Below are 112,348 nucleotides of genomic sequence, written 5' to 3' on the forward strand. Positions count from 1 at the left end.
CTTGAAGGAGGAGCACGTTTTTTTTTTTTGAAAATGAAGAATGAAGGAGCTGGTCGAGCGAAGTGGGCCAAGTTTTTGTAAGTATATGTATTTTTGTCATGGCCCAGATGGTTTATTTTTTTTGCCTCTTCAATCCGGGCCAAAAAAAAATTGTTCAGGTCCGTTTAAATCAAATTTGTTTTTTATTACCAAAAAAAAAAAAAATTTGTTTTTATGTATTATACTGTAAATAATATCAATAAACAAAATAATTTATATTTATTTCTAAAAAATAATAAATTAAAATAATAAATATTTTTTATTTATTAATATTTGTTTTTATTAAAAAATTGATTTTTATTTATTATATTGTAATAAATAATATTTAAATATTTTTATTATGCATTTATTATTAATATTTTTTAATTATTAATATTTGTTATTATATTATTCTGTTAGAAATAATATTTATATTTGTTAATTATTTATTTATTTATTTGTAGATAATAAAAGATTATTAATGAATTATAAATATTTATTAAATATTTAAGTCTTATCTCATATGTCCCTTCTGACCTTTCTTGTACACTCATCTGTCCCTTCTCACCTGTCTTCTACCCTCATCTCCTTTGCTGAGACGCATCAGATACGCATGATGCGTGTTCAGGTAACTAAGCACGTGATGTGCTTTAACTTGAATGTGAATTAACACAGCTGTCTTCCGTTTGGTCAGGCGTAGGGTAAAGCCTACCCTGCCCCTCCGCCGCAGGCTATCTGTCAGCGTGCAGAGGCTTGTCACTATGTGGTTCACTCACAGAATATAATATGTTATGTTAGAGTTAGGTACATAGTAAATATTGTAATTACTATCTTAGATATATCTATCTTAGATATATATAACCAACGGTTGGGACAGTCCTACATAGAGCTTCTAAAAAATGGAAACACCAAGTAGTGAGGGAATGGGGAAATACGTTGTGTTTGTGGGTAGAGAACCGGGCATTTACAAAACTTGGGCCGAAGTACATCGCCAAGTCTATTGCTACCCTGGGAACATTCATGAAAAATACTCCACTTGTGAGGCGGCTGCCAGCGCGTGGATGAAATTTTTGGCCAAGGAATCCATGAGAAAGTTTCCTCGGACAACAGCAAGGGAATTGGGACATGTTTACTGGGAGGGTAATTTACACTTTCGTCCATCTTCTTCAACCATAACTCCATCTGCAGCCTCAATGTGTCCTACATTGAGCGAGGCTGTAAAAGATGGAGTTTGTGAGCCTCTCAAAGGCTGTGGGGTTGAGAAAAAGAGGGATGGTGGAGCAATAAAGTGGCTGTGGATTACCATGTGTTGTGTTTTATTTGGTATTTTCATTGGAATTATGGCCACTCTCTATGTGGTTTCCTAAATGTCTTAAGTGTTTTATTTCTTTTGGGAGTTCTGTTGTATTAAGTCTTTCCTATGTTTAATGGACCATTGTTGGGACCCCAGTGTTGTATTTTGTATTCCAATTTATAATTTAACTTGTGTTAATGCTTTCTTCTGACCTATTCTAATTTAAATTTTAAATTTCCTCATTGTGGGGTCCTTTATTCACACATAATATAGTAATCTGAATGTAGGTAATTGCTTCTGGTTATAATCTTAGTACTTTTTAAGGAAAATCTTAGTACTATGTAACTATGTAGTTTATATACCTAGTTCACGTGTGGGGTCCCCAACCAATTTGAAAGTGACCTGACTTGACTTGTTTACATGTTACTAAACCCTAATTTCTGTTCTATTAAAGGGCTATTCACCCCAATGCCCACATTCGGTTGAAGGCTATTCACACTCTTCTCTTCTATCCTCTTTTTAACTATTTGGGATTTTTTGTAAGTTTACTTAGTGATGTCATCAACTAACCCTGGAAAGATGCCCAATGATGAACCTAGCTTCAATACTCCATTGAATGGAGGGGAAGGAAGGTTAGTTATTCTGGCTGTTGGTTGATTTATCCATCATTTATTGTCTTCCACAAATAACTTTTTCCCATTATTTCTTCTGTTTTTTTTAATTTTCAGCCTTGATACCTTGACTGATGAGGCTAGGGTAGAGCCTCTTCATCAAACTCAGTTGTCTAGTGATGTTAAACAACTGACCGCTACTGTCATGGATCTTGCTGGGTCTGTGAAGGCAGCTATGGTGAAGTTCCAACAAGTGGACCATCGTCTAGAGGAATTTCACCAGATCCAGACTGTTATGCATGGTAACATGGAGAGGGTAGACAAGTTTCTCAGCATGGTTGACAAACCAAACCTTGGAGAATCAACCCCAAAATGTGGTATTAAGTCTAAAGCTCCTGCTGAGTCTGCTGCTTGTAAAAAGAAAAGAAAAAATGCAAGGGCAACATCTGAGATCCTGAAAAATGATGTAATCAACATTGATTTGGACTTTGAGAAGAATGAAGGTGAAGAAAAAAATACAGACTCTGCTGGTTCCAACCCAAGCAAAGGCATTCTTACACCTTGGCTACAAAAAAGTTTCAGAAGTGCTACATCTGTAGAGGTATGTTCATTAAATTGTTACCCCTCTTTCTGCATTTTTTTTATTGTTAAGTAACTAATCAGATCTGCTAAATTGTAGGGACTTGTTGGTGCCTTTGTTAGGCAAGAAGTTGAGCAAACAAGGTCTAGGCTGTTTGTCACCCCACCCTCATCCAAAAGAGCTACTAGCTCTTCATCTACTTTTCGAAGTCCTATCACTGGCCCCCAATCAATCAATCCAATGACCCAAGCGATGCTCTACATGCGCCCTTTACCTCGTCCACTTGTTCCAAAGGTATACTACGGTTTTTGCATTGCAAATATTGCTGTTATTTTATTTTTATTTCAAACCTGATTAAGTTTAGTTCATGTTTTGTAATGTCAGAGTGTCAGGCCAAAGTTTGAAGTCCCTGAAGAGCTGGACTTGTTATTGACTGATACTCAGGTTGCTACATACTTGTTCGAAGAGGAAAGTGACCCAGAGTATGTTGAATAATTATTCCAATTTGTTATAACTGTATGTTGTATTTTGGTGATATTTTAATGTGCGGTATTTTTTGCTCAATGAGCTTTTGCTGAGTATGGGTCGTTATGAAGCTGTGAGAAGGGACTTTGATTGCCTCATCCCTGGACAGGAAATAACTGACAAGGTTACTGGTTAATTTAAGTTTCTAATTAGCTTAATTAGTGTTTTAATTAGGGTCTGATTTGTTTATTAATCTGCAAAACAGATTATAACCTTGGTTGCTGTCAAGATCATGCGTGAACAAAGCTATCACATGGATGATACTATCTGGTGCTTTCCCCATGTTTTGTGGTAAGATTTGAAAGAGTTCCTTATCTGCATGCTATTCTTCATATTGGTTGAAGTCTGATATGTTCCCACCCCTAAAATAGGAGGATGTTTACAAGGGCTTTCTGTTGAGAAATTGTGTAAGGAATACTTGAGGCCATTCATGTATCCATACAACACTTTGAAATATGTAAGTTTTGTTTAAGTTTCATAAGTGAAAGAATATGTCTTAATTGCCTATCATTAATGATTGTGATGCACCTTTTAACATATTTACTTGAATTTGTAGATCTACATTCCTATCAAGACTGTTTCTGGCCATTGGTATTTGTGCATCATTTCCATTGGGGATTACACCATTTACCACTTGGATTCCCATCTTAATGTGGAGGACATACCGGTTAGATGTGCATCCATGAAAACATTGGTAATGTTTATATAATACTTCACGGAGATCTGAATACTTTTTACCTTCTAGCATCATACTTTAATTTGTTTGCTTTTATTGTATCAGTGCAACACATTGGTTGAAATGATGAGCACAGAGGACAGATATGTGGAAACTAATTTTTACCGGAAAATGGTGGATTTTCATTCTTGGAAGCTAAAGGAAGCAAGGGGCATCCTCAATACTGGTAGCAGGTAGTCCTTATTGAAATTAAACATTAAACTGCTAATTTCATAATTTTGTCAAGTTTTGTTAACTCTTTCTTGTTTTGATGTTTACTGCAGCCATGATTCAGCTGTGTGGTTGTTAAGTTGACTTGAATTGGGTTCTGGATTTAATCCCAATCAATCTGGCTATGTAAGTAAATAGTCATCTGCATGGTTCATGACTGTTTTGTTGGATTGTGAGCATTAATTTCTGTTTTTTTTTCTTATGCTAGCCAAATGAAAGGGCTGTTCGCATGAACACTGCCACAACTCTGTTATGTGGTGAGCACAATGACACTCGGAGGAGCTTGGAGGAGAAGGCCAATGTCTTCTGGAATGCATGTCACACTGTTGATGTTGAAGGGGTAGCTGCGACCTTGTGAAGTCTGTGGTTGAAGGGCAAGTGTATTTTTTTGTTGGCTGCATTTTTAACACTGGCAGCAGTAGGATTTAATAGGCAGCAATAGGATTTAATAGTTGGCTGGCTTATTTTGTTGTGCATATATATGTGTTGCACAGATTTTGGGCATGTAATATACTCTAACTTTACAACAATGATGGTTTGGATTTGGTGGTGGCAACACAATGCATTGAATTTCCTATGATAGGCAATGCAAGGTTTTGTCACCTGATGGGTGGATCCTGAACTAACCCCCTCCCCCCCACTATGGACTATTTGTTCAGTTACTTGAGAATGAATTCCTTGATTTGGTTGAATGTTTGCATTTAGTTGAAATAAATTCCATGATATGGATGAATGTTTGCATTTTGTTTTTAATTTTAATGCTTGCATATTAACTGATATCAATTCCCCATTCCCCTCCCTTATTGAACAAAAAATGACTCCCCTCCCCTATTAGACGGTCAGTCAATGCTATTAATTCACCCATTAATGATTCTTGGTGAATGGAATCTTGTCATATCCCCCCCCCCCCTTTATGATTCTTGGTCAAGGAATCTTGTCATATCTACTTTTTACTGTTTCCTAGTGTGGTCAAAACAGCTTTTTTTGCATGTTTGTGTTCCCAACACCATCATTCCCTAAGTCCTCACCCACCGCCCCCCTCCCCCCCATAAGGTCGTTCATCTATTAAAGCCACAGTCACCATTGCCTATCTATAAAGTCACCTCATCCTTTCTTTCTTCTCTCCCATTATTTCCTCATTCTCTTCTCTCAATTGTCTATCAATGGCCAGCTCTAGCCAATTCCCACCCCCAAACGAAACTGAGGTTATTGACATCTCATCTGATTCTGATGCTGATGTTTATTATGAAAGTGATTCTGATGGTACCGATGACTACCCTTATGGATGGATTCGAAGCAATGATCCAAGGTTTGTAGGGAAGGAGGTTAGGGAAGATGAAATTCCATTTGGTCCAGGCTTTGTTAAACCCATTACAAAGTCTCAAGCTGTAAAAGGTCAAGCATTGGTAAGCATATTTTCTTACAACCATGGTTTCATCACTTCATTCATGAATTTCCACCCCTATTATCTTGTTAAAATCTTGTTAAATTTTTTCTTAAATCATGCTATTTTCATCACTTCAAGTAGGCGGTCCCTGCATGGTTTGCAGAAAGGTGGCTTGATAGGAAATATGAGAAGATCATTTTTGTATATGAGTATGTGAAGCTTTATACTGTCAAAGTGTCGTGGCACTATGCCACTGGAAACCAGTGTTCATTTGCTAAGGGTTGGTATCAATTCAAGGTGGAGAATCATGTTGGGCCTGGAGACCATATATATTGCATGCCAACAGTTTTTGAAGATGTTTTTGCTATCTCGATCTCGCGCGCAGCTGACCGCCTTGTGTGAAGGATTCAGTATAATGCTATGCCTGTGTGTGCCCGTGTGAACAAAATAATTTCTACTTCTGTCCTTTGTTGTCATCCCCTTTGTCCCTCTTCCATTTTGTAGCCAATTATGGCCATTACTATTTCAATGAAGTTCACTTTGTGTTGGGCATATATTTTTCCATTACAACTTAACATAACACAATAAAACTAGGTAGTGAGGGTATCGAAAATTTAGTGAGTAAGTAAGTAACTAAAAAATTGGTCCAAACTATTTAAATTTGGGATAATTATTAGTATTAGAAAAAAAGGAAAAAAGGATCCAAAAGAGAATTTTTTTGTAATTTCTTTTTGAATTGGCGGTGAAGACAGTGGGTGAAGTAAAAAATGAACCTAATTCAAGAAATTCAAGGGATTGCAAGTTGACAACCAAATAAAGTAGTTATTGGTTTTTATTTTGGTATTATTCTGTATTAACTAGTATTAAATAGTATTAATTGGTTCTTTAATTCAACCTCTTCTTCACTTCACCCTCAAGGGATTTCTAATAGGTTTTAATCCTTTTAATCTCATCCAAACCACACCCCTCACATAAAAAATATTTCCTATCACTAGAAACTCAAGGAATAACCGTGGTTTGAAACCACACTCCTCACATAAAAATGTTTGAAAACCATTTCCAAACCCCACAAATTACTAGTGAAATACACATCTCACATATTACAAGTGAAATACACAATTTAGTACATACCATGTCAAATGTAACAAGCATATTGTACCAGGAATTTTAAAAACAGACCATTTAAAGTACTGATAGTTCAAATAAAACATTACAAATCCACACCAATTTATGAAAAAGAACATTACTAATCCACGAATAACATTACTGAAACAACCGTGCTACTCAGAGCACCCAACATCCACCGGCGAGGTTCCCCTTCCAAGATAGATAGTGTGTGATTCCCTTCCAATAGTGCAGCCCCACCTGTGAGATGACAAAAAACATAGGCAAATTAGAAGTCAGTGGTAACAGTGGTAGAAAGCAAAATAGTGACCGTATATGTAATTTTACAATTCTATGCATATATTGCATACTCAATGCCTAACAGAACCATGTACATAAATACTCACTTCACTGTGTGGCCCGTAGGCATGTTTTCCGATTATGGCCTGCTCCGCCACAAAGACCACAGTGGGAAGTACGCCTCCCCGGTCCACTACCTCTAGAAGCACCACCAATGCGCCTTTTGATGGGTTTGAGTGGGTCACGCAAGTATTGTTCAGCATCGTTGGCCACCATATTCACAGTTTGTTTCACTCCATCACCTTTCTCCAATTTCTCCAACTTCCTTGCTTGCTTTAGAACCAGTTCATTTGTGTCCCGGAATGTTTCCGGTGCTCTACATGCTGCTTTAGACATTCGCCTGCAGTTTTCCCTCAATACTGTAAATCTACACATATCCATGGGGTCCCATGCACCCAATTGTTCCCCACGCAGCTCAAGCCCATCTTTTGCATACTTGCTCCATCTCCCCATAATTAATGATGAGGGAATTCCAGGCAGGTCTAGATATCTACAAACAGCAAGAATATGATCGCATGGAATGCCATATGATTCCATCCTCATACAAGAGCATTTGAACTCACTGGTTGTTTTGCACAGAGTCACATTCCATTTCCTACTAGACAAAGAAAACCTTGAAACAAAGTAAATGATGCAAGTTGAAGTCTCCTTGAAAAGACTAACCTTTAGCATCAAACACCGGTGAAGACCCTTAGAGACAAGCCTAAAAATGTTGTTCGTGTAATGGTTGGAAGCTGATTTTTCAAGCCTCTTCAATTGTGTTTGCGGCACATGGTCACCGTGCATTGATGCAAAATCTGCTTCAAGTTCCCTTTGTCGCTGATAACTCATATATCGAAAGAAGTTGTGCATAAAATCTGTCAAATTGTTCCATGAGTCTACAAACTTCCCAACTTGGGCATGTAATCCCTCAACCCGAGAGGTTGTACGAAAGCCCGCAAAGAATTCACCCCGCATATATGCAGCAGCCCACATCATCCTCCGCTCATACAAATCATGAACCCAAACATTGTCTTCACACCCACATTCAATAACCATTTGAGCCCATCTGTCCTCAAACTCCACAATTTCAAGATCCCATAGCATGCATCTTGAAAACATTTGAACAAACTTTGGTTCTGCAACATTGCTAACTGCATTCCGAAGAAGATGCCAAGCACATAACCTGTGATGCGCATTTGGAAACACACTTTTAATCGCATTTTTCATTGCTGGATCTCCATCTGTGATCACTGATACCGGTTCTTTCCCCCGCATTGCATCTAACAAATTCTGAAGCAACCAAACATATGTCTCCTCTTTCTCATTAGAAACTAAAGCTGCAGCAAAGATAATTGTCTGATTGTGATGATTAGCTCCAGAGAAAATCACAAGTGGCCGCTTGTACTTGTTTTTCTTGTATGTGGCATCAAATGCCAACACATCCCCAAACAACAAATAGTTGTTCCGGCTGATTCCATCACTCCAAAACAACTTGTCCAACCTTCCTTCCTCATTAAAGGTGTGTTTCCACATCAAGTCAGGATCCTTTTCCTTCAAATTACGTAAGAAACCGAGCACACCTCTAGCATCACATACTTCCACCTTCTTCTTTTTAAATTTTTCATTGTACATTTGTCTAGGTCCAAATGGAACATTTTGATATCCACCCATCTGGTTGGCAAACACACCATAAGCCTGTGGAGTTGTAATGCCTGACTTCCTAAAGCAATTCAATTGAGTAATGTCGGCCTCATTCATTCTCCTATGAGTAGGTGCCAATCCAATCAAATTTTCTTCAACAAGTACATGATTATGATCATCACAAACAGATCTAACATGCCAACGCTTGTTATCCTTATGAACATGGACCTGACAATAAGCCTTACACTCACATCTTGTGGCCTTTTTCGGAAAACGCTTTCTCTTTTCACCAGCATGAGCATCAACCTCTGGCTCAGCTTTCTCTATCCTTTTACCCTCCCTGAAGCAAACAAATCTCTGTTGGATTACATCTCCGTGATTGTTTTTTAGAACCTTAGCCTTCCTCGCAGCAAATCCATGCATCCGAGCATACCAACTGTAGAACAAGTAAGCAACCTCACGATCCGGAAAGTGATAGGTGACTATGTTATTGACAGATAGTTCTTTGAAATTTACCATCCCCAAATCTTCTAAACCATTGATAGCAATCTCAGTTGGCGGCTCCACATCAACATTTTGTTCTTCAACCCCATTTTCAGACTCTTTTTCATCTTCTTCATCATAGTCAGTCCCTTGCTCTTCTCCTTCTTCTCCACTTTCCTGAACGTCATCAGTCCCTTGTTCCTCATCAACAAAGACATGTACATCACCTTCCCCTCCTTCAACCATTACTCCAACAACATGCTGAGGACCCTGGCGCAGTAAAATTAAATAAATTTCCCCAAATCAAACAACCCATATACTAAGAAAACAAGATGCTATAATTTAATTTAAAATCACACAACACTTCTCAAGGAATGAAACACTTTGCCACTGGAAACCATATTATGCAATTTAGCTGTTACCTGAAGCGCAGAGGAACCAAGTGCTGCATCATCTATCAGAGTGTTCGACCTAGACTCCTGGGTATGGGAAGACATGTTCAACAGCCACCGAACCCACCCGTTCCCACTAGCGAACCCGTTCCCACCGCCTAACCAACCCGTTCCACACTACTGCATAGGAAACCCAGATCGAACACATTCATTAGAAGGTGAAAGCAATAAAACCTCTACAACATCATTCACAGAAGGAAGATGCAGTAATGAGAAGGTAAAAGCGACAACGAACCTGTTGATGAGGAAGAAAGAAGAAAGCTGCCGAGAAGGGAGGCGTCAGATCTGGATAGGATTTGAAGATGAGAATCAAACCTCATGAACCCTAGCCGTCCTGGAGTTGGGGTGAATGAATCGGGGTGAATCGGGATATGAATTTGGGTTATTTTCAGTTAGAAAGGAGGGGAAAATTTATTGTAGTTTGTGTTAGTTTGTTTAAGTTGTATGTATTAATTACATGACCCAATTAGTAGTTTGTTTAAGTTGTATTAATTATGTTCCAAATTTTTTTTTTTACTGATACAATTACCTAACTCAGTTAGTGCAAATCAACATTAAGAAAATTACTAACTATATAACAAATTATATATAATATATTAAGTATTTTATTTTTTAAAAATTTAAAAATACCTGCTGGACCTGCACTAGCAGGTCAAAAGCAGGTGGTGTAACCATGGACCACAAAAAAGTGGCCCATAGTAAACGGCTCCATGAACGCCAGTTTGTGTAGTTGTATAATTAATGGTTTTTCCAAAGGAAAAATAACAATGATTTTGTACATTATTATTTTTTCACTACTCTTCCCCACCCTCAACCTATGGAAGAGACATTGGCAATGGAACCATTTGGTAATGTGAAAAATCTATCATGCAAACTAACATAATGAACAAAAGAGTGCAAATAAGATCCAAGTTGATCTACGCACTTCGTGATTTTAATTTTTCTGAAACATAATTGCTAGTTTCTTTGAAGGTGTTGAAACAGAAACAGCAACTCGTGATAATTCAAAACAAGCCTTCAATGAGCTTTACATCTTTCTTTTGTCCCTCAGCATGTTAACCTCTGAGAACCTCAATACTTGTAACATAGTAATATATGTCCCTTGGGTTCCAGACAAAAGTCAGTTTGATAATAGCTAGATAGCAACCAGATCTAAAAACTAACAACTATATAAGCAAAAGAACACACCAGCACTGTATGTAACTGTACATCAACACTTGAGACATCAACCTCCAAAAATTAAGCAAAGAATGAATAACAGAACAAGATGAATTATATCCCAAATAGCCTAAAGTTAACGCCTACCCATCTAATCAAACCCATACATGACATACTCTGTTTCTCACAATTTAACGGTTGAGGAAAAGACTTCTCTACTTATACAACACTTCAACCATCAGCAACATCGACAAGTTGCAACATCCGAGCATGTGTACGGTTTTGACTTTTCCTCTATCTCTTGAGGGGTGGGTAGTGGCTCCATACCGAAGAAGCTTCTACTTCCACAGCAGAAGTTGTATATATTTCTACAAATTCCTTTACTGAATGGATGCACTCTTTCTGGAATTGACCTGCAGATGACCCCAAAAAAAATAAGACATCTAACCATTTACCATCAACCATTCAACATACTTCTTGCTGATGCATTAAAAGGCATGCAACAACCAAAAAAGAATCACATTCCATCAAAATGTTATCTTTAAATGATTAAGGTAGAAGTATAAAATAATACAAAAACATCAGGAGACTAACTTATCTAACCTTAGATAAGGAATCCGTCTTCTCCTTACGAGCTCATACGTAGTTTGATTTGTCAGAATGAGATAACTGCAGAAAAGACAAACCAATTGTAATATTCTTACTGCGTTGAACACGGATACTCAACTATACAGTTAACATGATGAAGACAAAAAGCCAGAGTGTAAAAGAGGAAGAACAACTTCGATAGTTTATGTTATACTGATAGAATAGAACTTAGATGCAAATGGTAGCTAACTCATTCAACAACTCATAAACCAACAATTCACTCTGCTAAACATCCTTATTTTAATCACTCTGCATTTTCTTTATTGCTATTTCTGCTTAACTTTTAATTCTTAAAATTAGTAAAGGCCCAAGCTGGGCAGAATTTATCTTTCAAAACCTCATAAATAGCATTGGAAGGGCAAGGGCTTTGAATTTAAGTAAAATTCCTTAAAGCAAATATTTTATGGTCCAGATAGATCCATTAAGTCTTAATTAGACAAAATACGCGGTTTCTTGATCCTAAAATTTTGTCGCAAATGAAACTTTCAAAGATATAAAACCAAAATGCATAGCGCAAAGTATGTGGAACAAATAACCCACAAAGAGATATTTGTTTTTTATACACCAAGATCAAAATTCAATAATGTTAACACTCGCTGAAAAGAGAAAAAGGAATGAAGGAAGAGCAGAAGCAAATAGCATTTATGAAGAACATAAGCAAAGACATAAATACAATCTGATGCAAAACACAAAACTTTAACATAAACAGTCATAAAAATTACCTATGAAATAGCAGTAGGAGAAGCAGAAAGACAATACAAATTGACAAAATGATCAAGAGTAGTATCATGATCGCATCCTGCCACCTGACAGCATACAAAAATTAGCCATCTAATTTCTGATTACAAAATCTATAGAAAGTATTAGCATTGGACTTCTTTCCTTTGGATCATGGCAGAACTCATACTACATTAAAAGAGAAACACTGGCAACATGTTTTCTATCATATTATCATTAGGAAAAATTCATAGGAGTCCCACTATATAGTAAGCCCAGGTTATTTAGTGAAACCCACATGAAATTCACCAAATAATAAAAAATGTTTTGAAGAGAGTATATTAATGAGCATTTGCTAGCAATCTCTAAATTAAAAAAAAAAAAAATGTCACTAAAAAATAAACTATACAGTCATCACCAATATTAACTCAGGTGATTTTTATCCCATCTATTCATGGACACAAGGTCAAGCAAATAACATTACATGGTGTCAAGACTCACATACTTTGGTGGAGAAAGCCTTAGCACAAAGGTAAGGTTATTGGCCTGACTGGTTCTAATCATAGAAACATTCTCTTTGCTCGTGAAGGTATAGCTTTTTTTTGGAAGGCACTCATTAAGGTATAGCTGCATATATGTTGATAAGAACCTTGGGCTAACACCACGAAAGTTATCCTTTGTAGTTTGGAGAGCCTAAGCCCTTCTAAACCCCACACAAGGATCTCATACTTCCAATGTGGAACACAAGTCCCATACCTTGCAACTGTATCCTGACATCCCACCATGCTCCACAACCCCAGCGGGGCTAACTGTGCACTAGCCCCGAGGGAACACTACTATGCGGGTGTCATCACCCATGCCGCTCGTTTTCAGCTGAGAGACATGGAAGGCTTAGATACCAATTGATAAGAACCTTGGGAGAATCATACTACAAAAGCTACATATAGTTGGAAAGCCCAAGGTTGTATAAACCCCACCCAAGAATCTCATACTTCCAATGTGGGACCCAAGTCTGGTAAAAAAAATTGTGGGACCCAAGTCTCATACTTTGCATTGCACACGCATCTCACCACAGTCCCCCATATATACATAAACTTTCCAAAGGGAGGACTTGAGCAATGAATATTTTGCATTATTTTCAATTTAACGAGTTTCAAGGTTCCTCCTAAATAACTTTAAAGATAGCACTTACCAAACACTTGTAATGTGATCCTTCAGGTATGAAATATACAAGACACAGGTCCAGATGCAGAGTGCTGTCTCTTCACAAAGGTACCACCTAAAATATTTTTGACAGGAAGAAAAATGTGTACTGAGAGAAATATATTTATATCAAGATATATATCAAACTGATAAAATTACCAAATTCTTTGCATAATGCTAACAAAATATTGTTACATGGAGAACATAGCCAAATCCTCACAAGATGGATAGGATTTCTTAAATAAGCTTAAAACTTCGCTCACGACTTCAACTTCTACAAGTGTTCAATAAGCAAAGGAGAAAATTACAATGCTTACAAAGACAGACTCAAAAATTGCTTACAACTATCTAAATTGATTTAATCCACTCCACACACTACTTAGTAGCACATATAACTAAATAGAAAATAAAAGCATATGTGCAATAAACATAAAAAATAATGTAAGGATAACATGCTTATTTCTGAGCTCATCCAATTCACTTCTTGCTGGTCTATCTGATAATTAAGATTGAAAAATGAGTACTAAACTACTAGTGCAGATGGCAACCAGACATGTTCGAACAAATGTCACACTATGAATTATGAAGAAAACAGAGATTGAATTTCCAAGCCACTGGTCCTTCATCTAAATATCAATACAAGTTACAAAAATAATATCATCGATCTAATATTTCATTATTAGTGAAAATAAAATTACCTTTCTTAAGAATTAGATATATCAAATTTTGTTTACAATAGAGGAATTTTGATGCCAGAATGGAATAAGTGAATTGCATATCTCAACATAATTAACTCACCAAAATTGACAATGATTACCCTGGCCAATGCAATTACCAAGCCAAACACAATGATGATCAAACTGAAGAACACACTTGTCACAATCATGACAATGCTTTGCTCGTGGAGGCTGCATAATGATCATGAACAAAATACTTGATCATGAAAATCAAGTGGTTAAACTATTTCAATCAAAAAGATAGTAGCCAAAGGAGGATTCAAAGAAGAAACTCAAGTGTGCTAAAAGTCAAGTATGGAGCACAGGGAAAAGCAGTTTGCAAAGTTCGGCTCAATCCATCATTTGGCTGTTCACGGAAATATTGATTTCTCATGCTTCTAGTACAACACCCAATCCAGTATAACAAAATTTACTACAGAACTTACTAAAATTATACAATCACTTTTGGTCATCAACCAAAAATACAAAACTAAGTATTGCCATCAAGCTATCTTCATTCTTTTACAAACTAAGCTGGATTTTAGTCTTTAGATCAGAAAACCAATACATGGTTCTACATATACAAGGTATGGAGTGGCATCTGGGAAAGTGTAGCAATATTATTTACAATCTGATGATTATGCATAAATTATTTAATAAAGATGCTTAAAAACATGTCAGGCTCAATAATTAGCTTCTTACATTCAATTATAGTATTTCATTTGATACTGTACAAAATGAAAATTTGGCAACTGAAACTATCAAACATATGTAGCATGATCATCATTGGAAGATGCATTGAAGAAGCAATGGAAAATGAAATGACTTACAGAATAGCATGATATAATACATATTAAAAATGCCATTCATGTTCTTAATACCTGCTCCACGCCGCAATAGGTGCATGACCATGTTCTGCAAGGAGAAGTAAGTTATGAAATATTTATACAAACTAATCAACAGTATAAGATTACAGATCCTGTAAACAGATATCTACCTGATTGTTGTTGGAAGAGGATACAATTCTGCCACCAACTTTGACCAATATGTTGCATTACTTCCTAAATTATTTCTTCCAGTTTGATTTCCCTCCATGTCAATAGTGAAGCTCCCATTTCTGCTCGAAGCTGGTTGACTTTTCTTAAGCATTAGAAATGTGAATATAAATAGTTAGGTGAGATTTAAAAGATAAAATACTTCACATGTTATCAGATCCTTCCTTATTAATAATAAACTCTAGAAGAGAAAAGGATGGTTGCTTACTTTGATGTTTCTGGTGTCTTTGTGTATACTGCATTTTTCTTATTAACAGCACTCATGGCATCAACAACGTAGCTGTACATAGAAAGTACAAGATGAAAATAAATCACATCTGGAAGATATAAATTCAAATCCCATGGTTCCTCATCACAATCAATATTCATTGTATCCTAGGGAAGCAAAATGTTTTATTACCCTGGAGAGGAAATAGAGGTAGAAAAGTATTGTATTAGAGTAACAATGTACAGCAGCAAGTATATAGCAGTGTACCTGACAGAAAAACAAGCAAATAATAGAAAGTTAGCAAAATTAATCCAATTATTCAAAACTGGTTGGAAGCACTAAATCATACATTTGTGCATAACACTATATCAAACTAGAAGTTTCCTTAATTTCTACACCTTCATCTAAAAGGGATAGATTATACTCAGACAGCAGACTGCTTGTTCTACTTGATGAAAGCACAGACTAAATGTGTTCCAAAACTAGAAATTTCCTTAATCTCTATAAATTCATCGGAACGTGATAGATTTTATTCAGACTTCACCACCCTGATCATATTACTTGATGGAAGTGCAAATGGACTGTGTTGCAGTCAGATTGACTTTTGAAACAAGGAAGGCATCAATTGTATTATCAACTTAATGTTATTTTCAAAATGAAATATGAAATGGTGGGAAAATTCATCACCATCGCTAACGTGTCATGTTATGCTATCTCTCTTGTCAAAAACTGTCTCCGGACTAAGAGTTTGTTTGTTTTAAAGTTGAGTGAAATGGCTTTTAACAGAATTAAGTAAAAAATAATTAATTTTTGAAGAAAGCATGAGTTAAAGCGCGCCCTAGGTCCTATAGCTACTGCTTCTGGTTCACTTGCTAACAGCGCTAGTCACCCAGCGCTTCTGGATGACCCTTCGTACTCGTATTCAGAATTGTCGGCAGAACGATTTGTGTTTGGAAATGATATTTTAAAGAAACTTTTGTCGTTGGAAGGTGAGATAGAACAACTTTTGAAGTCTAAATATAGTAATGTTTTGCGGGCAAAAACCTAGTCAATTTTTTCTCCAAACAAAAGTAAGAAATTTCCACTTCTCTTAAAAAAAAGAATGCTAATAATGCCTAGCTGCCTTTCTTAAAGGAACAGCACCACACATTTTCTTCATGTGACACAATGAACAACTGATACACACATCATAGAGAGCATCTTCATTTGAGTATCTAGATGTCAGAACTAAATATATCAGAAAATTTTAATCTCTCCGAAATCATTGCATGACAATTAATAAGCTTTCAATTGAACTAGCTCTAAAGTACTAATCAGTGTAAACTAAATCCACTAAGGTCAACTGTGAAAAATCAGCAACATGCATAAAATGCAGCTTCGAATTCGTCACGAAAAGGGAAGATTATACATACCACGGTTCCTTCTTAGTTTTTTCTATCAAATCTCCATCAAATAAGAAGATAACACCAACATAAACCAGGTGAATCACTACTAAGGCAAGCTTCAAGCACAACGTAGACCTTTGAACTGAAAATCAATGGTAAAAAATAGTTAGAAATTGAAAACATGACACAGCCAGTGGAAATTTGAAATTGAAATCCCTGCTTGATTTTGTCGGCAAGCAAACAGAGTGTTATGATCGAAGCGCACCAGGATCGACGAGGCAGGGGAAAATCTGGAAGCATCGATCCATTGACGGATCCCAAGGGGAAGTCCGAGGGCGGCAGATGCCAACTACCATGATGAAATTGAAGTGAAGCCGCGGCGGGAGGGAAGAAGAAGGGTTGGCATCGGGGATTGGTGAGTGTTTGTTTCCAGGGAAAATGAATGAAAGAGATTTTCTCGAGAAAATTGACCCAACCGGATAAAACCGGAGAGAGCTGGTACTACCAGTTTGTTTAACTGTTTAATGAATGACCACCAGAAAGCCCATGTTGATGGGTGGGAGCAATGCACCGGTAAGACTGTTAGTTGTTATTATCTAACTGGCCCTAAAATCTAATCTGGATCCCAATCATCATTCAACAACCCTAACATTCATCATTCAATTTTTTTTAGATTAACAGTTTCGATTCATCCTAATAAATGACTTTCTTTGAGTTTGATATTGTGACCTCACCTTAGTAGGGTTTAGCTTGTCTACCACTAGACCTACACATTATTTTAAATGCTATTATCTTTGTTCAGAATTTGGTTGGTGATGTTCACTTACATATTCAAAACTATGGAGGTTGGAATACACCCATGGCAAGATGGTTTAAATTAAATAATGATGGCAGCTATAGGTGGGATTCACCAATGGGTTGTGGGGGATTAATTTAGGGTCATAATGGAGATTGGATTCTTGGTTTCATTAGCTTTGAAGTTGTAATGTTTATTTAGCTGAGTTTATGGTCGTGATCCAAGGTCTTAGCTTGATTGTTTGGAAGTCGTGAATGGCATCAAAGGTAGTCATCTTCTCATTCTCCACTCTTGCATAACGTATCTGTTTGAAGCGAGAATCTTAGTGCAACAAAACTTGGATGTTGTCTTCCGACATGTCTCCATAGACATTATAACAAGGTGGTTGATTATCTAACTAAATTGGGACCTAGAGGGGGAGAGAAGTGTTGAAGACTTGATCCTCTCTTCCTAAGGATATCGTTGAGCCGGTTGGAGAATGACTAGTTTTTTTTCTTCGGTTTGTTTTCTTTTATTGATTTGCTTTTTTCATTCCAATCTATAAAAGCATATATATTATAATGATATCATATAGTAATTTAAACTAATATTATATATTTACTTAAACTAATTCTATTATTATTATTGAAAATTGAAATTCAGATGCTAATTATTATCTAAATAATTATTTTAAATATATTTAATATATGTACATTCAAATAAAAAAACTAAATTAATAATTTAAAATTCCATATCTTTTTTTTTTAATCAAATCCATACTTCAACAAGATTTTTTTTTAAAAATACTTCAACAAGATAAAACATTTAAAATTCAATTTCTGTTTATTTCATCTCATAGCTAGTAAAATTTAAAATATTGTGGTCCCTCAAAAAAAAACTTATCTACATATGGAAATGGAACTGGAATGCCACGAGAAATTCTTAGATTTTAGTTAGCTCGCAACATATATTGTTACTGATCTTATCATATTTGTCATCTAATTGGTTCAAAATCTAATTTTTATTTTTGCACCAAATATTAATATTTGAACGAAGTTTGTTCAATTGGTATTATATATTTCCATTCCCAAAAGAGAAGCAGGTGAATTTAATTGAAAGAGAGGCATGGAAGACAAGATCAGTGCCGGTGAGGAAGTGGAGAATTTAAGCAATCAGCTGGGATCTTATGATGGTACGGTTGTAATGGAAAAGAGGCCGAGGGTGGAATGGTCAGGTCTTCCCAAAGAACTTTGGATTGAAATAGCGAAACATCTCAACACCACAATGGACATTATCCGGTTTCGCAGTATGTGTAAGACATGAGAGTAATGTTTCATCCACACTTCTCTTTTGAGGTGGAGAGGTGGAATTGTGAGAGAGATAGGAAGAAAAGAAAAAGTAAGAGAGAGAAAATATGAGATGTGATAGATGATAAGATGAGAGAGATAGAAATAAAAAGAGGTGAAAATTGAGTGTTTAAAAAATGAGGTGTATATCATTACTCAAGACATGGTGCTCCTCTCTCCCTCACCCTTCCCCTTGCCATACAATTTTTACCCCGCAAGTTTGCATTGATTTTTGTGGTGGCAAATATTTTCTGCTTCAAACTAAAATATATCGTCTTGAACCATTATCACATCATTCTAGCGCAATTTCAACTTCAAAAGGATGGCTTGTAAAGTTTGGGGAATCTAAAACCAATTCAGGTTTCCAATTCCCTTTCAAACATCCCAATCCATTATTCCCATATATCACTTGGCCAAGGGTGTTGGATTTGATTGACTTTCACGTTGTGGAGTTGATTGAAGCATATACTCTCAGCTCATATAAATACGACGAAGTTGGAGATGATGATGTGTTTACGGCTGTTCCTCAATTTCGTAGAGTGGTGTTAGTACCAAGTGTTTCCATCGAGGGTGCATTTGGTTTGATCCTGTTTAAGAATGGAAAGTTGGCTGTTTTCAATATCAGAGATGAGAGTGTTCATTGGATGAGTATATACGCTGGGAACAATTACGATGGCATAATACTTCATGAAGGTCAAGTCTACATTGTGGTTAAACAAGGAAATATTTTTCGGTTCGATGTTTCGTCCTTGAACTTGGTTTATTATTCCAATTTGACCTACAATTATGGCAATAATTGTAAGAAGCATCTGGTGGTGTCGGGTGGAAATCTCCATGTGGTTGATATGTATATTAATTGGAATCTCTGCTAATCTGCTATCATATTGAAGTTTATAAAGAAGGAAAAGAGGAAAGATGGTTAAGGGTGAACAATTTGGGTGATGTTTCCTTTGTGTTGGGTGAAGACAACTTCTCTGTCACAGCTAAAGATTACTATGGCTTTGAAGGGAATTGCATTTACTTCTACGACCCAGCCAGATTAAACTTTAATAGTGGTGCACCCAGATTATGCTGTTTCAACTTAGAGAAAGGCATGTGTGCCCAATGAATTTCAAATATAAAGTTCTACATGGAAAGGGGTGCTATGGAAAGAATTCAAGAGGAACGAGAAAGTATATTACACTATATATGCCTAGCAGTCCATATGTTATTCATTTAGCAAAATAAGACTTTTACTAATTTTGGATGAAGCTATTGTCATACTATCTTCATATTTCTTTTGGTTGGTGAGCTAGTTTTTTTCACATATTTTCATTCACTATTAGCTTAGTTTCAACTAGTTCTCTGCCACCGTAGTTCTATTTCCAGCAATGCCCATGCCCCTGGTTCAATTTTGCTCTGTTTCATTATTGTCTATGATTAAGGTGTCTTTAATTTTGTCTAGTTCTCTGTTTTTTAGCATTTACAAGTGTGGTAAAAATTGTGATCATATAATTCTCTGTTTCTAGCACTAGTTCTCTGTGATCATATATTGATCTTTTAATTCTCTCTTTTTTGGTCAAATTTCATTAAAAGATCATGATAGAGACGACCGACTTTATTTTCAAAAAACCCATAGGGAAAGTACTATCTTTTTTTTGGAAAAAAAATCAATATATATTAGATAAAAAAGGCATTTCCTCTGGTACAAGCAAAAAGATTATGGGTCAAGTACAGGAGTGATATGTACCTGTAGGAAAATTACACATGGATTTATTGATTAATAATATTGTGGACTTCATGAAACTCTGAATCAACCATGTAGGTTAATTGTAATTATAAACTAACCCCATAATCTTATGTTTTTTGAATTCAATCCTTCTGTTAGGTGAAAAATATGGGTCTGGAATGAGATTAATTTTTTCACCTTCATCTCAGATATGTTCATCTCATTATTCCTTTTGCCTCTGGTTTTAGGGTTCCTTAGGTTCTTTCCATTTCCTCTCACCTTCTTTCACTTCATTCACATACGCTTGTTGATGTTGTGGGGTGCGTGGATGACTGATTGCACTACTAATATAGGGTTTTTGTGGGCTGCTGATTGGTGCAATGGATTGCTTGCTGCTCGCGAGGGACACTGATATGTGATTCATCTCACAACTTGGTTGTTTCCTCTGTTTTCCTCTGCCTATGTATTTTCCCCCTTTTCCTCTCTCTACTCTCTTTGTTTTGTGGCTATGTTTATGCCCTATTTCTCGTTCCTTTTATTTTTTGTTTCTTCCTTGCTTTTTTGAATTGGATTTGCTACGCATGTGAGTTTTCAATTCAAAACCAGAAAAGGAAAGAAAGAAAGAACGATGGATCCGAGAGAAGATTTTGTAACGCAGGGGAGGGATTATTTTTTTCCTGTTTTGGGGGTGAGAGTGGGTTTGAATTGGTTATGGGTTCTCGTTTGGGGTTGAACTGAGAAAGAAGAAGATTGAGAAAATGGAAAATTAGGTGAGTTGAGTGTGTTGGTTCTGGACTTCTGCTAATGAAGGTTTGAAGAAGATGAAAAATATGAAGAACACAAATAAAAGTGGGGTCATTATTGAGTTAACTAAATAATAGTGGGGACTTTGAGCAAATACTTAATGAATAAGGATAAATTAGAAAATAGTGTCAAGTCATCACTCACTTATCCCTATCATCTTAAGTATTCTCATTTTATTGGTACATGTCATTAGTGTATGCTACACTCATTTGAATTTATGGGTATCCAAGTAAGCACCGATAAAAAAAAAAAAGGCAACTTGGGGACAAGGCTCCCCCAAGTTAACCAGCCAAAAGAAAGAAAACAGAAACAACAGTTCCAGGGGGAGAAACAGAAAAACAACAACAAAGCAAAACAGAACAACACTAGAAAAAACAGAAAACTACAACATTACAGACCCAAGGGAAACAGCAGCAACAAGGTAATTAAGGAAAGGCCACACCAAACCGAAACAAAACAGAGCAGAGAGAGGAAACAGGGGTGGAAGGCCCACTTCTTGAGCCAACGGACTTACTTAAACCCGGATCCATTTTGTCAAAAAACCCTAGAAGGGCTGGCTCAACCATCAACAAAAAGCGTAAAAATAAACTATACTCTCTAAAACCCTTATTTTCACTTCTTCCACTTCCTCCAATGGAGCGAGATTGGGCGTATTTAGATACGGCCGCTCTTGATTTGATTGTTAACAAGTTGGAAGAACGGATAGATCATGTTTGGTTCGGTGCCGTGTGCAAGAATTGGTGCTCAGTTGCAAAGCTTAGCCATCAAAACAAGCAATTCAGGAGTAATGTTCTGCCTATGCTATTGATGCCCACAAAAAGAAATAGAAGAACCAAGATAACCAAGAGAAGTTTATATAGCATTCCAGGTAATAGAGTCTACCCATTCCCATTGCCAATGCCTTGCAAGAAGAGGTTTTGTGGCTTTAGCCATGGTTGGCTAGCAATGGTAAGTCATACTAAACACTACCATGAGTACTATCACATAACTCTAATGAATCCTTTTAAAAACGTAGCTCCCATTGCTCTTCCACCATTATATAATATTTCAGGAGTAAATAGGGTTGTTTTGTCTGTTAACCCCTTAACGGACCCAAATGACTATGTGGTTGCTGCAATTCACGGCTCTTGTGATCGTCTTTCATTTATTAGAGCAGGTAAAAACTACTGGACTCATGTAGCAGTGGAAAATAATTTGTGTTACGCAGATATTACATTTTATCAAGGTCTAGTATATGTTGTGTGTGGGAGGAAGCCGCGTGGCTGGGCCGATTGGGTCGATTTTGACAGAATTATGTCCTTCAATCCCTATTGTTCGGATGATCCTTACCCAAGGGTGAAGATAATTCCAAATATTTTTCATCAAGATAATGAAACTGCAGGCTTTTATTCCTTGCGTGCCTATCTTGTTAAGTCATTAGAAGGAGACCTATGGATGGTGAGAAGAATTTTGCCTTCTCAATCCAAAAACTGCGAAGATGTTGATAATGTCGCTTTCAACTTATATAAGTTGGAACTAGATGCCCAAAATGGGAAGGTTTTGCAAATGCTGAAACTGGAGGATTTGGGAGATAACATTTTGTTTGTAAGTGATGATAGTGATTCAACTGCTGTGTCGTCTTCCTATTTCTCTAATTGCCTGCAAAAGGACTCAATTTACTACACTAATGATGTTGGCTCACCAATTCCTCCCTCTCATGACCCACTTGATTTAAGAGTCTATAATGTAAAGGAGGGAAGGTTTATTCAACATTACCCTTTCAATAATCCTTCCTTCATGCGTGTGTCACCTTCGTTATGGATTCTACCATCATTCCAATGGGATTGATCAATGCAACTTGGAGGATTCTGTTTTTAAATTTTTAATGTTTCATTATGTTCATATTGATATTGATCAATGCGATTGATTGTACCCTTTTATGCTTGCTACTAAATGAATGTTATTTTACAAAATTGTTTTATTCTTTGTTAAAACTCTTCTCAAGTTATCTTCCGATGTACAAAAATTCCAACAACTGTTTTCTTAGTCATTATTATCATGTGTTCTTTTTTTCACCATGTGCATGTTTTTATTTAATTTTCTGTTTGAACAGTCATGTAGCAGTAGAATTAAGTATATGTTACACAGCAAGAATTCGGGACATTAGCCTCCAAATATAACGAGGATATTTTCTCCCGATAACATCCTCGTTAGGTAACCTTTCTTTTACCATAATTTTTCATCACTTAAAATTATACTTAAAAGTTTAAAATAACACGTAAATGAATTTGACTCTATCTGCTGTGTAACCAGCTAGCTTTTAGAAACAAGGAACCTAATTAATCTGAGACCTAGGGATTGTGTCACTGTCACACTAGCTGAGTTGAAGCAATTGAGATTGTTTCCATTTGTAGCTATGCTTGTTTCATGTTTTATCTGGATGCAGCTCTATCAAATATGAAATTGCGTTAGAAATATATGACAGCAACACTTGTTTTGCCATTACTGCAACATCAGATGTTCATTTATCAGGATGTTTGTTATTTATTAGTTTGAGCCAAAATAGTCTTTCTGTTTGTTGTTCTTTACCTTTATTAACTCATGTCTATTCTTGCCCTCCCCATGTTTAGAGACTATAAACTCAGCCACACTTTCTTAATGAGGATTGAGCTTATGTTTAAAAATTAGTATGAGCCTCCATCATGCTTGCACAAGCGTTTAACCAAAATAAAAATGTTTTTGTGTGTCAATGAGTGTTGGACTTAATTTAAATTTGGCAATATAGACAAAAGATAAGTCTTTTGAGGCGTGTTTGACTTTCCTAATCACATCAGTATCACTATCTAAGTTGTTACAAACCATCTCATTTTGACAAATATTTTTGAAGTTGTACTATTTTGAGTAAAAAATACATTTTTTTTATAAAAAAAAAAAACAAATTTCCTTTCGTTACTTAAGAGGATGCCATTCATACTCGTGTTCTGAGAATGCATTTTATCTTGAGTAATCGTTTGCTGTGAATTTGGCCTGAGTGTTGTATTTGGCCCGAGTATATTTAACCATGTACACCGTGAATTGCCAAGGGTGCGCAATGTTGTTCTTAGCAAGATCCACCATGCCCGGCCGAACTATATATATTTGTGTTGACTCACTGTCACGCTTAAACAAACTAAGACATCTTCTTGTCAAAATAATTTGTTCTCATAATTTTAGTTTGTTTAAATATCACTTAGTAAGTTAATTACGGGTGCAATTTATCTTTCCAATATAAAAAAAAATAAAAATAAGAGCTAGGATTATAGAGAAATCAGATCTTTGTTGATTGCATAAAAGAGAATGAATCCCAAATCTTCCACCTCTGTATATATATTGCGGCGATCGACTCTTATCTTATTTTTATGTTTCAATCCATAATTTAATTTAATTCAAATGGAAATTCAATTTTTATATTTATAATTTAAATTTAATTTTTTAGTAATAATTATTTAAGAATATCAAATTATTCTCTATAAATATGTCTTCCAAATGTAACAAAATTCTCTGCATATGAGATCCAGTGATCAAATACTAGATAAATTTTTCCTATATTACCAAAAAAAAAAGATAAATGTAATCATACAATTTTGATGTTTTATGAATTTAAATGTTCCTATTGTGTGAAGACTGAAGAGATACTAAATTAAATAAATAGAAAAATTCCTCTTTGATATATCGTTTGCAGTAAAAAGATCCCGGCGAAAAAAAAATGTTACAATAGAATGGAACGTTGGACTTTTGCAACATCAGAGAGGACAATCTCTAACAAATCCTCCCTACTGACTTTACGTTCATTTTCGTCTACCGGTTGACTCCTTGTTACCCTGAAACAAATCTTTGAGCATTGTTTGAATTTTCTCTGTTTCATACTTAATGTATTTATCGGCATGCTTAATATGTTCTGAACTCTGAAACCTCCCAATGAAGTTTCTATACGCAGGCACCAAAAAAGTCTCATGAAAAATACTTATTTCTTCCCTTAATTGTTCATCAAAGACAAACCATGAAGATTGAATCCGGCATATATTCTCAAAGTAGGTGTTAAATGACATGAGCTTCTCTTTCATCGACTTGGCTACCACACCTGGTGGCATTGATTCATTGTCAGGTTTTAGAATCTCCAACATCCCGTTCAATGACTTTCTTTGATACTCTAGATGATATTCCCTTACTTTGGCATGGTGTTTCTTGATCCAATCATTCCCCAAAAGCGTTCCCAATTCACCATCTTTGGCCTCCTGGACTATGTACCTGACATTGTTCATCAGAAAAACATCGCCCAAAGCAGGGTCCTTATAGATCTTGGACTTAGCTTCCAAACTGCTCTCCAATAGTTCCATAATTAAATTCACTTGCACCGGCATGGAGGAAGATGAAGGTACTTTGTCATCAAACTCGGGGTATTCCTTCAAGGGATGCCCATATTCCTTAAACACATGCTCCAGTGTCTCTCGTGACCGACACGCAGCACGGAGGTAGTTCATCACATCACAAGTAATCGGGTGAACACCGCCGTCGGAAACCTCCGTCTTTGCCGAATCCCGAATCAGATTCTCCAACTCCATGAAAATCCACGTAATTGCTTTCCCCAATCTCTTCCAAGTCATGCTTGCTTCCTCCTTGAGGAACACATCACAGAACATAGACTTAAACTTGGGGATCAAGTCATCCATAGTCTCGAACATGTCGAGGACCCTAAACAGCAGCTTCGGCGAGCGGGTTCCCATAGCAACAGCATCGGCGAAGTTCAGCAGCTGGAAAACGGATTCCCTGCAAACCTCCATAAAGGAGAGGTCTGCAGCGGAGGACGAGGAGGGGACCCCCAAGAAGACGCGGTCGTAGAGCCTCCGCTCGCTGGGGAACAGTGTCGTGAGAGCAACGTTGGAGGCCTTGATCCACCGTTCAATCTCGTCCTCGAGGTCCTTCCATGGCAGCTTGAGAACGTCCTGTATGGTGAGCTTCCGTAATCCTAACCTCGACAGGCTCTCTTTCATAAATTTCCTCCGGCAACTGTCGTACACGTACGAGCACTCTTTCCCATACCCTCCGGCCACCATACGCTTCGCGATCTCGTGGAGGTTGTCAATCGTCTCGGACGGTAGCGTGTCGATAACCATGTCGTAGTTGATCACCGGAGTCTGCTGATTTCCTTCTTCTATGTTTCTCATCTGGTCCTCTTCTTCTTCTTCTTCTTCCTCCTTTGGTAGGTTTTCCCTTGACTCGCCATTCCGGTCCAGCTGAGTGAAGTCGAAGGACTCGGCACCGCGCTCCATGAGGGAACGGAACTCGTCTTCAAGGCGGGACATGGCGCGCTGGAGCATGTTCTGGGCGTGCATGAGGGACGCGGCGACGGACTCATCAGCGGCGAGGGGGGTCCATTCGGCGACTACAGCGTTGAGGTCGTCAATAGCGGCAAGGAAGGCGGCGGCGTCGGTGGAGAAGCCGACGAAGTGAGAGAACCGGTAGCGTAGGGTCTCGGTTGAGTGATCCAGTGCTGCGCAGGCTCTGGTAACTGGTTCTGCATCCTTCTCAGAGAGATTCTCAATCGTGAATCTTTCATCAAAGTCAGAGAGGATTTGGTGGATTTGATCGGTCATGTTGGTATCGTTGCTCAGCGACTTTGCAATGTGCCGCGCCATAGCGAGTAATTTCTCTTCCCCGTTTTCAGACATTTTGACTCAGCGAAAGTTCTAGATGGTAACTTCTCTTTTCTTTTCTTTTTTTGTTGCTAATTGTGAGGGATGGTAGCTTCTCTTTTATAATGAGAGGTCGGTTTGCACTGAATGAATTCCAAATATAATGAGATCTTTTATTTTGAAATTAAATATAATGAGATCTTTGATTGCATAAAAGAGGATATTACCCTTATATATGCTGACCAATCAATATATTCATTCACTATAATCCTTATTTTTATCCTTGATTCTATTTATTTTTATTTTTATCTTATTTTTAATTGACATCTTTTTCCCCATTCTAATCCTTATTTTTTATTCAACTTTAATCTTTATTTTATTTTATTTTCTAAATTTAAGTTATAGCTCTGATCTTATTTTTATGTTTAAATCCTGAATTTAGTTTTAAATTCAAATGCAATCCCGGATTTTTTCTCAAATTAAATTCTCTAAATATGATCAGATCCAATTATGAACATACAAATTTGATGTTTTATGAATTTTAATCTTCCTCTATTGTGAAGAGATACTAAATTAAATAAATAGAAATTTTCCTATTAGATATAGGTTCCAATAAAAAATTCCGTTGAAAATAAAGTTCCAATAGAATTTTTAATTCAAACTATTAGTTTTTTTCTTTTACAAAATTGATAGTATTTTAATGTTTATATATGAATCTAGATTATTGATTTAGGATAAAAATTAATACTCTAATTTAAGTTTTATATCTCACAATACTTTTTTTTAAGGGATATCTCACAATACTTGGAAAATGAAGTTTATAAATCTAAAAAATATATAATTAAACTAGTTTTTTTTTTAAAGTAATTAAGCTAGTTAATTTTTACCCAAATTATATTTATTATCGTATATTAATTATTTGTTATCAGAATTTATGTTGCTTCTTTTTCATAAAATATGTTGCCTCTTTTTCATAAAATATTTTGTACCAAATTGTAGTTCTTATCAATAGTTTCTAGTTGTTACTTTTCAAAAAAAAATTAGTTTCTAGTTGTTACTTTTCAAAAAAAAATTAGTTTCTAGTTGTTATATATTGAATTATTGATATCTATTATCTATATGACTTTCAAATAAAAAAATATATATTATCTATATGGTTCAAAAAGTATTTGGTTCCTTTTCTTCACCATATAATTTGGAGAAAGAAGCGAATGTATTTCATTGAAAGAAAGAAAGTTAGACACACATGAAAGACAAGAGTAAATTTGAGGGAGAGGAGATGATAAGTAATGTGGGACTTGGTGAGCACGTTGTGATGGATAAAAAAAAGTGTGTGAAATGGTTAGATCTTCCAAGAGAATTGTGGATTTTGATAGCTGAATATCTCAACACTACAATTGATATTCTTCGATTTCGCAGTGTATGTAAGACATTGCGCTACATTTTTTCTCGCGATACACTTTATATTCCGTAAGTTTGCATTCCTGCTCCAAACTAAAGTATATCGTCTCGAACGGTCATTATCACATCCTCCTCAGACCGGTCAAGGCCCATCAATTTCTCCTTCGCAAGGGTGGATTGCAAGGATTGCCGAATCAAAATTCAGGCAAGTTCGTGGCTCCAAAGTTTTCACCAACTTCCCATATGACACAAGAGTGTTGAAATTTTGTATGATGAAGCCACAAACAGGTAAACAACCATTAGACCCATGGGTGAATATTCATAACTATTTGAACTCATGGTCAAGGGATGCGTTAGTCTATAGCAACCCAATGGCACTTAGTGAGTTGAATTTGATGGACTTTCGGGTTGTGGAGTTGATTGAAACATACACTGTAAATCTCAAAAGTGATAAGTTATCTGATGGTGGGGGTTTTATGGCTGTTCCTGGAGTTCGTAAAGTGGTGTTGGTACCAAGTTTTCCAGGTCGCATGGTTTTTGCTCTGTATGATGATGGAAAGTTGGGTTTTTGCAAGATTGGGGAGGAGAATTGGAAAATTGTGAATGATGGGATCACATTCACGCGTTATATATGATGATATAATGCTCACAAGGGGTATCTCTACCTTGTGGATCAAAGGAAAATCATTTTTCAGTTAGATGTTTCGTCCTTGAAGTTAGCTCAATTTTCATCCAAGTCCTTTCCTGGCAAATACCAGCAGCTGGTGTAGTGCGGTGGGAGTATCCATGTGGTTGATATGGATGTTTATTATTCACCGTTTCATTTTGACCGATCCAGAGTCGAATATATTTAAGTTTACAAGTTCGATGGAGAAACAAAAGAAGGAGAATGGTTATATGTGGCCAACTTGGGTGATTCTCTGTTTATTTTTAGTAAAGAGTTCAACATTTCTGTGTCATCCCAAGATTACTATGGCTTTCACAAAAATAGCATCTACTTCAATTATGCAAGCACACCACAATGCTTCAACTTAGCGTACAATGGTTTCTTGTGATTGAATTCCAAATATAAAGTTCTACATGGAGGGTGCAATGGAATTGAGATCTTTAGTTGTGTAAAAGAAAGTGGAAGTCAATGAAGTATATTATTCTTATTCTAGCAGTCAATATATTGTTCTTTTTGCTATAAGTATACGCGAAATTATGTCTTTAGAAGAAAAACAATCTATAATATTTAGAAAAAAGGTATGAGACCCACTTAGATGATGTGGCAATCCAATAATGACTTTCCCTCAATCCCTCTTTGGATGACAAGTGTCCTCTTCTTATTGTTTTGGACTAAAATAGTGGAAGCCCATTTTGATTTCAGATTTTTTATGAGGCCCATCATTCAAACCATTTGAATGGTGATTTTGTATTTATTGTTAATTAAATTGGAATGGTGTTATTGCAAGCATTTAAATGGTATTCATTTTGCTTACAAAATAAGTCAATAATTCCATGCGTGATAATTTCGTGGAGAAAATAAAGGATTAATTTACGTCAATCATAAACATCATGTATATCTTTACTATGTTTGACTTTTTTTATTTATAATCAATATTTTATACCAAATAGAATCAATATCATGTTGATATACAATAAGTGCACTATGTGATTTTCCATAGTGCACGGCGATTAATTTTGCTAGGCGATTAATTATTTTCCAATTGGTTTCACTTTTTTAGCCTACTGTATATCTTTACTATATTTGACTTTTTTATTTATAATCAACGTTTTATAGAAAGAATTGATGGCCTTAATATGGATCAAATAAAAATATAATCAATTAATGGGCCGTGCATGATTTCATAATTTTATATATTGAAATCTTTCCAAAATTTCCTTATATATTTATCACTATTTGTGGAATTGTATACGGTCTAATTAAGCTGATTATATGATTTCGAAAAAGTCAAAATAAATATATATAATTTACATATTCCATTCTTGGGGATGGAATATTCTTGACAACTTTAGACATCCTTAACCCTAATTCCAACTATAAATACGCCCTTATGTTACATTTCTTCTCCATCATTCCAACCATTTTCCAGCACTTTATATATTTGAAAACCTTTCTTCTGATGGCTTCAAGAATCGATGATCTTGCCAAAATCGATGCCTCCAAATAGACCTGAACAATTGTTGCAAAAGTTAATCGTTTATGACTAAGTGCGAGCTTATATGGCTCAAAACTACCCTTTTCAATGGACATGATTCTTATGGATGACAAGGTATGACACTTATTTTTTCAATCACTCGGTTTCCATGTAATTTTTGGAATGCATTCATAAATCGCTAAGTTTATTTTCTATTTAAATTTCAGGGCTGTATGATTCAGTCTACAGTTAGGAAGACTTTGATTTATCGATTTCAGTCTTTGCTAACTGAAGGACGCGTATACAAGATTTCATTCTTTGGTGTTGGTGAAAGTGGTCGTGATTTTCGCCCAACAAATCATCCGTTCAAGATCAAGATTGCTTCCTAACAAGGCTATCAACTTAACCCCGTACTCTTTCGTTCCACTTGGTGACATAGTGTATAAGGACCTTGATACATCATTCCTTATAGGTATTAATCATTCTTTAGCCTTTCGAGTTTTTTAAAAATATTTATTAATCTTCATAACATTTTTTTTTTATTTTTTTTCACCAGATGTAATTGGAATTCTCACTGGAGCAAGAGGAGAACAAGAGTTCAAGAAAGATGGTACTAAACAGAAAAGGATAACTATTGAACTTGACCAAGATGGGTACATCTCATGTTCTTTGCCTATTTAATTGATCGCTCACTAACTGACAAGTGTTACAACCACAGCTACTCACATATATTAATTACTTGCACTGATTTTTCTATAATTTGGTTTGTTTGACCCCATTAAAAAACTGTTTTTAATACACATATTTAATCATTCTTTAATACATTAATTGTTTACTCAATTAAAAAAATTAATAAATGTTTTATTCATTTCCTAAAAAAGGTTTTAATACACCTATTTAATTGTTTTAAATTACGTAAATTTTTAGTCAACTAATGAAAGACATTAAATGCTATACAATAAATGTTATATTCGAGATTTTTTTTAAAAACCTTTTGAATTAACCTATATAATAATTCTATAGATGAAGTTTAATTTTTGTTCAATTAAAAATTACTATAAATGTTATATTCATTTCCTTAAAAAATGTTTTTGATAAACCAATAAAATTATTATTTCCAAAATTAATGTTAATCAAATATTAATATCATTAACCGGTATGCTAACGCATTTAACCGTTTTTAAATACATGATCAGGGGTCAATGGTAGAAAAAAAATAATAAAATTTCTTTAATACATTAATTTTTAGTCAATAAAAAATTACAATAAATGCTACATTCCTTTCCTTACAAAAAAAATGATTTTTATGTAAAATATTTTCTTTGTGGAAGTCTTTTACCATGTAATCTAAACACACAGACACACACACACACATATATAATAATGTTTTCAAATCATATTTTGACTTTCAATTTATCATACCATTACTTATATTTACTCTTAGTTTTTTAAAAAAATACTTCAGTATTATGAAAAATTATTTTGATAATCACACAAAACTTTGCAAGTTGTGTGACACTCATTGTGATTTTTTTTGTTGAATGCTCATTTTTTTTATATCTTAATTTATTAATACGTGTCTAAATAATGAGATCAATATTCGCCGTGTAGCGCACGGGGTAAAAACGCTAGTTACTATGAAAAAGATTACTAGAAAGGTTGAAAACTACTATTCTTTAGCTTTTATCAACAATCATATATACACACCTCATTTTTTATACATATCATTTCCACCTATTTTTATTTATATCTTTCATGTTATCATCTATCACATCTTATACTTTCTCTCTTACTTTTTCTTTTTTTCTTATCTCTCTTCTCTTCCACCTCTTTCCACCTCATTTTGAGGTGTGAACAAATAATTATTAGCTTCTATCAATTCTCTCTTGCTTTTTATTATACAACATGCTAATTTTCTAGTAGGACAGCTAGGATGGCTCAGTATAACAATTTAGTTTCACTGGTTTAATTTTGGGCTTTTGCTATACAATGTTTATTAGGTGAGGTTCTGGTAGAGGCCCAGTCCAATAGTCTATCTGATGAGCAAAGAGACCATATCTATAGTAAAATAAAATTGGTTGGGACTCATTTAACCCTAAAGATTGGGCAAGTAAAATATGAAAATTCATCATATCTAACATTGCAAATGTCTATCTAAAAGTGCGACTCTTAGGAACTCAACTCAAATAGTCATTTTTTATCACCGCAACCTACAGGTAATTTACCATACTATAGACTCTCCAAATACATTTTAGATGTCGCAAATAAGAAAAAAAACACACACATCCAATTCAATTTTATTATCTTTACCCCTATCACAATTAAATTTAAAATAAAAAACATTAACAAGAATCAGCCTGTGGAATTCTTTTGATTTCATTGAATTATCCAACCAAAACTGGAAATCTATAACTAACTAAAGCTAGAGGGTTTTCAGCACTGTTCATCAAAAGAAATCTGCAAGGGCCGGGTCAAGGGTCGGGTCTTGGAGCGGTTTTTCCGTGCCCTATGTAGAGATCCGAGACGTACCTCTAAGGTAGGCAGCATCTTCCCTGCAGATTGCAAATCTGCTGCAATCTTCCCCTCTTCCCCATTTGCCCCCCTCCTCCACAGATTGCCGTAGCTCCGACTCCGCTCCGCCGTCCGAAGACTGTTCCTGATCTTCTGTCATACTGGAACCACGCTGGATCGCCGCCGGAGGGTCTGCCGAGACAGCCGCCGAAGCTGCTCCTGAAGGTGACGGTTCTTGGAAGCCTCGGGCATGTGCAGGTTCTCATGAGGCCGGAATCCACCGTCGGCGAGCTGGTGGTGGCGCGGCAGTACGTGAAGGAAGCTTGCCGTCCAACGATGCCTCTGATTTCGACCTTCATTACTCGCAGTTTAGCCTAGAAAGTGAGGTTCCTGTTTCCCTTCACAATCTCTTGATCTTCATATGAAATCATGAATATAAATTCTGATGATCGTGAAATTGATCTGGTTGTTTTGTTTATCTATGAAGGTTTGCATAGGGAGGAGAAACTGGTAGAACTTGGGTCTAGGAACTTTTTCATGATGCTAAGATGCAGCTTTTGTTTATTTTTTTAGGTGCAAGATGCTAAGTTTGTGTTTGAGGCAAAGACTATTCTGAAAATGGAGCTTCTGGTTCTGTCCACACTCAAATGGAAGATGTATCCTGTGACTCCACTTTCATTTCTGGATCACATTATCAAAAGGCTTGGATTGAAAACCCACCTTCACTGGGAGTTTCTCAGGCGCTGTGAGCATCTTCTTCTGTCTGTGCTTTTAGGTAAAAACTTCAACTTTTTGAGATTTATAGCATTCTTAAATATTAAAACTTTAACTTTTTCGATCTGTTCAAAGAATCAACATAGACAAGGTCTTGATTTTGTTACCATTTGCTATGTGTGTTTTTGTTGAGCCTAGATTCAAGATTTGTTGGTGTTCTTCCTTCTGTGTTGGCCACTGCAACAATGCTGCATGTTATAGACCAGATTGAGAAGAGTGATGAGGTGGAATACAAAAAGCAGCTTCTGGGTGTTCTCAAAATTAACAAGGTTATTAGTAATGTTTGGATGTTCATGTGTTTGTTTAAGGAATATTTGTTTATTTTAGCACATTATTTGATTTAGTTAAGCATCTTAGATTAAATGTACATGAGTAGCATATCATTTGATTTAGCTAAGCAACTTAGATTAAATGCACATCATTAGCATATCATTTGATCTTAGTTAAGCATCTTAGATTAAACAATCACAAATTAAATGCAGATGATTATTAGCACATGATTTGATTTGATCTTAATTAGTTAGTCCTCTGCATTTTGACAGGGGAAAGTAGATGAATGCTATGATGCCATGCTTGAGCTTACTAATGCCAATGATTATGATGATAACAAGAAGGTTAATAAGCGCAAGGTAGAGGAAATAATCCCTGGTAGCCCAAGTGGCGTCATTGATGCTGCTTTTAACTCTGATGGTTCCAACGATTCGTGGACAGTGGGGTCATCATTGTTTTCATGTGCCCAAGGAAAAACATGCCGCTACCACCACCCCTGCCGCTGAAGGTGGTGGTGTGACGACGGCGTTTGCGTCAAATTGCTTTGAGGAAGGGGTGCTTTGATGGAGCGGCGGAATGAGAGGGAAAGCTCGCAAAGTTGGTTCTTTTCAGCCGTTTTTCTTCAATGTTCTGTAGCTGATTCTCTGTTCTTTCACAGGTTACAATTAGTTCTTACAATGTTTCATTCTAATTAAGATTGTGCACACAACATGTTCGATAGTTTGCTTTGCTGAAATTCAATTTGTCAACTGTGTTTTTTGTTTCCTTTCAGGGATCAGGAGATGAGGAGATGTCAAAGTTGCTTCATTCTCAGAAAAAGAAAATTAGACAAACAAAGAAAGACAGAAGTAAGAGCTAAGACTATATTGTACTAATTTCTATAGCTTCGTTTGAACTTGGTGCATGAAGGGTACTCATTCAGCCTATTGTTTTATTTTGTTTCACAAATTCAGTTGTATACTAAATGTGTTTCAATTTATCATATAGCAGTATTGATTTCATTAAAGGTCTGATTTGTTTTCCTGTTTATGCCAACATATTGGTCTTTTTTGTTTTATTTTTCAAATCTTGCATTAACATAATATTTTATCTGATTTGTTTTCAGATCTTCTTTTTCTTCATGTTCAGTCTCTTGAACAATAATTTATTACATTTACAAAGTTGCTCATTGAATTTTCATGCATCTTTATTTTTCCTTTTTACAAGAATCACTTATGCCAGTCAATCTTTTGGACCTGCAGATCTGATTCTTGCTTTGTCCTGGAAATGAGTCCGAGAGGTTCTTTTCATGAATCAACTTTGGCTTCCAGTGACGTGGAATTTCATAGTCCAACATTAAAAAATATCATGGAAACTAACAATGAAGTATTTCAAGAATCAAAACAGTGGGAGCAAGAAAGTAGATGTATCTCACAAAAACAAATGGAGTCTCTTGCTGGTGTTATGGATGAGGAGGTGATTGGCATCATAACAATGGAGGATGTTATGGAGGAACTATTACAGGTTATCATTGTGTTTTGTGCTATAGCTACAATTTTCTTAATTAAAAAAGTAAATGTTGATAATCTGATAATACTTCATTCCCACTCTTGACTATGGGATATGGGAGATATTCTTCTTTCTTTTGTTCACAATGCACTTTGTTCCGTTTAGGAAGAAAAAGTAAAAAGAAAGTGGGTTAAGATGACTTCTATTGAAAATTTGTTCTCATGGTAGTCATAAATGTTCACATACTGCCTACTGCCACAAAGCTTTTAAAGGAGTTCATAAAAAGACTGTCACATGAGACAAATCTATCTATAACTAACTAAAGCTAGAGGGTTTTGGGTACTGTTCATAAGAGGAAACCCGCAAGAGCCGGATCAAGGGTCGGGTCTTGGAGCGGTTTTTCCGATACCTATGCAGGAGGTCCGAAAACGGAAAACGGTAGCTGCAACGTACGGAGTATCTTCCCTGCAGATTGCAAATCTGTTGCAATCTTCCCCTCTTCCCCATTTGCCCCCCTTTCTCATCTTCTTTCTTTGTCAAATGCTTACCATGGCAGCTATAAAAACCATTGGCACCAGCCGAAGATATCCGCAGGTACAATTGCTGGATTCTCTTTCCAATTCCTCAAGATTTTGTACCCTAATTTACAATTGAGGAATGGGTGCTTTTGAAGGAGCGGCTGAGGGAGAAGAGGAATGAGAAGCATTGTTGAGAGAGGAGGTGGGTCTGTGGTGTGGTTGTTGTCGCGGAGGTCCTTGAACTCTGCCACTCCATCGTCGTTACCGTCCCTATCTCTCTCTGTATGGAGGATGATGAAATGAGTGGCGGAATTTCCCTTTCGTTGTTTGCAACAACAGAAAGACATGAGGCCCAACATGGATGAGGCGTGGAAATCTTGTGACAGATGAAATTGTGCTGCTGAAGAAGGTTCCTTCACCAGTAAAGCTGTTTTGGGGATCTTATTGCAGCCCTTCATGATCTGGTATAACAATTGCGATTTTTATTTTTTGTATGTGTGTTGTATTTTGATCTATTCCTTCACCGTCGCTGTCTCTCTCTGTATGTGTGTTGTATTTTGAAATCTCTAATCAAGTTTCTATGATGTATATAAGTATTTTACATCATTCAAGTTATTACTGCTAATTCTTCTTCATTTGTGTCTTTCCCAGATATTGTTTATAAAATGCTAGACTCATCCTATTTTTTATGGAATCTAAATATGTTGGATTTTACTTTGAACTTTCTTTGATATACCTTTTGGTTTATGCTAGACTCATCCTCATTTTTTATTCCCTCTGGACAATTATTTTATGAACTGTGGATGTTCAAAGTTGGGATTTGTACAATGCTATATTTCCCTGTTGTTATTCATTGTTGTTCAGTGTTGCAGCAATGATGAATGTTGTAACATTGGAGGATCACCTTGAAACTTTATTCAATGAGCTACACTGCTACACTTATGTGTCTTGGTGAACTAGGAATATATGATGTGTTGTTTCCACTTTTTTACTTATGCATTGTGGCTTTCAAAGTCTCCTTCAATGTGTCCTTTTGATTCTCATAATTTGCTTTTGGTGCCTCTCTGTTTTTAGGTTCTTGAAGGATCATCCAGAGTTCCTCTTTCACGATTCTCATTACAATACCAAAGTGAATAGCTGTATGAAATGGATATTTTAAATACGAATAGTATTGAATTTTCGTCACCTCTCTGGCAGGTACAATAAACTATGCAACTTTAAGACGAGATGAAACATTTGTTGTGGATCCTCCAATTACCCCCTGAATTTTGAAATGAATGCTTGACTGAGATCTATGTTTTGAGAGCTCCCAATCACAACACCACTTGAATGAGTTGTCTGTGTAAGACATTTTAATGTGTATTTGACTAAACTTTGCCATATGATATATCCTGATTTTTTTAAATGATGGGTTTTGAATCATTTCTTTCTTGATGGAATTTGATTATTTATAAAGTGTTAAAGAGTTTAGTCCATACACTCACTTTCCTTGAAAAGTGTTTTGCACTACCAAGAATGTTGCCTCAAGTTTTTATCATGTGCTTCTTTTTCAGATAGTTGACTGGTTTTCTGAACAAGGATGGTGTTTTTGTTTCAGTTAGCTAACTAACTTAGGACCATGAATGCTGGTGAGTGTCCTTATAACACTGAGACATTTTTTCTGGAGAGATTTTTGCAGGTAAAAGGATTTGGATATTTATTTCTGTGTGATTTATTAGCAGTTATGGTGTTTCTGGTTAGAGCAAAATGCTTGGACATTTAAAGGGAATATGCTGACCTTAGACCTGCTATGGACATATAGTTTTGTGGGATCTTTTTAGTGCCCAAAATAAGGAAATTCCAGTGTATCTTATCATGTAATGTATATATCAAAGACAACCTATGTACTCAGTTGTATGTCCTGACCATGGCTTATTACTGTATGTGTAGTCTTCCATGTCTTGAGACCGTAATTTAAATATTTAGGATGCACTTAGGGCTTTATGGAATGCTGCATTTCCTGAAGAAAAACTCCATGGCTTGATATCCGACCAGTGGAAGGAAATGGGTTGGCAAGGCAAGGATCCGTCAACAGATTTTAGGTAGATATTGTCCTCCTGGTTTTTCACTGCCAAATCTTTTCTTCATTCTTGCTAATTGCTTCTAATGATTTCTATTTGGATATATTTGGCAGGGGTGGTGGTTTTATATCATTGGAGAACTTTCTGTTCTTTTCTAGGAATTTCCCGGTACGATTTGTTCATTGGTTAGTTTACTCCTATCTGACATAGTTTAAAATGAACAGCTTTATACTATGTATGGCAGCTCGTGACTGGAGAAAGCAAATAGGCAATTGTATTAGTTTTCTTCCCAAATAAGGGGTCATTTAGATTCTAATATTAAAAGGACTTCTATAGATGGAGATGGGGATGGATCCTCTTATGTGAGATTTTCACTGGACACCTCGCCCCCTTATGCACAATTCAAATTTGTCACCCTTATGCACAATTAAAGTTTTAAAACTTTGATTTTTTAAGAAAATATGTTAGGATTAAGTATGAAACCAAATTCTCCTCGATCTTTATCCTCTTTTGTATTGGTTTGTTAGAATTTTTTGTGTGCTGAATCCATTTGTGTTAATAATTGTCATGCAAAAACACCCTTTGTTTTAGTGACTGCTAATTTATTTTTGTTCTTCTTTATTAGAATCTATATACCTACACTGTGATGTGCAAAAATCCACTTTTGTTGAACCCATCTCTATTTATGGTTCATGGTCTACAAAAATATGCTTTATGCTTATCAGAATGTTGTTTGTAAATTTTAAATATTGGTTCTCTCTTTATGAGACTAATAATTCTGGTGATTAAATCTTTTGCAGGAATTGAAGAGAAGTAGAAATTAGCATCAGCAAGAAGTAGCATGTTGAATTGAAGGAGATGGAACAAGCATCAGAAGAAGGAATTGAAGGAGGATTCGAAATTAGCATGAGCAAGAAGTAGCATGTGGAATTGAAGGAGATGGAAGTAGCATCACAAGAAGAAATTGAGCCGTTTTCGTTTGAGAGAATGGAAAAAATGAAGAAATGTGAGCCAAATATATATTTGTACTCATTTATCTTTATGTAAAAAACACAATTAATTGATCATTTTTTCCCTTATTTTGTATTAAAATCCCAATATCTGTACTTTGGAGCATTTTTTTCCAGCTCCCACAAACGGTTGCTTGATTTTAAATAAAAATGTATGCTTCATGAAATCTTACTCACAACTACTATGAACATTATTGTGACAGACTTATGAGCAATGAATGTCTGAATTTGACTCTTCTTTGAAAAGTCTATATACATGCTAATTATACCCCTTAACTAAACTTGCCTTGGCTTCTTGGCTTTTTGTGATTTAGCCATTTTGTCGTGTAAATGTGGGCTTATTAATCTCAATAGATCCTATTACTGCCTATTAGACCCACGATAATGGATTGATGAATAATAAATTTTCCTTTACAATACAACCACAAATTAAATTATTGCTTAATTGTATTACAACTAACATGTATATTATTGTTTAACTGTATAAATAAATTTAATTATATTTTGTGCTATATTTGATACAAATTTTTTATACGATGGAAAGATTTAACCTCCATGAGATGCACGGGTTAAGTATTTTTTTTTAATTTTTTTTAGCATATTCCTGCTGGTGTTGTTACTCACCATCTCCAGCATCGTTCTCAACCAGTAAACATGATATGGCCTCATGGGAACACAGAGGAATGGACAATCAAATGGGCCACAGACATGCCTCGGCAGGGTGTTTTTGGTGAAGACTGGTATCAATTCTGCAAGGCGCAGAGATTTCGTGCTGGGGATGAATTGCTCTTTTTTATAATGCCAGATAACGCTAACTTTAAAGTTGAATTCCATCGAACCTAAATTATGGTGTGCTGAAGTGTTCCATGTTGAAGTCATGCATTTTATTTTCAGTTCGTGTACTCAGTTTTGACCAGGTAGAGCTGGTTTTGCGTCTCCTTCAGACATCTTTGCCCGAATTTAAATATCAATTAAATCTAATTTTAAATTATATTGATAGATATTAATTAAATATTTTTTAGTTGGAGCATTGATTTAATTTTGTAGTCTTGCTCGATCAGGACCCTAGCTTTATTGCGAGCCAAAAACCTTTGCACAAGTAAGATAGCAGTCTACTTATGGCATCAGAACCACTAATGTTGCATCTCCCGATGAGAAGGAATCCAGGAAAGAGGATTAGACGATAGGGTTGGGTCGGATAGGACTTCTACCCACGTCGTATCGGACAACCTTAGCTATTGGACGAAAAGAGAGAGATACTTTCTACTAAACTCTTCCTTCTTTGACATATACAGCCGGATTAGGCTTAATAATAAATAGTTAATTGATCCTACTACATTATCTTTATTTTTTTTTGGTTACTACATTATCTTTATTTAGTCAAATTTAAAAAATAAATAATATAAATATATGTGGTATGGTAGGATCCGAGTAATAATAAAATAAGGAATCATGGTTGGATTAAATTAATCATAATTTTTTCAACGAAATCAATAATTTAGAGCCCGGGGTATAATCACTAGTCATCCACCATTTCATATATCACAATGACAAAGACCTAAAAAGACAACTATTCTTTAAAAAATAAAAAACTTGTTTCTGCTGCACAACTTCAGCATCCACACCACATCGTTATGGGCCTAAATAATTTGATTGGTCAGGCCGGTTCACAAAACACGACAAGAACAAACCCACCCAACATAGGGACAAAACAACATGCGTAAGGATCAACTGAATCCAAAAAAGAGATCCTAATCCTATGAGATACACCTCATGGAGTAAGTTGTGACCGGTGAATCCATCGCCGGAGCTCCGCCGTAAACCCTGGCGTGATCACTCTCCAAGCCGTAATCCATCATCGGCCGGTACTCCAAATCCTCATCATGATCAAACACAAACTCCGGAACCTCCACCTCGTTCCTCCGTACACTCTCCCACAGATAATCAACCCTGCTCACGTACCTCAACTTCCCGTACAACCTGCCACACCCAATCAAAACCCCAACATTAACAATTAAATTCAAAAACTAATTAATTATAAAATTCAGTAATAATGAATTTAAACACCCACATTTCCGATCCACGTTAAATTCAACGTTTCAAAATTCAAGGATACACTTAAATCAATTATAAAATTCAGTGATAAACTTAAATTACCAACATTTCCGATCCACGTTAAATTCAATGTTGCCAAATCAATTCAAGGATAAACTTAAATTGTGGCGTAAGACACGTTGCTTGCAAGATAATTTTTTTTTTTATTTATTTTTTTGTTTATGAAATGTTCGCCGGAGAGAAAATTGTGCATACCCGGCGTTGAAGAGGAAGCGGCCGAAGGTGGCGAGGAAGAGGCGAGACTGGAGGCCAGGGTGAATGAAATAGACGGCTTCCAGATTCTCCTTGACGTTGGCCGGGATCGCGTCGTAGATAGATCGGAGAGCGGAGATTCCGGGGAAATTCTCGCTCCGGTGAACGTCGGTGTGAACGTACAGCACCGAGAATTTCTTCTTCACAAGCTTCGGGAAAATCCTCTCCTCTAGGTACTTCTTCAGAACGTCAACACTCACCAGGCGCGCTGAATCGTCCAAAAAAAAAAACACGATTCAACAAAAATGATTGACGAATTTGCAAAATCAGAGAGAGGATTGAAGAGTTTACCAGGGAAGAATTTTCCGATAATGCGGAGGATCTTGCGGCCTTGTTTGTCTCTGCCTTTGATCTTGAAAACCTCCAATTTGTCGAGTAACTCTTCCTGTTCAAATTGAGATATTGAATTTGAAGGATTCATTTGATTGATTTGTGAGGAAACAGAGAGAAAGAGATTGAGATTGAGAGAGGGAAACGAGTTTTGGGGGAGAAATAATATAATAATGAAAAAGAAAAAAGGAAATAAAATTGGGGATGCGTGGTCAGAGGGAATATTCGAAGCATCTTCTTTTTTTTAAGAGGTTAGGGTGGGACCCGCGAGGGTGAGGCGATCGTAGCCGTACGTTTGGTGATGGTGGAGATTTGGTTTGTGGATAGTCGACGTTGTTGAATTGGATTGGGTCGTGAGAGTAGGAAACCGCGGTCGCGATCGCGATCGCGGGTTTGTCTGCGCGCGACCAATTATTGGATACGAATGATTTTATCTTTTTGGCGGAATCAATTCAACGGGATTTAAGGACACTATTAAAACTAGCTTATCTCTTTGGGTCCAAGAAAATTAAGGGCCCGTTTGGTGCGACGTATAGTATAAGGCCTGATAGTATAAGACCTGATAGTATTAGGCCTGATAGTATAAGCCCTGATAACTTTCTTATACTATCCAGCGTTTGGTCATACTCTGTATAATTTACAATATCATTTAAATTAATGCAATTTTATGTTTAGTGAAATATTGAATAATGATATAATAAAAATCAAATATGGAGGTGATTATAACGGTGGTGGCGGTGGTGATGGAAGTGGTGGTAGGTTGGTGGTGGTGGTGGCAATGGTGGTAGATTGGTGTTGGTGGCGGTGGTGGTGACAGTGGAGATAAGTTGGTGGTGGTGGTGGCAGCGATGGTGGTTGTGGTGGTGGCGATGATAGGGTGGTGATGGTGGTGGTAAGGCGGTGGCGGCTGCGGTAGGTGGCGGCTATGGTGGAGGGTGGACGCAATGGTGGTGGTGGTGGTGATAGGGTGGTGGTTGTGGTGTCGGTGGTGGCGACGATTATGGTGGTGGTGGTGTCGGTGGTGACGGTAGGGCGGTGGTGGCGACGGTGGCAGCGATGGTGGTTGTGGTGTTGGCGACGATAGTGTGGTGGTGGTGATAAGGCGGTGGCGGCTGCAGTAGCGCGGCGACGACAGTGGAGGGTGGAGGCAATGGTGGTGGTGGTGGCGATAGGGTGGCGATTGTGGTGTCGGTGGTGGCGACATTATGGTGGTGGTGGCGATAGGGTGGTGGTTGTGGTGTCGGTGGTGGTGGCGGCAACACCGGTGGTGGCGGCGGCGGTGGTGGCAGCGATGGTGGTTGTGGTGTTGGCGACGATAGGGTGGCGGTGGCGGCTGCAGTAGCGTGGCGGCAACGGTGGAGGGTGGAGGCAATAGTGATAGTGGTGGCGATAGGGTGGTGGTTGTGGTGTCGGTGGCGGCAATAGAGTGGTGGCGGCGATTATGGTGGTGGTGGCGATATGGTGGTGGTTGTGGTGTCGGTGGTGGCGGTAGGGCGGCGGTGGTGGTGGTGACGGTTGGGCGGCGGTGGTGATCGGGTGGTGGCGGCAACACCCGGTGGTGGTGCCAATGGTGGTGTAAGTTGGCAGCAATGGAGGTGGTAGTGATGGTGACTTATACGTCACAACCTTATCATGTCTTATCCATCACTCACATGATGGATTAAATAATACGTCATTTTAACGTATAAGGGGACTTTGATGGATAAGCTTATACAATACAATGTCATCACCAAACAATGGATAAACTCATAATGTATTGTATAAGCTTATACTATCATGCCTAATACGGCGTGCCAAACGAGCCCTAAAACAAAAACCTGGACTTGTTCTATTGGAGATTCAATCTGAATGGAATCATATGTTTTAGTAGTAGATAAGTTAGATCTTCACTAAAATAATTACACAAATTCAAATTTTGAGAAATACATGTTTTTGATGTAGCAAGTAGGGGAAAATTATTCTTAGGATGCGTTTGTTTCAAGATTTGGAAAGAGATTCCCGGGAATATGAAGGTTGGGAATGTACATTCCTGTGTTTGTTACAAGATTGTCAACTATGATTCCTGGGTATCAATCATTCCCGGAAATAAAATAACTTCCACAATTCTCATGATTTCCTTCATATTGATTCTCATGAAAAAGGTTGGGAATCTTACATTCCCAAGGGAAAGATGAATGTAACTTTTCACTTCTCCCACAATTTATCATTATTACCTCTATTTTTTAGTTTTTTTTTTAATTTTTAAATTAAGAAAATTTTAAAATGTTCCCAGGAATACAAAATACTTACCAAACACATTTATTAAATTTACCCAGGAATAATATACCCGGTAATCATATTCCTGGGAATAACATTCCGTCCCGGGAATGTGATCTCAAATCTTGAAACAAACGCCCCCTTAATTGTTGGTAAAAAATAAAACGACTGATTTGTAGCTCGGGCTGCAATAAGAGCCCGATGTCATTATGTTAATAAAAAATGGCTTGGATAAGAGGCTCGTGGGATTGACGGGAGGTGGGGGAGGTTATATTTCTGGGAGTGAATTTCAGTCACTATCTGAATGACTAAACAAATACCAGCTAACGAATTGAAGCCTAACCAATAACTAAAATTACTCTGCGTTGGATAATCTAGCAAATGTTGATTAAGTGTGGAGGATATAGGTTGTTTTAGAATATAGAGAGTCGTTGGCTACTTATTCCGCTAAATGTTAGGAGTAATAATTATGATTTTTTGAATTAAAGTTTGCAGTATTGTAAAAATAATCCTAAGGAAGTTGTTGGGAAATATGAGGTATGGATGGTGAGGTACAAGAAAAATTGCATTTTGCAGCGGCTTTCTAAGTTATTCACAATGATATTTTAAGCTCCAAAAAATAAATCTCGTTATGGTTTGGAAAATGTTGTAATTATGAGCGTCGCACGATCAATCTGCATCAGCTTCAACCAACCACCGGAATGACGGTCGAGGGACATGTAGCAATTTAATTTTTTTGGATGACTATATGTGTGTATCAATGCACTGATATGTATATGTTCTAGTGTTGTCTAAATGACTCGTAAGAAAATTTGAGTTAAATAATTCATCTATCGTCCAATCACATTGAAGATAAGTGAGTTATAATTTCTATATTTTATTTATTAATTTATTTATAAAAAATCATATTAGTCAATTGAGTTGTGAGTTAGTAACCCACATAAATCATTTATACAACCTCATACTATGTGTTTGGTGATTTTGGTAAACAAATAAAATAGAACTAGAAGCGGTTGTGAAATTCTTTGGTGAAATTAAAGACGAAAATTAAAGTTTAAGGACATAATTGCTTAAATAAAGTGTTGTAAACAAAATTGCAGGAAAACGAAAGTAATTAACTGAGAAAGAAACTTAATTGATTCGAGTAAAAAGTACAAAGCGTTGAATACAAAAGACGAAATCAAAGTCGAAAACATGGCTGGTTCAAACAATCACTTACTCAGTGGCAAACTTTAGTGGATCGTTGAGTCTCTTTGATTCGGATATGAAAGCGTTTTCGAGTGTTTCTTAGTGTTGTGGAAATTGCAAACCCCTTCACTCATATCTGATCTTCTATTTATAGGCTCCTTGCCTCAACTGCTTGCATTCTAGAAGCCACCCACGATCCAATCTGAATCCCCGCTCACTCTGCAACTACCCACGTTCTCCATTATCCCAAGTTATTAGTCTGTGATGTTGGTCATAACCGCTGGTCGAATTCTCCTTTTAAATGGACTTGTTGTAAAAAGCCACCTCTCGCCGTGGAGACAGTTTCTATATTAATCGACATATGCTTGTCGACAACCTTGTCATTTTACACTCAGTCATTTTCCTAGCTTTTCTTAAGCTGGTTATATAGCTACTCACTTCTCGTTTTGGTTTTTCATCCTTGTAAAATTTCAGGCCAACACTATGTTCCCCATTCCCAAAATAAAATTTATGGACTAGACACTCTCACATAATAACCAACATAAAATTTCGAACATTATTGATGATTGGCTTAATCCAGTTTTTGGTCCCCATCCTTTGTCATAAATATGGCTTTAGTCCCTCGCCGGAGCAAAGGTGGGGATTGGTCCCCAGTTTTTGGCAAAATAGTTGGCTTTGGTCCTTCCGGTCGGTTGGGTCAACGCCGGAGCTCCGCCAGCTGATGTGGCTCTTGCCACGTCAATTAATGAGCTTAGGTGGAATATTTATTTATTTTTTATTTAATTTAAAAAAAACTCAGATTAATCACCATCATTCAATCTTCATCTTCATCATCCTCAACTTCATCTTTTCTTTCCCAGAAACCCAATTTGAAACTTCCCCTAATTAAATTAAATTGATCTTCATCATCATTTCATCATCTTCATGAACATAACACAAGCACAAGCAACAACCACGCCCAGCTAGGAGAATCACAGCACCAACAGATACGCAAGAACAGAATCCATAGGCACCAGAAGCTCAGATCTGGTCCGCCCCAACCACCTTCTTAAACTCCCAAAAGCTCAGATCTGTCACCACCAAACTGATGCCTTCATCGCGCGAGGTTCAGATCGGCGCTTCAGGTCCTCAATCTCGTCCGTTACCACCACACCATCGTTCTCACTTCTCTGCATGGAAGCTAAAGTTTTGAGAAGATTTGCTGAGTATCATCCATCCACCGCAGCAAATAATACCCATTTACACAAAAACAACAAAGCCAACACCTTTCTTTGCCCCGTGTTCCTTTTGCTATAAAACTCCAGCCTTTACCCATACCTGCGTGGAGGAGGTGTATTTTGATGGTGACATCAGTTCTGGGTATTGCAAAAGGATTAAGTGAAGGAGGTTGGTGGTGCTTGATGAATATTCTTTGTGTAATATGGGTTAGAGTTATGATTTTGTGGCATTGGAGTTCTGGGTATTGCAAAAGGATTTTGTTGAATTTCATCTTTTTTAATGATTTTATTTAAATAATATATGAGGTTAATTAGGGACATAATTACTGGGGCTAATTTTTTTTAAATTTCAAAAAATAAATAAATAAAAATTCCACCTAAGCTCATTAAATGACATGGCAATGCCACATGAGCTTCCCGGAGCTCCGGCGTTGACCCTACCGGCCGGAAGGACCAAAGCCAACTATTTTGCCAAAAACTGGGGACCAATCCCCACCTTTACTCCGGCGATGGACTAAAGCCATATTTATGACAAAAGATGGGGACCAAAAACTGGATTAAGCATTGATGATTTGAAGTCCAAAACAAACCCAGATGGAATTCACTAAAATAACCTGGACTTTCTTCCTCCTTTATTTTCGGGTACAAATGCGGCTAAGCTCCAAAACAAAATAGAAACTACAAGAATATACCTACTATATGAGAAGCAAAAACATCAAATATATCACCTACTGCAATAAGCCTAAGCAAACTTTTTGAGAAAACATTGTTACTTGAAAAACCTTTTATGAGAGCTATATGTGTACTACAATTACAGATTGAACTTTGAAGCGAACAGATTTGGACAAGGCCAAAAAGGATTAGGATTCTTTAACTCAGAATTCTCTAAGTTGTAAGAAAAAACCTTGCCTCCTTGAGAGAGGTAGATGCAATTTCTTTCACAGCCATAATACTCTTGAGCTGACAGAGAGAAATTAGAGTCTCCACCCAAAATAAACATAAGATCACCTAAATTTTTCACCTTTACCCATGTACCACATTCTTCATTGAGCTTGTAAACTTCAACATCAGCCTTGTCCCCATCATAGTAAGTCCAGGGAATATACCTATTAACCACATAGAGACTTCCACCCGATTCCACCATGTGCTTCCGGTAACCGTAACCGTACCACAAACATAAGGATTGTGAAAACGGTATCAACTCCAAGGACGAAGGGTTCATCCAAAAAACAGTTCCCAGATTATCCATTACGTAAAGACGTCCCATGTGAAACATTATATCATGATAATGTGTCTTCTCATAATCCAAATCCATCTTGGACCACTTTTTTTCTCCAATCTTGTGAACACTTAATTCTCCATCCTTATCCAGAGCACACACAATTTGACCAGGGAACAACACCGTTTTACGAACCCTATTAATATTAGAGTTACAACTACATAGAGTAAATGCTTCAATCAACTCCACAGCTTGAAAGTTTGTCAAATTCAACACCCGCTCTCCTGACTCATACATGTTAGGGAAATCGTCCTTGATAGCGATGCGGGTGAAAGGATTTAAGAGATCAATTGGCATGGATTCCGATTCTCCCAGCATTATAATCCACCCTTTTGATGACGAAATAGAGGGGTCTTGATGTGGTAATGGTTCGAGACGATATATTTTGGTTTGAAGAAGGAAAGATTTGTCATCACTAAGAGGAATGTAAACTCGAGGAGTAAAAAGTGTATGGTGAGTGGAAGGGTGAGCGTAGCGCCATGTTTTGCAGACACTGCTAAACCGGTGAATGTCGAATGTAATAATGTCTTTGTTGACATGCCCGGCTATCACTGTCCACAACTCTGAGGGAAGATCTAACCATTCCACACTCTGTCCTTTTTCCATTACAACAGTACCATCATCAAATTCCACATCACTCAACTTCTCCACTTCCTCACTGCCACTCTTGTCTTCCCCCATGTCTCCCTTTCAATAAAACTCCCGGGGAATGGAATGGGAAGTAACAATGTATATGTTGTGGCTAAAATTAACGGTACTTGTCAATGACATGAGTAAATTTCTGACAAGTTAAAATAAATCTGAAAATATTTCATGGTATTCGATAGTAAATATCTGAATGCAATATATATAGATACGTTGCTCTAAATTATTGATACAAGATTTTGGATTACGATATTTTTTGAGATTATAGAATAGACTGTGATAAAAAAAAATGTGATATCAGATTAAGCTTAAAAAAGGTTGGATTTCAGATAGAATGTGGATTGCATTTGAAATTGATGCCTTGACCGTCATAAATTATGATAGGGTATCATCATATGATAAATTAGGATATAATATTAAGAGTTATGGCCATATTATAATTTTAAATTGTTAAATTTGATTAACGAAATTCTAGCATAGTTGACAGATAGCTGCCTTAATTATTTAGTTCAGAGTCCGACGGTAGAGCTTCAAACTAAGGCAAATAGTTGCATAATTACATTAATATTTTGAATTTAACTGAAATTAAAATAATATCAAAATATAAACAATTTTAGTAATAATATATTTTTAAATTTTAAGAGGATCTAATTTAAATTAAAAATAAAAAATCATTTTAACAAATAGTGTTTCATATTTAACTCAGCAAAATAATGTCAAAGTTCAAGCTCCTCTGAAAACAATATTTGTAAAGTCTAATATATTAGAGTCATAGACAGACTAACATTAGAACTCTTAGTGTAAGATGAGTTTCATGTTAACAACTAAAAAGTTAAGCAGAGTTTTTTCCCGTTGCTTTTTTTCTTTTAGCACTTTCTGCTTATATAGTTATAGTCTAACATAAAAAAAAAGGGTTTATTCTAGTAGCTAGGTAACAAGAAGGGCGAGTAATCAAACTTGTGTTTCCAAATTCCAACCCCTTGAGAGTTGAGACAGCATAATTTTAAAACATTCATGTACCAAGAACAAAAAAATATTTAAAGACATTCTTAGTCAGCATAATACTGTAGAGAAAGGGAATTTATACAACTCATCTATAAGCTGTACAATAACTCATCTATAATAAAGGAATTTATACATGTGTTCATCTACCAAGCTATCTCACAGCGTGTTTGGATCAATTTGTATTTTCTCTGAACTAATTCTGCCACCTAGTAGTAACTCACAAAAGCATCTCAGCATAATTGATTTCGGCTATAGAATCAATTATAGAAGGATTTCAAAACATGCGCTTTATTACTTTCAGTCTTAAGCCTTAACTAGGTTGAACAGATTCCTCATAACCAGACACTTGGGCCAGCTCCGATAGTTCTACTTCACCACTTAGAACCTGCAGGAAACACCACATGCAATGAGAACACAAACTTGGGTAGAGCATTGAGGTTACAGAGTTATAATCACAGCACCTGGCCATTAATAATCCAAGTGGGGAAACCTTCAATTTTGGCGTCTATGCATGACTCGAGCATTTTAGTTCCTGTTCGATATCCTTCAGGAAAGCATTCAACATAATCCAATTGCTTGAACGCTTCTCGTCCAAACATCTATAAGAACAGGTTAATGTGAATAATTATGCTTAAAGGCATGTTAGAAAACAACAAACTATAGCTAGCAGATTAGCAAAAAGTTTCAAAATTAAAATGAAGTATGTGTTATGCTATGATTGAAGAACCATGGCAGAGGAATTTAACAACATAGCAGGAACAGGGGTTTACATGAAGAAATGGACCGTGAAAATAATGAATTCATTGACTACTACTTCTGAAACCAAGGTCAAGAACACAAGAAGTATCCATAACCTAAGTTGAAATCTAATAACTAACCTCATTCACTTCTCACTACAACTGATGATAATTCCAATGGAGAAAAGTGAATAACACAGTTCATGATGATATATGATCAATTTAGTGGGGTAAAAAACTTCCAAAGAATTTATAAGTCATGACACACCTCTTTTTGTTCCAGACAGTGCGAACACCAGAAAGCTCCGTACATTTTAGCTCCTATGGAGTGCAAATACCTTGCTAGAGATAGTGCAAAAGGGCTAGATGGAGTTGTAATCTCAGTTGCGTAATATGGCAGCTCAATTTTAGCCTGGCTGTTAAAGTAGATGGCAGAAAATTTGAGAATTTTGAATTCTAAGCATTCACCTTGGTTTTTCATCTCCAATGGAGTAAGAGAGAAACAAAACAAACATACTGGCAGATGAGGTTAATTTGAAATAATAAAATAAATCTATCCTTCACATTTCTTACATTGCCCATTTCTTACAGGGTTGTTACTCGCTATTTCCCTTTGCATTGAATTTGTGGCAAAAGCCCACTCTGTTTGTTACAAAGCACACAACATGTATGAAGGCTGTGCAAAATGTTCCATGCCCTATTAAATATGAACTATATCTATAACTATGTCAACATGAACAATACTGATACATCCAAGACAGAGAAATACTGTATAGGGAAATATAAGCCACGAGCTGAAAACCTGAATGTTATATTGTATAGGGAAAAAAGATATACTGAACTAGTAAAATATTGGCATTGAGCACTCAATAGAGGCATGGCTTGAATCCTAACACTGAAATTGGCATTAAATGACAATGCAATATGACAATTAGAAGCTAGTTTTTCGCCTAAATTTATTCATGGTTATGAAATCGCGTGGATTGTTAAGTGATAACACAATTGTGTCGCGTCCTGGAAGGTTAAAAAGTTCACCTGGAGGAAGCAGATTTAGCATCACTATACGAGGTGTTTAGCGTGAGAATAACTAAGCTAGCAACAAATAACTGTAATCCCAGTTGTTTATAAGTCTCTCGCAATCCATGTTCCTATAACAAAAATTCCAAAAGTAGCACCAATTATGCAACAGCATCAACAAAAAAAATCATAAACAGTAACTAACATAAAAGTATTAACATAATGAAATCAACCTTGAGTGTGATGAAGAACAAGGTGAAGGACAATAGAGCAGAGAGTAAACAGTAAGAGCAAGACGAGGAAGAGAATGATGTGGTCAGAATGTAAAGAAAATATGCACTAGCAGCTGCCATGGAGGTTGTGGTTCCAAGCAATACTAACTGAGCATTGGATTTGTCAATCCCAAATGGAAATTTCTTCGTAGCCAATTGAAGACTCAGAGCAGCAACAAACCCATACGCACCCATCCCAATCAATGGAAGAGGAACACCTGCCAAAATCCACACAAAAACGAACAACTCTTCTCAATTCTCATTCAAGCATTCTTTCAAACACATCGCGTGCAGTTAGTTAGTTTCTGCAATTCACGGTGCAGGGTTGAGTGGATACCGAAAACGAGGGCGTAGTCACTGTTGAGGATGTCGGAGCAGGTGCCACCGCCAACGGGGCAGAAAGCGTCGGCGCCGGTGAGCTTGAGGTAAGTGAGGTATGAGGTTTCAAGGAATCCGGTACCGGCGATCCCGGCGAGGAGGTTGTAGGTCCAATCGGTGGCGGTTTCTTGGTCGGAAGATGAGGAGGAGCATTTGAGAGGGAGCAATTTCGGCTTGCCGGAGAAACTCAACGTCGGTCTGGGTTGGACCGGAGCACGGTGGTGGCGGATCGGAGCGAAGAAGCGATAAGAGGAGAGTGAGAATATGGTCGCCATTGAGAATGAACCGTCTCTGGAGAGCAGTTACAAGTTAATATGAACTGGGCTAGATTTTTAGAAGAATGGGCCTGATTTAAAGCCCAATGGGCTGAATATTTTTGGTGTGAAAATATCTTGGCCCAATGGAGAAGGTCCATGAGTTTTTTGTGTGTGGAGTGGATAGTGTTGCAGAAGTGCCATGCCAATGCGACGTGGAGAAGAAACTTATCCAAATAATGAAGGATAACGAATATCGATGACATTGAATAGTGGAATGTGGGTCCCTGCTCACTGGGCTTATCCGTGTAAACTGTGAAAACATGCGAGCAATGACGTGGCTTCTGAGAGGATTTTATCCAAAAGTTATCCAACCTCACATGTAGTTTAATGTGTTCTTTTTTTGGTTTGATCACCGGTATCCACAAGAGAAAGGATCACACGTGACTAATCTAACTCGAAATACGGTAAAAGTTGATCTTTAGTAAATTTGTAAACAATGTGTATAAGTTATATATTACCTTGATGACATGTCTGCTATTTTGAGAGATATGGAAAAAAAAAAGTTATATATTACCCTCTCAAATCCCATTTTGTTTTATAATATTAATATGAATGAAAAGTTAATTTTTAGAATATCATAAGAAATCTACAATTTTTCCTATGAAGAAAAAAAAAATCTACAAATAGAATTTTTTTTATTTGAAATCACAAATTATTAATTTCAAAATCACACCGATTTTATGGTGTATATGTAGAGGTGAGGTTATCCCTGGCATTGGCTGCAAATGCATGTATTTCAAATCACTATCATAGAGACATTAGACATAGACTCATAATCATAGCTGCTTCAACCTTAAGCAACATTGTTTCATAATAAAGCTGACCACTCATTTGCATTTGATCCTATCCAATAACAGCAATAACGATGAAAGCAATGATAGCAACGCCGGTTGTTCTCTCCGCCGCTACCTACCGTTCATGCTCTCCGATCAGGATCAGGTCACACTCCAATCAAACCCTTCTTAGCTCTCTCTCTGTTTTTCTTCCTCTGTTTCTTCATCTTCAAATTGTTATTACGTGCAGCTCTTCATTTCTAAAAGCCCCCATCTCTCACAAGCAACGGATAACCATTGCTGTTCAACCAAAGTTTCAAACCTTCCGGTAAAGACAACTGTTAGTCACATGGTTCATTAACTTCATAAAAAAATAAGTGTGTGTGTTTTTTTCCTCTGTTTTTTGTTCTCAAAATTGTGGATGGTTCATTGAAGAGTGGAAGGTGCTATGAATCAAAATTTGGAAGCTGTGGGAGTTGTTCCAACTTCAGTGCCGGTGCGTGTAGCGCACGAGCTTCTTCTAGCTGGGCATAAGTATTTGGATGTGAGGTCAGTGTTCAATTTTCATACAACTTTTTTTTTTAGAATCACAAGCCATAAATCCATTTCCTTATTCCCCTGTTTTGTGTGCAGAACCCCTGAAGAGTTTGATGCTGGACATGCTCCTGGTGCCATTAACATACCCTACATGTTCAAAGTTGGATCAGGTTTTATTTCAATTCCCAAATAATCTTTGGAATGGAAGCATTTTTTATTGGAAGTGGTGGTTACATGAGAGTAGAGGGTTGTGAGCTTCATTTTAAAACTAATAATCCAATATGATAACCCACAAGAGTGTAAAGTTCTTTATTTTAATTTAATTTATTTATATATTATATGATCTTAATAGAGATTTACTATTCATATATTCAGGGATGACAAAGAACAGCAACTTTGTTAAAGAGGCCTCCTCACAGTTTAGGAAAGAGGATGAAATTATTGTTGTGAGTGCATGTCTCCTTAAACTCTGGTTTGCCCTTCATTGGATTTTCTATGTTGTTTTCATGGAATCCTCTGCATATCTTATGTTGATCTTGTGGTTTCACAGGGGTGTCAGCTTGGTAAAAGGTCTATGATGGCTGCTACTGACTTGTTAGCTTCTGTAAGCATTTCTTTCTCAATGACTTAGCTTAGTGCTGTCATTAACATAATTGATTTTGGATAGAGTTGATTTTGGCAAAATTGATTATGGTAAACGTGAGTTAAAGTGAATGAATAATGAAGTGATTCAAGTTTGAATACGTTTTTTAGGAAAGTGATTAATGCGGGGTAATACTGTGAAATTCAGTTATGAAATCCCACAATTGATTATGTTAGTGCAAAAACTACTCTCGCTAGCTTCTCTCAATAATCGTTTTTGAGACTAAAATCAATTCTCTAAGTGGATTGCCAAAGATTTATACAACCATGAACCACCTAAAAGTGATTTCAGTGAATAAGAATTTATTTGAAGACTCTGAAACTTGGACCCAAACACAATATTCGGCAATTGTCATTGTTGATTGAAGTTGAAAAGTGAAAACAAACACCTAGTTTGAATGTCTGAATCAAGTTTTGTTCTTTCACAGAAAGGCATCTTTCCAGGACTAGCTGAATACACTAGATTGATCGAGTAAAATAAGAAAGAATTTCATCTTAATCCATAAGAATAATTTCATTATCTTTTTGTGTCGAAATTAATGATTACTTGTGCTGCTAACTTCCTGGCATCTTAATCATTTGGTGATGGTATAAACACGGTTCCACCTCTAGTTTGATTTTGCACTCTATAATCTGGATATTGTTCTTCTAGAGAAATTTCAGGTCTTAGCTTTTGAGTTGAATGCACTGATTCATTTTGAATATACCTAATGATCTTGCAAAACTTTAGCTGAAAGATAGTTTTAGTGTCTAAAATTTATTGATTATTGTATCCTCAGGGGTTCACTGGAGTCACAGACATAGCTGGCGGTTATGCTGCGTGGACCCAAACTGGACTTCCAACAGAACGGTGAATTGGAGCTGCAGCTGTATATAGAATAAGTTTTTGGTAGAGACCCACACATGGAACTGCAATGAGAGTTGAAGAATCCAAATACTGAAAAGTACATGTAAATGCAGAAATGGTTATTAATATATTGCATCAACAATTAGAAAAAGGTTGTTCATGGCTTGATGTGCTGTGTTGTTGATGATGCCATCACGTCCTTATAGTTCCAAACCTTCATTTATAAATGAAAAAAATCGCCGAGCTAAAACTTAGAACAACTCTTTGTTCATACAAATTTTCTCTATTTTATTTTCTTCATAAAAGAAATGGTTTTTGTGATTACCAAGAGACATAACCCACATGCTACCAGTCATCACTATTAAGCTCTCAAATCCCAACAGTTTCAATGTTTAGTACTCTACTTCTGAAAGATCCAAGCAGGAAGCAGCAAGCTTTCCCCGTGAATTTTTAGGATTGTTACCTACTTACCTCATTAAACAAGTAGCTCAAACGACAAATTAAAGTGAAGAAGCCATAGAAATACCGCAAGCACCGTATAAAATCTTACTCATGAATCAATTTTTGGGTAGAGATAGATATAGGTCAAATTATAAGAAGGAAAAAATCTTCCCTGGATGTTATGGCTGTGGATGCCCGAGGGTGGAGTGCTTGAAAGAATCACATTTACAATGGTTTTTTTATGTTAACTGCTGAACTTTTATCATACTGTTCAAAATTCTTTATTTTCTCTCTTAAACTAGGCTGACATAACGTTAAGCGAGTCGCAAAACTTTATTTACAGATCATCGTAAGTTCGTAACACTAGCAACTCGATCACAATTCCAATTACAAGCTCCTTCATATTAATCACAAGTAAATTACAAATACAATTAAATAAGTTTAGCTTTTCAGCAGCGTAATATCAGTGGTGACTAGTTAGTAGTTACACCTGTGTAAATATTAAATAGTGATTTGATCCAGTCAAAAGTAAAGTGTTGGTTGCTGTTTAATCCATAGCAATAATCATTCTTTGTTGATTGCAATAACAAGCAGCTGATAGTCTTTGGACAAAATCGTGGTGTTTAGATTATTTGTGGACAATCAAACGCAAATTGATAGAGTCCAATCTTGTTACATACCAAAACAAAGGGATTTGGACACAGGAGTGCATCGTAAGCTCCAATATGAAATGCGTGGAAAACATACAGCAAAATTTCAAGATTACAGGTTGCCTTAAATTTTCCGACTTTCACTACTCTTGCATCCATCCTATAAAGTTGAGTTGACACAAGGGAGGAGCAGAATGCAAGACAAAACTAAGGCAATAGCAGAGTACAACAGAATCCTTCAAAGGGCAGAAACAGCCAACTCAATCTTGGTCAGACCTACTGTACAGGACAAAAAGGTTATGCTGTTGTATAATCTTTATATGGGTATAAATATCAGTTATGGGCACGTTTAAGTGCTGATAGAAAGCCATGATGGGATGATTTGTCTTTGTGTCGATCTGTTTTTGTATCGTTGACCTGGTAGAAACATGAAGCAGAAAATTACTTAATAGGTCCAATTGAGTGCTATTGTATGAATTTCAGCAGTAGTTTACCTCTTTTGCTATGTTCTGAAGAATTTCAATTATTTCGGAGAAAGCTGGTCTCTCAATTGGATCTTGTTTCCAACACCGTTGGAGCAGTTCAGAAAGTCTTGGATGTGTGTTTTTGGGAATCGATGGCCGTAGACCCTAATAGCAATTTAAGCCACACAGGTTTATCGTGCGCACAGAAGAAAAATGTTTTTGATAAAATTATGTGCATAGAGGAAAGAATAAAAACCTTCTGCACCACGCCAACTGCTGCTTGTAATGGAGTCAAGTACGAGTAAGGCAACTGGTTACAAAAAAGTAAGGTCATTGTTTGAGACCACAAACGAGTAAAAGATAAAGCAGCAAAGTTCACTGCCTAGCACGAAAGCACTCACCTCTCCGGTTAAGAGTTCCCAAAGAGCTATTCCAAAACTGAATACATCAGCCTTCTGGTCATATGGTTTGTGTTCAATGACCTTCAAGCAAAACAGAAATCAATGGAAATATTTGAAGTAGCGTTAAATAAAATCAGAAAGAGGAAAGCAAATATGATGATCACGTAACCACTTCAAAGTTCAAACATATTTATAAATATAATAGAACATTTACTGATTTAATCTCAGCTATTGATTAAATTCTATGAAGCATGTACACATACAAGGGCATCGGACATGACATAGACACAGACACAGACACAGACACATTGACACGCACAATGTCTAAAATACAGGACATCATAATGTTGCTGCATACGTACATACATATGCATGTGTTTTTATATATGTATCATGTATGTATACATGTTTGTGTGTATTGAGAGTATGAGAGGAGTTAATTTTACTATCCATGTCTGAGTTATTATCAAAATTAGCTTCTCACACTTCTCATATTTTTACTTGATACACCCCATATATATATATATAGGTCTTGTCAGGGGGCATACAAAGATGAATTGCAGAAGAACTGACTTTCTGAAATGAAGTGCGCCACGTCTAACACGTCATACAAGTGTCGCCAGTGTAAATAAGTATTCGTGCTTCATGGATAAAAATAGACGGATAGGATTTGGTGTCAAAAATAAGCTAACACTTGGTCTCAATTGCTTCTTTCTTTCTATATAGGCCCCGTTTGGGAAAACAACTTAATTAATCGCTTATGGTGATAAGCGACCATGAGCGCTTATGACATAAGTGCTTATTCATAAGCTATTTTAAAAAAATTATTGAAATAAATTGAAAATAAGCTATATATAAGCACAAGCTCTTTTTCCTAAGCTATCCTGAAATAAGCTAATGTATAAGCATAAGCTTATACACTGCTTTGCCTACACTTTATCTCACCTTCCCCTCAACATGCAAGGTCTTAGACCTCCGATATAATACCTCGCCCCTCGTTCCTCCCCCCAGAAAAAATAAACAAATAATAATGATAGTAGATCTCCATTTTCGTTGGCTGCCATATTTCCTACATTTCAACCAGACAACCTGATTGCATACTACTGACAAATACAGCTCATGAATTTGTATTTCACAATGATGTCGCCAAAAAAATTAATCAGAAAGTACCATTAAGTCCAAGAAAATCTATACCTCAGGAGCCATCCAGCGGTATGTTCCAGTTTCAGCTGTCATCACTCCAGACTGAGTTATCACTCTAGCAACCCCAAAATCAGCAACCTTGACCAACTGTTGAAGAAAGGATATGCTGTTTGAGTACATAGAAATGATAATATTGGAGATGCTTTAATTCTTCTAGAAAAAGTAAGCAATGCTCTCCTCTTATTTTTGTGTACTCAGGTTCATATTTTACTGTGCTGACAACAATAGTCCTGGATTATGCAACTACCCATCTTAAACTTTTGAATACAAATTATAAACTGCAGCGACTCTTGTAATTCAAGTTGACATACAATTTTGGTTCACCAATGAATAAAGAGCCAAAGATGTGCAGAGTAGTATGGCTGAGACAATAGGAAGAGTATAAGTACAAGACTAGTAGCCCTTCACATCTAATACATAGCACCTCCAATAGGTAAACTGATTTCTTTTCTTTTGGTAACAAGCATGAAAGATTAAGAGTATAAAGTATCTGAATAAACAAGTAACATCATAGAAAAACTACATTTGATTATAAATTGGAACACCATCAACATTCTGATACTAAATTAAAAGTCTAATCTAGAAATTCTACAATAAAAAAACTGAATATAACTTGACATAAAAGATAAAGTACTGACCCTTATTTAGATAATACCAGACTCCTTATCATAACCAAATAGGGAAACTAAACATGATAATTACTAGACTACTAATCCTAATTAACTAAGGAAGCGAATCCTGAAATATAAAAATACGGAAATTAATCCTAAAAGATAATCAAAGATAATTTTCATACGATCAAACAATAAGCAATAGATTGGTGATAATTTATAACGCAAATTAAAAAAAAAATTGTCTATCGAAGATAGGATTGCAGCTGACAAAATATGATCAATATTATATCCAAGTTTATTGTAAAACCAAATATTATATATACAGAGAGCAGTGGCAAAACATTGACCAATAACATTGAAAAAGAAATGAGCAATATCAATGCGTGCATTCATGGAATTCCCTTACTTCATTTTCATCCATCAGAAGGTTGCCAGTCTTGAGGTCCCGGTGAATTATATTATTTTGGTGCAAATAGTTCATTCCCTTGGAGACATCAATCGCTACTTTTAGCAAAGATGGAAGCTTAAATACACCCCTTTGTTTGTGCAGAAAGTCATATAAGCTTCCTCTAGACATAAATTCTGATAAAGGCATAAACAGAAGCACATAAGAATTGAATTATCAGGTGACCGAATAAGGCACCCAAATCATTTTAGAAATTAAAGTACTTGATCATAACATAAATAGATAATTGGAAATATTATAGAGATTCTAAAACTAGTATAACTCATCACAAAAGTTAGAAATATAAATAGAAATAAGGAAGCTTGTGCATGAGGCTTCCACTTGTGGGTGTGGAGAGGGTCAAATGTACACAGACTCCGCTATAAGCAGAAAGGCTGTTTCTACAACTAAAACTCATGACCACACCTCACAATGCAGTAACCTTGTCATTACACCAAGACTCACCCTAAAATTAATAGTATGAAACTTAAATATACGACATCATAAATGCTTAGTTCTCTCCTATTTACCAGTAACAATACAAAGATTCGGTGTCCGAGTACATGCGCCAATGAACTGAACAACATTCTTGTGTCTAATCTTCCTGCAATCAAAGATAATTGATGAAGGAAGATTTCAAAGAACTAAGAAACAAAAATCTCCGTAATGGGAAACAAAAGCTCCAGCAATAATATCCAATTATCCAGTTAAGCAAACAAACCTCATGATATAAACTTCCTGTGCAAACTCTTTCAGCATATCTGTACTTATGCGTTCAGGTTTAAGAACTTTGATAGCCACATCTTGACTGCAATATGTGCCTCTGTACCTAAGGAAGTTCAACGAAAGAGGTAGAAAGAGACATTAACTAAAAAAAAAAGCATTTTAGAGTTCAAAAAGATATATTGTCAAACAGAAATAACTCACAAGTCACCAAATGACCCAGAGCCAACTTTGGTTTCATATTTAAGCTGGTTGGCATCAATTTCCCAGACATCAGCTCCATCACATGGTATTTGTATACAATGAGGGGAAGGTTCCATCCCTGTCTGGCATTGTTCATTGGCAGCATAAAGTACGCCCTGATTTGACACATATTGCTCCTGCAGACCAAACAAGACATTTCATATCAATGAGTTTTAAACACAGATAAATGCATTTTAGCAGGGTATAAGAGTGAAAATAACAGATCTTGTCATTCAAATTGATATCAGCTCCTTTTTTTATAAGTCAAACTGAAGATCTCATCTTCCCTTCTTAATTTTGAAAAGGTGTCATTGTATCATAGTATCTAGCAAGAAAATTAATATATTTCTGAAAAATCTAGAAATTTGTATTTTGAAATAATTAACTGAGAGAGAAGATACCTTTATCTTAAAAATTTCCTTTTCCAATATACCTTTAAGCTCCTCAGTTTCCTGAAGACAAATGGAAAACACAATAAAAGTAAGATGCTATTTGGATATAGAAAAGACAATTGAAAAAAATGCACATAAAAGTTAAATATTAGCTCAGGCAAAGCCAAAAATCATATGAACACGCACAAAAACTCCATGTAACACAATCAATGGATTGTGAAGTAGAAGATTCAAAATTTGCATGAATTTACATCACAGCCAGATATTATTGCTAGAAACTGTTACATGAGGAAACAAATGAAGGGGGGGGGGGGGAATTGCAGGACTCCACATCGCCAGAGAAAAAGAGAACTCTACAAAATGTCATCACATTTGAGGGTGACAAAAGAATCTTCAAAACTTCCTTTAATATTTTACTGAAATAACAATACTATCATGTTGCGGAAACCAACTGTATGAGCATTAACAAAGCTTGTATTGGAAATTTAAGGATATTTCTTTTTTACAAATTCAGAAACTACAACCTCTTCTGGTATCAAGATGTTCAAAGGCATACGTGAAGTCACTGCTCAACGATTTTAATCCTACCTCATTAGGCCATCCCTCAACGACAAAGACATCCAAAGAAAACCCATCAGAAGTGGAAAATGCATGAGCTTCTTGAATATTCAGTCCAATCTCCCCAAGAATTGAAGTTAACTGAAGTGCAAAGTAAAGGGTGAGAAACAGCACATAATGGCAAATACAGTTGTTCAATCTTATAATTCAAAAAAAAAATTAATTTTAATCCATTTTCAGTGTAAAAATATTTATAGACTATCACCCAATAATGTTTAGCACATCATTTAATGAATTTGACAAGCTCTGTGAGTCATAACATTGTCAAATTCACTAAAGGATGTGAACACACATCACTAGACGGAAAAGAATTTACAGTACAAATGTAGTATGTACTCCCTCAATTATAATAATGACACATATCTCATGCATGGTATTTTTTTCAAATTAAAATAAAGAAAAAATGTTCAAAGTAATTATTATAGAAAGAAGAAGTACAGTGTGTTCAAAATTTGTGTTCCATTAGATGACAGTGTAAAACCTCTTTCAACAAATAATGCATAAAAATAGATTAACTCAGAAACTCCAAACATTTTGATTCTTATGCAATGAATAATCAATTGAGTTAACCCTGAGTTTGCAAGATAAACATTGAAGCAGTCCTCTCATGGATCAAAACCTGGAAGTTTCCTTGAAAGTTATCAGATCCAGGTTATGACAGTTTTGAACATAATTGGAATTTCCGCTTTTCAATTTAAGAAATAGCATATGAAATAGGCTTCGGGTATCATCACAACCAAGAAAAAGTTTAAGAGTACCGTCCTAGACTTTTAGTTCATGGGGGTAGGTAAAGATTAACAGGTGTCATGTTATTCAATCATGCATACTTTTCTTACACATTAATACGTTTATAAACGGTATATATAATCTGTGTGAAAAATGAATTACTTACAGCAGATAAATAAAACAACTTTCAACTTATAGTTTTAAATTCCTATGTTTGACAGCATTCATAGAAATTGGTAAGAAATATGTTCATAGGTGATACAAAAGGCAATGACAAGCCAGAATTCCTTCCCGGACAGCAATTGGCGAGAGCCTAGAAGTTCTCTAACAAAATCAACTGCCCAGAAAAGCAAGAGCTATGGGCTATTATAGTTTGGATGCTGAGGAATACAGTAGAAAATAAATAAAATGATGATAATACACAAAAATATCACCCCATAATTTAAATACAACATTATACAAAAGTTTCAAAAAAATTAAAATAAAATCAGAATTACCACCTGACTTAGGAGTTTAGGCTTGTCAACTGTTGAAAAGGTAATCTCGTGCATAGGCCTAAAACATAGTAAGTGACAATATTAGCACCAGTTAAAATTTTAAACAGTAATACATTTATTAACTGCAATAAGCTAATGGAAACAAGAATGTTTCCACCCTGGAAAAAATAACTATAGAGAGCCTCTACGATCTAGAGTGCTACAGACTTAGAGCCCACATCCTTGTGAGAGATATAAATATATTGTCTTCTCATTTACTGATTCTACAATCACTTTTTCTATATATCATACTACAGCGATGATCACATTTTATGAAAAGATGAAAACAAAGCATAATTGCATATTCCCCTACCAACTGCACATGGAAAATATTGTTGTGAAAAATGAGTGAGATTTTATCCTTGTCAATATATCAACCTCATCATAAAATTCACTCTTCTACTTGATCAATATAACACGCTTTTTAACAACACTAACTGAAGCCAGAGAAAGTAAGCGAGCCTATTTGCAACATCTGTACTAAAAGAACAACAGTCCAAAATGATGAATTAATTAAAACGTATACCGGTGAAAATATTGTGCCGCACCCATAGCACTGCCTCCATCTTCAATGTTATTTTTAGTTGTTTGAAGTGCAAGAGCTTCGAGATTAGAAGATGAACCAAATGTAGGCGGTGGATGAATTCTTTTCGCCCAAGAGAGAGAGAGAGAGCGAAACGACATTAAACAAATAAATTAATGACACGAACGAAAACATAATATTGATAGGAACAAGAGCAAGGATAATAAAAACTTAAAAAATGATTTGGTATGCTTATTGAGCAATGGCAAGGATGGAAAATCAAACCAAATAAACAACGTATGAGCCATACCCCTGCTTAAAAGAATGGTTAAGAGAACTCTGTGCATCTTCTTTCTCAGAAGGATCTAAATGCATGGAATCATTATGATTTGCACCAGCGAAAGGATATACCTGCATTGAGGATGATACTGATAAGAAAATCTATCTATACTGGCACTAAACTTCTGTGGACTTATTTTAGGCATTTATAAAAACACTGATTCCAGAGTTCCATATTTTAGGCCAATAACAGCATACAGTGATCAACAGAGCAGTCAAGGATAGTAAAAAGGGAAAATAAAAGGCTACAAGCATACTTAACAACTTGTAGAATACTGAATTCCTAATTATATGGGGGAAAACATTTAGGCTTAACCGAAGCTAGTAAAAAGACTAACTATAGAACTTCAAGAACTGTATAGATTAATAGGCATCATATTAATAAGAGAATGTACTATGCTGGAAAAACATTTCGCCTTAATTAAAATTCACGAAAATATTGACTACATGACAAGGAACCAATTATCCCAAAAGCTTAAGCTGTTGGGTAAGGGCCACATGAATGGTTTTATATTATTATTCCTAACACTACACAGAACATTAATAACCTTATAGCAAAATGATCATGTAATTGTGATGTGATATTAACTTAACAAAATTAGTAGCAGTTTAATCTGTGTGTGTTTATACCTGTACTAATCGAACTTGAAATGCCGGGCGATTAGCAGGGTCCTCAGCCAACTTGAGCAATCTCTTGTGAGCAAGAACATCTTCAGCCCTCTCCACATTGACATCCAACGCGTACCTATGTAGTAGCAATCAGAGTGACCAACCACGAGACTCGTACAAAAACCACTCTGGCAAATCCACTTACAGAGGTAAAGTAAAAACAAACAATACTCAGCTATTTTCTTCTTCCTTATTTTCCCAATTCTCATCATACAGTTCAAAAACAACAACAAACAAACTTGAATTGCAGCAAATTAAACAAAAATAAAAAAACGATAGTAAGAAATTCTCGAAGGAAGGGGAATTGAAGACCTAGCAGGGAGTCGATTGAAGTGAAGCCAAAGCTGATCATCGAAGCCAGGAACATGAGCCTCATCGCAATCGGAATCCTGAATTCGACGAAGAACCTCATTGTAGACCTCGAGTTTCTGGCGGTGGTGGCGAGGATTTGGATGCGACGACTGCACCGCTCTGCTTCCGCAGCTTTCAATGTCATGCTCAATCACCATCACTGCCACAGAGCGCGATCAACAACAGTACTCACAGAAGAAGAATCAGAGCGAGAACGAGATCGCGAGAAATTGAAAGAGAAAAACGAAAACGAGAGAAAAAGAAGAGGGAAGGGAAAGGTGAAAGAGAAGATTCAGTTGACGAAAAACTCTTTTTGATTTTTAATTTAAATAATTTTAATTTTTTCCGTTCCAGGTACGAATTGAGTGTTTTTTGGGCTTCGGCGCAGAGTGTTTGTTCCCAGCTATCCACGTCAGCGTGGGTCCCTTTTTTCGCCCAGAATGGACACACGGCAAATTGCAAACTTTGCTGTTTGGATAATTTATTAAATTAAATATTTTGTATTTTTTCTGTGTTTGGCTTTGTAATAATGAAGATGAAAGATGCTTTTGTTTAAAAATAATTAAGATTATAAAAACATGTATAATCGGATTAGGTGGGCCACGTGGGCTTTTGTTTAAGGTTTTATTCGGGGATATGGGTTTGTGACTGTAATCCTTATCCTCTGTCATGAAAAACGTGGCCTACCAAATAATGTAGAATCTTCTCTTTTATCCCACTACCACTGTCTGGGACTTCATTTTGCTAACTCTATCTGAAATGGGGAGAATGAACTTAGTAGATAGAGGTTAGATAATACTTACACACACACTGATTGAGTAATTTGAGGAATTGAGGGTAAGTTGAATTGCAAATGAGAGATTTATTGTATTCGATCAAGGAAGATTATTTACCTAGATATATGTGATCCAAGACAATTATTTTAACCATGACTAATGTTTTTCAAAATTGTTATCTTCATTAGTTTATCATTAATAATGGGTGTTTAATAGATGTAATAGTTCAGCACATAAACAGGAAAAAGAAAACACTCATTTGTCAACCACTATCACTTTTAGTGCATTGATGCAATGATATATTTCCTCCTTTTTTCAGAAAGTTTGTTGTTTTGCATTATTTTTTAATATTCTAAAATGTTTGTTGTTTTAGAAAATCAATGCATTTTTTGCTAATTTTTTTCACTTATACCCTCATTTAATACATTTTCTCTCACTTGTCACTTTTCATATTAACCAACCACAACTCTTTCATATTAATTACATTATTCTCTATCTAAGTATAATTTAATAGTTGCAAATCATACTAGTAAAATTAAATAAGGGCAATCTAGTCAAATTATACTATTAATAATTATTTTCTTACTCTTTGTGTCACAACCTTAAACTACAAACTTTCTGCAACGGAGGGAGTATTAATCTCAGAACCATTAGCTGTGAACTTGGGATAATATCTTAGCTAAGGGAAAACAAAACTCACACTACCCGCACACCGTACAACTTGGTGGTTGGCTGGCGTAAATATATAGGAGTTTCCCTATATGTGAGGGATGTGGGATTGGCACATTTGGATTCATCCTCTTGTGGATGTTGAAACTTTAATTTGTTATTGGCTGATTTAATAGGTCTTTTTTATAAGGAATTGTATATATTAAAATCAAGTACAATGGGTATTTTAATTTAATACAGAGTAATAATAGCAAAAATGAAGCTATAAACAAGAAATTACAAATAACCGAAATGAAACCACATTTTTGGAGGAAGAAGAACAATAGAAAAAATGTTTCATTAAAACCTTACTAGAAAAAAATATTTTGATATAAAAATTTAGTGAAAAAAATTCAATTTTTCTAAGTCCAAAAATAGCCTCCAAGGATTCCCAAAAGCAGCCCCGTTTATCAAAGACCAATTCTCCAATGTTCGGTTCAGATCAATATCAGAAGACCAAGAACCATGACCTACACTTTCTATCCTGACAGAATTTTCTTAATTCTAATCGATTGGGTGTATTGTGTCGATTCTTTTGAGTAATATGTCTGGAAATACCGTTGGATTCCTTATTAACACTCTTTTGATCACAATCGGTACATTCCAGATATAAAGATCCACCAAGTAGGTCCTTAATTTGATTTATTCTCAATATCATTTTTTTCAATGACTAATTATTTTATAAGAGTATTAACATGGTCAAAAGTCTCATATAATTTTACAGATATGACAATAGGGGTGTTCATCGGATTAGATTGATCCGATGAAACCAACGAACCGAACCAAAGCAATTGGATCGGTTTTTTTGTTATTCGATTTAAAACCGATCCAAACTGATAGAAACCAATGAAGATTGGTTCGGTTCACGGTTTGAAAAATTAAAAACCAATGAACCGATGAACCGAACCGATGATATATATTTATTTAAAGAAATGTTTTGAAGAAATATTGTTTATGTTAGTTATACTTATTATGCTTTGTTTTCTATTATTAATTGGTAATGTTTTTGTTTACAACAAAAGCACCCTCTTATTGATTGAAAACTTTGATTAATTTGTAATGGTACTAATACTAAACACTATTTTAAGCATTTCTACTTTGTTAAGTACTTAAGTTGTTGATTATGCATTATGAATTTGTGATTAACTATGATTGAGTTACTAATTTGCGTTGTGAATTATATGTGATTGTTATTTATTTAAAGTTGTGGTATTGATATTGACCAAAAAAAAAAAAAAGAAGTTGTGAAACTGATGATTCGAACCGATTCAAACCGTTCATCATTGATTTGGTTTGGTTCGGTTTTGGAATTTTTTTTTCTAACAACGGATAGAAACCGAACCAATGAATTTTGATTGGATCGGCTTTTGGTTTCACCTAAAACCGGTCCAAGCCGAACCGCGAACACCCTTATATGACATAGATAACTTTTATAAATGGTATAACAACCATTAACACTAAAATTAACTTTTGGGTTGAGTTGTGTGCCAAAATCTATTATGATATCAGAGTATATTCTAGATCTCTCATATTTAAGTCATCATGTTGTCACCGCAAAAGTCAAGTCTTGTAAATTTCACACTCCGTACATCTAGGCATACAATGGGCATGATGAATGTGTTAGGAATCTCACATTAGCTAGATATGTGACATAGATAATTTTTATAAATGCTAGAACAATCATCAATTTTATAACTAGCTTTTGGTTGATTTAGGCATCCTAAATTCTAATACGAACAATGATATTTTCACACATCATTTTTTTAAACAACTTATTTTCACTCATTTTTATTTATATCTCTCTCTTCTTATAATCTATCACGTATCATACTTTTTTTTCTTTTCTTCTCATCTCGCTTATCTTTTCACCTCTTTACACCACTCTTTGGGGTGTGAAAAACACATGATTCTACTAATACGCACTAAGTGGTTAACGAATAATAAAAATGTAGAATTTTATTTCTTAAAAAAACAAATTTGGAAAATAATAACGGTCACGTAATTTGCATTTCCTTCAAAATTGAAAACATTTTATCTTGGAAATACTGTCGTTTTCATGCACGTTTTCTTTAGGTAAAGACTAAAGAATATCCAAGGAGCATGGAGACCATGGAGGCTAGTTGTAATTCATGCTCAAAAGTGAAAAATATTTAAGTTGATCCTAAATGTTGACCCGCAGACTAGGCTTTGAAACGGTCAAAACGACTCTACAAGCATGCCAGAAGCCAACACAAAAACAATAACTACGACCAAAAGGAGAGAAAATGAAAAGAAGATCGTATGACAAAGTTGATGTAGATCGTAAAATGTTGGCCATGTTACCATGTATGTGCACCATTGGGGCATTTGCTCCCACTGTTTTTTTTTTAAGTCCACAAGAGTATTAGACTAGTATATAAGACTAAATTATGCCCCACGTTTGAGTATTTCTCCATTTTCTTTCACCAGTCTCTCATTCATGTGCACAACCTTAATTATAAAGTGTTATTTTTATATGTACTACATTGAATGCCCTCATAGTTATATTGGTCTATTGGATAATGGATGATTTTAGCACTTACTACATTTACATTAACACTTTTTTTATACTCTTATATTGATTTTGCTTATCTAAAAAAAAACTCTGATATTTATTTGCTGAGATTTGTATGGATCGATCCAACTCTAAATTGTAAGTATAACCCATATTTTTAGTAGGATCTCATACGAATTCCAATTAATCATATTCAAGTCGGTTATGATGGGGCTAGAAAGAATAATGTTTGAAAGTGTTAAGAATGAAAAAATTGTGCACTGTTTTTAAAAAATTAAAACTCTTAAAAGACATTTATAATATATATGCTAACTTTTAATAGTAAATATCTATTTTTTAATGCTATAAATTCATATGTATGAGTTGTCCTCACATCTTAAAAATCCTGATATGACACAGCTTCCAAACCTCAAATAGAAGCATAAATTTTGTCTTAAAACAGACATAGCGGAAGCAAAAATTAGAAGCTAAAGAAAGAGCCTAAAAAACACACACAACCTCAACAAGCATTAGAGATAAAACTATAATGAAAGCTGAAGTCGCCATTGCAAAACCCAGACAATTAACATCTTGCGCAGTAAAATATATCAAAACAGCTTAACAAGACACAGTAATAGAAGCATCAAAATTGACGTACTAAAGGGTCAAATGTCAATGGTAATATGACTATCATCTTATGTTTTTTTTGTGATTAATATAATTTCATTATGATCTCAAATCTAAAATGACGTACTTGCCGTCTTTTAAATAATTGCAAATTGCAACTTGCAACTTGCAAGTAGCCGCTACATAGAGCTGACTAAACCTTATTTCAAATCCTAAAAGGAAAATCACATAATTGGTCAATTTAGTTCCGCTACCGTTATGAAGACCAGTGAGATAACAACTCTTTTTTTTGGTAAAAAATTTCAACTCAAAAAGGCCACATCTCGATTTTTTGGTCAGTTTACTCATAAGTGGGTTGCCTCAGGGGAGAAATTAGCTGGAGCCCACAGAGAGTCCAAGGTCAGTGAGCTCATTGATAGGGACCGACAAAGGTGGAATGTGGGTGCAATACAACAAACCCTTCCAACAGTAGATATTGGAAAAATCATGCAGACCCCTTTCAGCATTACTGGGTCAGAAGATCGGTTATTCTGGCCTTTTATCCCTTCAGGGGAGTATTCAGTTAAGTCAGGATACAGAGCAGTCAAGGCAACTCAGTTTAATTTATCCAATCTGGCCTCTAGTTCCTCTCACCCCTCATCCTTCCTTTGGCATACAATCTGGGGGGCACAAGTACCTAAGAAAGTTAGGTCCTTCCTATGGAGAGCGGCTAATAATGCTATCCCTGTGAAAAGAAACCTCAAGAGGAGAAACATGGGAAGAGATGATTTTTGCCCCATTTGCAACAAAGGTCCAGAGAATATTAACCACGCTCTCCTTGCTTGTGAATGGACCCGGGCAGTTTGGTTTGGATGCCCCCTCAACTTTGTGGTTCATGAAGTGCATGGTATGCTATTTGGGGCTTGGTTGGAAGACAAACTGAAGACATTAAGCACTCAAGGGCCGGAGCCAGGACATGCAATTTCTTACCTGTGTATTTTGCTGTGGGAAATATGGAAAATGCGAAACAAAGCCATTTTTGAAGGTCAGATCCCCAATCTTATTCTGTGCCTGAATTTTGCTACTTCTTTGCACATGGAGAGCTCCCCTGTTCCTCAGAGGCCTGTACATCTGCAAAGAGGAACAAGTCAACAATCAGGTCCAGTAATCTGGAAAAAGCCACACCATGTTTTCTTGAAATGTAACACTGATGCAACTTTCTCTCCCCTTACTCGCAAAGCATCAGGAGCCTTCATCTTCAGAGATGAACTTGGGAATGTCTCTTGTGGATCAGCCAGGAAGATCTATGCGCATTCACCCTTAGCAGCTGAAGCAAATATTTTAAGAGAAGCTGTCAATTGTGCTCACAACCTGGATCAAAAGAAAGTGGTGTTTGAATCTGATAACAAACCTTTAATTGAAGCTTGTAATGGAGAGAGACAAATAGGGGAAATTTCCAGCTTTGTACAGGATATTGGGCACTGGAGAACAGCTTTCCCTGAGTGGTTTTTCTCCTGGACACCGCGGGAAGGAAATGCTGTAGCTCATGCAATTGCCCAACTGGAGATGGCTTCAAACCTCCCGCCTCTCTGGCTGTGGTGTCCTCCGCCAGCCCTCCTTTCTCTTCTGCAGCAGAACAAGAGACATGGTTGAACGGGTGGGGGGAGGAGAAGTCTCCCTTGCTCCATGGCCACACTTGTTCCATGGTTTGATCTAGTCTCTTTTTGACTACCAATCGACTCAGATCCATAATCAGTGGCCTTGATCTTCTTCTTTTTGCTATGATGCATAATTCCAACATATTGGAATTGTTTTGTTTTCTGTGTTTGTCTGTAACTCTGGTACCTTGTCCCCTTGTTTTAATGTCTTTGGCAGTTTCTAGGTGGAATTTTAATTCCCGTCAAGCTAAGCTAGCTCCTGGTCTTATTGTTTTATTGTGAAGCTATGCAGATTTAGCTCTTTGTTCAGGGCTTAGTCCCTTGTATTTCTAGGCCTGGCCCGATTGGTTTTGAAATCAGTTTCCTTTGACCAAAAAAAAAAAACATGGCAATTAGTAAACACTAAGCCCAATCATTCGAACACACATTCTGACAAATTAGTACTCATTCTTACTTTGACCAAAAAAAAAACTCATTCTTACTTAAGAGAACTGTAAAAAAAAACTTAAGGAACTAAACTCAGTTAGAGACAAGCAAAGTACTCATTCCATTTGAAAGAAGTAATTAACGCTAAGCAAACCTACCTTTGCGTTTGATCTTCTGTTCTCTGTATAGAAAACATGAAGTAGCAGTGAGATATTGGCACGGCTCAATCAAAACCAAAACATATATATAATCCACATTTTCTGTGTGTATGTGTTTTGTCTGAGTGAACCAAGCCAATATCGCAATAGCTACTTCATAGAAATAAGGTTTACATGATGTTTCAGAAGGAGGAGCTTTGCTTTTATTTATATAAGCAGAAACAACAAGAGAAGACAGAACAGAACTCAAAGGAGGAGAGAAAAAAAGGAAATCAAGAGTTTGAAGAATGTGTGATCTGAGTGAGATGAGAAGAATGTGTGTCTTTGGTTGGGTTTTAAAAAGAGAGTTCTGTACACACAGCATTTATAACCCGCGACTACCAAAGCATAAAGCTGGGACAGAGCATTAAACTCCATACTTTTTTCCCCTTTTTTTCACCCGTAACGCCATGCCCTTTAGGCACCAAGTTATTAATGTTGCATCTGTTTAAGAAACTCATCACCTCAAATGCAGGTGCATCAAAAGTCTATTTTAACCCTTTGTTCACTCATAGTAAGTGTGTGTCACGTGAGAAATGATAAGGGCAGTTTGGGTTGAAGAGGAAAGAGAGAGAGTGAGGATTGAGCATGATGATTGATCGCGATACTCGCTGTGTATGTGTGTTGCAGTGCAGGAACCAGAAAGACCGCAAAACATTAAATGAGGGAATCTCCCTCTGGAATGGACAGGCCGCGACATTAATATAGCCAAGCTACTCGTCACACTGTGCCTTCATTTAATCATAACTCTCTAACCATTTGCCTCCCCTCCTAATATCTACTCTTCTTTTTGGGATAGTAGATAACAATGCTAGCTCTCCACTTTCTAGGTAAAACCAAGTAGAGCCGGGATCCTCTCAAGTGTAAAAAAACTTGAGAATGTTAAGTTTTACCATTTCACCATTAACTTTTGTGTAGATAATGAATGAAAAATAAGATAAAATAAAATTAATGGTGAGATGATGAAACTTGACACTCTCAAGTTTTTTTACACATGAGAGGATCCAAACCAAACTTGGTATGTGTTCAGATTATAGCTTATCATGCACACTCAGTTTATGTCATAAATAAGTTTAGTTTATGTCAAATTTAGATAAATGGGTTTCAAAAAAATAAAGAGTTTAGTTCATAATCATATGTACATACAGGGTGAGCCAAAATTACGGTAGTTTTTTTTTAGTTGGGACTAGAGGACTGGGTTGACTTGTGGTGAACGGAAATTGAATTTGACAGTTTGAACTTTAAAAGTCTTTTGATGTTTGCTGAATATGGCAAGGCAGTGTCTCTGTTACAATGGGGAATCTTGTTTTATATATATGTCATGCTTCCACAGTGTAGTGTTTGTGGTTGGGTTCATAATGTATTTATGGGAACAATTAATAGCGATAATAATAGCTACTACCACCTTTCATTTTTCAGAAGGAATCTCATTGCAGACACTCAACGTCTCTATTTGCTGTGAAATTTATGAGGGTACCAACGCTTTGTCATTTGTGCATATATATCTCTTTATGGAATCATCTATTTTTTCTTCATCATAAGGTATTTTGAAAATCATCTTGCATAAACTAATCTTTCTATACTTAAAAATCACATTAAATAAATAGATATTTTTCAACAAAACATACACATAAATTTTTACCAGTGTTTAGGTGGGTTCATTTCTGTTTCACAAAACTAAGAGGGGGTCTTCTTAATTACTTATTGTGCGGTGTTGAATGATTGTAGATTTGTAGAGATTGTCTCTTCATTTCAATTTTTCCATCTTACTACTTCTAGACGTTCGGTAATTTTATGGTTAATAAAGTGTGGATTGAGGAGGTTCCGTCGGAGGTTTTTCCATTGTTGACTTTGATGTAATAACCAATGTTATTCCTTAATTTCGTTCAATATGTTTTCCATTTAGAAAAAACTTTTGGTGTTTAAAACGCAACCATCCTTATATAAAGCAGGAAAGTGACACCTAAAACTAACGAGTGAACCTAAAAACTTGACTCGATCCATGACTACTGATGTATATCCTATGGGCCTAATTAACCCAAAGCACAAGCCCAATAACTTTTCTTATATGGGTCATAAATACAAGCCCTAAAAATACACTATCAAGGCCCAAAGCTGTCCTAAATCTTAAGTAGACCAATATATATAGAAGCCAAAAAATAAAGAAAAAGCAAGTAATGAAAAAGATATTACTAACAATACATGTAAAATTAGAAATCATAACTTGAAAGACAACTCCAACAAGCCACACCAGTCGCGTAGGGCCTTCACGCAAAGCTTGTCTCACCAAAAAAATTCGCTGCATTATTTCTTTCTCAAGGCATTCATTCCATTGTCACACTCCAAAAATACTAAAATTTTCTTGTTTTAGTTTTCTTTTTCTTTTGAATATATATAATAAAAAAAAATTGCTGCGTCGATTTTTTTTTGAATATATATATATATATATTATGTTTAAATAATTCTCTCTCTTTTTTATTATCTAAAATAAAAGTTTTATTACTAAAATAATGATTGATATTCTTCTTTCAAAAAAAATATTATTTGATATTCTAAAATAACCAATGCTTAAAAAAATGGCTTAATTGCATTTTTGGTCCCCCAACTATTGCCTCCCTGCGAAAATCGTCCCCAAACTTCAAAATTAGCAAAACACATCCTCTAACTATACATGTCGTTGCACTTTTGGTCCGCTGTTTGCCTTTCGTGAGAAAACTAACGTGAGAAGCTGATGTGGCTCCCTCACGCGTGTCTCACGTGACTTTTCTTAGAGAGCTTGATGACTGGACAAGTCACCTGCTTCTCACGTGACTCTAAAAGGGTTCCATGGTGAAGAAGAGGATGGAGGAGGGAGATGACCGTTGGAGCCTTTTAGAGTCACGTGAGAAGCATGTGACTTGTCCAGTCATCAAGCTCTCTGAAGAAAGTCACGTGAGACACGCGTGAGGGAGCCACATCAGATTCTCACGTTAGTTTTCTCACGGAAGGTAAACGACAGACCAAAAGTGCAACTGCATGTATAGTTGGAGGACATTTTTTGCTAATTTTGAAGTTTGAGGACGATTTTCGCAGGAAGACAATAGTTGGGGGACCAAAAGTGCAATTAAGCCTAAAAAAATTTATTCTTTACCAAAAAAAAAATTATTCTGAACTAAAAGTACCTAGAAGAAAACATAAATAGTGTTTTGCCTTTGTAAGTGCGTTCACTTCATATTGAATATTGAACACAGCTCATGTCACTACAACATAAAAGGTTTTTCGCAGCGACAATTTTCGCTGCGAAAATCCGTAAGTTGTTGGGAAAAGTACTTTTCGCAGCGATAAAAATGTCGTTGCATGTCGTCACGAATAGTCCCGATGCGAAAAGTTTTGCAACGATATTTGTGGTCGCTGCCATTTGTTTATGTTTTCGCAACGATTATTGCCGCTGCAATAGAAAAACTTTATTGATGCTGTAAACTATTTGTTGGAACCACTTATGTCGCTGCTATATTGAACATGTCTTAGCAACTAAAGTCGCTGCAAAAAGGTTTTTTACCCAACAAATCAAGTTGTTGCGAAAAGTAATTTTTCTCAACAAATAAAGTCATTGCAAAAAGTATTTTTCTCAACAAATAAAGTCGTTATATAACATATTTTTCTCAACGACTAAAGTTGTTGCTATAAGAAATATTTTCCCAACAATTAAATCGTCGCATTGAGTTACTTTTCTCAACCAACAAAATTGTTGTCATAAGTTATCTTTATCAATAACGAGAGTTGTGGCGATATGATACTATTTGACAACTATTATTTGAGTTATTAGTAATATTAAATTTCATTTTAGTGAAAATATTTTAAAAATTAATATTAATCACACCTGCTAATTTCATTAACCAAACTATTCAAATTGTTAATACCAAAAGTACTAACAAAGCAAACATAGTATAGTTGCATAAGATAAATAACATTTACATAGCTTAATGAGTCATAAAAGACATAGATAAATAACATTTACATAGCCTATATATAATCTAAAAATAACCACAACATCAACTTCTTGTCTAAAATTGTTGAGCACGTCATCATAAAGTTGTTGAAATACCACCAATTGACCTGCAGTTAACACAATCAAATTGTATTTTAGAAAAAAGAAATGATAATACAATCAAAGAAGGGGGAATAAAACAGGATCAGCTAACAACATAACAAGCCTCACAACCAGCCCCTCTTACAGGACCTAAATAGCATAATCCATTTCTAGTTTATAAAGAAAAACTACAGCCCATTTTTAAAGCCATATGCAACTAACAGAACATAATCACAAGGCACGGAGTACAACACTATAGCATGTACAAAACGTGATAACCAAACAAATTGACAGATGTAAAGCAAGAAGATAGTGCAGTCTTGAAAGCTTCACAAGCTGAGGAGCACTATATGAGAGGGCATGTCTACAGTATAGAGCAAACCAGAAAAAATAGGCAGCAAAGAGTAGGAACAACAACTGAATTAAACACCAAGTCATGATATTGAGGAGTGAACTCCAGCAAAGGCAAGATTTTTTCCACCCCCCTTTGCTAAAAGGTCTGCCAAAGAATTAGGAAATTTGACATAGTTTAATACTTTTTTTAAGAATCAAAAGGATATGTTGATAGAGAAGGGATGTTACCCCTAACAGATATCAATACAGCAAATAGAAAAATAAAATAAAAGGGGGGTAACAATCCCAAAGCAAAGAAGAAAGCTACAGGTCAATTAAAGAAGCTAAAACAAAAGCAGGTCAAAACAATAAGTTGGGCAACACACATATAAGGTAAGAAGCTTGATAGAGAAAACCCAAACTCTGTCCTAGATAGAAGCAAAACCAAACTCATGAACCACGCCATAAAAACAAAACAGAGCTTGGGCAGAACCTAGAAGACACAAAATAGAAATGCATACTTTTTTTAGACGACAAAATGCATGCTAGAACTTAGGAAAAGTAATTATAACTTACATGTGTGCAACCCTGTTCTCAGTAGTTTCAACCTCATGAAGATTGTCCAGCCTATTAAATATTCAAAACATCAACTTATAAAAAGTTCAACATTGCAAAATAGTAGAACTTAGAAAATAAATTTAGTAACTCATCATAATGTTGTACACTTAAATGATATTCTTACTTACCGAGTGGAATCTAAAAAAGAAGGCTGCCATCCTTTCCTCAAGTTTCTTTTCCATTCTTTCCTCAAGTTGCTTTTCTACTTTTTCTTCAAATTGTTTTTCCCTTTCTTCAAGTTGCCTTTGACTATCTTCAATGCGCGCAACCATTTCTTCTCTCTTGCTACGCTCTTCTTGAAGTTGAGTCTCAACTTCTACCAGTTTCATTTCCATGCCCTGACGCTTTTCTCGCTCGCTCACTAATTGTCCATGTAAAGCTGCAGTAGATTTTCCTTTTGTTGGTTGAATTCCAGCACCAAGACCACGACAATAAAATGAACGTTCCCCTAAAACTGATTTAAAAGCACCATTGATAATTGGATCTTTCTCAGCCTCCTCATCTGCTTGTTCTAACATCTTCATGGAAGTTTCTTGAACCTTCATCTATTAAAGATAAAAAGTAAAACCATAGTATAATTAAAAGATTAAAAAATGAAATTGATGAGATTGAACTTACAATGCATCTACAACATGCACACTTGCTAAAAGAAAACATCACACATGAAACTAGTCATAATAAGAATTTATATAATAAATCATATAAATAGTGTCTTACATGAACTTCCCTAGAAGCCTCATTTACCCATTCTCCATTGTTGTTTGTATGAGTCATTCTCCATAAATCTTGATAATTGGGCTCCTTTTGAGTTTCAGGATCTCTCTGAATTTTTTTTCATAGCCATAGAGAATAATCACTATAAATTATTAATTCAATGAGCAACTTATATTCAAACAGTTTAGTGTTTTTGGTATTACCGCATCATAGCTAACAGCTTGAAATGACTTCCTTCCACATCTATGGTTGATAACTTGTTTTGATTTATTTGCTTTGTTCCTGGCACTCATTTCCTGAAAAAAATACAAGTATAATTATTGTAGTAACTTTTTTTTTAGATGAGAGACGTAGAAGTGTTATACGTTAAAGAAAACTCTATATCGGAGTCCAAATTAGGCATAGTACAGTTGCTGAGTTAACTTATAATATTTGCATTAGGAACTTCTATATTCAAAAAGAAAATAGAATATACTCAAAATCAATCTTGTCAGTCAGCAGTAGTGAAGTTCCACAAGACTGTATGGGGGCAGTGTAGGTTTTTCTTTTTTCTTTTTTCCCTCCAATATAAATAACTACTTCTTTATGGCTTTATCAACTTCTACCTTATAGTTATATTTGCAATAAATATGATACCAACATACCTTATAGGTAGGACTTGAAAACTTATCTACCAAGTGCTCCCAATCTTCCTCACTTATCTCATCAGGCTTATGTTCCAAAGCCATCTCATTTGTTTCATACTTTTTAAAGTGTTCATGAAGTTTACCTCTATGGCTTCCATAGAGTCTTTTTGCTGTATTAAGAATAACCTCTTTGTTATGCTCCGTTTGATCAATATCAAAAGTATCCTGCACCCAACAATTACATGAAATATATTGTAAGTATTGTATTAACACAAAAGAAAACAGAAAAATAAATTAAATAATGATATTTACAAAAACTTGTGATAGTATATGATCTTTTGCCGTGTCAGGAACTTTTTTCCACCCTTTGACATTAAAAGGAGCCTTTTTTTTTACAAGCACAGAAATTTCAGTAACAAAATCTGGAGCTCCTGGTCCAACCGCCACCATCTTGTCAAGAGGAATACAAAGGGGCAATTTTCCAGTAGCACTCTTCATTTTCTTTTTTGTAACACTTGTTCCAGTTGTTTTTCCTCTTCCAGCTTTTTTTGTTCTTGAACCCTCTATTGAATTTTCACAAATAATGGGGAAAGAAAGTTATCACTAACATAATATAAGAGTTTAAGATAAGAACATAAAAAATATTATAATGAAAATAAAATTAAAATAAAAAAACTTTGAAGAAAAGAAAATTATAGTACCTCCTTGTTGTTGACTCATAGTAGCATTTGAAGAATTTGGATGTGTTGAATCCATTACCTGAGTTGGGGGTGCCATTTCTAAATAAAAGAAAAATATGCATATTAAATAAGTGAACTAAAAAGCAAACCTACTTGGGCATTAAAACGACTAGGGGCAAAGAGCAAGTCACATATAGCCAACAAATCAGAGAAGAGAGACCACCTAATGCAAAGACTACATAAAAGCCAATGAATCATTTTTATTTTTATTTTTGACAACAGAAAATTTTTATTGATTTGCAGTAATAGATTGGAAAAACCCTCCCACATAAGTTAAACCATTTACTCCTCAACAATCAACCCAGGCAGTAAGAATGAAGTCCAACAAAATCCTACCATAGTCCAACCCCAATGACATGCATATATAGCCAAGATTAAAACTTGCACAAAAAGCATAAAGCAACCCACAAAGCCACAACCAGAATACGCCTAAGAATGAAGTCCACAAAATCCTCTTCACCTATTGAAAACAGTATTGTGTTGTTGGATTTTCTGCTAGTAACCTTTAATCGAATCAACAGTTCTCCAATGTTAGCACAAGGTCACCAATGATATTGAAGCAGAAAAAAACCCCAAATCAGAGATTGATCAAAAGAATACAGCCCCCAAAATTCTCAAGTTACCACCAAAAACCCCAAGATTATCAATGGGGATAGGAAAGCTCAATAGTCTGCACCGCACAAAGGAACAACACCACCAAAAACACCTGGCACACAGCAAATAGAAGCCAAAATTTCACAACTCAGAGAACCAAACCTGAGGTACAGGGATACTAAAATCCCCCCTCACCTCATACAGACATCTTCCTGTAGTGAGAGCATCAAAAATTCAAAATTGCTTTCTTTTGTTTCTGAAAAATGATCACGTTTTGCATAAACATAAGAGAGAGCAAGGGAAATTCAAATCCAGGGCATCAGGGCATGAATTGCATAAGACTGAGAGAGCAAGAAAAATTCAAAACCAGGGCATCACTCATAAGGGCATGAATCGCATAAGAGAGTGAGACAGAGACTACGAGAGAAATAGGTGAGGCTGGTGGTGGTGGCCGCTTGGCCGGTGGACGGTGGTGAACTGGTGGGCGGTGGCTGGTGCGTGTGTGCTTGACGGCTTGACCTAGGGTAGCGACATGGCAGACTGCAACTCTCCATCTCCTTTCTCACCTTTTTTCATCCCAGTTCCCACTCACAAATTCGTGGCTCTCTTCAATTAAAAAACTGACAAATTCATGTACTTCTCCATATGACTGATGAAACATATTAGGCATATAATTTAGGAACACAAAGGCGAACAACAAACAAGATAGGGCAGGTTGGCGCAGGACAAGAGAAACCGCAAACATAACATAGCCACCCAAAAGCATACAATTAAAAATTACTGACCTCTATTGTTGTGGAGACACAGAGTCTATAGCTTGCAACACAGCTTCAAAAGAAAACCCTTTCGTTCAGAAACAAACACGCAGCGATGGGGAGATTAGGAACAAAGAGCTGGTATGAGAAATAAGTGAAACTCCTTCATGATATGAGTGATTTTAGAACTTCTGAACATAACCAGGAAAAAAAACCCATTCACGATGACGGAGATGATGAGATACGTGTTTAGTGCTTGTAGACAGTTTCTCAAAAATGGGAAAGTAAAAAATTGAGCGCTAAAAAGTAGCGCCAAAAAAATTAGTAAATATTTGCTTCTAGAAATTTCATAAAAGCTTGAATTTCAAATCTGTTGCTTTAATTTTTGAACGAATTTCAGATATGTTGCTGATAAATAGAATTTAAAAAATCTGTTACTGATAGATATAATTTCAAAAGAAAATAAATTTTTTAAAGAAAAATAAATAAAATTAAATGCTTTATAAAGTTCATTGAAAATAATATAATAGTTCTTAATCAAGTAATTGATAGATTTATTAATAAAATATAATAAAATCTTTAAACTGATTTTTTTTTCAATTGCATTTACTATTCAAATACAAAATAAAGTATATGATTGTTTCAAATAATACATAAAACTAACGTAAAAGATAGCATAAAAAAGTAGTGTTTATAAACATTCGTTACCCGGTCACACTTTGGATGTCGCCAAATTTGAGATTTAGTCATAGTTAAGGTTCATCAACCCTCCCCATAGTGTATTGCGTGGGGATCGAACCCGAAAGTTCTTCCCATACACTCAACCTGCGTTGCCAACTGAGCTACCCCTCTTGGGTATAGAAAAGTAGTTTCAATTGTTGATGTAGATTAAAATCATTTATCTAATTGTATTTTTTTTTCTAATCTTCATATATTTTGAAATCATTTATGAATTTTTTATGTTTATCAATTTTTTTTTGCGATTTCAAAATTGTGAGTTATTCTGATATAAATTTTGAGATCAAATTAATTCACGTATAAAGGTGTACTTTGAAAAGAAAGGTGGTACATTGAAATCTCAATCAGAAATGGTGGTAGCGTACAATGAAAACCAATCATCATCAACCTCCCAAATCTGAATATCAAAGCCATAACCAGCCCCCACCCGGAGACAAAGCAGAGATCTCGCAGTCTCTAAGGATTTTGACCGGAGAAAAAAGAGATTTTACGTCAATAAAAGTCAAAAATAAAATATGTCAAGATTAAAATTAATTAATTAACTCAGACACTATTTAATGTGAAATTATAAGGATAAATACTTGTGTTAAAATTCAACAAAATATAAAAAATAGGTATTTTACATATTTCTTCTAAACTTTACCAAAAACTAATAAAAAATTCAGGGCCAAAATGTATCTTTTATTCTGTGTCAGAATCTTCTTTCTCAGACAAATCATATTCGCTTGCATGAGATTCTTCTTCATCACTATCTGAGTCACTTGCATCATCCAATTCTTTTTGTTCTTCTTCCTTGTCAATAATACTTTCATCCAAGCATAGACCTGCAACATCATGCCTATTTAAAACCTCATCGTCTTGATTTACTAATGGTGCATCATCATCCTCATTTAAAACAACTTCATCTTGGTTTACTGATGGTGTTTTCAGTTGTCCATGTGTATCACCCAACTCATTTAGTTGATATGCTTCCAAGTCATCGTCAACTTCAACATTTGGCAAGTCAAAGACATGTCTTGGCTTGACTTTAACAACCGTATACCAATTTTCCTTGTCACTGTATTTTACATAATAAACCAAACCAGCTTGAGAGGCCAAGATATATGGATCACTTTTGTAATATAACTTTGTCATATCTATACTAATAAATCCATATTCATCTCTCCTATATCCCATGCCCTGATTTCGGCCTTCGGAAGGAGCCTCAAACCAATCACATTCAAATAGTATAGCAAAGTTGCTATTCAAATATCTTATTTCAGTGATCTTTCTAACCACACCATAAAAATCAACATGTCCGGTTAACTCATCCCCTTTCACTATCACACCACTGTTTTGGGTTTTTAGGTGTTTCTCAGCATCTTTTGTACGAAACTTGAAGCCATTTAGAATGTATCCTTTGTGGTTGAACACTCGAAAGTCCGGCCCTTTTGATAATATTTCTAGTTGTTTACTAATCCTCTCATCACCCAATTGTTGTAATCGCAAAACCTACATTTAAGTTTTGTTAAAACCATCATACCATATAAAACTAAATATAAATGATTATCACAGTATATAAAATTCTATCGACAACTTTAGGTATAAGTTAAACATCCATCTTATTACCTCATTTTCAAACCATTTGGGGAATTGCTCCTTGTGCCTCTTTTCTATGTTTCTATGACTTTCATTTTTTATCTTCGTCATGTGCTCTCTGAAAATTGTTATGAATATACAATAATTAGAAATTCAGATATATTATAGTCACTACTAATAAGAATAAAAGTTAGACTGATGACACTTACTCAATCCAAGGTCTGACTTCTTCACAATTTTGTAATATGTAAAAATGAGCTTGTTGAAGTTCAGAAGAGTTTATACATTCCCACGAACCTCCTCCAATAGATCGACCATTGCTTTTGAACACTGACAAACCAACAGATTCATTACTTGCATAGTCCATATATCTATCTGGCCGATTTAATCTAGAATCCATGTCGGTCAAATATCGAGCACAAAATGTCATACACTCTTCAGACACATAGCCTTCTGCTATGGAACCTTCTGGCCGTGCTTTGTTGCGCACATAACTCTTTAGAACGCGCAAAAATCTAACCATAAACAAAAAAAATTACATATAAAAATTTGAGAATTAAAATATTTGAATTTATATATCAAAAATATTTAAACTAACCTTTCAATAGGATACATCCATCTATATTGAACAGGACCTCCAGTTTTTGCTTCATTTGCCAAGTGAATTGATAGATGAACCATAACATCAAAAAATGACGGTGGGAAGATGCGCTCCAGCTTACAAAGTGTCACTGCAATTTGATTCTGTAAACGATCCAGCTCATTTAATTCTAACTCTTTAGAGCATAAATCACCAAAGAATAAAGACAACTCAATCAAAGGGTCACAAGCATCCTTGGGAAGCAATCCTCTTATGGCAAGGGGAAGAAGTCTCTCAAGTATAACATGATAATCATGACTTTTAAGTCCTGAAATCTTGAGTTCATTTATATTTACGCAACGACCTATATTTGAGGCATATGCATCAGGAAACCTCACATCCTTCAAGATACGACAAAAATTAATCTTTTCTTCCTTTGACATCGTGTAACGTGCTGGTGGAATCATATATTTATCCCCAACCTTTATAGGATGAAGCTGCTTCTTGAGTCCCATACGTTGCAAATCTAATCTAGACTTTATTGTATCTTTTGTTTTGCCTTCTAGATCCAACAACGTCCCAATAACACTTTCACAAATACTTTTCTCCACGTGCATCACATCTATGTTATGCCTCAATAAATTTGTTCTCCAATAAGGTAATTCAAAAAAGATACTTTTCTTCTTCCAATTATGATTTACGTTTGTAGTTCTTTTTCTTTTTCTTGTAGCTTTTCCAAATGGTAGCAGCTCAAGACTCTCCAGTTGTGCAATCACTTGATCTCCAGTTAATGGTTCAGGTGCAATCCTTAACTCTCGTGTGTTATCAAAAGGGCTCTTTTTCATACGCCAAGGGTGTTGAGTAGGTAAGAATCTACGATGGCCCATGTAGCATTGCTTGTGACCATATTTCAAACGACAAGAGCTGGTTTCGGAATGACAACAAGGGCAAGCTAGTTTTCCTTTAGTGCTCCATCCAGATAGCATGGCATAAGCCGGAAAGTCATTGATTGTCCACAATAAGGCTGCATGCAATTGAAAATTTTGTCTCGATGATGCATCATAAGTTTCAATACCTTCATCCCACAAATCTTTTAAGTCATCAATTAGCGGCTGAAGATAAACATCAATATCTATCCCAGGACCTTTTGGGCCTGGAATAAGCAAAGTTAAAATGAAATTTGGTTGTTTCATGCACAACCAAGGAGGCAAGTTATAAGGAATTAAAACAACTGGCCACACACTATAGTTGGTGCTCATAATACCAAATGGGTTGAAACCATCAGATGCTAAGCCAAGTCTTACATTACGAGGATCTGAAGCAAAAAGTTCATGGTTATCATCAAAACGTTTCCATGCTAATGAGTCAGCCGGGTGCCTCATAACTCCATCATCAACTCTTTTATTCTTATGCCATTTCATATCATCTGCAATTTGTTTTGACATAAATAATCTTTGTAGTCTTGGTTTTATAGGGAAGTATCGAACTACCTTATTGGGGACAACATTCTTCTTCTTATTTTCTTGCCACCTACTTTCCCCACATTTTGGACATTTATCCAGATTTTCATATTCTTCTCCTCTAAACAGAATGCAATCATTGACACAAGCATCTATCTTGACATAATCAAGTCCAAGATCTCTAATAGTCTTCTGAATCTCATACATAGAGTTGGGAAGAACATTTCCTTCAGCTAAAGCTTCAACGAGTAGTTTTATTAGTGAATCAAATGAATTATTGCTCCATCCATAAACACACTTCATTTGAAAAAGGCGCATAATAAAAGATAATTTGGAGAATTTTTGACAACCAGGATAAAGTTTTTGCTCAGCATCTTTCAACAATCCATAAAACCTTTTAGCATCCTTATTAGGCTCCTCATTCATACTGCTAGGCCCAGGATTATCAAACACATTACCTCTATCCATGTTAAGTGATTGATGCATGTCATGAAGCATGGAGTAAGTTTGAGAATTATCACTTATTTCAAGATCAACTTCGCAATCGTTGCCAGCGTCATTATCAGATGATGCATCACTTAAGCTTTCGCCATGATACTCCCAACGCTCATAACTTGGTTCAAATCCCCATTTTAGTAAATCATGCATCACATCATCTCTTGATTTATAATTAAAATTATTGCATTTAGAGCATGGGCACCTAATGAACCTTTTCGGTTTCGATCCAGAGAAAGCAAAATTTAAAAAATCATCAATTCCTTTCAAGTACTCTGGCAAAGTTCTGTCCTTAAGTTTTATCCATCCCCTATTCTGCTTATCCATGATCCCAGTATCTACAAATTTAAAAGAAAATATGTGTTGTATTGGTTAATAAAATGGATTAGACATATTATAAAGAAAATTATAACAAATGAATTTTTTTTGTTACAGTGAGAAATTAGGGTTTCGTATATGAACTTAACTTCAAAATAATATGTTAATATGTTATTATAAGGAGTATGATATTTTTTTTGTGTTTTTTTATTTCTTAAATGTTTTATTTTTCTTTAAAGAAGAAATATGTATATTGATACAAATAGTCTTGGGAACACACTCTCACAAGTAAGATAAAATTATAAATAAAAAATAACTAAAAGAGATTGAGTTAAGAGTAACAGAATCTAAAATAGACACAAGTAAAAACAAAAATTATACTATAAAATAGGATTACCAATACCAAATAAAGGGACAAAGATAAAGACCAGCAAACGTGGTCTATGATTTTTTTAGTATTATTTTTAGTGCTATTTTTTATAAAATAAAATAGTGTTTGTTATATCTTAAAATTAGCCTATCTTATAATCCAAATGCTTATCTAAAATCCAAAATAAAATCTAAAGGCTTTTCTTATTTTCTAATGTTGTACCAAAAAAAAACCTTATTTTCTAATGAAGTCTCACGTGACTTTTTCTTTTTAAAATAAATTTATACTTCTTTTTCAAAATTTATACTTATCTTATATTTTTTAAAGGCTTATCTAAAAAAATAGTGTTTGTTTCTCTTTGTTATTTTTTAGTATTATTTTTAGTGCTATTTTTTTTTAAAAAAATAGTGTTTGTTACATCTTACAGTTAGCCTATCTTATTAATCTAAAGGCTTATCTAAAATCCAAAATAAAATCTAAAGGCTTATCTTATTTTCTAATGTTGTACCAAAAAAAAAACCTTATTTTCTAATGAAGTCTCACGTGACTTTTTCTTCTTAAAATAAACTTGTACTTCTTTTTTCTAAATTTATACTTATCTTATAATTTTTAAAGGCTTATCTAAAAAAATAGTGTTTGTTTCTCTTTGTTTTCTGGTTTGTATTCTCCTCCGCCCCCTCCCCCCCTTTAAAGGACCCACAAAATTAGTAATTTACCCTTATTTTATTTTTAATTTACCCTTATTTTATTTTTTAATCAAATAACCTAATTAATGCCCAACTTAAAACATCAAATAAATAGGAGATAATTTAAATATATTAATCTAGTTTAAATTTAGACTGCATTAAATTTGGAAGGCATACAAATCAATTTAAAATTATAATGAAAATGACACGAAATCATATGCATTTATAATTTATGACATCAATTCACAGCACAAAACAAAAATAAAGAGAGCATGAGTGCTTACTTGGTTGAAACACAACAAACAATCTTCTTTGAAGCTTCTGAATAGCGGATAACTTCCGTAGCTATTTCTCACTGTCTTACCCTCAGTTGCTCTCACACTCTATTGAATTGAGGTTCAAAGATGGAACCCCAACTCTCATAAGGGATGATCAATTTGCTCTTCCACTTTCCACTGAATGTGTCTTTTCACTATCAATGCTCATTTATTTATAATCATTCTCCTAGGTTTGGTTGTTCCCTAATATGATAAGATTTTAATTTATTTTCAAATTTTCAGATAAAATTTGATTTATTTTTAAATTTTAGGTGAAACACGATCACATTTATCTAGATCTATCAAGATTCAGTTAATTATCAAATTTTAATCTGATTATTATTTTTTAGAATCTTTTATTATTTTCTAGTAATTTTTTTTGTTACAACGGAAAGATAAACTGCGCCTGCCAAGATTTAATCCCGAGATCTCCCCCTACCCAACTCATATGTCCTCCAACTCCTACCACTTGAGCTATCATACGGGCACAATAATTATTATTTTTAATCATATTTTTTAGCTTTCTGATTTTTTAAATTATTTCATAATTTGACTTTTTTTTTACATTTTCTATTTTATTATTTTCGAATTTTGATTTTTTGAGTTTTTAGAATTAATAAATTAACAATAAAAGAAAAGAAAAAGGTAAGGTAAAATAAGATGTTCACACCAAATAAATTATGATATTCATATTTTGAATTCAAATTTGATATTAAATAGAATTTTTTAATGCAAATAAATAACAAACTCAATTTTTATTTATGAAATTAAATGGTTGTTTAACACCAACATTTCAAGTTGTTGTGATATGCATATCCTTTCGCAGCGACAACAGTTATCTTGGGGAAAACATATTTTCCCAGCAACTAACGAATTCGTTGGCATATATGTCCACCTTTTCGCAGCGACAATAATAGTTGTTGTGAAAAAGTCGCTGTGAATAATATATTATTTCCCAACGACAACTAAAGTTGTTGGGACAAGTACATTTTTCGTAACGACATTAGTATTGTCGGGGAAAAATTACTTTTGCCAACAACATGAAAATGTTGCTGCCATATACCTATTTTTAGTAACAATTAAAATGATGTTACGAAAAAGTCGTTGTGAATGATATGTTATTTCCCAACGACAACTAAAGTTGCTGGGACAAGTACATTTTTCGCAACGGCTTTAGTTTTGTCGGGAGAAAAATTACTTTTGCCAACAAAATGGAAATGTTGCTGCCATATGGCTACTTTTAGTAACAATTAAATGTTGTTGCGAAAAAGTCGCTGCGAATAATATGTTATTTCCCAACGACAACTAAAGTTGCTGGGATAAGTGCATTTTTCGCAACGACTTTAGTGTTGTCGGGAAAAAAATTACTTTTGCCAACAAAATGAAAATGTTGTTGCCATATACCTACTTTTAGTAACAATTAAAATGTTGTTGCGAAAAAGTCGCTGCGAATTAACTCATCTCTTGTAGTGTGTATTTGAAGCATATATTGGAAACGTCCAAAACTTCACAGAATTTTCAATTTTGTCAAAGGACATTAACAAGGAATCTTGCAAACTTAAAATACAGAACATAGAGCTCAATTATAGGAATATAAAAACAACTTTGGTCTATATACAAATTAATTAGTTAGAACTACCAAATATGAGCGGAAAAAAGCTGTGATGCACCATTGCAAATCATTCCTGTCATCTGCAAAACAGCAATTTGATCATCTTCATCCGATAATGGAATATATATTTTTAATATTAAAAAATCATAATTCAAGCTTGATTTCATGGTACAAACTTTTTTTCTTCTGAATTCCAAGCATTAAATATAAAATCAACCACACAGAATTTGAATAGAGAGAAACTGAATGAAGTCCAAATCCCATGTTGTAGAGTCAGCTCCGCATTTCCAAACTTCTAAAGGAGACAGAAATCCATTTCATTCGTTATTTAATATGCACCCATAGACCATAGTGTAAAAAAATTGCATCGTTGAACAATCAAATTTTAAACATGTGGGTAAATGTGACACATTTTCATAATATGATTGGTTGATAATGTAAAAGTTGGCTTATGTAACACATTTTCATAATATGATTGGTTGACATCGTAAGAGTTATTTACATTGTTAATGGATGTATATTAATTTTTTTCTTTTTTTTTGACGGATGTAACCTATTCAGAGAACGGTTGCATGTTTCTCTCAACAATTTTTATTTTCATAATTCGATCGAACATGTGCTCTTATCGTTACTAGTTTAATTTCCTTATCATTAGACAACACCTTGTTGGGTGCATGTATATATTATTCTCTAATAATTCGTCATTTTTTTATGCAAAGAATCGAGAAGAAAAAAAATAGCACCAATTTTTGTTTGTAACAGCATGATATAGAACCCTTAATCAAGAAGAAAAAAGTCTTGCTTGCTTGATGGAAATTATAATGTTAAACACAATTAAGACACGCAGGCTCACACGCATATATTAAATAACTTGTACGCGTACGGTCATCTTTATGGAACATATATAAAGCATCATAGCATATAGTTTCAAATTTGATACAGAAAAAAGAGAGAGGATTAAGTTCACAATTAAGGATCAAAGCAAGAAGAATCAAAGTGATTAATTCATTTGGATGGGTCAATGTGCATCACGCAGAAATTATAGAGGAGGCTCTGTTGATTCAGAAAGGCATGGGTGCTTTGCGGTGGTGAAGGAGCATAAGTCCAGGTTCTATATTGTTAGAAGATGTATAATGATGCTAATCTGCTGGCACAAATATGACAAGTATTGAGATTTGAGAGAGATCATCCATGAAACAATTTCCTTTTTCTTAAACTTTTTTTTTGGGTGTCATGAATTAGCATTGCTTGTGGCATATATAATTGTACATAATAATAAAGTTGTAAAGTTGTTGGAGAATGGAGAGGAACACACGCATTGTAACCTAGTTTCTGGAAAGCTTCTTTATGCATGTATGGTTGCACTTCTAAAGCCACATTGATTCATAAGCTCCGTTGTCACCCTTAATACAAGTATTTAATCTGGGACTCAAATCGTCTATCTCCATTTGATATCTCATTCTGTCTTACCAAGAAAATTATGTTATAATATCACTTAAAAATCACTCATATAAGTTTATTGCAGGCATACTCATGCTATATGATATAATTTTATTTGTGGAAAAGTGAAAGAAACACCTAATGACAATAGAGAATCTTAAAAAATATATGGGCAAATTTGTATATTTTGTAATATAATGCAGAATAATTTTATTGTACATAAACTGATAAAAGATTGTTTTACACGCAAAAATTAGTTGTTGCCTAATCAATGTAGTTGTAAGCTGTAAGCCAATAATTTGATACATCCGTTGGCTACTTTTGATTATGTTATGTACGCATCTCCATAATAACAGTGGACAAATATGTAAACTCTTTAAGCATTTAGTTACGGATTCGATGCTTGAGCAGCGTGTATAAAGAATAATTTGTTATGAGAGACCTATCAACTAAATGTGATATAAGAGTCTTTAAGTGATTAGTTTCATGACAGACAGTTGTGGAGATACTTTAATGAAACAAAAATCTACAAATACGTATTGTGCAAGCGATGAAAACTAAACAAGAGTACAATACCCTTGCCTCATTTATAAATTTCCAAGACTCGTGTCTAATTTCTAAAATACGAAAATAAGCTTAACTCAAGCTCAATTTTTGGTTAGGGAAATCCTAGTTTACATCTTCATGTTCATGAGGTAATGAGTAATCTATACAGGGGGAACTGGCTCCTTGATGCAGCCTTTGTTATCTTTGGAAAATTGGAATGCTACTGTTAATAGTCTCATCTACATTCCGTTAATGGACAGAGAATGAAAATCTTTCTTCTTCTGAAAATGAAAATCTGGTTTTAATGAACAGACTAACACGCCAAGCTTGTTACAGCACATTAAAACAGTGCTAATATCATCATTAGTCAATTAGTGATATCGCGTCACAAAGAACTATCGATGTCAAGGAATACATTTTTATTTTGCATTCAGTCATATCATAGAGCCAAGGTTATATCAGAGCATTGATTTGGTTTCACAATTTGCCCAGAATCCAAAACATATCAAAAACTAAGACTTGTAACTTGCAATCAGAATTAATTCTTGAACATTTCACTATAAATTCTTCGAATCAAGGATCAATTCAAGGATTGCGAACATGCTCTGATCATCATCGCAATTCTAAGTAATCAGTAGAAGTCTGGTAGCCCCCCAGTAGCCTAGTACAAGTTTTCTGGCATTCTAATACATTTTTATGTACACAAACTTTAGTAAACTACTATAATACACAACTGTACAACACATAATTTTGCTATTGTCCTTCATCTCTATCTTATATTCCTGTTGAAAAAATTATCAGGAAAGGATATCCATACATTCTTCTTCAGAACTTGCCCTGTCATCAATCACCACATGAAAATTTACAACATGAGATTAGACATGTATAAAATGAAACCACAGTAGACACAGAATTCTGTTCATTTATTTTTAACATCAATTTGCAAAGGTTGGAGCAAAGCAGTTTATGATATACCTAACAAGGTATTTAGCTCCCATGAGAAGATTTACGAAGATTTGCAAGTTTGTCTCTCCATATAGCTGCAAAAGCCAACCAACAAGTTTAAGATTATTATTTCTTCCATAACACTACCCTGTTTTAGGTGTTCCCACTTTCACAAGGCACACGTTTCATGACCTGTCTACTTGCGCATGTTATAACATGTGTGCGATTGGGTAAACAGTTTAATTAAACATTTATGACGATAAACACTTATTCGTTAGACAATTTGAGAAGCTTACTGAAATAAGGTAAAGGTAGATATAAATTCTTACTCATAAGCTAATATAAGCATCTTATAAGTAGATTATAAGTTATTCCACAAACTTACCCAAACACTTACATTAGCACTTATGCTTTAAAATAAGCTCAAATAATTGTACCCTTTACCTGCATCTTTAAATCTTTCCATTTTGATGGCTGTATGCATACTACGCATCATACTCAGTTCTTGAGCTACCACATCTGGACCATCTAGAGGACTGTAGCAAACACAGTGTCAAGGCTCACAAATGATATACCAAGAATGTAAAGAAGAGGGGTGGGAGGTGGGGGACTCATGATAACTTGTAATACCTGTCAAGCAATACATCATAAGTAGCCTTTTTCTTAAGCACTCCTCCCATTCCATAACCAAGTCTGATAGCATCTGTGAAAACAATTTGTTTACTTACATATATTGGAGCCTGCAAAAATCAATTTTAAAATCATACAAGTCGGTTTGTTTAACATCCTTGCACAGAATGCATATTATTATGATTTCTGCATAATAACAGTTGTGTGATATAGTATTCAGGGTTTACCATATCAAAAATCAAAATTCTTAAAAAATGTATACCTTGCATCTATTTGCTACATTAATGGCATCTGAGGGACGTGCATCCAGACTAATAATACCACTTTCTCCTGGCTGAAGAAATATTAACTTTGATGAGAATTTTATGAATGAAAAAGCAGAACATAGAGTTTTATCATTTAGAATTGAAACGTTTACAAAACCTGGCTAATGTATAATTTGGCGAAGTAAGTACTGACCACTCTCTCTGTAATCCTCACCATTATCACCTGAAATAGTAAGATGAAGGAAAGAATTCTCAATTAATTATTTGACACCCAATTTCTATTCGAAGGAATTTGGCTGAGCATGATAGATTTATCGTCCTACATTGCTATCATAATATAATTCTTCTACAAGGACAAGGACAGGTAGATTACTAACGTGAAAGTTGCAGTTCAGAGGAATCAAATAACTGTATCCAAATTGTACTTTTTTTTCTGGGTATGGAAATTCTCAAATACAAACATGTCATGCAATAGGTAATGATACTATGATCTCACCAAATAACCCTTGATAGGGATAAAAGATACAATTAGACTAAAGTAAAGGTCATTAGATAATGTAGAATATCTTCCATAGTATTCTATGATATAGTGGATGGGTCAAGTATGATTTGGTTCTGGGTATTGAATATGCAAATGAGAAAAGATTATAGCTTGGTTATTTTTGGTGGGGATGTTACATAGAGATAGTTTTTCATTGTCAAGAGATGATATAATGAGCTTCCCTCTACATATTGAGAATCCCATAAACTTAAGGTAAAACAGCAAGCAAAAAGGAATTCTTTGTGTTGCTGCTATTTTGCAGACTATTCCTGCCTACTAGACCTAACATACAAGCATCAGAATGAGCACAAGAAAGAAACACAGAAAGAGAAGCAATTCTATATCCATTGGCATCATAATGAAGTAAAAGAAATTAACAGGAAAAAAGAAGCAATTGATTGGATATATATATTGGCACCAATACAAAGTGAGAAATGCTAAGCTTCGTACTTCATGATCTAGTCTATCAACCAGGTCTTTCACAAACTGGAACTGGTCTGGGCAATCCTGCAATATAACCAGTTTCTAATCAGTCAGGAACAGGAAAGCAGAAATACATAACCAGTGGGATACATGTTTAAATAATTACCTCACTTTCTTGTTCAACTTCAGCACCTATAAGTTTTTCAATAGCAATCTTCCCTATATTAACAGAGAATTGAAATTAATATAACTTGGATCATCTAGAAATGGCAGGGAAACTTAAACTAGAAGATAGGCACATCACATACCTACAACAATGGGCAGAATATAGTCTCCATCACAAGAAACCTTGAGAAAAATAGTAGGATTCTGGAAACGCTGCAGAAAGCCTTGTCTTGATAAATTATTATATGACCTTGAAGTTTTTTCCTGTACAGATAAGGGAATCGATGGTCTACGTGATTTCCGTTGTAACTCTGGTTGAAATCGTTGCCTCCACATGTGATAGTGCGAGATTGTTTCTGCGCAAGTAATTAAAATTTCAGCGATGCATACACATGGATATACCTAAATGATCAAAAGAACCAAGAGTTACAACAATACACTACTGTAAGATGATTCGCAAACTTCCACAAAGAAAATAACAACTAATTGGAAGAAAATAAGTTAGAAAGTGGGAACCAGGGATGGATGCATGTGTAGTGGTATGAGGGCAAGTACCACCCTCACTTAAATTTGGAAAAAACATTAGAAAAAAAATTTGAGTAGTAAAAGTATGTGTTTTTCTATGCTCTTGTCCCACATTGCTAAATGCTCTCACAGCTCACTTGTGTCCCACATTCCTAAATGCCCTCACTTGAGTAGTAAAAGTATGTGTTTTTGGATGGCCCCTTTGGTAAAAAAATGTCCTCACGTGTGCCCCTTTGGTAAAAAATGTTCTCACTTCTAATAGTATATGTCAATTTTTTTTGTTACGAATTTATATGTATAACTACGTCAAATTTCTGGATCCGTCCCTGGTGGGAACCATTTGCTTATTACTCTAAGAAGCATTTCTAGGAATAGATCTTATTCAGTCAAAGACCCATGGCAAGCATCACTAACATAGTATCAAAGTTTACTTTTTACCCTTTAAAGACTTGAAATGGAATCCATTTCAATACATATATATAATTGGGGTTCTACACAAGTGATCAGCAACAAGCATCATGGAAACTATCCACACAAGCAAACACTACTTTACAAAGGAAATTTGAACAAGAACAACAAAATTTTGCAGAGGCTACTACACAATAAAAAGAAAAGCATCAAGAAAAGTGAAAATAAATAAGCTAAATAAATGAAGATCAGATAAGATAAAAAGAATATTCTAAAATTTTCTTTTCTTTTTCTGCGGATTATACAGAAAGGTACAAGCATTGTGTTGACATGAAAATGGTGAGAGAGGAAAAGGAAGAGGGTGGACCTGAGAGAAGGAGGGAAGCTTCAAGGAAATCGTCGTTGTTGTGATGATCGAGGAAACTGGATCTGCTGGTGCGGGAGGAGTTGCAGGAAATGAGGATTGATTTGGGACAGCGAAAACGACGGGTTCGGATGAGAGGGAAGGGATGGGACGAGAAATCGACGGCGAGGGAGTGAGGGAAGGAGCGGGTGGTGGAGGCGGCATTCGTGTGATCGGCGGTGACGGCGATCGTGCGGATGCAGGATCGAGAACAGAGCATTTTTGTTTATCTGAAGAAGAAGAAGAAGAAGAAGAAGAAGAAGAAGCTCAGAACAGAATAGAGAGAGAGAGAGAGAGAGAGAGAGAGAGAGAGGGTGGTTGGTGGAGATGAAAATGTGAAGAGAAAGAGAGAAGACAGAACAAAATGGTGGTTGATTAGTTAATTACTCATTTTTTGATTTTTTTGTTGTTAAAACTCATTTTTTATTTTGATTTGATTTGATGATGTGATCTATCAATCGATGATGCATTTGAAGAAGATGAGATTGCCATCTGGTAAAGACAATCATTACTCATGCCACCAACTTTTTTTCTTGTACAGGGAGAAAGGAAAAAAGATTTTTGCATTAAAATTATAAAAATTAAAGACACCTTAATTTTCATGATTTTTAGAATTTTATTCACAGTTCTTTTTATTTTGCGTTTATTCAGTCCTAAGAATTCACAGTTTAACAAAATTGACATTGATATTACCCTCCACATTCATTGCAACGAATTTCAGTTTTCTATTTTTTTTTTTTGCTTGGTGAAATCCTCAATTTGTTAGGAAAAAGTAGTCTAATCATCATGTCAATGTGCATAAGAAGACATTTTAACGCCATTACATGTACTGAATGATGATCAAGATATTTTGACTTAAGTGATGTTGATATTTTCTCTACTACTCTTTTCACATAAAAATAATTTAATTCTTATTTTACATCAAATGATTTGCCTAGAGTTCAATTTATAGATGCAATTTTATTGGCTATGCTTTGTGTATCGTAGGTTCGGTATCCAATTTAAAATTACATTTCAAAAATTAGAGGCGGAGCCACAGGGGTGACTTACCCCTGCTTAGTCACCCCTGAATTTTTAGAATTTCTCAAAGAAAAAATATTGAAGATGGGTTATTAACGCATAGTCACCCCTGGCATCTAGTCGCTCTCTGTTTCGTGTCTTGCTTGGTGGGGCTCCTTTTGAAATCAATTGGCTTGCGTCTGTTCAATAGGGCCTTAGTGGGATTGTTGATCACCTCTATTTGCTCGGTTTCTACTTGTATTTTTTGTGCTTTGCGTTCTTTTTCTGTGGAAGGTCTTATTCCCCTGTTTTTCTTTCTTGTTACTGGACAAGCACCCCTAAAGTGCTTTTTTCTCATTCATTAATTCAATTTCGCTTTTTGGCCGTTAGAAAAATGTTTTGTTTTACTAATCCAAGACTATGCTTGGAATGCTTGTAATGGCTGAGGGAGTTATGCGTTATGGGTGGCCTGTAGCTTGAACTGATTTTGTTCTCGGTGGTGGAGTGGATTGAAGTACAAGAAATTCTTCAAATTCAAATTCAAGCTTACTACAAATTATTTCATCATTGAGAGCTACAAATATAGAGAGCTCAATAGTCTTTGTATTGCCAAGCTTGCTACAAATATATTATACTTGTGGAAATTTATATTTTTTTAAGCAACATATCATTTAGTCTTAGTCACCCCCACAATTATATTCTGGCTCCGCCCCTGTCAAAAATGGCATGTCCGTTTTTTTTTTTTTACCTTTTTTTCGTGAAAATATTCCTATTCGCCTATCATATTTTAAGCATAAAATTTAATATACAATGCCATAGTTGTCCTAAAATTTCCATATGCTAAAAAGCTGATAACTACTATGCAAAACATGGCAATGGCTATTCTTCACTTGTTTGCCCCAATTCTTTAAAAGTTATATTGTTTCTTAGCCCCATTTGTGACACAATTTGAACCCGTTTCGGAGGCTGCTTCAACAACTTGATTAGCTCATATGTTCTGACACTTTGGCCAGAGTATAGGCAAAGGTCAAGAGCAGTTAATCCATCCTGAGACAAACAACACAAACATTGTGATTTAGAAATAAACATAAAAGAAATGCTCAACATGAAGAAGGTAAACAGCAGAAATTGAACATGTAAACACTGTTTAAAGGTTTCTCTACTGAAATACTTTAAGATGCATCATGTACCAAAGAAATCAACCATTCCTTATCCAACTAGGTGAGTGTTAGAATATAAAAAGATATGATCTCAAAAGATATTATCTGAAAAAAGATGCTAGAAATATAACCACCAAAAAGCTTGTTGGGTGATTTTGTAGTATATTTCTAACACGTCCCATGCAAGAGCCTATTAGCCTTAATCTGTTGCACAACCATGGGGCAAGCTTAACCACTAGATACCTAATTTTCTCTTGCGTGGACGATGCACAGACTCATATAGCTTGTGCAAATCAAACTTCCCATTAGATAATAGGGGCAACAAAGATTGTACTCTAAATCACTTGGTCATAGAGGCTTTGATATTATGTAAGGAAGCCACTATTCCAAAAACTTAAGCAGTTGTGTGGTTTTATATAATTGGCTTTAAATTATATTTCTAATAAGGACTAGGGTGGTAGACACATCCACACATGAAGCCTGATCAAAACCCAAAATTTCAAAAAACCGCCGTGACAAAACTTTGTATATTGAAATTGTCTAATACAGCCCACTTTATGTTGATGTAGTTGTCTAATGCAACCCCTCATTGATCTAGGCTTGAGACTGACAACACAAAGTTCAATAAACAAGCATAAAAGTTTAACCAACTCCTCAATTACTTTCGAAATTTTTTCTTCAATACTTTGGAATGGTTTCCCTTGGTTTAACAGCAAATATCACATGAGGATCTCCATTTAAAAATTCAGAATCAAGGTTTGGATATCACAACGACCTTTTACTTAAATCATCTTAAACCTAGCTAGTTCTTGAGGTTGAGGCAGACCAGATAGCTGATAATAGTACCAGTGACCCATTTAAGTGTCTACCATATTCAGGCAACAATATCCATGATGCCAAGGTTCACTCACATGGATAGATTAATACAGGACAACAGGCAATTACCTTGTTTTTTAATGTCTTATCAGCTCCTTTAATCAGCAGAAGCCTCGCTAAATCTGTTCTCTGAGCCTGAACAGCAAGATGTAACGGTGTCCAGCCATCCTGAGACAGAGCAAATGAATTGTGTTCTCAAACAGCTAACCATGAAAGAATTACAAGGGGTACATAAGCAAAATATTAAAACAATTAACCATACATTGTCCTGAAGATTTATATCCACATTATACAACAAGAGTATTTTGATTGTTGGAACAGAAGCTGTTAGTACAGCATAGTGCATCAACGTGGCCCCATCCTGTTTCCAGTACACAAACACAACAAAACAGGTGCATAATAATATCAGCAACAAGTAATTAAGGTTATCAGAACAATATTCTTTCAGATTAAGATACACTAATAAAACTTGCAGATGAGGGGGGGGGGGACTTGCAGAAGAAAATAAACAAGGCAAGGCTCACATCTACAACTACAACAGCACAACCCAACAATCAAGTAAATTTTTTACTCACTCTATCCTGTACGAATGGATTAGCTGAGTTTCTCAGAAGATAATTGGTTATGGCCTGCTTTTTGCCAATTATTGCTTTATGAAGAGCAGTCAAACCATCCTACAAACAAAGTAACTCACTACAGTTAAAATAGAGGATTCAACACATTTTAATCTTCCACATGAGAAGTTACAATTTATATACCTTATCCACAGAATTAATATCAACATTATGCTTCAACAAAGAATCTAAAAGGTAAAATTCCCCACATGCAGCAAGAGTGTGCAAAGGAAGCCATTTGCCCTGAAAATAAAATTGGATTAGCCATAGAGAAAATAAAACATTGAGATTATTGACTCTGGATATAAGTAAATCAGAACCCTTTCCCCAACACAGACTCAATTCTGAAAGAAAAGAAAATGCAACTATGTTTTCAGTCCCAAGTACTGAGATTTATGTTATTCGAAACAACACCAATGGTGGAGCTAAAAAATCACTATGACATCAAAATGAAGGCGAACTAGAGTGTTCTGGTTTTCCAACAACAGTAAGAATAAAAATGACAAAATATGAGTCCTAGTTCACCAGACATGGAAAACTTACTGAAGTAGCAACCGCCAAGTCTGGTACCCGCTTTTTCAACAAATCCTTCTCCTCCTTAGTAAACAACTTCGTACGACCTATCCATGCACACATGAAAAAATCAGGACGACAAGCCCTACTCTTAGAAGATTTTCCTATATATGCTAAGATGTGAAGTACTGAATAAAATGAAGATTTTCCTGAACTCAATCATCAATAAATAAAAGTTATCCATTAGACCACATCTGAATTTCTCCTCCTATGTTGCCATTCACTAACTACCATAGAAGTTAACTTTTGAAAAGCTTATACATCATCAAGGAGGATAATTCTCATATTACCAGTTTATGTTGCAAAGAACCAGAAATTATCTACCATGCCACATTCATTTAAAATAATCCTCAACAAGCAAAACAATGCCCAACAAAAACACATAAATGAAATTAAAGGTCATGAGATAATTTGAAAAAAGAAAAGAAAAGACAATACCATCAGTGCTAGTCTTAGCAGTAGCATCAGGGTCATAGTTCTCACTATTGAAAAACTCAGTGACATCCTCTAAACCCCTTCCATAAACAGCCCACCTAGGATTCCTAGGCATTACACGCTCACCACCACCAACAGACCCATCATTCAATTTAGGCTCACTCTCCTCCTTCTTCACCGGAAAACTGGTAGGATTATCCAGAACAAAAGGTTTCAGCTGAGCCAACTTGGCCTCCTTATAAGCCTTATACTCATTAAGATCCATGTCTCTCAGTGGAATAAGCCCTCTTTTCTTCTTATCAACCTTGCTGTTGAACTCTATCTCCTGAGCTATCTTCCTCCTCTCCTTCTTGGTGATGTTGATTTCAGCTTGCACCTCTCTCCACTTCTCCGGGACCAAATTCTCAGCCGCAACAACTGCCGTCTTTTTCTTCGACTTGGGCTTCTTGGCGCGGAGAGTGGCGGAGGTGAGTTCGTTGTTGTTGTTGTTAGGGTGGTGGAAAATGGGGTCTTCGAAAATGCCTTCTTCGAAGACCAAACAGTCGCCGATGACGGGTTCGTCGGAATCGTCATAGGAGAGTGGGAGAGAGTGGAGGTTCCACTTCGTGGGTAGTCTGAGTGATGGTAGAGATTGGAGCTTGCGGGGAGTGGGAGCAGAAGGGAAGATGGGTAGGGGAGAGAAGAGGGTGTGAGGTTGAGGATTGAGTACAAGTGTTGAAAAATGGAACATGGTGTGGTGTTGTGTTTTCAATCTTGTTCTACCATACCAGGTTGTTGTTGCTGCTGCTAATGCCAAATTTTGGGCTTTCTTCTTTGATTATAGCCCATGCTTGGGGGGGTTGTATTGTTTTTACCACTTACATCTCTTTATTTTTCTCCACTCTCTCTATTCTCGTAAGATGATTCTACTATCTCTCTATATTGCTATTTTTTTGGGTACATCTCTATATTGCTAAGTATATAGTTTAGTAAATTTACACTTTTGATAGTAGAGAAAATGGTTAATGCATCGTGTAAACTTTTTTTTTACATATGCATTGTTAATGCTTTTGATTAAAATTAAAAGTAAATGTAATCATTTGGACCCCTGTAGCATAATGGATGTTGGTGTAAAACTTCTTTACATCGATAATGCATATTAATTATTCACTTGAAAGTATGTAATGATTATTTTTCTTCGGGTTAAATGTGTTTTTATCCCTACAATTGAGGTGAGTTTTAACTTTGGTCCATTTGGCGAGCGAAATTACAATTTAGTCCCCCATAATTATAGAATTGTTTAATTTTGATCTTTTTTAAGACTAAGCTAAAGTGAAGTGCGTGCATTTTAGATGAAATCTGTCATCTTGTAAGTTGCTAGTCATTTTAAATTTCTTATTTTGATGCCGACATTTTATTATTTCTTTTACTCTACTCATACTTCAAGTGACAACTAAATTTTTATATTTTAGTGCCTTGGAGATGACATGGAAGAAACCCCAAAAATTGAATAACATTAGGTAATATAATAATAAAAAATTATTAATTAAAAAACATAACAATTTTCGTAATAATCTCAACTCATTAATTTCTAATGCAGTAATTTCTAATGGAGATGAAGATGATGCTATGCGACCGTAGTTTTGCACCTTTTCATAAATCATGCTTTGAGGCTTTGACTTTGGAGATTTACACCAAAAAGCATTTCGCAAGAAAATGAAAAAAATGTCTCCAAGACAGTATACACCGTACTGATAGGAGTACAAAGTTTCGAACACCAACTTAATCAAATGCATTATGAACTGTCGGAACTAGCAAATTGCGAGACCATACACTGCGCAAGTTTTGATGTTCACTGGTTGCAGTGTTCTTAAATTTTTATTCCATTAATTTGTTATGTAAAAGACTCAGGTTGGAGAATAGAAGTGTGTACTAAACATATGCATATGATATTTGATAAATGGAAAGAAAGATATAAGCACTATTTCCTGTACAAATATTTAAAAACATTAAATAAGATATGGTGACATCTATAATAGAAAATAAAAACAGAATATTTTCACAGCTAAATAGCCAGTAATGTTTCAAACATTTTTGTCCATTTCTATCTCCTGTGCCAACGAACAAGTATTAAAGATATGCATCAATAAGAGGACTAACAATACAGCAAACATCACATACAGGAACAAAGTCATAAACTGATAGTCAAGGTACCAGAACAATTACACAAATTTTTGCTTTCCCTCTTAAAACTTCAACAGTCAGAACATGGTAACGAAAAACATCACCTAGACCCACGAGCATACCTCCTATCTGGGCTAGCATATGGAGAATAAGGAAGAGACCTAGACCTTTCCCTTCGAGATCTTCCAGCATAGGGGGAGGAGCGCCTTGGGGAATAATCCCTGCCACCTCTGTATGGTGAACGCCTTGGAGACCGACGGTGTTGGTAATCATCACGGCCAGATCCACCTCCACCTCCACCTCGATACCTTCCTCGGTCACCACCACGATGTCCTGGACAAAAATAAAGGATGAGCTCAACAAGTTTCCATTAAAAAAATAACTAGCTCTACCATTCAAAAGACATCTAAAAAACTTACCATAGTCTCTATCTCTGGTACTTTTCAGCCCAAGATAATGTCCAGGTGTAGGAGTCCTCGGCCTCTTTCTTCGTGACTGAAATAAAGTACAGAAGCCAAATCCTTAAAATTTCCTTTAATCCTTAAAAACAAACTGCATAGATTATCCAGGTACCACTGAAAACAGAACAGCTTGAATCCTGGTGACAAACTTCATGCTGTAGTAAATTGTATGAAGTAATACATTCACAATTCACATTATATATTAAGAGAGCCTTTTAACATAAAGAACCTATAGCTTATATGAAAAGTGAAATTAAATGTTATATCCACACACTCATGATCAACGCTAGGTGTGAGATACCATAAAAGCCTGATTAGAAAGTTGTGGATAATGTCCGTTGATTAGTTGAGAGTTGAAAGTGAATGCTGAGGTTGTAAAGTTGTTGAACAATATAGTTGCTAATGTTTAGTTGGTCAGGCGAATTTGACTAGCTGTTTAAGCTTGCCATTGATCAAGCTGTTTCACTAAAGTTGACATGGATGAAGGGATCATCTTTGATTGCTGCCAACATAGCGGATGCAATGCATTCTGAATATAAACCACAAAACCTTCAAGTTAAAGGCAAGAAAAGCACAGGTGTTTTATCAACACGTAGTTCATGAGAAACCACAATACCCGCTCAACAGTGATATAGCGACCCTCTAAAACAGATTGATTGAGATACTTGACACAGCGGTTTGCATCCTCAACAGTGTCCATCGTAATAAAAGCAAATCCACGAGAAATACGTGTTCGAGGCTCCACCACGAGAAAACATGAAGCAACCTAATAAATAAAAAACAGTTAATGACAGCCATTTCAATAATCTTTTTCCTGGAGGGCAACACAACTTAGAAGGACATGAAAATGATACTTACTTTTCCTTCCTTAGCGAAATGCTCCTCTAGGTCTCTCTCAGTGACCCTTGAAGATAGCCCAGTCACATAAAGAGTATTCCCACCATTTCTGCTCAGACATAACCAGAGCACAAAAGCTCAGTTTCCACTTCAGAAATACTTAAAAATTAAAACATAAGTAAAGATAAAAATGGCTAACCTATCCTCAGGACTCCTTGATCTTGACCTGAACCAAAAACAAAGACCGATCAGGTCGTTATAAAAGAAGAATTAGACATAGTAAAAGGGATATTCATATAATGGAAAGAAAGATTAACTCATGAAAGCAAAACCATTGTTGCCACTAACCTGCCACGGCTTCTGGAGCAGGACCTGGGCCTTTGCTTCTCAAGCGATCTTGACCTAGACCTAGGTCTTGGGGACCTCGACCTAGGCCGGGGGGACCTAGACTTAGCCCTTGGGGACCTTGACTTAGGCCTCGGGGACCTAGACTTAGGCCTTGGAGACCTAGACCTGGATCGTGACTGAGCTCTCCATGGAGAAGGAGACCTTGAATTCCTGAATTATACCACAATGACAAGAAAATCAAATAGCTTCACTGCACGGAGAACAGTCCCCATTAACCTAAAATCCTAGAGCTACCATTTTCAATTACCGAGATTGATTGGATCTTGGAATCTCAAAAACAAAATAACTCAAATATCATTTAGAAATGAATCATTGCGCGAAATTCAACATAAATTAACAATTCTATCCATTGGCAAATCTAATGTTTCATTACAGACAAAGATGATCGTAATCCAAGAGAGTTCTAGGGTTTACCTTCTTACTGGAGAATCCGACTGCAAAAAATTGGGGGGGAAAGGGAAAGAGAAAACAACAAAGCGTAAGAAAATTTTGGTCAAATCGGATAGAAGAATTGGAATGAGAGATAGATTCAGGTAGAGAACAAACCATTGATGTTGAGTCTGGGAACAGAGATGAAGAATGCGACGACCACGAAGGGTTAGGGTTTTGTCGATGTGCCCTAAAGAAAGAATTGACCTGCTATTTCGGTTCTATCGGATTTTCGTCCTTCGTAATTGGTATATAAACAGAGTTATCGGTCCGGTTCGTAGCGAGCCGGTTTATATTTTTGGTCAAGTAGCGAGTCGGGCTTGGCCGATTATTTTTTAGTCCCAAATAGAAAAAGAAAAAAATAGCATATAAATTTTGCTAATAAAGAAACACATGGAGTGCAATTTATTAATACAAAATATAAATAAACTATTACCTACAAAATACAAAATATTAATTAACTGTCCGGAGAGAGAAAAACACACGATTTAAGAAGTACAATTAATTTTGCTAATTTTCATAATTTTTTTTCTCATTTATTGTTCCCACAAGTGCATGACTCGAAAAAACATCATTTAATACTCTTCTGAAATGTTAAGTGGACAAGTAGGTATATATTGGAGCAATTTTTTCTAAATGAACAGTTAATGATGTTAGAGTATAATATAAAACCATTAAAGTAGCCTTACCCAACAGCTTAAGCTTTTGGGATAAGTGGTTATTTGACATGGTATCAGAGCCTCTATGACCGAGAGGTCTAGAGTTCGATCCTTGCTCCCCTCACTTTCTAATTAAAAAGTGGAATTTGATTAAGCACATGGTAGGTGGGCCTGTGCATTTATCTACGCTTCAAGCCCAAAGGGCTCTTGCGTGAGGGGGCGTGTTAGAATATAATATAAAACCATTAAAGTGGCCCTTACCCAACAGCTTAAGCTTTTGGGATAAGTGGTTGTTTGACAAATGAGGAAATGATGTAGTATAATCGAAAAAAAATAATTATACACAAAAATAGAGGTTGAGAATCTATAGCACATATTTCACTGCTCACTTGTCCCGGTCATGCCCGCACGGGTGCCTTCGATTGGTTTTGCTTGCTGCTGCAACATGAAGATCCTTGTTGTTGCAGTTTTATGGTGGAAATGAAAATGATGTGATTGGCCTGTTAAAAATGGGGTTGCGCTTCAAATGTTCCAATAGTTTAGACGAGCCCAGGTCTTGGTACAGTGAAACTGAATGGGATGGAAGTTGGATTTCGAATATTCATAGAATGGGGGGAGGTGGTGTTCTCTGAGACCATGATGACGTTGTGTCTCTATGTTTTCTTCCGGTGGAAGATAGGTTACGACATGCTTTAAACTTTGTCTTGCTTGGAAGTTGTTGAGCTCAGTTGTAGTTGCGCAGATATGCAAAATCATTGTCTCAGATGCTATTCTCATGGAAAGTTTTAGCAGGAAATTTTAGAAACATTCCTAAAATGTCACTTTCATGTGAATATTATTCAACAAAATTATATCAAATAAAGGAATTCCCCATATTAAGATTTTCGAGAAACTTTAATTCTCCAATGTTAGGATAGATCATTAGATTAAGAATGTTCAAAACCTCCCTCAAAACCAATGATAATACTTCAAAATGTAAAATCTCGCTATGCAAAAGAATCAAAATATTCCACAAAACCAGGGAAATGGTTTAAACAATTTTACTGTATTTTTGGAGGTAAGAGTGAAGATTAAGTGGCAGAGAACTATGGCCTACTAGTAAAGGGCTGGGCTGTGGACAATAAACAATCTATTGAAGTGGATAGATCCTATAAAAATATGAATCATTACTGCCTGAAACATTTACAAGAGATTTCAACAATCAATTTTAAGAACAGAAAACTAAACACTTCACTCGAACTGCACTTCCCCAGGAAGAAGCAAACAACACATCACATGACAACCTTCATCAATCTTCAATCAACATGAATTCAGGAGCTTATGTTGTTAGGATATCTGGAATTGTTGTGGAGTGAGCCCCCAATATCCTACCTCCAGCATCTGGGAAATTCTCGCAGTCAGGTAGGGAGCTGATCTTCCCATCAGAATCTACTTGGACAGGATACTTAAGAAGATGTCCCTGCAGTAGTGAGAAATCTTCAGAAGCGTACTTTCTCCAATTATCTTCTGCAATTGCATTCACCTTACGCACACAGTCCAATCTCTCTGGTTCCTCAAAAGTTTCATCTAACATGCCAAGATGCTCGCTCCAAAGTGACATTCTGTAACCATAAATCTGCAGGAATAAAAAACAACTGAATGTAATAAAAGAATATCACACGGTATGTACAAGAGATAAGAAGTTTACCATTAAGGCATCAAATAATCAGTAATAAATTTTCTCCAAACAGACTTATCTATGACATCATTTAGTAGTAATTTAATCAATTGGGAGGAAGTCATTCACAGTCAGAAATCAGAATGAGTTAAGGGTTATTTCCAGGTTAGCTTTAGCACAGAATCATTTAGTAATTTGATAAATCTATAAAATTTAGTCATTTTGGATATTATACAATTTCTAGGTCCTTAGTGCTCTGGTAGCAATGTTACATTCTCAATTGCAGCTGGACAAAAAGAGAGATTCAATTAGAAAATTTGATGCAAGAATTAAAGCTTATGGAGAAATAAAAACCTGGCCATGTGGATGTCTTTTCCTGGCAGACCATGTGTGATGGGGTTGATAGGAACCCATAGCTATCTCAGTATCTTTAGTACCAGCCAGAGATCTTTGATTTATATTAGCAGATCCCACTATAACATACTCATCATCAACGATCATCCCCTTGGCATGCACATAAATCATAAATCTGCGACATCTATATGCACTAGAGACCTGACATGATAAAATATATTTACAGCCTATTATTGATCAGTGTCTACCATGTAAGATAAGCATTCAAGATTTGGAAAATATCTTCTACAATCTGAATAACAAAGAAAAATACATATATAAAATGTAGTAAAAATGTAAAATGATATTTATCAACTAAAAGCATCTTCCTTTCAGTAATCAGAACAGTGTACATTTGGCAAAACATGAATCCAGCAACAAATATTTTTTATTGCTTGATCACTATACGAGTATAGTAGCCAAGCCCATTCAACGATGCAAATAATGTCAAGGATACCACATCGTAAACAGTGAAAGCAAAAGCTAAACAGCATTTATGTATGAGCAGCTTTAAGATAAGAACTGAAGATGAAGGATGCAAATATGCATATATGTCAAGGATACCCCATCATAAACACAGTAAAAGCAAAAGCTAAACAGCTTTTTTGTATGAACAAATTTAAGTGAAGAGCTGAAGATGAGAGCAGGTGAACATCCACATAACTTGCATCTCTTGCTATTTTAATCTAAAGCCCAAGGAACATGTTAAAGACATGTTAAAGAGATAACCAGAAGATAGGTTTGTTTGCTCATAATATGGTCAAGGCTTTTTACCGAAATTGTTATATTCTGATTGACAAATGAAATTCAATACGAAGATGCCACAATATGTGTCCAAATGTATGAAATTAAACATCCAATGTATTTGGCAGTAGATAATTCAAAACTTAGAGCATAACAAAATCATCTTTCTGAATAGTGAATACATCTTTTCATTTGTGATATTACCGTGGCTACTATTCATTGTTGTCAATACAAAGAAGAATTCTTCATCAACATTAATAGATAACTAAAAAAATTACCGGTGCACCATTTGAGCTTGTGCTTTCTTCATTAAATTGCTCTCGATTACCGAGGCAATAGAAGTTGAGGTAATCTTGTGGGTTCACATCATTAAGCTGCATTGATTTCAATGCTCCAGCAACAACATCATACATCATTTGCATTGTCTGGCCCTGTATACAGGAAACACAGAATTGAGAATATTTTTTTCATTGCTTTTCAGCCTTTTCTGATTGTCTGAAGCACTAAAATTCAGAAAGATCCCCTCAAGAGGAGGGTATACTTCAGGGAGTAAATACAAGTTAGCTAACCATTGATGATAACAATAAATGGCGGTTTAGGTTACAGTAGAAATGAAAGTAAAATCACATTTAATTAATCGAAGAGCCAAGTTTGATTAAGTAAAAGAACATTTTGTGAGTCGAAAACTGTGTTTTTCTGCATTGGAACTCATGCAAACTGATGAAAACGTTAAAACAAATATATGTTGATAAGAAAAATCACACAGGAGTGACAGGACCAGCATATGTGAGAACTCAATCCCTTGATTTCCTCATCAGAAACACTTACATGCTCTTTATAATGCACTTTAAAGAAGCTGAAGAAGTTCATAAATATAATTGTAAATTTCCATTTCCATAATTGCAATCTATAAACTCAAATGAGATACCTGCCAGAAAAGGATTTCTTGCATAGCCCCAGATTTAGGATCACCTTCTGGCCACATCGGTAAAACAATATATACAGCAAATCTTTCCTTAGCCCTGATTTTACTAACAATTTTCAGTGCTAATTCCATTGGGATAAGATTATCAGCCCCTAAACGGAAGAAGACAATAGTAAGTTGGTAATGACAAAAGAAGGGAAGTGGAATATCATCTTTAAAATCCTTTTCTCTTTTTCTTTATCAGATGAAAGATGTACAAATTAAAGAATTTGAAAGTATATCTTAAGAACAAAGGTAGCAGCTAGTCAATTAGTTACTGAATCAAACCATATCATTAATTTATTTATTTTTCAATAAAAGACGAATGTATTAGGACTAGGAGAAGATCACAAGAGTTGGGAGGATAAGAGGCCGTCCTTTTTTCAAAATAAAATAAAAATACTACTATTATTATCACCATTTAATCAGATTTGGACCTATTTCACCCCACACCAAAACAATCCTTTCCTACCAGATCACCTTCTGAAAGCAATGTAGTTTTCAAAAATAACATTCAACTTTTCCCCCCTAAGGTATTCAAACTTTATAGAATGCCTTTTTTTGAAGCAAAAAGAAAAACATCTCACTAAAATAGAAACAACCATCTTGCTTTTTCTAAAACACTGCTTTAAGCCTGACCTGCGTTGTTGTACGATGGCCATGCATATGAAGATCCAATAAAGTACTGGTTTTCAATATAAATAAAATGCTGAGCAGATCTGATCGCTTGAATGTATCCTGTTTGAATGCTTTTGTCTATAACCAAATTTTTGGCACAGATAAGATTCTGCATCGAAAAATGTTATTAGAAACGGTGAAATATGATTCAAATACATCCAATATATGTAAGATATTAAGATCTTAAAGTCAATATATAGGTTCGATTCACCGAGGTCATTCAAGTCAACATTTTTTTCTTGTCAGATATAATAGGAAGAACTGCAAAGTAAAACACTGATTAGTAGACCTGAGCTAGAGCAACATCCACACGTTTGGGAAATCCTTTCAGGGATCCTGAGTCAATGGAGCGGAAGATCTGTAAAATCATACATAGCCCAATAAGAGTTAGAAAACTATGTAATGAGATGAGTTGTCTCCAAAATCAAGAAAGCGTAGCATGCAAGTAATATTTACTCAGAACCGAGCTTGCAATGTCCAACCTGAACATGCCAGTTTTCAGGATCATCTTCACTAGAAACCCATACTCCAGGGTCATCCTCCGGAACAATTGTATATTTATTCTTTGAGGAAGGTTGGGAAGGACTTAAAATCCACGAGATGCGTTCCAAACGTATTAACGCATCATCGTTCCACTGGGAGGTTTGTTTGAAAAGAATTGCAAACTCTTTCCACTTAGTTGCTTTTCTCCATCGCTGCTCAAAATTAATAAGAACATCATAAGCAGCAGCCCCATCTATTCTGCAGTGCAAATCATGCCACGGTTGTCTAGGAGCCTTTGTTCCAGACTGTAAGAAACAGCATACATAAGAGCAGTGAGTGTCGGCAACAATAAATAAGATTATGCATTTATGCATGATTTTTTATTTGGTTGAAAATTAAAAGGAAATGGAAAAGAAAAGCCAAAGTATTTCTACATTGTAATAAAACCATAATGCCTACAAGATAAAGATAGCTAATCACACCCAATAATCTATACCTAATCAAACTGCAATGAAGAGAAGAGCACTATCTTACAACAATGATATAAGATAATAAAAACTTATACCAATCTTTAAATTGGCCATGCAAACAAAATTGCAAGGGAAAAAAATAACAAAAATAACTTATTTGTAAATACTAAATAGCTTTATTTTAGGATAGAATATCTCATTTTTCCTTGTACATATCATCATGATACTCTGACTATTAGGAAGGTTCTATTTCATTGTTTCCTTTGATTATCATTTATTAGGATTCATGTACGATATAAATATTGGAGCTTGTATCTTTGTAAATATCAGCGAATAAAATTCTAAATTACTCAGCCCTTTTCAATTTTATATATTTGGAGGTAACAATTACAAATGATTAGAGGTAACAATTATGGCATTCTACGTTGTTCTAGAACATCAATTTGAAGTACATAACACAATTAGGTTACTCTAAACAACATTTAAACCAAGAATATGACACTTTATAACACGATATATAACCAAAAAAGATTCTACTGAAATAGTTTAAACAGGACAGTCCTGAGTCCTGACAAAATGGAAGACATAAATGCAACACTTAACATTAATGTCCAGATGAGCTGACAACTTACAGCAAATGTAGGATTGTGGAAATCTTCAGAAAATACAGTGTCAAGGTCACGAAAAAGCCGATGCTCAGGAGTGTCATAGCGTCCATCACATAGATCAAGACCTCCTATAAAAGCAGTTAACTTTCGGTTATTACCAGCGGCCTGTGTGTCCACAATAACACATTTTTGGTGGTGCGTGAACACGGTTCCAACAACCTGTATAACACCATATCATAAGCAACTTTATTCCTTTGTTTGTCACTAAAGACAGGATACATTTTAAACAAGATGAATCATTTTACATGCATAGAGGTAGAAGAAAAAGAAAATAGTAAATGGAAACAAATTGGTCAACCCTAAATAGAAAAAGAGTCATAGAAGATATATTTCCCATGCTGTATTTTACATCTACAGAAAAAAAACATACCCACAGTCTAGAGCTTAGGCCACAAAACACAGGGCATTTCACGTTTGACTCCATTGAAAATTAGCTCATAAAGAATCCTATCTCCTGACAATATACAGGAGGGATGTATCAAGTCTACTAAACAACAAAATACAAATGCACAAGAATACACATTTTATATAAAAATGGCAACAAGAATTGACCATATTTCAATTAATTATGCGACATCATCTATCAAGTAATCAAACACAACCAAATTTAGTTTACTGAGGCAGTTGACAGCTGATATCAATACTTGCCTGTTGCTTCAAGAAGCTCAGCTTGCTGCTGGCGTACCGAGGCGCCAAAACACACATCACAGAAGAATGTTTGAAAAACTTCCTAGTTTCCTCATCATGAGTCTGCATTACTCCAGCCTGCACCAAAAACACCAATTAGCCAACAACAACAACAACAACAACAGAAACAACAACAACAAGAAGCAATTAACAGAAAAAATGAATGCAAATTAGGAAAGGACCCTCACCGACTTGAAGAAGAGCTTATCGTGAGAAGTCTTATCATCCCAAACCAGCAACAGAACCCTAACCCCTTCTTCAGACTTGTACTTGAGCAACTCGCCAAGAGTCAAATCTCCACCACGGGGTAAAGGCCTAGAAGGTTCCCTCACAATCTTCACCTTGTGGTAGATTGACCAACCCGTCAAATACACCAAGTGATGAGCCTCCGATATAGCATAGCAGATATCTTCCCAGCACTTCTCGTGCCTGTAAACCTTCCCACCGTCGAGCTGAATCTCCGGCAGAAACCCATCGGAGCAATGTGCGTCCTGGTACAACCTCACCGAGCTCCCCTTCCTCACCGGAAAATAAGTATCCCTCACGCCCCTGTGCTCTGGATCCGCCGCAATGCCAGTCCGGTACAGCGGGTTCTCCGCCACCGGCGTGAACTTCATCTCGATGCGCAGCGCGGTGTCCGGCTTCGGCGGCTTCCCGTATGATCCAATGAGAGGGAACCACCCGGAAATCTCCTCACCGGAGAGGATCTGCTTCGCCGGGATCTTAACGGTGCCCATAGTCTCAGCGCCGAAGACGTCATCGTCCTTGATGCGAAACTCCAGGTCGACGACGGGGTGAGCGAGCGGGATGTTGAAACTCTCGTTCCAGATGGGCTTACTGGCGTTCTTGAGCACGCGCGTGCGGGCGACGGTGGCCTGCGGCACTGAGACCGTAACGTAGGGGTCGCTGGTGATGATCTTCCGGCGGTGGCGGTGTTCGCGGCGATTTCCCCCGTCGGCGGGGTCGGAGGAGGTGCAATTGATGGTGTCGCAGGCGGTTACGCAGCGGCGGAAACGCTCTGAGAAGATGTCCATGTTGGGTAACTGGCGAGCCTCGATGATTTTTAAGGCGAGGTCGCCGTGGAGGTAAATGACGCCGCCGTTGGCGTCGCCGTCGGCGTTATCGTCAGCACCGGGTTCCGCCATGAAATGAAACAGAAAGGGTGGGTGTGTCAAGTTGAGTGAGTGCGGAGAAAACAGAAAGAGAGAGGTGGGGTTTATGACACCGAACCAGTGTCACGTGGAGTGTATGTTTGGTTTCGCGTTATAACCGACGGGATGGTCCGCCAATACACAAGTTAAGATTTGTCACGTTGAATCTAAGGAGCGAGATGGTTTTGACATATCGGCTTCAACGTGGATGTTTAACCGAAATGCAAAGAGTATGACTAGTTTTGTCTGGTCTTCAGGGTGATTGTGTGTTGTTGTGTATACATGGAAGCAAATCTGAGAATTATGAATTAATAGGAAGAAAGAAATTAAAAATTGGTATGGAGATGCAACGTGGTGGAGAATGAAGATATTTTACACGGTGGGAATAGGATTCTAGCGTATGGAATCGCCAATGCCCAGCGAGGCAAACAATGAATTATTAGAATATTTTGCTTCGCTGTTGTGAATGCAATTGATGATTTTCTTTATTCTTAATCAAATATTCATCATGATGTGGTGATTTGATTTGATAACGCATTAGGTAGGGTAGTTGTTTTTGGATGAGAAAATGGGACCTGATTCACGTTGTTGGTGGCTGGTAGATAAGGGTCGTGGGGGCATGTCAACACTCAACGGCTTAGAAAAGGAGCCCACAGTTTCCTCTGAAATGATGATTCATTACAAAACCAGAAATGAAAGGAAAAAAAATTTGAAGATTCATTGCAGATTAGTCACTTTCACGGCTAGATTCATACACAGATAAAGGTATAAAGGTTGGAGTAAGGAAAATGTTTTATTCACACCTCATTTTGAGGTGAGGTGGAAGGAGGTGGAGGAGAAGAAAGATAGAAAGAAAAGAAAAAGTAAAAAAGAGAAAGTATTAGATGTGATAGATGATAAGAGGAGAGAAATAGAAACAAAAATAAGTGGAAATGAAGTGTTTAAAAGATGAGGTGTGTATATATCATTACTCGTTTGAGTAATTG

The 112,348-nt window shown here is 35.7% G+C and overlaps 17 protein-coding genes and 1 pseudogene across 26 annotated transcripts; 5 read left to right on the forward strand and 13 right to left on the reverse strand.

Moving 5' to 3' along the window:
- Positions 1-6,590: 6,590 nt before the first annotated feature.
- Positions 6,591-10,086, reverse strand: LOC130737191 (protein FAR1-RELATED SEQUENCE 5-like). Its single transcript, XM_057588949.1, has 3 exons — positions 9,354-10,086; positions 6,873-9,201; positions 6,591-6,726 (listed from the first exon to the last, which is right to left on the reverse strand). The coding sequence occupies exons 1-2, from the start codon at positions 9,426-9,428 to the stop codon at positions 6,874-6,876; spliced, it is 2,403 nt and encodes an 800-aa protein (XP_057444932.1). The 5' UTR covers positions 9,429-10,086; the 3' UTR covers positions 6,591-6,726; position 6,873.
- A 372-nt stretch (positions 10,087-10,458) lies between these two features.
- LOC130740578 (protein S-acyltransferase 10) lies at positions 10,459-17,048 on the reverse strand. The gene is made up of 11 exons (XM_057593235.1): positions 16,739-17,048; positions 16,501-16,615; positions 15,281-15,355; positions 15,089-15,160; positions 14,823-14,960; positions 14,707-14,740; positions 13,908-14,017; positions 13,099-13,185; positions 11,912-11,995; positions 11,145-11,210; positions 10,459-10,954 (listed from the first exon to the last, which is right to left on the reverse strand). Exons 1-11 carry the CDS (start codon positions 16,827-16,829, stop codon positions 10,780-10,782), a joined length of 1,047 nt encoding a protein of 348 aa, XP_057449218.1. The 5' UTR covers positions 16,830-17,048; the 3' UTR covers positions 10,459-10,779.
- Positions 17,049-18,373: 1,325 nt separating this feature from the next.
- LOC130737192 (uncharacterized) lies at positions 18,374-19,702 on the forward strand. The gene is made up of 3 exons (XM_057588951.1): positions 18,374-18,554; positions 18,955-19,392; positions 19,485-19,702. The coding sequence occupies exons 1-3, from the start codon at positions 18,374-18,376 to the stop codon at positions 19,700-19,702; spliced, it is 837 nt and encodes a 278-aa protein (XP_057444934.1).
- A 1,726-nt stretch (positions 19,703-21,428) lies between these two features.
- Positions 21,429-23,066, forward strand: LOC130735812 (uncharacterized). Its single transcript, XM_057587705.1, has one exon. It carries the CDS (start codon positions 21,740-21,742, stop codon positions 22,931-22,933), a length of 1,194 nt encoding a protein of 397 aa, XP_057443688.1. The 5' UTR covers positions 21,429-21,739; the 3' UTR covers positions 22,934-23,066.
- A 1,746-nt stretch (positions 23,067-24,812) lies between these two features.
- On the reverse strand, positions 24,813-26,907 carry LOC130735813 (exocyst complex component EXO70B1-like). The gene has a single exon (XM_057587706.1). It carries the CDS (start codon positions 26,791-26,793, stop codon positions 24,913-24,915), a length of 1,881 nt encoding a protein of 626 aa, XP_057443689.1. The 5' UTR covers positions 26,794-26,907; the 3' UTR covers positions 24,813-24,912.
- Positions 26,908-32,834: 5,927 nt separating this feature from the next.
- LOC130737193 (cyclin-D3-3-like) lies at positions 32,835-34,713 on the forward strand (annotated as a pseudogene).
- Positions 34,714-37,208: 2,495 nt separating this feature from the next.
- LOC130740579 (uncharacterized) lies at positions 37,209-39,097 on the forward strand. 7 transcript variants are annotated; one of them, XR_009020198.1, is made up of 4 exons: positions 37,209-37,488; positions 37,579-37,941; positions 38,034-38,088; positions 38,721-39,097. XR_009020198.1 is itself a non-coding variant. In XM_057593236.1 (4 exons), the coding sequence occupies exons 1-4, from the start codon at positions 37,479-37,481 to the stop codon at positions 38,742-38,744; spliced, it is 255 nt and encodes an 84-aa protein (XP_057449219.1). In that variant the 5' UTR covers positions 37,209-37,478; the 3' UTR covers positions 38,745-39,097. The 7 variants fall into 7 exon arrangements, 2 of the variants coding, with proteins under 2 accessions (XP_057449219.1, XP_057449220.1); XR_009020199.1 differs by having other exon boundaries at positions 37,582-37,941; XR_009020202.1 differs by having other exon boundaries at positions 37,826-37,941.
- A 1,344-nt stretch (positions 39,098-40,441) lies between these two features.
- On the reverse strand, positions 40,442-41,797 carry LOC130740580 (uncharacterized). The gene is made up of 3 exons (XM_057593238.1): positions 41,589-41,797; positions 41,241-41,505; positions 40,442-40,910 (listed from the first exon to the last, which is right to left on the reverse strand). Exons 1-3 carry the CDS (start codon positions 41,716-41,718, stop codon positions 40,688-40,690), a joined length of 618 nt encoding a protein of 205 aa, XP_057449221.1. The 5' UTR covers positions 41,719-41,797; the 3' UTR covers positions 40,442-40,687.
- A 5,200-nt stretch (positions 41,798-46,997) lies between these two features.
- Positions 46,998-48,180, reverse strand: LOC130737194 (F-box protein At2g26160-like). The gene has a single exon (XM_057588952.1). The coding sequence runs from the start codon at positions 48,171-48,173 to the stop codon at positions 47,100-47,102; it is 1,074 nt and encodes a 357-aa protein (XP_057444935.1). The 5' UTR covers positions 48,174-48,180; the 3' UTR covers positions 46,998-47,099.
- Positions 48,181-49,229: 1,049 nt separating this feature from the next.
- LOC130740582 (thiol-disulfide oxidoreductase LTO1) lies at positions 49,230-51,916 on the reverse strand. The gene is made up of 6 exons (XM_057593239.1): positions 51,581-51,916; positions 51,205-51,461; positions 50,990-51,102; positions 50,223-50,370; positions 49,679-49,816; positions 49,230-49,602 (listed from the first exon to the last, which is right to left on the reverse strand). The coding sequence occupies exons 1-6, from the start codon at positions 51,894-51,896 to the stop codon at positions 49,528-49,530; spliced, it is 1,047 nt and encodes a 348-aa protein (XP_057449222.1). The 5' UTR covers positions 51,897-51,916; the 3' UTR covers positions 49,230-49,527.
- Positions 51,917-52,634: 718 nt separating this feature from the next.
- LOC130740584 (thiosulfate sulfurtransferase 16, chloroplastic-like) lies at positions 52,635-54,997 on the forward strand. Its single transcript, XM_057593242.1, has 7 exons — positions 52,635-52,877; positions 52,962-53,039; positions 53,147-53,260; positions 53,345-53,418; positions 53,624-53,694; positions 53,799-53,852; positions 54,670-54,997. The coding sequence occupies exons 1-7, from the start codon at positions 52,804-52,806 to the stop codon at positions 54,742-54,744; spliced, it is 540 nt and encodes a 179-aa protein (XP_057449225.1). The 5' UTR covers positions 52,635-52,803; the 3' UTR covers positions 54,745-54,997.
- A 710-nt stretch (positions 54,998-55,707) lies between these two features.
- LOC130740583 (serine/threonine-protein kinase STY17) lies at positions 55,708-64,390 on the reverse strand. 2 transcript variants are annotated; one of them, XM_057593240.1, is made up of 16 exons: positions 64,037-64,390; positions 63,686-63,800; positions 63,027-63,127; positions 62,720-62,839; positions 62,158-62,212; positions 60,902-61,012; positions 60,323-60,373; positions 59,883-60,058; positions 59,677-59,784; positions 59,486-59,559; positions 58,917-59,092; positions 57,888-57,983; positions 56,694-56,774; positions 56,549-56,602; positions 56,323-56,457; positions 55,708-56,245 (listed from the first exon to the last, which is right to left on the reverse strand). In XM_057593240.1, the coding sequence occupies exons 1-16, from the start codon at positions 64,231-64,233 to the stop codon at positions 56,162-56,164; spliced, it is 1,734 nt and encodes a 577-aa protein (XP_057449223.1). In that variant the 5' UTR covers positions 64,234-64,390; the 3' UTR covers positions 55,708-56,161. The 2 variants fall into 2 exon arrangements, with proteins under 2 accessions (XP_057449223.1, XP_057449224.1); XM_057593241.1 differs by having other exon boundaries at positions 63,686-63,864; positions 64,037-64,177.
- Positions 64,391-75,738: 11,348 nt separating this feature from the next.
- Positions 75,739-76,795, reverse strand: LOC130735814 (uncharacterized). Its single transcript, XM_057587707.1, has 2 exons — positions 76,696-76,795; positions 75,739-76,523 (listed from the first exon to the last, which is right to left on the reverse strand). Exons 1-2 carry the CDS (start codon positions 76,750-76,752, stop codon positions 76,086-76,088), a joined length of 495 nt encoding a protein of 164 aa, XP_057443690.1. The 5' UTR covers positions 76,753-76,795; the 3' UTR covers positions 75,739-76,085.
- A 4,031-nt stretch (positions 76,796-80,826) lies between these two features.
- LOC130737195 (uncharacterized) lies at positions 80,827-84,585 on the reverse strand. Its single transcript, XM_057588953.1, has 4 exons — positions 82,322-84,585; positions 81,933-82,238; positions 81,754-81,841; positions 80,827-81,636 (listed from the first exon to the last, which is right to left on the reverse strand). Exons 1-4 carry the CDS (start codon positions 84,583-84,585, stop codon positions 80,827-80,829), a joined length of 3,468 nt encoding a protein of 1,155 aa, XP_057444936.1.
- Positions 84,586-90,050: 5,465 nt separating this feature from the next.
- Positions 90,051-94,196, reverse strand: LOC130740585 (bifunctional nuclease 2). 3 transcript variants are annotated; one of them, XM_057593244.1, is made up of 10 exons: positions 93,818-94,193; positions 92,661-92,873; positions 92,519-92,571; positions 92,380-92,436; positions 91,546-91,611; positions 91,385-91,456; positions 91,123-91,232; positions 90,937-91,028; positions 90,523-90,587; positions 90,051-90,384 (listed from the first exon to the last, which is right to left on the reverse strand). In XM_057593244.1, the coding sequence occupies exons 1-9, from the start codon at positions 94,071-94,073 to the stop codon at positions 90,535-90,537; spliced, it is 972 nt and encodes a 323-aa protein (XP_057449227.1). In that variant the 5' UTR covers positions 94,074-94,193; the 3' UTR covers positions 90,051-90,384; positions 90,523-90,534. The 3 variants fall into 3 exon arrangements, 2 of the variants coding, with proteins under 2 accessions (XP_057449227.1, XP_057449228.1); XM_057593245.1 differs by having other exon boundaries at positions 92,661-92,919; positions 93,818-94,187; XR_009020203.1 differs by lacking the exon at positions 90,051-90,384 and having other exon boundaries at positions 90,530-90,587; positions 91,123-91,195; positions 93,818-94,196.
- A 1,165-nt stretch (positions 94,197-95,361) lies between these two features.
- Positions 95,362-99,338, reverse strand: LOC130740586 (ankyrin repeat domain-containing protein, chloroplastic). Its single transcript, XM_057593246.1, has 7 exons — positions 98,514-99,338; positions 98,046-98,122; positions 97,647-97,745; positions 97,464-97,562; positions 97,151-97,249; positions 96,958-97,056; positions 95,362-95,899 (listed from the first exon to the last, which is right to left on the reverse strand). Exons 1-7 carry the CDS (start codon positions 99,238-99,240, stop codon positions 95,732-95,734), a joined length of 1,368 nt encoding a protein of 455 aa, XP_057449229.1. The 5' UTR covers positions 99,241-99,338; the 3' UTR covers positions 95,362-95,731.
- A 1,187-nt stretch (positions 99,339-100,525) lies between these two features.
- On the reverse strand, positions 100,526-103,067 carry LOC130740587 (serine/arginine-rich splicing factor SR45a). Its single transcript, XM_057593247.1, has 8 exons — positions 102,926-103,067; positions 102,794-102,813; positions 102,320-102,529; positions 102,171-102,197; positions 101,993-102,080; positions 101,751-101,900; positions 101,093-101,168; positions 100,526-101,006 (listed from the first exon to the last, which is right to left on the reverse strand). The coding sequence occupies exons 1-8, from the start codon at positions 102,926-102,928 to the stop codon at positions 100,774-100,776; spliced, it is 807 nt and encodes a 268-aa protein (XP_057449230.1). The 5' UTR covers positions 102,929-103,067; the 3' UTR covers positions 100,526-100,773.
- A 1,361-nt stretch (positions 103,068-104,428) lies between these two features.
- LOC130740588 (phospholipase D delta) lies at positions 104,429-111,843 on the reverse strand. Its single transcript, XM_057593248.1, has 10 exons — positions 110,400-111,843; positions 110,173-110,289; positions 109,489-109,683; positions 108,386-108,691; positions 108,193-108,261; positions 107,865-108,012; positions 107,190-107,338; positions 106,540-106,692; positions 105,479-105,679; positions 104,429-105,082 (listed from the first exon to the last, which is right to left on the reverse strand). Exons 1-10 carry the CDS (start codon positions 111,354-111,356, stop codon positions 104,786-104,788), a joined length of 2,592 nt encoding a protein of 863 aa, XP_057449231.1. The 5' UTR covers positions 111,357-111,843; the 3' UTR covers positions 104,429-104,785.
- Positions 111,844-112,348: the final 505 nt, after the last annotated feature.

The sequence above is a fragment of the Lotus japonicus genome, chromosome 2 (genome assembly GCF_012489685.1).
Source record: "Lotus japonicus ecotype B-129 chromosome 2, LjGifu_v1.2".
Lineage (NCBI taxonomy): Eukaryota > Viridiplantae > Streptophyta > Magnoliopsida > Fabales > Fabaceae > Lotus > Lotus japonicus.

Excerpts from the sequence above, each read along its gene's own strand:
- LOC130740580 (XM_057593238.1), bottom strand. The coding sequence starts at position 41,718 with ATGAATCCTTCAAATTCAATATCTCAATTTGAACAGGAAGAGTTACTC. Across the intron at positions 41,506-41,588 it reads TATCGGAAAATTCTTCCCTG|CGCGCCTGGTGAGTGTTGAC; the intron begins GTAAACTCTTCA and ends TGGACGATTCAG. Across the intron at positions 40,911-41,240 it reads CGCTTCCTCTTCAACGCCGG|GTTGTACGGGAAGTTGAGGT; the intron begins GTATGCACAATT and ends TGGGTGTGGCAG.
- LOC130737192 (XM_057588951.1), top strand. The coding sequence starts at position 18,374 with ATGGAAGACAAGATCAGTGCCGGTGAGGAAGTGGAGAATTTAAGCAAT. Across the intron at positions 18,555-18,954 it reads GGACATTATCCGGTTTCGCA|GTTTCCAATTCCCTTTCAAA; the intron begins GTATGTGTAAGA and ends AAACCAATTCAG. Across the intron at positions 19,393-19,484 it reads CTACAATTATGGCAATAATT|TTTATAAAGAAGGAAAAGAG; the intron begins GTAAGAAGCATC and ends ATCATATTGAAG.
- LOC130740587 (XM_057593247.1), bottom strand. Across the intron at positions 102,530-102,793 it reads TCGGATTCTCCAGTAAGAAG|GAATTCAAGGTCTCCTTCTC; the intron begins GTAAACCCTAGA and ends GGTATAATTCAG. Across the intron at positions 101,169-101,750 it reads GCTATATCACTGTTGAGCGG|TCACGAAGAAAGAGGCCGAG; the intron begins GTATTGTGGTTT and ends ACTTTATTTCAG.
- LOC130735812 (XM_057587705.1), top strand. The coding sequence starts at position 21,740 with ATGGAGCGAGATTGGGCGTATTTAGATACGGCCGCTCTTGATTTGATT.
- LOC130740586 (XM_057593246.1), bottom strand. The coding sequence starts at position 99,240 with ATGTTCCATTTTTCAACACTTGTACTCAATCCTCAACCTCACACCCTC. Across the intron at positions 97,563-97,646 it reads ATATTAATTCTGTGGATAAG|GATGGTTTGACTGCTCTTCA; the intron begins GTATATAAATTG and ends CTTTGTTTGTAG. Across the intron at positions 97,250-97,463 it reads ATCCATTCGTACAGGATAGA|GATGGGGCCACGTTGATGCA; the intron begins GTGAGTAAAAAA and ends TACTGGAAACAG.
- LOC130740578 (XM_057593235.1), bottom strand. The coding sequence starts at position 16,829 with ATGGTAGTTGGCATCTGCCGCCCTCGGACTTCCCCTTGGGATCCGTCA. Across the intron at positions 14,018-14,706 it reads CCTATTGCGGCGTGGAGCAG|CCTCCACGAGCAAAGCATTG; the intron begins GTATTAAGAACA and ends ATCATTATGCAG. Across the intron at positions 11,996-13,098 it reads GATCACATTACAAGTGTTTG|GTGGCAGGATGCGATCATGA; the intron begins GTAAGTGCTATC and ends GTATGCTGTCAG.
- LOC130740583 (XM_057593240.1), bottom strand. The coding sequence starts at position 64,233 with ATGGTGATTGAGCATGACATTGAAAGCTGCGGAAGCAGAGCGGTGCAG. Across the intron at positions 59,785-59,882 it reads TCTGGGTCATTTGGTGACTT|GTACAGAGGCACATATTGCA; the intron begins GTGAGTTATTTC and ends GAACTTCCTTAG. Across the intron at positions 57,984-58,916 it reads TTCTGATGGATGAAAATGAA|TTGGTCAAGGTTGCTGATTT; the intron begins GTAAGGGAATTC and ends TTTCTTCAACAG.
- LOC130740579 (XM_057593236.1), top strand. The coding sequence starts at position 37,479 with ATGAATGCTGGTGAGTGTCCTTATAACACTGAGACATTTTTTCTGGAG. Across the intron at positions 37,539-37,825 it reads TTCTGGAGAGATTTTTGCAG|GATGCACTTAGGGCTTTATG; the intron begins GTAAAAGGATTT and ends TTAAATATTTAG. Across the intron at positions 37,942-38,033 it reads GATCCGTCAACAGATTTTAG|GGGTGGTGGTTTTATATCAT; the intron begins GTAGATATTGTC and ends TATATTTGGCAG.
- LOC130735814 (XM_057587707.1), bottom strand. The coding sequence starts at position 76,752 with ATGACTCATACAAACAACAATGGAGAATGGGTAAATGAGGCTTCTAGG. Across the intron at positions 76,524-76,695 it reads AGGCTTCTAGGGAAGTTCAT|ATGAAGGTTCAAGAAACTTC; the intron begins GTAAGACACTAT and ends TATCTTTAATAG.
- LOC130740588 (XM_057593248.1), bottom strand. The coding sequence starts at position 111,356 with ATGGCGGAACCCGGTGCTGACGATAACGCCGACGGCGACGCCAACGGC. Across the intron at positions 106,693-107,189 it reads AAGAAATCCTTTTCTGGCAG|GGCCAGACAATGCAAATGAT; the intron begins GTATCTCATTTG and ends TCCTGTATACAG. Across the intron at positions 105,083-105,478 it reads AAAGACATCCACATGGCCAG|ATTTATGGTTACAGAATGTC; the intron begins GTTTTTATTTCT and ends TTATTCCTGCAG.
- LOC130737194 (XM_057588952.1), bottom strand. The coding sequence starts at position 48,173 with ATGGAAAAAGGACAGAGTGTGGAATGGTTAGATCTTCCCTCAGAGTTG.
- LOC130740584 (XM_057593242.1), top strand. The coding sequence starts at position 52,804 with ATGAAAGCAATGATAGCAACGCCGGTTGTTCTCTCCGCCGCTACCTAC. Across the intron at positions 53,261-53,344 it reads CATAAGTATTTGGATGTGAG|AACCCCTGAAGAGTTTGATG; the intron begins GTCAGTGTTCAA and ends TTTTGTGTGCAG. Across the intron at positions 53,695-53,798 it reads AAGAGGATGAAATTATTGTT|GGGTGTCAGCTTGGTAAAAG; the intron begins GTGAGTGCATGT and ends GTGGTTTCACAG.
- LOC130737195 (XM_057588953.1), bottom strand. The coding sequence starts at position 84,585 with ATGGATAAGCAGAATAGGGGATGGATAAAACTTAAGGACAGAACTTTG. Across the intron at positions 82,239-82,321 it reads TGGATGTATCCTATTGAAAG|ATTTTTGCGCGTTCTAAAGA; the intron begins GTTAGTTTAAAT and ends GTTTATGGTTAG. Across the intron at positions 81,842-81,932 it reads GAAGTCAGACCTTGGATTGA|AGAGCACATGACGAAGATAA; the intron begins GTAAGTGTCATC and ends AACAATTTTCAG.
- LOC130737191 (XM_057588949.1), bottom strand. The coding sequence starts at position 9,428 with ATGTCTTCCCATACCCAGGAGTCTAGGTCGAACACTCTGATAGATGAT. Across the intron at positions 9,202-9,353 it reads TTGGTTCCTCTGCGCTTCAG|GGTCCTCAGCATGTTGTTGG; the intron begins GTAACAGCTAAA and ends TTACTGCGCCAG.
- LOC130735813 (XM_057587706.1), bottom strand. The coding sequence starts at position 26,793 with ATGTCTGAAAACGGGGAAGAGAAATTACTCGCTATGGCGCGGCACATT.
- LOC130740585 (XM_057593244.1), bottom strand. The coding sequence starts at position 94,073 with ATGCTCTGTTCTCGATCCTGCATCCGCACGATCGCCGTCACCGCCGAT. Across the intron at positions 91,612-92,379 it reads TTGATAGACTAGATCATGAA|GTGATAATGGTGAGGATTAC; the intron begins GTACGAAGCTTA and ends TTACTATTTCAG. Across the intron at positions 90,588-90,936 it reads GGAAAGATTTAAAGATGCAG|CTATATGGAGAGACAAACTT; the intron begins GTAAAGGGTACA and ends TGGCTTTTGCAG.
- LOC130740582 (XM_057593239.1), bottom strand. The coding sequence starts at position 51,896 with ATGGCGACCATATTCTCACTCTCCTCTTATCGCTTCTTCGCTCCGATC. Across the intron at positions 51,462-51,580 it reads TGACTACGCCCTCGTTTTCG|GTGTTCCTCTTCCATTGATT; the intron begins GTATCCACTCAA and ends GGATTTTGGCAG. Across the intron at positions 50,371-50,989 it reads GCTAAATCTGCTTCCTCCAG|CCAGGCTAAAATTGAGCTGC; the intron begins GTGAACTTTTTA and ends CTACTTTAACAG.